This window comes from Sprattus sprattus, assembly GCF_963457725.1.
Source record: "Sprattus sprattus genome assembly, chromosome: 12".
Lineage (NCBI taxonomy): Eukaryota > Metazoa > Chordata > Actinopteri > Clupeiformes > Clupeidae > Sprattus > Sprattus sprattus.
In genome coordinates, this window is record NC_137910.1 from 30,168,000 (window position 1) to 30,312,178 (window position 144,179).

General features: G+C 41.7%; 6 protein-coding genes across 15 annotated transcripts in view; 2 read left to right on the forward strand and 4 right to left on the reverse strand.

Annotated features, from left to right (window-relative positions):
- Nucleotides 1–2,757: 2,757 nt before the first annotated feature.
- elmo2 (engulfment and cell motility 2) lies at nt 2,758–29,686 on the reverse strand. Of its 4 annotated transcripts, none has more exons than XM_080849029.1 (24): nt 29,646–29,686; nt 28,602–28,697; nt 28,024–28,126; nt 21,921–22,023; nt 21,508–21,545; nt 19,836–19,908; nt 19,499–19,549; nt 18,946–19,115; nt 18,560–18,659; nt 16,972–17,123; nt 16,484–16,562; nt 14,831–14,866; nt 13,173–13,223; nt 11,910–12,032; nt 11,527–11,646; nt 9,189–9,293; nt 8,639–8,747; nt 8,146–8,282; nt 7,589–7,752; nt 7,124–7,236; nt 6,687–6,794; nt 5,123–5,205; nt 4,820–4,897; nt 2,758–4,653 (listed from the first exon to the last, which is right to left on the reverse strand). In XM_080849029.1, the coding sequence occupies exons 4-24, from the start codon at nt 21,996–21,998 to the stop codon at nt 4,453–4,455; spliced, it is 2,169 nt and encodes a 722-aa protein (XP_080705155.1). In that variant the 5' UTR covers nt 21,999–22,023; nt 28,024–28,126; nt 28,602–28,697; nt 29,646–29,686; the 3' UTR covers nt 2,758–4,452. The 4 variants fall into 4 exon arrangements, with proteins under 4 accessions (XP_080705155.1, XP_080705154.1, XP_080705156.1 ...); XM_080849028.1 differs by having other exon boundaries at nt 21,508–21,548; XM_080849030.1 differs by lacking the exon at nt 14,831–14,866 and having other exon boundaries at nt 21,508–21,548.
- Nucleotides 29,687–32,818: 3,132 nt separating this feature from the next.
- On the reverse strand, nt 32,819–44,679 carry arfgap1 (ADP-ribosylation factor GTPase activating protein 1). Of its 5 annotated transcripts, none has more exons than XM_080848647.1 (14): nt 44,541–44,679; nt 43,778–43,846; nt 43,529–43,638; nt 41,831–42,002; nt 39,934–40,034; nt 39,557–39,643; nt 39,336–39,447; nt 38,919–38,975; nt 38,641–38,673; nt 37,328–37,357; nt 36,543–36,599; nt 36,024–36,083; nt 33,853–33,929; nt 32,819–33,347 (listed from the first exon to the last, which is right to left on the reverse strand). In XM_080848647.1, exons 2-14 carry the CDS (start codon nt 43,835–43,837, stop codon nt 33,014–33,016), a joined length of 1,290 nt encoding a protein of 429 aa, XP_080704773.1. In that variant the 5' UTR covers nt 43,838–43,846; nt 44,541–44,679; the 3' UTR covers nt 32,819–33,013. The 5 variants fall into 5 exon arrangements, with proteins under 5 accessions (XP_080704773.1, XP_080704772.1, XP_080704774.1 ...); XM_080848646.1 differs by having other exon boundaries at nt 44,520–44,668; XM_080848648.1 differs by lacking the exon at nt 37,328–37,357 and having other exon boundaries at nt 44,520–44,668.
- Nucleotides 44,680–54,717: 10,038 nt separating this feature from the next.
- Nucleotides 54,718–56,148, forward strand: LOC308373465 (ammonium transporter Rh type B-like; the record flags this gene model as incomplete). Its single annotated transcript, XM_080848990.1, has 1 exon — nt 54,718–56,148. One exon carries the CDS (start codon nt 54,718–54,720, stop codon nt 56,146–56,148), a length of 1,431 nt encoding a protein of 476 aa, XP_080705116.1.
- A 16,559-nt stretch (nt 56,149–72,707) lies between these two features.
- Nucleotides 72,708–78,937, reverse strand: LOC308373611 (uncharacterized protein; the record flags this gene model as incomplete). Its single annotated transcript, XM_080849181.1, has 7 exons — nt 78,828–78,937; nt 78,664–78,710; nt 78,323–78,439; nt 78,174–78,210; nt 74,069–74,136; nt 73,901–73,965; nt 72,708–72,983 (listed from the first exon to the last, which is right to left on the reverse strand). Exons 2-7 carry the CDS (start codon nt 78,683–78,685, stop codon nt 72,708–72,710), a joined length of 585 nt encoding a protein of 194 aa, XP_080705307.1. The 5' UTR covers nt 78,686–78,710; nt 78,828–78,937.
- Nucleotides 78,938–82,551: 3,614 nt separating this feature from the next.
- On the forward strand, nt 82,552–115,854 carry LOC308373062 (6-phosphofructo-2-kinase/fructose-2,6-bisphosphatase 4-like). 3 transcript variants are annotated; one of them, XM_080848465.1, is made up of 14 exons: nt 82,552–82,635; nt 108,395–108,511; nt 108,811–108,907; nt 109,115–109,181; nt 109,265–109,339; nt 109,445–109,501; nt 109,636–109,757; nt 110,012–110,219; nt 112,170–112,316; nt 112,412–112,516; nt 113,074–113,203; nt 113,373–113,435; nt 115,394–115,458; nt 115,642–115,854. In XM_080848465.1, the coding sequence occupies exons 1-14, from the start codon at nt 82,587–82,589 to the stop codon at nt 115,699–115,701; spliced, it is 1,362 nt and encodes a 453-aa protein (XP_080704591.1). In that variant the 5' UTR covers nt 82,552–82,586; the 3' UTR covers nt 115,702–115,854. The 3 variants fall into 3 exon arrangements, with proteins under 3 accessions (XP_080704591.1, XP_080704592.1, XP_080704590.1); XM_080848466.1 differs by lacking the exon at nt 82,552–82,635 and adding an exon at nt 103,731–103,872; XM_080848464.1 differs by lacking the exon at nt 82,552–82,635 and adding an exon at nt 103,741–103,872 and having other exon boundaries at nt 109,265–109,501.
- Nucleotides 115,855–119,437: 3,583 nt separating this feature from the next.
- The window catches only part of itpr1a (inositol 1,4,5-trisphosphate receptor, type 1a), a gene marked incomplete at its 5' end in the record, with an annotated part of 72,614 nt that continues 47,872 nt past the window's right edge, over nt 119,438–144,179 (reverse strand). The window contains 10 exons of the mRNA XM_080849261.1: nt 119,438–119,595; nt 119,790–119,951; nt 120,668–120,828; nt 121,078–121,243; nt 121,660–121,812; nt 123,291–123,497; nt 135,730–135,894; nt 140,223–140,398; nt 140,881–141,003; nt 141,788–141,980. Of these exons, the coding sequence (XP_080705387.1) occupies nt 119,512–119,595; nt 119,790–119,951; nt 120,668–120,828; nt 121,078–121,243; nt 121,660–121,812; nt 123,291–123,497; nt 135,730–135,894; nt 140,223–140,398; nt 140,881–141,003; nt 141,788–141,980 (1,590 nt within the window). The 3' untranslated portion in view covers nt 119,438–119,511. The remainder of the gene's footprint in view (nt 119,596–119,789; nt 119,952–120,667; nt 120,829–121,077; nt 121,244–121,659; nt 121,813–123,290; nt 123,498–135,729; nt 135,895–140,222; nt 140,399–140,880; nt 141,004–141,787; nt 141,981–144,179) is intronic.

Here is a 144,179-nt window from a genome sequence, read left to right on the forward strand (position 1 = left end):
GAATTACATTCGATCATGCATCCAGTAAGTACCCCTTAAAACAGTGTAGAGATTTAGAGGTTGGGTTCACATAACCTGAGTAGAGTGTGCAGTTCCAGAGAGAGATTACAATTAATGACCTGCAGCTGCACATCCATCCACAGTAGCATTTGTCCTAGTACCTCAAGGTCTACAGTATTGGCTATGCTGTGCTGTGGTGCTCTGCTGCCCTGAGGTGGCGGGTTTGCCTGCAGGGTCCCAAACCCTCATACAGCAGGACCCAGTCCAATACTTCCTCTAGAGGCTGATCTAGGTAAATGCAGCAGGGATTCAGGAACGCATGTAGCCTGAGCTACAGGAGATTCTTTAATCGGTTCGGTTTTGTCAGCGTAGCGTGGGTGGTATGTTTCCAAGGGGACACTGCTTCTTTGATTAGCGTTCACTCATCAGTAATGCTCTCCAGGCCTTGTGGTCTGTGGGAGTAGATCATCTTTGGACAATTCAAACACGCTGCTGGGTATGCTTACACTTAAATGTCAAACATTTCTCACCTATTCGTGCTGGAATGATCAAACAAATAACTTGGAAATGATAAGTGCAGCTCTTCAATACTGGATTAAACTATCTCAAGTTTAATGTTGTGTGGAGGTTGCTGGTAGTTTTAATCAGTTGACAATAGAGAATATGTGAGAAAATCTAAGGTAAGTCCTCCTCAACATTATTATTTGTAAAGTCTTTTCTCACACACAGGTCACAATGTCCATGCGATGCCAGTCAGTCATCCATGTTTATTTTCTGTCTGGGCTAATTTTCCTAAGAGCTCAGATTTCATATTCAAAATAAACAAAGTGACGATAAGAATAACAGTCCTAATACCGCTTCTGTTATTTCACTTTAGCCAAGGCAATCAGGGTGGGACTGTAATTATCCAAAGTCACGTTTGACCTTTGACCTTAAAACCCTCCTGGATGCAAACATCTAATCTCCCCAAAGGAGCCCGGATGAAAACTACGGCTCTTGCAGTGATATTACAGTCAGGGTAGAGGGCAAGCCTTCAGGCCTGGGGGGCACACCAACATCAACACTAGGCCTGGCCTCTTTCTCATCACAGGCTCCGTGACTGGTCCTGACCAGTGGACACACGACACAATCGCAGCATGCTGAGACAGTGTCATCACTCTCCAGTGCACAAGGAGTCATTGTTCCCACATTTATCTGATATTCTTCACATAACTGTGTGAATGAAGTGCACAACTCCATATCAAGCCTGACGGCGCTTATAATAGTTTTGTACTGGCGTCTAGTGGAGTCTGGTCATTGCGCACTGTTTGGGCTAATATAAGGCAAAAAATAAAGAATACATAAAAAACACCCACGGAGCCCATCCTTCCATAGGAATGGAATTGGACTCCGGAGATTAAGGAAGAGGGCAGGAACCTGGAAAAAGGAAACGGGAACAGAGATGATACTTTCCAAATGTCAAGAATATCTCAAAGAATGCAGAGCAAAGCTGATGGAAGAGCAGGAGGGTAATGAATAGTGATGAGGCGCGGCCTTGTTAGTCTCTTGTGTGGGTGTACATGTGTGTGTGAGAGACAGAGTGATAGACACAAAGTGACAAAGAGAGAGATGGAGAAAGTTAGAACGAATAAAACTAAGAGCCTTGATGTTAGGCATCCCTGTGCTCATTAGTAGTCGTAGCCACACTTCAAGGAGAGCACTTATTTTTAGCTGGCAGTGCTTCAGGGAAGGCGTGTTTATTTCCCCTCACTTACCCCTTTTAGCCCACAACCTCCTTATGGTTGCTGCCATCACTGCAGACAGCACTGTTACTGTAAACTATTGATTCATGGACGGGAGAGGAGAGATTGCATCACCATGCAAATCGCAAGGTTGCAGATAAGAACTCGATTCAGGCATGTCGTTTTCAGGCAACCGTAGCTGATGAAATAGTTTCTGTTGGCTCTTTTGCCTAGTCTCATGTGCACTGCAATGACATAATCAATGTGAATAAGGGTATTTTGGTAACAGAGGATCCCAATGATACTTGCTATCCCCATATATTAGTTGCTAGTGGCCCTTATATAACATAAATATATTTTTGTGCTGTTGCAATTCGAATGTCCCCTTCCCCCTGGCATACTTTATGGGTTTAATTGTGAACAATTCAGACTTGACTGTGATCATTTAGTGTATCTGCATTTTGTGATCAAGCATTGCTTGTGTGCGAAGCTATATCTGCATGGCTGGCTGCATGGATGTCTGTAGTCTGTGGATCATGGCCACAAGGTGATCTGTTAGGGCTTGTGAGAAGCCTGTTTTCTTTCTTAATTATGGCAGACCACGCTGTAGTTTAAGACTACAGTTAGCTATTAATGAGTCACAACCAGACTGAATAAGCTGGTTCACTGTAGGCAAAATATTAATAGGAAAAAATATACACACACACACACACATATATATATATATATATATATATATATATATATAATTATATATAACTGACCATTACAAAGAAAATGCTGGCTGAATTTGCCAATGACTCAGAGATTAGACAGATACTATACTGCAAAATCATGTATTTGCAGAAGGAAATTAATACTTTTCAACTCCGGTAGTGACCAATTAAACTTTGCATTTTATTCACAAACTGATGACAAGTATTTCAATAAGGCAGCACAATATATACAGACACTTATTTATATATGAATACCATATTTAAACTTTAAAATGTTGTTATTTCCACTAACAACATGTCAATTACTACCATCACAAGCCTTAAAAGGGCCATGGTTAAGCGAGTTTAAAGTCATGTAGTAAGATCGAGCACTCTCTCAGGTTTTGAGCAGTTCACCAGTGATCACCTTTTCTCAGCGGCCTTCATGTCTAAGCTAACATCAGCTGGTCATGACATCAGACATGGGTTTCCTTTAGTGTCACTGTGCTAAAACATTTCTTCATAAACCAGAACCAAACAGAGCCCATAGTAGAGGCGACATCATTGAGGAATCACACAGAAAAAAACATACAGTGCATGATGTCCATGAGAAATTACCAGCAACCTTCACAATGTACTGAGCCAGACATATTAGCTTTCCCATTCAAATGATATGTATGTAATTAAAAGCCATTGTTACCGTTGGTGTACCAAGAATTGCATTTATTAGCCAAGTCATGCACCTGTGAATCCCTCAAGGCAGGGTTCTCATAACAATTTTTGTGAACATCCAATTCAAGGGTTTCTAATCTCTGCATTTGTATTTCCGAAAAAGCACCAACACATTTGTGTCTTCAGCCCCCCAAACTAACAAATTATTCAGTTAGTCTTAGCATTATATGCTTGACCTCTGACTTGATCACTTTTACAAAAGAAAATTAAAGCAATGATTAAGTCGGATAAAGGTTTGTGGACCTGGTTTGTGGTTAAAAGACTTGAAGCTAGGAAAACTTCTGCCATCTGAAGTACCAGGTAAACAAGCTAACTTCTTGAGTGAAACTAACTCCCATCAACCTTTAGTCTGATTTTATGCAAACGTTGATAGTGAAATTCCAGCTCTCTCCAGGACTTTTGTTACGTTTACCATACTTTTAAGTCCTTGAATACAAATCCACTTTAGTTACTTTCAAGGTATCCAAGAACACTGTTGCAGTCTAAATACAAACGTGGGTTGCTTCAGAGCATAAATTCCTTTAGTTTAACAACTTCATGCATATGCTAGGTTTGTACACCATCAGGTGTACCACAAGGCATGACATGGTTCATCCTCTGAACCTCTGAACAGTAATGACTGGAATTTGGAGTGAAGTTGGTAAAAGAGCTGCAATTGTGTGTTTTTCTTGCATCTGTGCAACATTTCCACCTGGGGGAAATCATACCGTCCCGGTCCTGTCCTGTCAATCACAGCTCTCACTGACACTATGACAGCATTTACAAAAATATAATTCTATTCCAAATAATAAACGTTGATTGAGATCAGTAGAGAGTAAATAGAGTATTTTTCTCCATGTTTGTAAATACCTTGTCCCTGCAAAACAGACTCATATGGATGGGCGAGGTTGGAAAAAGAAAAAAAGACTATTAAAACACTCATTACAGAGGGACGTGCAGGTAAAGAGTTGAAGTAAACACAGGAACACATCTGATAAGGCCTTAAGTGATCCATTAAAATGAATGATCACTTTATGAGAGAAAAATGCTTCACGCTCATACTATTAGCGTTGCTGCAAGGTCTTCTAGAAAAAAACAATGTTTTGCACTATTCTGCAGGAATTACTCGAGGGCAGCTTTATGTCAAAATATTTGTTTCTCTCGACAGTGACGATCTGTAAAGAGTTTGAATGATCTCACCCTACATTTTGTCTTATATGATTCTAAGATGCAGGCCAGTCTCCCTCTCACACACAGACGCACTCTTACGTGCGCGCGCACAAACACACACACACACACACACACACACACACACACACACACACTCAGCCATAGTTGTAGGTGAAGTTGTAGGTGCTGGGCTCTTTGGGCACAGGGGGCGGGGCTTCAGGGATGGTGATGTTTTCCAGGTCCAGTAGGCGGAGCTTCATCTCCATGCTGATGAGCGTGTCCAAGTCGCTGCGTGTCAGGTCACTCCCCATCTCCCTCCCCAGCAGGGCACACAGGCCATCTGTCCAGATGCAGTACTGCACACACACACACACACACACACACAAACACAAACATGCAAAATTGACATTTTAGCCAGTCAAATTATAGTGATAGTAACAAATCACTGTAATGGGAATCACTGTCAATGGCCATTAGCCTACAGTCATTTGCTCTGGTGACGGCGTCATTGGAGCACCTCACCTCGTACTTATTGGGCGCCACAAAGTTGAGTGCCTCATCGGGGTCATAGAGGATTGAGAACGCTAGCTCCAGCACTTCCTTAAAACCCCAGAAAAGAAATCATTCATTGGGGAGCACACTGATGAGGTTCATTCTACTCCAATAAATCTTCCTTTATGAGACGGCGCAGGTGTGCGTGCATGTGTGTGTGCGTGTGTGTGTGTGTGTGTGTGTGTGTGTGTGTGTGTGTGTGTGTGTGTGTGTGTGTGTGTGTGTGTGTGTGTGTGTGTGTGTGAGTGAGTGTTGGGCACTCTCTGAGAATACCTTGTTCTGCTTCAGGGCACTCTTCTCCTTCATGTGAGGACAGTCCTTTCCAGTCACCACAGACTTGATATCAGACACCGGGACTGCAAGCAAGAGTACAGCCTGAGTCAGCGCCATGAGTCATCACTTTCTCATCTCTTTGCTCAGTTCCACTGATGTGGCATGAGTGATAAACCCTTTACTAGCAAGAACTCCAAAATACATACAAATTCATTACAGTGAAGGACAATTGACCTATCGCTAAGCCCCGCCCCCCATTGTGACAGCTGCTAAATCGGACACTTTATCAGAGCTGACTAGAGTTTACAATGGCAGCTATCAGTGACAAAACTATATCCCAAGAGGCTCTAGACAACTTTTGGAGACAAACGGACCTGATTTTGCCTAGAAGCCTTCAAAAGGGACTTAATTATGCAATGGAGGGATATGTATACAATTTAAAACTCGATATGGTGGATAACAAGCTTAAATTTGAGGCGAGAATTTACAGAGCTCAATGCAAGAGGGAGAAGCCTAACTCACGGTCATCGCGATTGCAGATAAATACATCCAATACCAGCATTGTTCATGCACCGCATGGGAAAGACACAATGAATTCACAGTCAGTTAATTTAACTAATCTGGAAGGCACCGAGATGTACACCTACGTTTAGGCCTACTAACTAGCAGGAACCTGCCCCTGACAGGACAGTGTCCAAACCATAGGCTATGGTCCTAACTGTTTAGCTTGTTAATGTAACCTTTTTAATTACCGGCATGCGTGTGTTTCGTTCACGTTGCCATGTTAATCCATTATTAAACCTATCGTTTGTTTAATAAACTGTCCCATAACTGACAAAGTTACGCTAGCGCAGCTATTGAATCATTAACGTTAGCTAATTTGAACCAGAGATAACTTGCCTAAGCCTAGCATAACATCAGTGGTGAAAGTAAGCAGGTACTGGGAATAATGAGTAGGCCTATGCCTTTTATCATGTAGGCTTAGTTGATTGCTTTAGCAATGGGACATTCTAACAAGAGTATGGCAGAAAGCTAATGAACGTAGCGTTCACTGTGCGGTCTGTCACACAGCTTAATCCACCGGAGATATTTTGGACCGGTCTTGTTTTCGTTTAGGAAATGAGATACAATATACCCCATTGCCTATCTTCTCACGGTAACTCGTATCAGTGTTGTATCTATCCCATGCACATCGTTTGGCCATTTATGTTGAAACTACATTACCACAATTACACACTTGTTTTTGTCCCGTTGTGGCTTGGGGAAAGGGATGAAATATACCCCATTCTGCAGCCTATCGGGATACCTACTGTCGGTGTTACATGTACCCCAAGCACATCGTTTGACCATGTTTTTTTTTTTTTCATAAGCAACATCAATCGATCATTAAATGAATGTAACATGTCTCCTCCCTGTTGTTTTCAATGGAGTTATCGGAGCCGATGTCCGAGTCCAGTTCAGGCTGGAATGTCATTGGTTCATCTGCGTTCTAAGGGCGGCGCTTAGCGACAGGTCAATTGGTGTAGGGAGAAATCCAAATCCCATCAAATCCCAGTCCACTCACTCTTGTCAGACAGCACCTCAAAGGGCACCTCCCCCTGAGGGGACTCATCCAGGTCCCCGTAGTGAAGAACCTTATGGTTCAGAGACAATCGACAGAACCAGAACTTCTCTGTGGACCAGGAGACAGGGAGAGGGGGAAAAGATGAGTGGTGAACAATGAAACAGTTCAACCACGAAAAGAAAAATATACCTCTGCATATGTTACATCAATCACTTCATTTAAGTGTGTCGTCAGAAAGAAAACATTCCTGTCACAAAACATAACAAATATGATGAGATGGGACAGTGTAAAATCTGCAACTTGATGTCCCACTTTAGTAAATACACAAATACACATACATAAGTGCTACACGTGTCATAGGCTCTACACGTGTCATAGGCAGTACACATGTCATTAATGGTACACGTGTCATAAGCGGTGTGACTTCTGCGTCTCACCTTGTCTCCTTCGGTTGCCTAACTTGCGGAAACAGCTGCCTTCACACAGCCGATTCAGACGCTGTTGTTTGATCAGCTCCAAGATCTCCGGCTGGATCCGCTCACGGAGTTCACTGGATCACACACACGCACACGCACGCGCACGCAAACGCACACGCACACGCACACGCACACGCACACGCACACACACACAGAAACACAGAAAACAGCAGGCCTTCATAAGCAGTGAATTCCAACAATGTAAAAAGCGCGTGAGCACAAAAGGGCAGGCTCAGAGTAAAAGTGCAAGACCCAAACAAAACAAGTGTTAGTATAAGTGAATGAGTGAGGGTTTTGTGTGTGTGCGTGTTTGTTTGTGTGTGTGTGTGCGTGTGTGTGTGTGTGGGTGTGTGAGTGGGTTTTTGTGTGTGTGTGTTTGTGTGTGTGTGTGTGTGGGTTTTTGTGTGTTTGTGTGCGTGCTCTTACATGATGGGGGGAGACTGGAAGTCGTCCTGGTTCATCCTCTCTGACTGTCTGAGGCGCAGGATCTCTGAGTAGCTGAGGGCACGCAACTTCCCCTTCAGCTGGTCCAGAGACGAGGGCTTCAGTGCAAGAGCACGCGTCACCTGCTCCCTCACCACCTGCATCACCTGCACACCACAGGGACCAGGAGAGAGCTGTTACTACATCCATTCACACTGACACACACTGATACACATACACACACACGTACATACACATGAACATAAGGTTGTGCTTGTTTGTGGTCATTACACATGCACTCATACAAAATACATGTCTATATAAACTTTATATTATATTATATTTATTATATATATTATAGTACATACTAGATATTTATATGTATGCATATCTGTGGAATTGATTCTAGAAGAGGTATGAAAAAGTCACATTTCTGTTACCTTTTAGATGTAATGTAAATCATCTTCACACACACACACACACACACACACACACACACACACACACACACACACACACACAACCTTTTCATTAGTGGCGTGGGTGAGCTGCTGCCTGACCTTGTTGAAGTCCTCAGCAGTGGCTCTCATCTCCTTCCAGGTCTTGTTGACGAGCTGGATGCACACGCAGAAGAACTCCTCCCAGGCACGGTCGTGGGTGAAGAACATGGGGTGGTAGTCATTACAGCCCTCGTTCGCTGGACCACACACACCATAAGACAAGAGTCACACAATGGCAAAAGAAACGGAAAACCCACAATGTCTTGTTTTTCTTAAATGACTTGTATTTTGGCTAGGGTTAAACCTTTCATATAAATGACATTTATTGACCTTTTCACAGAAGCAGAACAGCTGGTGCACAGTTAAACTGTTTACTTGTTGAATTAGTGTACATAATATTTATGTAAAAATTAAAACAAACAAACTAAACAAAAACATCAATGATGATGTAACGACAGATTGCTGATGCTTGTGACTTGAATTAATAGGTTGTACAATTATGAGTATGTGCGTGACGTATGTGTGTGTTTCTTTACTTTATGCCAACACTTACGCAGTTCCCCCACTTGTAGGATTTCACACAGCATTCGTGTAAGCTCAATGGCACAGCGGCCAAAAGGACACTCGTGTTTGTCCTCGCGACTGCTATTTTCCAGAACAATCTGCGCATGAGGGTGAGGAGACATCACCTCTTTATTAATAACCTCCTATTCCTTCAAATAAACAGCTGAAGTTAAGTGAAAAAAAAAAAAATAGAACCATACAAGGGGCACTGAATCCAGCTGAAATGATTCACTGGCATTAGTTACACAGCATCAGAACGGACTTTTAAACAGTAAGGGTAAGAAAGATGAACATAAGCAGCTCCAGATGTTTGGAGATGGACCCTTTAAGCCAGTGCCAAAGCCTGGTGGGAATGCAGGAAAGACGGACAAAAGATGGCTGTCATTGCATACTGGGTGGTTTATACACTCCTGTTGACCTCAGCAGAAACACTAGGAAGAATGCCAGGGAAATAAGGAGATTCCACTGGAAATATCAATGTAAGTCTCTATACTGTTTATATGCTGTTTGTATGCTTTGGTACTTGTATAATGCCTCACCCTGATGTAGGTGTCTTGGTGGAGCTTCGCCAGGTAGAGCATGTTGTCCAGGGCCAGCATGCCAGGGGGAGTCTGGGTGAAGTCCATGGCTGGGTTTACATGGTTCTGAAAAAACACAGGGCAAATTATAAATGTGTCAAGCAACCAGTACACCAGCAGACCCAGAGTTATTGTATCTTAACAGCAAACCATCAACATACTGCTAATAAACGCTTTTAACTGGCACCAAAGCATAGCCTGGGTGCCATCCGTTTTGTACGCGCTCCACTGATTGCTGCATTCTCGCTGGGATTGCTCAACCCGGTATGGTTTGGTTATGATGTCACGTAATGAGCTGAACCATGTGGGGCGCGCTGGGCGGGGGCAAGTTTCTTGCATACGAGAGGCACAAGTTGGTAAATCAAACTCTTTCCAAAACCAGTTGGTAGCAGGGCGAGAACGTCTTTCCCGGAAATAAATGCTTTGAGTGCCTCATTTTGCTCACGTTTAAGCTCTGAAATTCCGTCTAAATCAGCGAGAACAGACGAAATCGCCTGCTCGATCAAGCTAGAACTTGTTTCGGCTTCCATGTTGGCAACGTTATGATAATGAAAAGCCTTCCCGCTGGGGCGCATATGGAAGGGACCAATCAGTGCGCTCGGCCATATTCTGACCGCATATTCAAATTCCAGACCAAACCGGGTCGAGCGATCCCAGACGTTTTTTCCAGCGAGAACGCAGCAATCAGTGGAGGGCGTACAAAACGAATGGCACCCAGGCTAACCAAAGCATACATCCGTATTCATTCATCCGAAAGTGGTTGGGGCTGCCACGGTGCCTATCTGAAACAGGTCTCTTTGGGAGGAACACACTGCAGCTGCCACTGCAGTCCATAAGTTTGGGCTATATGCAGGAGAAGACCAGGCTGGTTCTCGAACTACGGGAGTCCACAGACCAGTCGGTAAGGAATGCAAACGCCAAGGTTCCAACCGGCCCCAAGTGGGAGGCCCAAACCGAGGTTGACCAAGCCGTCGGTCGGCTGCAACACCGGGAGATCATGGCCAGAGTCCAGGCAGGAAGAGCAGGGCTAGGATGGGGAGAGGCGCCACACTTCTGGTCCAAGGCCAACTGTAGGGAGAGGAAGGAGATGGTGGTGCCAGAGGTGACGAGGATGGAGGAAGATCGCTACAAGATCAAGGTGTCGCAGGGTCGACAAGGAAGCTGGACATCCTGGGAGGGAATTGCAAACCGGAACATCAGTTGGTCAGACGTGTGGAAGATTTCACAGGCAAGACTCAGCTTCCTCATCCGCTCAACCTACGACACGCTTCCCTGTCCTTGAAACCTCCACCAGTGGTTTGGGAATGAAGAATGCTGCTTACTCTGCAATGCCCCCAACGCAAGCAGGCTGCAAGATCGCGCTTTCACAGGGGCGCTACAGATGGCGCCATGACCAGGTCCTGAGAAAGCTAGCTGAAGTGCTCGAGGTGTGTCGACAGGGCAACAATGAACCACCACCAGCAGAGGACCACACCAACTTTGTCTCAGAAGGAGGGGTAAGGAGAAACACCAGGCCAAGAGAAATAGCAAGGCCCTTCTCCCCCGACCAGGAGTGGGACATGAGGGTTGACCTCGACAGGCAGCTTCAATTCCCCATGGAGGTCACCACCACATCTCTCCAGCCAGACATAGTTGTGTGGTCAACCAAGGCAAGATCTGTGCACCTCATCGAGGTCACATTATCACTGGAGAAGGGGATTGAGCGTAAGAAGGCCAAGTACTCAGAGCTGGCTACTGAGTGCCGGGAGGCTGGCTGGAAGGCTACCATCTACCCAGTGGAAGTCGGATGCCGAGGGTTCTTGGGTTTGTCAACCACACACCTCTTGAGGGATGCAGGAGTGACCGGAGGGAGGCTTAGGAAGGCAACAAAGGACCTGGCAGAGGAGGCTGAGAAAGGGAGCTTTTGGCTCTGGCTGAGGAGGAAGGATAGGTGTTGGGGGAACACCTAACCCCAGACAACAGACGAAGGGGAGAACAACTATCAGCTGCAGGGGGTGACAGGGAGACGTCCCTGTCACTGCTCCGCCACCAGGAGACGTACCAGAATTAAAGGAGTGAAACGTTGGTGAATGGTGGTTTCTGGCTGATGACCCTGCAGCTGACCCATGGGCACCGGAGGAGGTGCGACAGGCAGCAATGCCTTGGAGTTACTCGTGTCAACAAATACAGCTAGGATTAGTGTTCACCTTGACTCCTGTCTTTCACCAAATTATATAATAATTACGAACACTTATCATGACTGCATGCCCTCATTAGCGTTAGAGCAGCCATGACACCAGGGGGTGCTAGTGGCACTCACCGTGAAGCCCAGCATCTTGTAGTCCTTGGTGTACATGGCCTTTCTCTTCTCTGTGTTGCTGGGGTCATTGTCTCCATCGAAGGCAATCCGTCGCAGCTCAAAAATTATGTCCCTCTGGACCTAAACAAAAAAATCACGTCGAAAATATCTCACATTTTATTTATTTATGACTCACATTTTTACATATACTTATTTTGAATTATGTCATTTTTGGCTTTCCATAAATTTTGAGTCAGTGTGAGTTTATAAAAACAAACATTCAGTTTAGTGTGTTATTATGTTGAATGCACTGTATTTGGTTATTGTCTGATACTAAAATGCATGTGATGATACATATTCAGTGGTGTTGAAATGACACCAGAGCTTAGAGTCCATTGCTGTACCTGATCACTGGGATCCATTTTGGTCATCATGCGCTCCTCTAGAAGGTTAAATGTGAGCACCTGCAGCACATACAGCTGGTGGGCCATTTCTGCTTTGATTGGTCGATTCCCTCTGATGACGTGCTGCGTGGGTAAAGTGTGTGTGTGTGTGTGTGTGTGTGTGAGAGAGAGAGGGAGGGAGAGAGAACAGATGAAAGAGAGGCACTCAGAGGAGGCTCCTGTGCAATCCTCTGCCATTGATTCCTTTCAGACCATTCCCTCACTGCTGTCGCCATAGCGATGCAGCCTTGTCATTAAGCTCAAGTGCATTCTGCTGGACGCTGCTGAGCTCAAAATAGTTTCCTTTGGCGTCACACAGCACTGATGACTTAAAGCACCAGTGAGGTGTTTTGGCCTAAAACTAGTGAGCTAACAACCTAAAATGCATACATAAACCTAGGAGACACCACCAACAGCCCAGTTGTCTTTGATTAAAGCTTGCTAACATGCTTACTGGTGTTCTTTGGCAATATAGTTGCCAGTGTCCTGCCCAAAAGCATGTTTGTGCATGTTACATAGTGCTGGCTGGCTTATGGGAACGACACGTGGGTTTATCTATCCACCAAAACCACATGACCATAAAATGAATTTGAAGATGATAGCTACACAAACCTGACATATCTCAGAAAGAGGCAAACTGTTGCATAGTGCTGCTATAAAGAAGCAAAGCTGCAAAGAGTTGCATTAAGAAGTTCAGCTTTGCTTTTCACTCCATTTGTGCATCCATCTATTCCTTTTCCATTGACAGCTTCCCAACCTAAGCATTTTGAGACACTTCCCAACCTAAGCATTTTGAGATCACAGGTGACTGCGCTTCTGAGTATTTTTGTCTGCATCGACATACTAAATAATACAAAGGTTTCCTGCTAGTCTGCAGAAGGTGTTCAACAAACATGGATGCTCAACAAAAAGACCTCTGGGCAAATGTTCGGAACTTCAGCAAGGAGATTTGATTTCTTAAATACAACAAATTAGCCACAACAAGGGTTGAGTTTTAAAGCACATCACTATATTAAATAACACACGTTTCTTGCTAATCTGCCTATGTTTCTCCAAACTCATGTTTGTATACATAACAGGTACCATTCTGGCTTGATGTTCTTCAACACAGCAAAATATCTTATATAGATGGTATTCAAATGAATATTCTCTGTGTATAAGTACATGAATATGTACTTTAGATGTCAATGTTGATCTGTATCATAGACGGGCTTTGACACCTACATTGAGGATGATGGATCGGAGGTGCTTCTGGGCCAGGGTGCTTGCCATCTCCTGTGGAGAGAACACATGAATGTCCTATCAGAAACGAGAGCCCCGCACAAAGCGGGACCAGTCCTACCAGGCCGAGAGCAGAAGCAGGACAGGTCTATGCTGAATGACTGCCAAAGTCTGGCATCCTGGAACAGGCAGCATGGGAGTCTACATATTATATCTAGCTGACTGATATATCTATTATTATAATCTATTATTATCTAGGTACTGTTATAACTACAAATATGAACATTTATATTCCACATTCTACACATCTTTTGTAATCGTAGTCTAATGGTAGTGCTATACAAAGGGATGGCACATCACAATATCAGGTATGATTTTTTTGGACATAGTAAGCCTCTTTTCATCGTCTTTGAAATGAGGAGGTGCCATTGTCTAACTTTACCAAAAGAAGGGATCCAATGTGCAACACTCATATTTGGGGATTTAAGCTTATTCCCTTGGGATTAAAATGGATGTGTGTGGTCAGATGGAAGGCATTGTGCTGAATTTAGTCCTGGGGTGGTGATCATTTCTTTAATTTATCCCTTCCTTCCTTAAGTTATGTCCTATCCCCTCCCAATTGTAAAAACCTGAAGGAAACAAGGAAGGAATGCCAAGAGGATGGAGGAATCAAGGACAAAAATGAGAAAAGAGATGTGCAATCCCTTTTTTAGCTCTTTTTTTTATGACACAGCAGCATCACCTTTTGCTACCTGTCGTTATACAGCATATGAAAACACTTTAAGATCAATCAAAACATAAATGCAATGTAATTGTCATTAGAGAGGCAACAAATAAACACTAGGGTTGTTGCCATGATTTGTACCTACATTGACACAGTGCACATTAAATGTCATTATTCATCATCATTATGTTCTTTGTCTGTTATGCCAAATGCTTACATCACAATTGCAGAGGTCTCCATTTAAATTCATAACCTTAACAGAGTACAGAAGAATACATGTGCAAAAAGAAAACACGATTGCACACCAGCATGCTAAGAAGAAAACAAACTTGAATTGCATTGAAACTTGAATTAGGTCTACTTTATTAAGTCTGTGGAAATTGCAGAGGATATTAAATCCTTATTAAATATGAAATTCTCTGTTAAGAAGTCCTGTTAACGAGTTGTGATATTTTGTTGTTGCAATTCTGCTGAATGTATTGTTTTTTTTTAAAATAAGATCCTGTGGGCAACACAATTATCAATCTTTCCGCGGTTTGACTGATCATTTCTTTTTATTCCTAAATAGCTACATCTTCTTCTGAACTGTAGGTTGATAGATGCGAAGAAAGTACAGGCAGAAAGGGGAGGGGAATTTTCACCCATGGCTATACCTCATGCGTTCTGAAACCTTTGCCTATAGGCTCTAGTAGGATACGCCTTGTAATCACAGACATAAGACCCATCTCTAAAAAGACTTCGGCAAAGGATGCGGTTGTGTTTCATAACTCATACGTCCTCTGTCCTCCCTCCTCTGGCAGCAATTAGAGAAATGAGACGTTCTTGATGACGTCACACTTCAAACGATATCCGGGGCACGAGCTGGAGGAGCGAGGAGCGCGGACAGAGGAAACATGCAAACAACAGTATGGGATGTACCTCTGGTGTGAGTACTCACAGTGAGCCGCTGGTCCAGAGGGTTAGTATGCTCCTCCTGAGGGGACGAGGGGGGTTGGGTGTCGGGGTGGGGGAAGGGGGAAGGGGGGAGGGGGGTGCAGGTGAGACAGAGAGTGCAACACTTATACACACAGACCATGAAACACAGGCACACTTCACAAAGAGGGGGATTTGGGATGGCATGCACAGAGTTGGGCAGAGAGCAGAGAGAGCACGGTAGCTAAGCAGCCAAAGCACGGTGACAACGCTGGTGACAACGCTGTGCGGCTGGTTGCCGTGGCAGCAAGGGTACTTCAAAGCACAGCACAAGCACAGCAGGGCACAGCCTCATATGGTTAGAGTGGAGACATGACACCCTAACGCATTTTCATCATTTGCATAAGCATGTACCCTCCTCTCCCATGAGCCACTTGTATTCATATTAACAAAAGACTTTTCAAAGGTAAGAGAAAGAAGAAAAAGAAAAAGAAAAAAAAGGGAGAGGACGCATCAGCCAATGAGCGTGGGCGACGTGCTACTTGGGAATACAATGAGTGAGCGCCACTTGTGTCACCCCACACAAAGTACTATTCTACAACTACAGCTGTCACGCCGAGCCTGTCAAGGCAGTTCCCATGGCGACACAGTCAAAATGGCCACCCTCCCTGCTGCGCGTGGACACTTCTGTGTTTAATTCTCCATGAGGCCATGACAAAAGGTTAAGGTGGTTGGGGGGTGGGGGGTCTCAGAGCTATCTCAGATCTATTGCTCTATGTAAGCATGTGTCACGCCAGAAGTAGAGTGGGCCTTATACATGTTTAGATATATTTATACAGTACTAGTCAAAAGTTTGGACACACCTTTTGAAAGTGTTTTCTTTACTTTTATTATTTTCTACATTGTAGATTAATACTGAATACATTAAAACTACGAAAGAACACATACGGAATGATGTACTTAACAAAAAAAGTGTTATCTCTACCATGTAGGAAATAATAAAAGTAAAGAAAAAACTTCTCAATATGTTTAGAGTGTAGAGGCATGCAGGAGTGAGCCTGATGGTATGTTGGAAAGGCCTTCTATCAGGTGAATTATTTTATCCAAAGTTTATAGTTTAGTGAGGATATAGGGTACATTTGTTAGTAATGTTACTTGAGTACTGTCTTGAGATCAAGCGCATAACCATGACATTGCTAGCACTCTGCTTCAGGCATATAGGCACACTAAAAAGGGACTGTCAGGATTTATACAGGACACTGTTGACCAGAGTATCAGGACGTCTGCCTAATGGTCTGTTCACAGACTGATAGATCACAGGGCGCCAAGGGCAGACATAAATCTTCCATAATAAAAGTCCCCTCACTCAATCAGTGGAGGAGCCACACAGAGGTGCGGCGTGCTGAGTGATGGGGCGTTGTGACACGCAATATACACACTCATCTTTCAACAGGACGTCTCAGTGGGGGGATGAACACATGCATCTGTGTGTTTGTGTGTGTGAGTGTGTGTGTGTGTGTGTGTGTGTGTGTGTGTGTGCGTGTGTGTGTGCGTGTGTGTGGAGAGATGATAACCGTGAGCTGGATGTATGGCAGCTGATCAAGAGTGTGTGTGTGTAGGGGGGGGGGGGGGGGGGGGGTTCTATGGTTTGGTGGTTGCCTGAGAAACGGGAACCCACCTGTCGCCTGTCCTCCGGAGCTTTGAGGAAGAGGGCGTTGATGAGTGCGATGGCGTACGTCTGGATCTCCTGATTTGACCTGGGGGCACATTAGCCGCGGAGCACACAGTTAGAGGTATCTTGCTCCTGGCGTGCCCCAATGCATTCCAAGTGTCTATAGGTGTGGACAAGCTCGGAGGTTAGCCTCAGAGAAGATGCTACTCAGGATAAATCCTACTGAACGGAATCTAAAAATGCTGCTCCAGGGCGATGAATTACATTAACTCCAGTGTTTAACAAACTCCCAAAAGAAATGAGTTAGGTATTCATCATGGTATTACAACAGTATTTACAAACACTGCTGTCTAACATGGCTACTGTGCCAAGCAAGTGTGTGTGCGTGTGTGCGTGCGTGCGTGCGTGCCAGCCTCCAGAGGGTGTGTGCCGGTGGGCCTCGCGTTAGCGCGTGGTGTGTGTACGTGAGTGCATGTGTGCGTGTCTGTGCTCACACTTGCAGGTGCCCGATGAGCTGTCCCACGGTGATCTCCTGGGCCACGCGGTGGTACAGGCTGTGGCTGTTCAGCACCATGCTCTCCAGGATGGCTAGCGAGCGCTGCAGGATCGACACGTCCACCATGGGCTGGTTCACGTACCCCGCAATCTGAGGAAGGGGAGTTCTAGATTAGCCTAATCTCCTAAAAGTCTTTTAACAGACGTGCAAGTCAATCGAAAATCTGTGGAGTCAGTCAAAACGAATATAGTCCGGCAGATGTGCAAGGATAATAAGAGCTGAAAAGAGTGATTTTTGTACGTTTCTTTTCTGTATTATCTGATCAAGCCTCTGTACATCTGGCAAGTTATTGCATGGTGCTCCTGAAATGTCCATGTATGGACTGTTGTGGATCATTTCTTCAACTAATTATAAAATGAAGTTTGTTGATGAAGATTCTGAGTTTGGAAATCCATAGAGTTGTAATGATCAACACAGGGAGGCTATCCATGGAGAGTCTGAAGCTACAAGGAAGTAGTTATTACAGTCTCAACTCTCCCAATAGTTCACTTCGCATTTTCCTATATCACATTAAGCATGGCACAACAGCGTCCCCTTGGCAACTTGCAAATATTATCTTGGGTTTCCATTCCTTCCTACTAGTAAATTATGACACAGGATCTTATGTTATCTAGGTTAATAGTGGCACAGCTAAAGCTTTACGGCCATCACTGTCTGTAATGCTTTTTTCACTTCCACGTTTTCTTTTTGGTGCTCAAGCTTGCAAAATGGCTGGTGTGAAATGCATGTAGAAATAACATGAAGATAACTATGTCAGGACACCTAACTGTGATGCTAACTGCTGAGAATAATGTGAAGGTATACAGCATATTACGTATACATCACATATTCAAGACTGCTTTGACCAATTTATATTAAATTATATCACATTAGTAACTGGCAAACTTTGGCTCAATGTTTAAATATACTGGGAGCAGCAGTAGCCTCACAACTTGATGCTTTTGTCCGCTCATGCCGTCTTGAGGCTCTTATGTACAGCAACGACAGAGAGAAAACGATTCACAGCCTAGACAACTGCACAAACTCTGGGCCGAAACTCAAAGTTGCTAGGTAACAAGCCCACCCACTCAGCTCCTGGCAGGGGATGTCAGTTCAGGGGTGAAGCAATTAAAGGGGATAGAAAAAAAACAAAAAAGAAGTGATGGATGATTGCAGCTCTTAAAATCCCTAAATTAAATGGATTTTATTGTCGGTAGCAATAAGAGTGTTTGCACATTTGCTTAAAAAATACTGATACACTGATGCAGTTTGCTCTCCCACACTAGTGACTAGTGACAGCAATGTTGCAATCTGACCATCTGGGACTGGATTGCAGGGAGGGACTGTTCTGCTCTGAATCACTCTGAGGACTCAAAACGGCATTCTTGCTCAATTGCCATTGTGTTGCTCCCTGACGAGAACTTAAAGCCCACACAACTTTGGTTATGATGCATTCTTTACTCATTTACAGAGTGAAATTATAGTGCATTATTTATTTTAAGGTCTTCTTGTTTTTGTTTGTTAATTGTCAGTTGTGTTCCTCTCACCTGCTTGATGAAGGACAGAGAGATGAGGTCCCAGGACACAATGCCGTGGTCCATCAGCTCAAGGAAAGCCGTGAGAGTGAAAGCTAGCATCTCACCAAAACTACAGGAGGACAAGCACAGTTTAACAAGCCAAGTAGTACAACTGACTCCCTACAGGTTTGGTTTGAAACTGCACAAAACAGAATAGAGGATCCACAACGATGTTCAGGTTCTGAAACATAGTGTTTAATGAAAAACAGCCGACAGTCTATAATGGAGTTTATAAAACTCATTGCCTGAGACAGTCAGATTGAGAGTAAATCACAGCACTACTCCCAAAGGAGAGGATAGACCATAGAACACACACAAACACACCACTCACACACCCATATGCACACAGGACTTACTGAGTGCCGCTCTCCACAAGGCGCGCCAAGGTGCTGATGCCGTCCATGTTGATAAACTCGGTGGCGAAGGTGGGGTCGGCCGACAGCTTGGCCAGCTCCTTCAGGGCCTCCAAGCGTGCGTCAATGCCGTGCGATTGGATCCTGTCAAGCAACTGCCGGGCTGCCCGTGCCTAATAGGAGGTGGGGGCGGAGTGGGGTGGGGTGGGGTGGTTGGGGAGGGGGTGTAGACGGGGAGGCAGTGGGGGGTACAGAGGTCATGTGTGGGAGGTCAGCGGGGGGCAAGGGCAGCTGATGATCTCCCCCAATTACAGCCCTCCCATTAGCCCCTCACAGCTCTGTCACGCCGGGGTCAGTGGCGTCACTTACGAGCTTCCTTTCAGAATAAACTTCACTGTTACACAGCGCTGGGTATTGGGAAATAACTGGTAACTGCAGTTTGGGCAGTGCCTAAAACAGTCAACCGTACGCGGAAAAGGAAGCCATTCAAATGTGCACCGAAACAGTCACTCACAAATCACAAATCCCAAATCCCAAATTAAGGTTAGGATCTTACTGGGGAGATGGCTAGTCGAAGGATGGTCCCATTCTTGATCTCACCACGGCTCTGTAGAAAAAGAAATTCAGACTTCTGTCAGGTTTTGGATTATATTTAGTCAGATCAGTTTTCTATCAATATTCTATACATTTTTTTCATAATAGGACTTTGTGTATTGTCTTATACCGAACAGTTTTGACCAAGTGTAGGTTTATTTGAATATAACTTGTAATGTCAATGCAAGCTATATTTTTTTGTATTGTTTCTGGAGTATTTCTGGATATTCTCTCTCTCTCTCTCTCTCTCTCTGTATGTGTGTGTGTGTGTTCATGTGCGCTTGAGTATTCTGTCTTACCTGCTCAGTGATGTATAGTTGGGGACCGTCTGCGTAGCGCAGGGCAAACTGCTCCGACCCAGACAAAGACCAGCTGCCAGAGACACACACACACACAGCGAGTTCTGACTGTAATTACGTTAAAAGCCTTCAGATGACCTTTTTCATACAGACACAGGCCTGAGATTTATCTCTTAAAAGTGCATACATTTCCCTTCACCAGTTCATGTACATATCTTCTTTGCCTCTAGTTCAGGTTCTGACATTTCTATGGTCCCTGTCTCCATCTAATAAAAGTGCTGTTTGTTTTTCTGGTTGGTAAAAGACACAGATGGAGAGACTGATGAGGAGGTAGACCTTCAGTAGGCGTTGTGTCAGAAAGATGTGCAAAAGAGGGAGGGAGAGAGGGAGAGAGAGAGAGAGAGAGAGAGGGATGGAGGGAGAGAGAAAAGTGTGGGAGGAATGGGCAGATAGAACAGGAGATTGTGGAAGAGAGGACAGTGAATGGAGAAAACAGCTCATCAGGAAAAAAACTTGAGTTTGTGTGAAACAAGAGGATATGGAAAAACAATGAACAGTATATAATGCTCCCTGAGGGGTCTGAGAAACAAGGGGTCGGGAGACGTACAAGAGGGAGAGATAAGCAGAGAGAAAGGAAGGGAGTAATATAGTGCAAGAGGGAGAGAGAGAGATGGTGGAAAGAAAGGGGAAAAGAAAAGAAAGAGAGAGAGAAAGAAAAAAGGAAAGAGAGAGAGAGAAAGAGAGATAGAGATTATATATATTTAGAGAGAGAAATCCCTCAGAATGGCAAAGGGAAAGTAACTAAAGTTATTATATAAGCAACAAAGTCTTCCAGTGCTGTGTCTGGCTACCATCTGTGGACCATTAGCTTGCCTTTATTAGTCTAGGAATGAGGACTTTCAAGAATATGGCAGGGGAAACAGAGACAGACAGACAGACATGGAGGTGGAGGAGGAGAACAACTGTATGATAGAAACAAGGAGGGCAAATCAGAGAGGCGGGAAATATCACTTGTCTCATTTGGCTCCACTTCTCATTCACACAATGACAGCTAATTATCTCCTGTCTTTATCAGTGTACTGAAAACAACTGGTGCATTTTAGAGGGAGAGAGAGAGAGAGAGAGACAGAGAGAGAGAGAGAGAGAGGCAGAGACAGAGACAGAGACAGAGACAGAGGTGAGTCTGTTTTTCCAGTGTTGCCATGTTTACAAACTGGAAGTTGAATTTTTGAATCTCACACAGAAATGGGTTAGGATCCTCCAAGCCTCAGGGGACTGGAGGCAGGATTGCAGGCAGTGTCAGAGGAATGTAAAGTTTGTTTTTGCCACATTTGCTCATTGTCTTACACATCCAGCATCAGCTCACAAAACCACTGTAATAGTCTCCAAAGCAGCCTTTCATGTGTGCCTTGTACTACGACACATTAGAAATATGGCTGTGTGTGTGTGTGTGTGTGTGTGTGTGTGTGTGCGTGTGTGTGTGTGTGTGTGGTATTTCCAAGCAGATGAAGTGTGTTAGCGTGTGTCAACCGTTTTTCACAGCCTGGTCCTTTTCTGAACAAACAGTACATTTGGTCATATTACATAGCACAACATAGCACACATCCTGTAAACACTGTGTTGTGAAATTGGTTGGCTGTTAAATCCTAATGCACAAAAAGGTACTTCTTACCCATCACACACTTCTCGTATTATGGAGGAGAGGGGTTTCTTCTAGAAAAACAAATAAAAGGGAACGTTAAACCTCTCACCTGTTTCACATGACAACAATATGACAAAAAAACTGGAATATTATGGAAAATTGAAAAGGTTCTGGACACATTTTATTTTGTAGATGTTTAAAGTAAAGTGCATTAACATAACAAACCAATGTAAAATGTTCTCTCACAAAAAACTCTAAAACATCTTGTTTGAGTGCTCTGGTAAAAGCTCATAAGTGCTCTGGTTTGTGTATGCTTGCGAAGCTCATACGATAAAGATTTGTTTTGGCTTGAATTAAAAATAGCCACGGGCACCAGGGAGATTCCTCTCCTATTTCCTGGTGTCTTCTGGAACTTTTGAATTTCACTTCATTCATGCACAAACCTGGTCGATCTCGATGAGCTGAGCATTGGCGCCCGGCCACTCAATGGCCACCTTCACGATGTCGGAGGGGGGAGGCATGGCTTCGCTTCTCTCTGGCACGGCACTGCAGAGTGAGGATGACACACACACACTGAAAATCAAGAAAACGAACACACACACACACACACACACACAATTGCACACACTCTTACACAGTCCTAGGCAACCTTACCTCCACACACAAGCCTTCTAATTGGAAGTAAATCTGTTTTGAAGAGAAACACTCAGGCGGTAGACCAGAGCCAGTACAGAGGATGCACGTTATTGCAGTTAACTGATATGGTCTGATGATATTTACAATTGAAAAGACTCATCATTTTGTGTTTTTTTCTTTTTCATTTTACCCGTTGGTTCTTCACTGCCAACCTAGTGATTCAGAGAGAATAGTCAAGATTCGGTGACCATGACAACATGACTGCTGGCAAAAATACTGCAGTCCTCCACCCTGTAGTGTCAATACTTCATCTGTAAATTACCAAACTGACTGTACATCTACATCTACATTATAAATAAAGATTGGACATTCAAATGTTTCCTCTTAATCTTGGTTATTTAACACATGGATACATTGAAAAACTTAAACTATATGGCAGATGTTTTGTCATGTTTGTCAGACAAACATCTTTTGACATGCTGCTATCTATGTTTAATAAAAAAACACATTGATGCTGGTCTACACTATCATGCGTCATATATGGCATGTTTTATTTTTTTTACTCTTTTTTCATTTTTTTATCACTCCATTTGGATAAATACAACTACAAAGCTTGTCCTGGCCATGATGAAAGCTCTTTCCTGGAGAGCAGATTCAGGGGAAAGTTTCCACCACATGTCAATGCAAAGCTTTTAAGGGCTCTGTTTAAAAAAGGGATATGCAGGCCTAAAAGGGGTTAGAGCGACACTGCGGTGAAAGAGATCTGCATCCATTTGGTTTAATTCTCTTTGTTGAGACACAAACAGCTGTTCCACGAGCAGCAGAGATGATCGGAGTGATGTGGTGAAAAGACTGGCGAAATAGGATAGAGAGGAGCATATAGGCTAATAAAAGAACCCAGCTGAAATTGGACAGATGTACAGCCATTGCTGTAGGCACCCTCCTAGAGTAGGACATGATGCCTCGTAGTACAATTTCACTTCCTGAAGCCGCCGCTTGTAAAACTCATTCACTGATTAAAATGGGTTAATGCGCCTACAGTTTCTCATCGTGTAGTTTCTCTCTGTATCACTCTCTCGCTTTCTCTCTTTTTTTCTCTCTCTCACACACACACACACTTTGGCAGACACACACATGCCCACATTTTGCACCATGCCATAATCGACTCCTCTCTTGGCGAGCCTCTGACAGGCTGAGCGCACCCACTCAGGAGCCCTTTGCACCTTTACGTGAGTCTTTGGCTCCTGATTCCCAGCAATGAATCCACTCAGATCCAGAGCCGGAGACGGCATCATCCAGCACAGCTATGCCTACCAGCAGCTCCGACGCTCAGAATAAACACCAGTGATTGCACATCAGTCACATTCAATGCTGGCCGTTCTCAAAGTGCTAAGCGAACCTCATCACCAGAGCCTGGCAACTTGATTGGGTAACGACTAAGACTGCGTAACAAGCCTGATTCAAACACTTCCTGTTCGTCTGAAAAGTCCCTGAGAGCAGGGACAGAAAAGGGGGAAAGGGAGAAGAGGGGCTTTTTTTTGGGGGGGGGGGGGGGGGGTTAGGGTGCTTTTTTAGATGTCCAAAAAAGCTGGTTTGTTTGGGGAAACGCCAAAGAGCTAGCTCCTCTGCCAAATGTACAATGCCTGGAAAGAACCCAAAGACATCAGAGCTCGTCTGCTCCCAGAATCCCCCCTCATTCTCCGGGGGAGAGGTACTTGGCCTGGGCCAACAGTCACGGGTATGACTGCCACTAAAAGGCATCCATGTTTGTTTAGCTGGCTTTCACCAGTGGCTATGAGGAAACATGTCTACATCCTTCCAGGATGACAACAACAAACAAAAAACCTCACTTGGTGGTGAAAGTTTAATTATGAGAAACATGGATTGTAATATTAGAGCACCACATGTGCTATCAAATACGCTTTTATTAAATGGTGTCATCTAAAGAAATATTTATGTGCTGAAAGTGGATTGACTAAAACTTCCTGTGAAGCTTCCCAAAACCAGGTCAGGTAAAAAAAAATCAGCTTGGGAACTAGGATAGGGTACTGTGCAACCACACGACTCCTGACACAGAGCAGACTTGGTAACATCTGCAGAATTCCTATGACAGAAGATCAGAAATGTATACACTTTCATTTTAAAGTCATCAAAACTGATCAAGCCAGGCTTTACATGGACGTCTGAGGGTGCACACACAAAAGAAACCCCCTCTAAATGTCCATAATTACAGAGAAATTGTGTCCTTCCAAAACACCAGTGAACCTTTTGATTCGTGACAAGTCCTTATTTACTTTTCTTCTGAGATTCTTCCCTGGTTTAGGGAAATGGCAGAAACAGACAGACAGCACAGCCCCTGCTGAGGCAGGCCAGAGATGGTTAACATTAACACTGTGAGCCACACAACTCCAGTTACAACTGGACTCCCTGTCATGAACTGTGCCACAAAGCACAGCATTGTCTGGGGCTGGACTGAGCAGTCCATTCCAAGAGCATAACAGCCCTGGTCATGAGAGAGGAAACTCATTAGGAGCTCTTTCAGGAGGACCCTCCGTGGCCTACACCCATTGTCCTAAAAGTCCTGTGCTCTGTGTATGCAGTTACATCTGAAATTAAGAACTGATATTCCCGCAGATAGAAACCTTTCACGACTGCCTTTTGGCATCCCATGTCTTTTGAAAAAAAAAGCATGCAGCTTGGTAGGCTGGCTATGACTTTTTCATGTTGGTAAATTGTTGTGATTAACACTGCTTAAATAAAAGCACAGTCAAATCACTGACAGGTGAAATACATTTTTCACAAGCTCAATGTTACAGGAATTCACTTTGTCACCAACAACACCAGACAATGACCAAATTACTTCTCATTCTCATGCCGAATTTGTTTTCCCTACTGCCATTGGCTATTTTATGCCTAATGTGCCAATCATCCAGTTTGGTCTTCTAGATATTGCCCTGTTGTGCAGGCAAAGTGACTATGCTATAAGTATAGCTTTTGGTGAATCCCATACACAATTTGGGCTTTTTTGGTGGAATGCCCCTCGCTCACCACAATGGTGGGAAAAACCACAGAGAGAGAGGGGCAGCCGGGAGAGTGAGCCAAGAGGCCTCTAGAGTCACAGCAAAGCCCTTGAACCTCTGCAATAAAGGAGGGAATTGAAAACAGATGCCTGGGTTAGCCTGGGAAAGAACCTTAATTTAGCCTGTTTCTACCTCTGTGTTAACTGAACAGATGAGACGTAAGCAGCCACATGTTCTCAGAGTGTTTCATTTACCCAAACAACTCAAGATACATGAGACTCAGAGGTTTCACTCTTTCAGTAGCCCCTTATACATGTGTCAATGTGATCCGATCACATCGCGTCTGTTCCGATAGAAACTCGCGATACGGTTACAATTGCCTCATGTAGCACTGGCCTAGATGTGATCTGATCGTTTTTCCGCCAATGTCTGAGCCTTTTGAGAGAGGTGGTTTACACCGATCGTTCAGCTCAGAAAAGGGTGTGTCAAATCAGGCCGATGTGCCATGGGGGAGGCGGTGACAGGAGGCTAGAAAGTTAGAGGCTAGAAAGTTCTTGCCTGTTCTTGAAAGGAGACTGATCCAATAGGCTAGTAGGCCTACCATTTTTTATCATTGTAATAAAACGCAATTTGGTACACCATTTTAATATGCTAATATAGCCTACTGTTTTTTGCAAAATGAAAGAAAGCATATTAAGGAAACGCCAACTCGTGCCTATAAATTCCGAAACTTCCCCACATTGTAGGCTATATACTGTAACAACCCCAACACTTGCCTGCTTCCCTTGCAAATCAAAGTTTTCCGACTATTTCTCTTACCTTCTTTCTTAGCTGTTGATGTTACTGAGCTAGAAGTTTAACTTGTTCTGAACATCTCGCGCTGCCAATGCCCAATGTCACTTCTGAGTCAAATCACTCCATCATCTCTTTGAAATTCCTTATTCCACGAGTGGTAGGCTACAATGGCTGGCTATTTTAAAATATAACTAATAGCCTAACGAAACAAAATAACCCAGGCAGTTTCATCTACGAGACGTTAAGGCTTCTTCCAATACTGACAGCTGACTCATAGCTTGCAGGTTTGCGGCGCTGCAAGGAGACGCGACATTTGAGGAATCGTCACTTAATTTAAACCTTTTTTGCTTCCGTTAGTGTGTGTGTGTGTGTGTGTGGTAGAGACAGAGAGGACTCAGTGAAACATCGAAAAACACCGTGTCTCTTAAGCCTTAAGCTATCAATCACCCCCACAATGAAATATGCCATTACAGTCGCGACAAACTTCATGGCATTGTGGTGCGCCCAAAACGCAAGCTATAAACGTAGCCATCCTAATGTAACCAAAATATACCTCTGCTGATATGCCTAACCTTCGATCTATTAAGAATTTGTCTTAGCACTATGCAAGAATAAAATAGCATCTACAGTGTCAGGATTCAGGCGAGAGCGCCTGGCTTCTATAACGCACCCTGCTGCACTCGCACTCGCAGCACTTGTTGCTGGAACGCATAGAATTCGTTTTGCAAGGTGCTGTAGTCGTGGGAACGACTGGCCTTGTTTCTCCCAAAAGGAAAGTAGATTTTCCTCTGCTGATCCCGCGTCTATATGGAAGTTTGTAGAGAGATTGCGGGGGAGTAAAATGCTCCGCTGCCGAAGTAGATTACATGTTTTTAACTTCGGGCTCAATTCCCTTTCCTTTACGTCTGCTGCTGGCTAGTAAATACAGACAGCCGGGAAGGTTAACAAACGGAATGAAATAGCTACACATTACACACGCTATGTTTTAATAAAACCCACGTTACTCACATAGGCCTACTGGTTAACACTGTTTGTTACAGCACATAAATGTTTGTCGCTACCGTCACCGTTGTCCCTCCCTGTATGTGCTCCAGCCGCACCATTTTACTTGCAATGTGAATCAATTAGTTTAAATATGCTTATTGGCATTTGTTGCACCTTAATCATTTTCTACAAACATGATATGCTATGTATGGTGTAGTAGACTGAGACTCTATTCACTACTGCACAAAAACTAGACACGTTTGCAAAACTAGACGTTTGAAATGAAGTAGGTAAATCAACTTTCGCCAATATCCCCGTAAGGGAGATGGGTTATGTGCTCAAATTTCCTGGGATCAAAGAAGACGTATTCATGTGCAAACTAAAAATCACGTCTCAGGATTGCTGCGCATGCAAGTTATTCCGGGTGTATCAACTGTACCCATGTCATAACTGTACTAATACCACTGTCATATAATTATGAGTTCAGTAAAAGACGGAGCAAACACAGTTTTCTATCGCTGTTGAAACACATCCACGCGTAGACTCGTTTTCTTTCCGTCTGAGAGTGGTTATTCAAAGAAAATATTAAGAACTATATGCTGATAGAAAGAAGGGAACTTTAAGCCACTACACTGCCTGTGCATGATGCGGATCCACGTTGATGTTGTTAGTAAACAAACCAGGTGGGAGCACATCTCCGTCGTCTTTGCGCATGCCCGAGGCAAGGTAACCGGATCACATTTTGCACATGTAGACACGTAACGACAAGAGCCGATTCCCTTAAAAATGTTCACACCTACACGCGAATACGATACGATAAACTGATCAGATCACATTGACACATGTATATGGGCCTAGTGTCTCAACTCCAATATGAACTTATTGTAATTGCCTGTGATGGTCACAGTGCACAACTTAAACTTTGCACAGTGGTTAAGCTACAGTACAGACTGACAACAGGGCTCTTCAACTCTACTTGTCAGACAGAAATAGCTCTTAAAGTTTCAGATAAAGTAATCTGTGATTCACTCTGTGTTCTTGAGATCAAATGTTGTGACGTCTTTCGGTGGGGGTATCAAACATATGGCGCAGAGATGTTGACAGAGCATACCTGCAACAGGGACCGTGAACAGGCACCTTCCGAGAGAACGTTGGTCACTCTGTCTGTCTCTTTCTTTCTCTTTCTCTCTCTCAGGGCTTAGACCCCAGCTTCCCTGTTGAGAAACACTTGTTAAGACAGTAAAAATCTTAACAATTTTCAAAATGTCTAAACAGACCTAGGACCTAGTTTTTGAAGCATATAGATCACTTTTAATTTTAAAACAAGCACAAACTGAGGCTTATCTTATTTAGGTTGCTGGGCTTAAACATGAGAATAAATTACTTTAATAACAGAACCCCTACTCTTGTCTGAGAAACATGGTTTCATGTCTAACACGAAACAGCATGGACTCGAATCAGTTAGGCTACTGTGCAGCCCTGTTACTCAGCAACCACTAGGCCAACCGCAATTGTAATAACATAGCAACAGAGACATAAGTAAAGTTAACACTTAACACACAGATACGTGTAACCTATGGAACTGACTATGAGGTAGGCTACATAGTAGTTGCAATGCATCAGTGCAAGACAGCATACAAATAACTATTTAATGAACTTCTATTGTAAAATACAGTTGAATATACTTACAGTATCTTAAAACCAGCTACACTGATGGATCAGAGAGGGAACCCACCACATGACGCAAATCGATCAGCCTTCAATCACGAACGTACTCCATTGCAGCTATTTCAAAAGAAGTGGGTTAGAGCTCTTTCCCCCCAAATGAATACTCTTGCTGTGCAACAAAACAAATAGGTTAACGGCAAAGCAAGGCACTTGACAAACGCACAAACAGTTCTCACTCGTTTATTTGCAAGCTTTTTGAAAATGAGACAGCATTACAGGACGGCTGAAAGATTCGACTTATAGAATGGTATGAGGTATGTGGTGTCTTAGAAGAGAATAAGCAGATTCCTTATCTGTGACACCACATACCATTCTATAATCACCCTCCTGCTACAAAAGTAACCTAGTTAGACCAACGACCTTGCATTTGGTACCTAAAGAGGTAGCTGGTCAATCAATACTCAGCTATTTTCAACGAACAAACAAATAGTCTGACCGTCAGTCAAGTATTGTTTTTTTCTCTCCACCCTAAGTTACGAATAATTTACACGATTGCACTGATGCAGTCTAATCATCCTGCTGTCTCCCACCAGGCAGTGAAATGTCTCTCGAGTTTGCCTAATAGGCTATGCCAATTACTCATACATCAAGCATCAAGCAGGAATCCGATGATGAATTTACAAATCTTAAGTCATGGCGACTGGTTTAGGCTATAATGACAGTCATCGCCACTGGTTAAGAAATCGGTCTGGCTTACTGTACAGTAATAAGACAAGGTTTAATAAGACAACAGTCTAAATGAGCAACGTAATCCACCACAAACTCAGACATGTCACCATCATTGCCGTATAGTGAATGGTTTAGCTAACCTTTGAGGAATAGTCTACGAATGTGATCTTCATAGAGAAGAGAACATGGAGTTCAGCTATCTATTCGTAATGTATTCCTGTTGCGCTTTCAAAAGCATGTCGGCTATATTTTTAACATCTTATTGCGAAATAATAAAATACAGCCAACATGGCTATTTTCAAATGTATAAGAAAAACACAAGTGCATAGCCCTTACCCCATGATTACCGACAAATCACAGCCACCGATAGATTTCTGCACATCTATGGGTGGGTGCCTCTCAGGGCTCAGGCGGCGAAGTATGCTGAAGCCTCGCCTTTTAGGCGGGCTACAAAGAGTAGCTCAGTTGCCACTGGCTGCAAATACTCGCTTCTATGGCTGCCATTTGTGCCATTCACATCAACGAGGGGAAAATTACGAATTCAAAGACAATATAGCATAGTTTGAATATGTATATTTACCGGCACTCCCAGACAATTTGCAGAGGCTGTCCAATTATTTTGCACCCCCGGAAAAAAAAGACAAATTCTAGGGCTCAGTGTGAAGAGCCAAAATGTCGCACAAGAAAAACCGCAACGATAGGGTTACAGCCTACATTTAGTTTCTACTAGCTCCCCCATGTAGCCTAACATACACAAGCCAAGGAACAAACATGTAATTCATATACATTTCTTTATTTTCCCCAACGACATATAATGTATGAACTCCAATGACACGGCAATAACTCTTGTGTAGCCTGCTTTAACCAACAAAACTTTCAGAACGGTTTTTGCGTTATGAGAAGTTGCACACCCAAACACAGGTATTTTTTTCAGCTCCACCAAGCCACGGTGCTGTTGTTAAAATGGGAGGGAAGGGGAGGGATGGGGGAGGCCAGATGCATACACAGCAGCATACCATCACATAAATACCTTAACATAAAACATACGCGTACTTAGGAACACTATTAAATGCATTATTCGGGTTTTTTCATCATTATGTTTACATCCAAAAATAGCATTTATTTCAAGATATTTAAATGGTCAAATTTACAATGACAGCACGTGGATGATCCTTGAATTGTCAGAACACAGAAATATTAAATGTTTGCAAGTTAACAACACTACATACAATACTCCAGCTGGTTGTTCATTCAAAACGTAGTTAATTAACAATGTTTTTGACTTTAATGTAAAAGACAGAGTGAATATTAAGCATTCAATGATCTCTTTCCAGACACAAATCTGCAGAAATAGGGTTAAAGGTTACATCACCATGATCTATGTTATTGTCCTTTAACTATTTATATAAATATGTGATATACTTCAGAAAATAAAAAATACAGTATAAAAGAACCATCACTGTTTATATATTCGAGAATGAGAGGAAATTAAAACAGCACATCAACTGACTGAGTTTGGTAATTTCGCAGAAACAGGATTTCTCTATTTCATCCAACAAACATTCATTGCAAATAAGCATCATACCTGCACACGCGCACACAAACACACTCTGACTCGCAGACTCAGCCAAGCTGTCCGTTTTACAAAGTATCACAACAGCAGCTCTTAAAGGCCCTGTATAACGTACTGTATTAAACAGTTCAACTAAGGGGTAGTGGATGCATAATACAAGCATTGCACAATATTTCAGTTTTCAATAGTCTCCAAACAATGCACCAGGTTTTGCACATTCATCCCATTTTTATCATTTATATCAATTTTTTTTTGGAACACACATGCATTTCTAATAGGTGTGTCAGTCTAGCACACCTGATGACCACATGCAGACGACTGCATTCTACCCCATGACATCATCTACACACCAGAAACAAAGAGGGGGTATATTAAGGGACATGTGGTCACGCTGACTCTTGTCTGAGATTTGACAGACGCATAAACAACCCAACGGTTGTAAAATCATGCACGACTCTGAACAGACAGTACCACAGGCTTCACTCAGAGCAGAGGGGCTCCAAAGGTGATGCTTTAAAAAGCATGGCAGTTAGCGATGCACAATTCATCCGCTTGGACGAATACGTACAAATCACACTTGTATCAGAGCCCCCAAATGCTGTGTTTAACAGGTGCCTGATGTTATTCTTTCAAACCCTTCAAAATATTCCCTCAGCTCATTTTCACCAAGAGCAAGAGTAGGTAAATCACTTTGACAGCAAGGTACTAGACAGAAAGACATTTTCAGATATAAAACACCTCTCTTATTGAATTATTGAAAAAAATTAAAAAATACATCACACATGGCAAACACTGGTTGTCATGCCGGCCCAAGACTTGTTATCCATGAAATAAGTTTTGTTGCATAAGCATCTAAGATCACATTCCACCCTGAGACACAAAGCACTGTGTGAACTTGAACTGACAGACAAGGGTGTTCGAATGCGGAGGTCAGAAAAGATCACTGTGGTAGTGACGGGTTTCTTTTGGCGCTATATGCATGCATCAGTCACAGGGGAGAGTGTGGCCTGAGGTCTGTCCGTCTGCATATCAGCAAACAGGTGATGTACATAAATAAACACATGATCATAACACACACACACACACACACACACACACACACACACACACACACACACACACACACACACACACACACACACACACACACACACACACACACACACACACACACACACACACACACACACACACACACACACACACACACACACACACACACACAGTTGTTCACAACATGTACTGCACAAATGTCCGGCTCTGGCTGAGTCTTTAGTTGGTATAGACTTTAAAGTCAAACCGGGTGGATCACGTAGGGATAAGAAGATGCATGTTGTTGTTTCCCACCCTTTTCTGTTGCTAGGTTGTCTGCTTCTTTTCCTTTGAAGTATGTAGCATACTTCAAATGGTTTCTACAGCCTTTGGAGGACTGTAATATCACTCCCCCCCCCCCCCCCCCCCCCCAAAATTGTAGATGAATAACATCAAATGAGCGCAGAACAACTACACTGAAAACAACACTACTGATACAATTTAGATGCATCAGAGAAAGGTTAGATGCCTTGAAGACACAAAGGTAAAAAAAAAACAAAAAAAAGATTTAAGAGAAAGCTGATTCAAATAATAATTAAAAAGTTGAAAATAAACTAAATATCTTTGAAAAATATGTGACAGGTTAACTGAAGACTTCAAAGGCATGAAACACCAAAGCTGAAACTGGCCCACATGTTGCTGGCTTGAGATGCTGATTTAAAAAAAACAACAGCCGTCTGGCTGCAGCATTGAAAGGAAACACTGACATGGAAAGAAAAACAAAGTACAAAGTCCTGCAACCCAGCATTGTTAATATCAGTACCTTTGGGGAGTAAATTAAGTCATAGCTAATGACTTAAAGAAAGAAAGGCAATCTGCAAACCCAGGAGGGGGGGTGGGGGGGTCTTTGACAGATTACACGATTCCAAAATAACCTTTCACTTTTGTGGCGTTCAAAAATCACAAAAGAAAATGAAAGAAACAAAAAAACAATACGTAATTCATTTTCACACATCTAACACAATTGGTATGTCTGTCAACGTGACTTCATCCCACCTTCACGGCTAAGACTACACGGCCCTCCGGCAAAGCTTCCTCTCTACCAGTCAGCATTGTCCCAAGACTCCTCCGCTGGCTTGGCAGGACTCTTCTTGGCCTTGTTGTCGCCAGCGCTATCCCAGTTGGTGTCCCAGGTCTCCCAGCTGTCGCCGGTGCTGTGCTTGTTGTTGGACTGGCCCTCCGGGCCCCAGTTGTCCCAGCTGTCGGAGCTCTTCTTGCCAGCTGAGTTGTCGGCGATGGTCCAGCTATCGCTGCTGGGCGACTTCTTGGGCTTGGAGATGCTGCCGAAAGTCTCCCAGCCCTCGTTCTCAGCGCCACCGCTGTTCTGGTAGCCCGCCGATGGGTCTATGTTCTGATAGCCTTCTCCTGGAGATCTGCAAATAAGGAGGGGGGAAGCATTAGCAGCCGCTAATGTCAAGAGCGCCCGTAATATCTTGACCCATCTGTTTAGAGGAACCCCTTTCACATGATATATCTATAAGACAACTGGAGACATGGCTTAATAAGCTGACCCTGAAGAAAGAAAAACAAATCTGAAACAGATCATCAGATATGAACACCAAACTAAATAATTGCGTCCCTTCGGACCATTTTCCTCCTTTGCTAAAGTGGTTAGAGGGGAGCTAATTAGCTAGCAAAGACTTCATTGTGAGCTGCGCCTGATTCCTTTAAGTCTCTGAGAACACTTTACGGCTAAGTAATGTTCCACTGAGCACAGACTAAAATGTTGAAAATGATATTTCTTTCATTTCTTTCATCTTCTACTAACTTAACTATTCACAGTAACAGAAATGTTGACTAGGGGTGCCCACTGCCACTGTATATGCAAGGCAGGCAGCATGGTTGAGTATGTGGAGGTGAGAGAGAACCATCTCATACCCATCGGCTAAGTCCTCTGGTTTGCTGCCGAAATACTGAGTCACGTCCTTCCAGCCTTTTGCACCTGCGTCCTGGACCTAAACCCAAACAATGAAACTCTTGAGGACCTTTAACTTGAAAAACCATAGCTAAGCATCATTAACCTCTAGGTCAGGGATCTTCAACAGGGGGTCCGTGGAGGTACTGCAGGGGGGTCGCGAAATCTTTGGTTGATAAGACAATTTTTTTTAATATTTCTTAAAAAATAATAAAAAAAATCCAAACAATTTTTTTCCCCACAAATTTAAATGTCTTCCGAATCAGAATTGTATTTATTCCCTTTAAATTTACATTAACATAAATCCAACATATTGTAACGAATGTATAAATTGATCGAGAAGACGTTATCTTTCAGTCCAATCGACACATTCAGCTACCTACAGGAGCTCTCTCAAGCTGGGCACCGGTTCACTCACAGTACCTTTCATGCAAATACGACAGCACAGGCACTAGCCAATCAGATCGCGTTTCTGCTCAAGTCTAAAGAGCGCGAAGATCAAAAATAAAAGATGGCGGACCAAACTCCATAGCTGGTCTTGTTTGTACCTATAAATTGTTAGTTTGACATTTTTTTTGCTAAGATTTTAAAAAATAAATAAAGAGAAATAGACACTGTACAAGGTCAAAAAACGTTAATTGTAACTGAAAAAAAAGTCTGAGAGGATTTGCAAGGTGTATGAGCCCCCTAGCTAATGTTAGCATGCTACTACCTACAATCTTAACAACTTGCTAGCGGTGTGATTGGTTTGTTGACCTGTCAATCTCACTTTAACATCTATGTCGTCAACACAACTCCTTGCGCCAGACTCCTCCTCCGTCATCCGTTGGATCGTGTCAGTCAGGAGTTATTGAAAAGAAGATACATCTCACTAATGTGGGAGGATGTGTGCCATTGACAGATGCTTGAGGATTCACTGTCCCTTTTTTATGTATGATGAAATAAAAACATATCTGTGAATTATTTGAATTAGTTGTTAGCTCAGAGTTGTTTGCAAGATGTATGTTTATAAATGGCAGTGGCACGGCCACCCTGTACCTTTCATGTTGTTAAATGTTAAATTAAATTCAATGTTAAATTTGTTTTTAAGTTAAATTCGTTGTTCAAAAATGCTAGGTTAAATTCAATGTTAAAAAATAAAAATGTTAATGAATATATTAACCTTTGTATTATTTGTATAGCTTAGTATTGAATACACAATAACAGGGCTGCTATGTTTATTTGGCACTAGGCCCAGTATATTATAAACAAAATTTTAGGCAATTTATATAGTAGGGGGTCCCTGCTCATCTCGCCATCAGTTTGGGGGTCCCTGGCCTGAAAAACGTTGAAGACCCCTGCTCTAGATAATACGGCAGCAAACTAATTTCTCGTACATCCCAAAGACAGCAAAAGAGTAATAATTAAGCATAGTTCACACACTTTAACTTCTTCAATATTGCAGGGTACTAATTATTAACAAAAGTTAAATACCTATTCGGCCACAAGGTTGGTAACAAAGTCTACTTCAGACACCACACTTGTACTCACCATTAGTATTACAATGGCAGCAAAAAAGAGGTGGGAAACATTTGATTAGCATTCAAGCATAAGCAGTGATACACCCAAACCAGCCTCCTCAGTGTCACAGACAAGGGTAGAATGACTCAGCGTTTTCTCGCACAGCTCCAACCAAACAGATGCTTCATCCTCCTAATAACCCCCACCCCCAATCAATGGTCCCTCACACACTTAAGTGAGTGGGCACGCCTGTCTAGAGACAGACACCACCCCAACGTCACCTCTGAATTCAGATGGTGCAAAGCTGAGGGGTGTGATGGACACCACCCCAACGTCACCTCTGAATTCAGATGGTGCAAAGCTGAGGGGTGTGATGGACACCACCCCAACGTCACCTCTGAATTCAGATGGTGCAAAGCTGAGGGGTGTGATGGACACCACCCCAACGTCACCTCTGAATTCAGATGGTGCAAAGCTGAGGGGTGTGATGGAAGGCCACTAGAGGACGCTGTTCCACCAGAAGCGGAGTCTGGTTGGGGTGAAGCGCTTATAATGGAGATCCATGCACATGTGTCTGTGACCCAGAGAAGGCTAGTTATGGGTTAGCTCAGAGGTCTGTGCCTCTGTTTCCTACCTTTGAAGCCAAACCAGAGATGCCCACAGCCATTTCATCAAGCAACTTTCCCTCTTTTACCTAAACGAGTCAAAGCCATTTTAATTTCATATTTAAATGCCACCACCCAAAAGGTGATTTCCAAGCATGGCAACCTGTGGACAAACCTTAGTGACAAACTAACTAAATAACAAGTAAAGGTGATGTGTACAAGACAAAACAATTGCATGATTAAATGGAAGTATCAATATATTTTTTCCATGTAAAATGAAAAATGGAAGAAAATAGACAGTTTGAGACTTAATCCGTAGATTACAGTTTTTCCAACACACCAACACACACAAACAACATGCACTCTAGAGGTTCCAGGTTAGCTTTTCTAATACTAAAGGATTCGTCTGCTTTGTCATCTACTGATCAGGGTCACAGATCAGACAAAAAAAAAAACAATAGCCACTACCCTAAAGGTTCTATTGATCTCTTCACTACGTGATATTGACCCACCACCAAATTAGCACACACGCCAAACAACAGTGTTACCTTTTCTTGGGTAGGTTTGATAACATTCTCATTTAATGTCTGGCCTAACTCTGATGCCTAGTTGGGAGTGGAAAAAAAGAGAATATGTGTGAAGGAAGTCACATTCACAATCCATAATCAATCATTCAACATGAACGGTTTAGATGGGGCGGAGGTGAACGGGTTGGATGGAGGGGGCAGCATTCCTCTTTGGCATGCCGTGACAGCAATTGGACAGAGAAACACTGCTGCTAGTGATGGTTATGATGGGTTAGTGACGATCAGATGGATAAACCATGAGAGAATAAGTGAAGGCACTTGCTAAGGTTGCCAAGGTTTTTGGGACGTGTGGCTCATGCTATGGGTGCTAGTTACCCTGGCAAAGTATAATCCTCATTCAAAATGCAGCTTGGCCTATGATAGGCAAGGTAGCCAGCCGCCAAATTCCACAAAGTTTGTTGTCTGGTACTGTAAATATTTTAAAAAGCAACAAACTAAGAAACATTTCTGTCAAGTTTTGATGGGGCCAAGGGCAAACACAGCACAGGCAAAGAGGCCAATCTGTGCCCACTAACTCTCAGGACATAGAGCATCCATCTGGTCAAATCAAATGCCAGACAAAATGAAACATAAACTAAATTGCCCATAAACGTAAACGGCATAAACGCTCCATTCCCACGTTGGATGCAGCCAGTAAGCAAGACAAAGGTTATTTACAACACCAGAACATGAACTAGAAATGAAATGCACAGATGTGTAGACAGGACAACGAACTAGCGAGAGCCATGCACTGTTAGTGGTTTTACCGGCTCAGGAGGTGGCTTGTAGCCCCTCAACTTTATCCATAGTAGGCAGAGAGAGTTAGGGGAAAGTGATACTCGTACAGTTAAAACTTCATACACCTCATTAACCTCCATTCAAATCAGTGCAAAGTAACACAATTTGGAAGACTTTTTGATTTCAATCTTCTCGATAAACATTAGAGATTAAGCATCTTTACTATGGAGGACCAAACCTGCCATATTTACAAATTAATGAATGAATAAATAAATGGCCACATCCATGCATTTAGACAGAAATAATTCCTATTCCTATTCCTTTTCCTATTCCTATTCCTATTTCTATTCCTATTCCTATTTCTATTCCTATTCCTTCTTCTCAATATGTTAATGAGATGTGTCAATCAAAAATAGGTAGGCGGTATTTGACACACCATTGGCTAATCGTTTTCAATGCGTTGTATTCGATTATGTTAGGGGATGTTCTCTCAACTAGATAGTTAGGTCATCATAACTAGCGAAAGCGCAGTTGGCTAGATAGATAGCTAGCAAACTGCAAGCAGCTTCATTTGATTTGGAGCAGACATATGTGTATTTTGCGATGTATTGAGTTGGAAGTGGGGTCTCACACACTGTTTAATCCACAGGTGGCAACTTTCCTCCTATGTTTTGGGCTTTGGAAATGTGAACAAGAACGACGTGTCCCTCTAATCTCTCAGGGTACCCTGTGTCAGATCTACAAGTCCGTAGGCAGACTACTCAGACCTCAAAGTTGTCGGACCTTCTTTTCTTAGTAGCGGTTGCTAAGGTATGATTGGATATACATTTTAGTTTTCAACAAGATCGGCCAGCCTGGCTAAGTCTCTGGCAATTGCCCTTTTTATGTCTTCCATGACAGCAAGGTAAGGCTAACAGAATCGGATACAACGCATTGAAAACGATTAGCCAATGGTTTGTCAAATACCGCCTACCTATTTTTGATTGACACATCTCATTAACATATTGAGAAGAAGAAATAGGAATAGGAATAGAAAAAGAAATAGAAAAAGAAATAGGAATAGGAATAGGAATAGGAATTGGAAGGAATACATTAATAAATAAATACATGTATTCATTTATTTCGGTCTAAATGCATGGATGTGGACATTTATTTATTCATTCATTCATTTGTAATTATGGCAGGTTTGGTCCTCCATACTTTACTGCAGTACATTACATAGTCCACACAGAATCAACCGTTAATGCACAGGCTACAGAATTATGTAAATCAACTGAGTTCTCTAGTCTCTACTTCATTTTTAATATTTCAGATAGAACACAGTTTCAATATGATCACATACCTTCAGAGTTGCTTGGCTGGCAAGTTTCACAGTCTGAAGAGAGGAGTAAATATTATGTCAAAAATATATCAGAAACGTAATAGTTTTTCAGCTGACCATAAATACATTTTTCAGTATGCAAACCTAAAGTAAGATCTTCAGCCACTTATATGACGAAGAAATCCTTTACTCATTCAAATGGCCGCTTCATAATGTTTCGCCATTCCTCTCCATAGGAAGACCAGATGGTGTTTTTATGTTCAAAATGCACCTAGGCAAATATTAACACAGATACTTACATTGTCCTTAGCAACACATGCAAACTTGCTGGCACCAACTGTGAAACTGCTCCAGCCCTGCAAACACAAAGCATTGTCTTTTACTTATTTCACTAAGGACAAACATGGTGAAGGCATATTTTTAATGTGATACAGTGAGTTGAAACAATTCTCACTTTTCAAAGAACAGTTTTAAGGAGAAACTACAGCACAGATGAACATACAAACCATATTTCAAGCCAGGACTGATTATTATGTTTCTTCAAGACCATTTTTGCCATATAATAATTATCAAAATAAATGTTCCAGCTAGCTACATTTTAAACCTTGAGCGAATGGACACTAACATTGACCAAGACCAAGCTACAACAGAGTACAGGAATTGGTACAGAATCGTTGTCAAAAGACTATATTTGCACACATTTCTTTGAAACTTACAGTATAAATTGAGGACAAGGCATTGTTCACAAAATCCTCATCCCTCTTGGGGGGGTTGACTGTATTGCCAAAGCCAACATAGCGGTTGTCCTGGCCACTATAACCACCTCCACTGCACACACAAACATCAGCAGGTTACAGAACAACAACAACTACAATGTGGATATCCACTGTACTGCACAAACTAGTTCACATTGTATTCTCTGCTTGGAGACACAAACCCTTGGTACGAGTTGACATCATCACTCAGCCAGTCCTCGAAGGCTTTGTCTGAGGGGTTGCCTGAGGTATTCCCCTGGCCAGCAGAGCTATTGCACAACAGTAAGGTAAATCTCACATGTGGATTATTAGCAGTGTTCTTCATTCACAACAGCACCAACTAAGTCAAAACAACATGTTCCAGACAATTACGAGCAGAAAACACGTGCAGGCTTGCAAGATTGATAAAAACTGTAACATACATAATAAGCATTTACTTCATTTATAATGCATAGCACAATACATCTCTTGAAAAAGGAAAATTGACATCATGCAGTAGCTGAGTTGCTCAGCAACTCTTCTAAATGTGTCTGCCATCTGATGATGTTGGCATGTTTACCGGTGTGTGGAGGAGAGTCCCATCTTGGGTTGCGGTGGGGTCCAGTCTTTGGCAGAGCTATTCTCAAGGGACCATTCCTTTCCCTCTGCAAGAGTGGCAACCTGCCGCAGAGCAGACACAAGTTAGGTTGACTGAAATCTGTCCAGTGATGGCATCTTTCAAGATGTGTAGATCATTCTTTCTGTATTACTCTATTTAAAAGAGATGTTCTTTCAGCTATTCAGAGATCCAATCTGCACACCCCTTTCACTTTCTCCACGTTTTATTACGTTACAGACATATTCTGAAAAAGATTGAGCTCATTTTTTGTCTCAAAATTCTACACAAAATAGCCAGATTTTTAGACATTTGAGCTAATTTATTAAAATCAAATCCACTGATACTGCTTAAGATGTTTCTACAACTTAATTAAAGTCCACCTGTGATAAATTCAATTTGAATGGACATGATTAAGGAACACCTGCCTATATAAGGTCCCACAGGTGACGGTGCATGCCAGAGTAAACTCCAAGCCATGGAGTGAAAGGAATTACAGTATAGACTTCAGAAACAGGATTGATTCGAGGCATAGATCTGGAGAAAGGGACGGAAAAATCTCTGCAGCTCTACAGGTCCAAAAGAGCACAACGGCAACCATCATTCGTAAATGGAAGAAGTTTGGAACCACCAAGAATCTTCCTAGACCTGTCCGCCAACCAAACAGAGCAATTGGGGAAAATGGGCCTTGGCCAGGGAGGTGAGCAGGAACCCGAGGGTTACATTGAGAGCTCCAGCGTATCCTTGTGGAGATGGGAGAACCTTTCAGAAGATCAACCATCCAGGCAGCACTCCACCAATCAGGCCTTTATGGTAAAGTGGCCAGACGGAAGGCCCTCCTTATTAAAAGGCATATCACAGCCTACTTTGCCAAAAGGCACCTAGAGGACTCTCAAAACCATTAAAAACAAGATTCTCTGGTCTGATGAAACCAAAATAAAATGATTTGGCCTTAATACCAAGCATCACGTCTGGAGAAAACCAGGCACTGCTCATCACCTGGCTAATACCATCCATACAGTGGAGCATGGCGGTGGCAGCACCATGATGTGGGGATGTTTTTCAGCAGCAAGAACGGGGCGACTAGTCCTGATAGAGGGAAAGATGAATGCAGCTAAGTACACCGAGATCCTTGAAGAAAACCTGCTCCAGAGCGCTCGGGACCTCAGACTGGGGCAAAGGTTTACCTTCCCACATGACAACGACACGAAGCACACAGCCAAGAGAACAAAGGAGTGGCTTTGGAGAAAGTCTGAATGTCCTTGAGTGGCCCAGCCAGAGCCCAGACCTGAATCCAATTAAACATCTGTGGAAAAAGCTGAAAATGGCTGTGTACCGAGGCTCCCCATCGCACCTGATGGAGCGCAGATGGATATGCCAAATGGAATGGGAAAAAATGTCCAGAAACAAGTGAATCAAGGTTGTAGCTTTTTGCCCAAGCGTCTTGAAGCTGTAATCCTTCCAAAGGTGCAGCAGCCAAGTATAGGGCTAAGAGTATGCACAGATATATTCCCTAAATAACCTATTTTTGTCAGTAAAATAAAATTGCAAAAAAAAAACACATTCACTTCATTATTATTGGCTATTGTGTAGATGTTTGAGGCAAAAAATGAACTCTATTGTAGAATATTTCTGTAACGTAATAAGACGCGGTGATGGTGAAAGGGGTGTTCAGACTTATTCACACACACACAATTTCATACTTTTCAGACCTTTCCCTTAAGAACCAGAGACATAGAAAGCAGACGGAGTAGGAAGGGAAATCACTTCTGTTATGCAATTATTGTTTTTCTGGCTACATAATTAATACCTTTCCCAGACTAGATACCAACTAATCACCACCAACCAGAAATCAGTCTACCTTATCTCTGAACAGGGCTGCAGGTTTGCTGTTGTACTTCTCCTGCATGTTCCAGTTGGGATCGTAATCATCCTGCAACTCCAGAAACAGCCGGAATTTCGCATTACCTCCAGCTTTCATCTTCTCCAGCTCTATGTCCTTCCATTTGTCCATGGACACAGAGCGAACAAAACTAAAAGTAAAGATTTAAAAGTTACTCAATACTGAGTTGTCACCTGCCGAACAGCCTTTTTTTCTTTTTACAAAAATTACCCAACACAATTTTTTTCATATTCATAACACTATTTTAAACTTCTTACACAATTATTGAACTAGGAGTTGATGGGGGAAATCTAATTATTTACAATAAATCTGTGAACAAATATCTATAATACAGAACTCCTCAAGACAACATATTGAGTGCTGTGTTTAGCATAGACTTGTGTTTAGCATAGACTTCACCAAATTCTAGACTGGTTACATGTCAATGTAACAAAGCACCTACTGACGGAAGATTTTGCAAAGCGACCAAATAAATTAAAAGTTTTGCCATTTTCAGTAAAACACATTAACTGCTGGCAAATGTGTTATACAAGATTCCATACACTTGGGGCAAGAATGCTGTAAATATAACATAACTAAAGACATTTAAGGGACTCCGCTTTCCAACCAACAGTGTCCTGTGGAGTGGTATATTTTCAATAATTTCCACAAGAGTATTCATTTTTTGTAAATTACATAATTTCCCACAGACACATCAAAATATGATAGGATTTAGTGATACATTTTTGACTTATGAGCTTTAATTTCTCAGAATTCCCTGAATTTTATTAAATAATATTTTTGCTGAAAAATATTTTTTGTTTTACACCAGCAGACAAGAAATGAATGAGCAAAGTGGAAATGGACATAGAAAATGTAATCAGACCATTTGTTGGCGTATGTTGACGTCCCCAGGTCCTAGCAATTTCCTAGCAAGATTTAGTCTGTGATTCTGGTGAAGAGTTATTGATATTTGAGCTCAACAAGTCCAATTAAATGTGCTCTTCCATGCTCTTGTTTTCTTCCCATTTACAGAGCCAGGACTGTAGTTTCTGTAGAGCACACACACTTAAAGGCATCCAGTGCAACTTTCGAGGATTAAATAAACATTCAATTTCTAGAATTGCCGACGGGAATCTACTCAGAGAATTGCTGACGGGAATCCTGCTTTATTTATTGGTGGCACCAATAAATAAAGATTGTTGTTGTTTACGATTTTCTATCAGTTCTCACCACACAACGACGTCTCATCTTTGCTCCTTGAATGTCGATATGTAATGGTATGGAGTTATTGAAACTTGCTACGTGTAAAAAAAGACTAGAAATTGACTAGAAATTGAATGTTTATTTTTGCCTCGAAAGTTGCACTGGGTGCCTTTAATGGACAGCTAGAGTAGCAATCTGCTGAATTTGACAAAAGGTGTATTGTACAATCTCAAACTGTACCTTTAAAGGTTGTGGGAGAGGTTATGAGGGGCTTTCTGCATCTTACACTGGGAAATGTACATGTCTGGGAAATCTATCCCAGATTCCAAGACCAAAGTAATGCCATCAAATAACAATAATGCCTTCAAATAACAATCGTGTCCAAAGGGCAAGAGTCATTGGCTGGACTGAAAACATGATAAAAACAACCTTCGCAGCAGAAGATGACAAGACTAGTGGAGAGATACAGACCTGAGATGAACTCCAAGGCCACGATGTTTCCCAGAGCACTCCAGACAGATCCATATTCCATAGGTCACACTCACCCATTGCGGATTGAATGCACCACATTCAAAACAAATCTATGGAGAGCCAAAGGCAAACTGTTGGACTGCATTGCAGAGAAAACAGCTTTTAACAGCCAGACAGGATTGGCTGACTTTAATAAAACACAGGAAGAAATATTAATTCCTTGCCCTGGTACTGTTTAATAGTACTCACATTGTTCCCATCGTCTGTTCTCACTTCCTTCAGCACTCGTCTGCTCCTTGGACTAGCCATTTCGCCTAGCTGAAGAGAATTGGTGACGATTAGCAATCGTTACGTGAGGATGGATTGAGAGGTTTGGATAGAGTGAAAGTGAAACTTCGGGATTTTTTGGCGTCCAAACTTTTACGAAGGGCAAATAACGACCGAAATCGGTCCAGTATTAGTATTGAGTTAGAAAGTTATAATAGGAAAGCGAGGTCTAAAAATACGGCCCAGGTTGAAACATCTTGAGGTTTCCCTTATAGTGGAGAACGTATGCTTCACTGAGGCGCCCCCGAGATAAGAATGTAAATGTTATGGGTCACAGATTGCACTGCCCTCACGACACGTATGATAAATATTATGTTATAGCCTGACCAGGATTGAAGCAAGCAAATGACCACTAACAGTGACGTTATTTGCCACCTCACCACAGGTAGCTCGCCTACATACACAGGGCATGAAGGTAAAACGTTAGCGTAGGTAGGCTGCCATGGAGAGGACGCAATCAACCAAATCGTCCTAAAAACTATCCGCCGCCTAAATATTAACATATACCCATACATAACGACATTGAAGTTCTGCATGCACTGGATACATAGCTCATTCGGTTACAATATCTGCTTGCTAGCTAGCTAGCTTGTTAGCAAACCCGTTCTTCCTATAGACCTTATGTTAGCAGAGGTAACAAAACAAATCTCATTAGATATCTTACCTTGATATATCAGTGACTTACAAATCTCTCTGTTGTCCTATTTGAGTATGTTATATTTCTTTGGTTGTGTTGACAAAATTCGTTTTTATTTAAATGTTCGGTTCGTTAAATAAAATAAATGACAAGGGTTTCAGACACCGGTAGCCATGTTGACGATTCAGCACCAGTTTGTCTACGTTGGCAAGGCAATGCATTCTGGGAAACCTCATCTACAGCAGTGTTCGTTTTCGGCTGGCTGACTTGTATCAGGACCTGACCGGACCTGACCATCAATGCCGGTGTTGTACCCGATTCAGCACCCCCGTCAGAATATGCACCCCCTTGACGCACCACTCGCTTGCCTAAACAAACGCAGGGGAAAATACTATACTACGATTTCATTATTTGTGAAAGAGATGGAAGAGAAGAACACAAGTGATTACAGTCTTTAGAACTGTTCTAAAGAGTACAAACAACCGATGTTTTTCTATGCACCCCTTGACGCACCACTCGCTTGATCGGAAACGAAAGCAGTTCGCCTAAATAAACGCATGGAAAAATACTATACTACGATTTCATTATTTGTGAAAGAGATGGAAGAGAAGAACACAAGTGATTACAGTCTTTAGAACTGTTCTAAAGAGTACAAACAACCGATGTTTTTCTTCCAAAAACCTCGGATAATAGCGAACGCAAAAGAACACCTTTTTGTTCTGTGGAAATATACAGCCTACCCCAGCCATGACTACAAAATGAATTAATGTAATTTTGAATTAGCAAGTTGAATGTATTTGACACGGTGTTTCACAAGACTAAATAACGAAATGCAGTTTAGTATCTAACAGGAAGTGCAAATAAGCAGAAAGTGCAGAATATGTGCATATGAATGGCAGTGGTATATACAGTGGGGGAAATAAGTATTTGAACCCCTGCCGACTTCGCAAGTTTGGCCACTTGCAAAGAAATGTGTGATCTAGAATTTTAATGGTAGGTGTATTTTAACAGTGAGAAACAGAATATCAACAAAAAAATCCAGAAAACTGCATTTTATAAGATTTATGACTTTATTTGCATTTGATGCAAAAAATAAGTATTTGAACCCCCAAGCAAACAGCAAGAATTCTGGCTCCCAATGGCCAGTTATGTGCCCAAAAAGCACACAGATTAGTCCTCATTAGGTCTAACAAGGTATACCTGATCTCAACTGGTGACCTGTATAAAAGAAACCTGTCCAAAGAATCGTACTTCACACCTTCAACCTCACCACCATGGGCAAGACCAAAGAGCTGTCCAAGGACGTCAGAGATAAGATTGTAGGCCTGGACAAGGCTGGAATGGGCTACAAAACCACCGGCAAGCAGCTTGGTGCGAAGCAGATAACTATTGGTGCGATTATTCATAAATGGAAGCAACACCAAACAACTGTCACCCGCTCTAGGTCTGGGGCTCCATGCAAGATATCCCCTCGTGCGGAATCAGTGATCATTCGAAAGGTGCAGAATAACCCCAGAACTACACAGGGGGAGCTTGTGAATGATCTCAAGGCAGCTGGGACCAGAGTCACCAAGAAAACCATTGGCAACACACCACGCCGTAATTTTTTGAAGTACTGCAGCACTCGCAAGGTCCCCCTGCTCAAGGAAGCACATGTACAGGGCCATCTGAAGTTTACCATTGCACAGTTGAATGATTCTAGGGAGGATTGGGAGACAGAATATGGTCAGATGAATCCAAAATCAAGCTCTTTGGCATCAACTCGACTTGCCGTGTTTGACGGGGGGGGGGGGAATGCTGAATATGACCCCAAGAGTACATCATACCCACCATCAAGCATGGAGGTGGAAACATGCTTTGGGGCTGTTTCTCTGCCAAGGGTACAGGACGACTCCACCGCATCAAGGGGACTATGGATGGGGCCATGTAACGTGGAATATTGGGCTTGAACCTCATTCCCTCATTCCCTCCCATTGAAAACACAACCTTAAAGATTTGGAGAGGATCTGGAAAGAGGAGTGGACCAAAATCCCTCCTGAGATGTTTGTAAACCTGGTGACCAACTACAAGAAACGTCTGACGTCTGTGCTTGCCAATAAGGGTTATTCCACCAAGTACTAAGTCATTTTTGTCAGTCAGTTTTGGGGGTTCAAATACTTATTTTTTGCATCAAATGCAAATAAAGTCATAATTCTTATAAAATGCATTTTTCTGGATTTTTTTGTTGATATTCTGTTTCTCACTGTTAATATACACCTACCATTACAATTATAGATCACACATTTCTTTGCAAGTGGCCAAACTTGTGAAATCGCAAGGGGTTCAAATACTTATTTTCCCCACTGTACATAATGGGATAGTATAAGATACAGTATGATACTGTACTCTGCTTACTCATACTAGTCCCATGTCTGTACTCTGAAAAGCATTTGATGATCGGATCAACAGAATTCTTTTAAAGGGGGGGGGGTGCATATCACGACAGGCCAATTTCATACCATGCAGAATAAGCACCCCCTGTTCAATTCTACTAGGAAGGTGTCACATGCATGAAACTCACTGTGCTTACTCATACTAGTCCCATGTCTGTACTCTGAAAAGCATTTGATGTTGGGGTCAACAGAATTCTTTTAAAGGGGGGATGCATATCACGACAGGCCTATTTTCACACCAGTCAGAATAAGCACCCCCTGTTCAATTCTACTAGGAAGGTGGCACATGCATGACACTCACTCTGCTTACTCATACTAGTCCCTTGGCTGTACTCAGAAAAGCATTTGATGTTGGAGTCAACAGAATTCTTTTAATGGGGGGGGGTGCATATCACGACAGGCCTATTTTCACACCGGTCAGAATAAGCACCCCCCCCCCTTTTAAAAGAATTCTGTTGACTCCAACATCAAATGCTTTTCAGAGTACAGCCAAGGGACTAGTATGAGTAAGCAGAGTGAGTTTCATGCATGTGCCACCTTCCTAGTAGAATTGAACAGGGGGTGCTTATTCTGACTGGTGTGAAAATAGGCCTGTCGTGATATGCACCCCCCCTTTAAAAGAATTCTGTTGATCCGATCATCAAATGCTTTTCAGAGTACAGACATGGGACTAGTACGAGTAAGCAGAGTGAGTTTCATGCGTGTGACACCTTCCTAGTAGAATTGAACAGGGGGGTGCTTATTCTGACTGGTGTGAAAATAGGCCTGTCGTGATATGCACCCCCTCCTTTAAAATAATTCTGTTGATCCGATCATCAAATGCTTTTCAGAGTACAAACATGGGACTAGTATGAGTAAGCACAGTGAGTTTCATGCATGTGACACCTTCCTAGTAGAATTGAACAGGGGGGTGCTTATTCTGACTGGTGTGAAAATAGGCCTGTCGTGATATGCACCCCCCCCCCCCCCCCCCTTTAAAAGAATTCTGTTGATCCGATCATCAAATGCTTTTCAGAGTACAGACATGGGACTAGTATGAGTAAGCACAGTGAGTTTTATGCATGTGACACCTTCCTAGTAGAATTGAACAGGGGGGTGCTTATTCTGACTGGTGTGAAAATAGGCCTGTCGTGATATGCACCCCCCCCCCCCCCCTTAAAAGAATTCTGTTGATCCGATCATCAAATGCTTTTCAGAGTACAGACATGGGACTAGTATGAGTAAGCAGAGTACTGTATCATACTGTATCTTATACTATCTCATTATGTATACCACTGCCATTCATATGCACATATTCTGCACTTTCTGCTTATTTGCACTTCCTGTTAGATACTAAACTGCATTTCGTTATTTAGTCTTGTGAAACACCGTGTCAAATTCATTCAACTTACTAATTCAAAATTACATTAATTAATTTTGTAGTCATGGCTGGGGTAGGCTATATATTTCCACAGAACAAAAAGGTGTTCTTTTGCGTTCGCTATTATCTGAGGCTTTTGGAAGAAAAACATCGGTTGTTTGTACTCTTTAGAACAGTTCTAAAGACTGTAATCACTTGTGTTCTTCTCTTCCATCTCTTTCACAAATAATGAAATCGTAGTATAGTATTTTTCCATGCGTTTATTTAGGCGAACTGCTTTCCTTTCCGATCAAGCGAGTGGTGCGTCAAGGGGGTGCATAGAAAAACATCAGTTGTTTGTACTCTTTAGAACAGTTCTAAAGACTGTAATCACTTGTGTTCTATGGAGGATTATCGGGGCCAAAACTAAATAAATAACTAAATAAATAAATAAATGGTTAAATACTTGGATAAATACATAATTAGAGTTATTTATACCTACATTTATTTATTTATACTTACATATATTTATTTATACTTACATATATTTATTTATACTTACATTTATACTTACATTGTGTCATACATTTTGTCATACATTTTGTCACACTTACATTTTGTCATACATTTTGTCATACATTTTGTCATACTTACATTTTGTCCACGGTGTAACTTGTTTGCAGCAAAATAAATCCGTCATCCCCCGTCAAAAAGTCAGGGGGCGGGTTAAAGCCTCTGATTGGTGGTTCAACTTGAATTGACTGCTTTTGACTAATTCAAGATGGCAGCACCCGGTGTGGATTCAATAAATGGAATATTGCATGCTACAGTAGTCGAAATGTTGGCTGTAGCTGAGGAGATGGAGGCAACTGACTATTCACATTGTTTTTAAAATCATATTGAGGGCTTCGCTGAGATTATATCAACGGTATCGGCCCTGACTGACACAGACATAGATGAAAATGTGTTCCCGATCCTCAGGGAGATGGTAGCAGATGAGGCTGAGTGATAGCCTACAGGCGATACACCCTGGAGGTGGTCTACTCTTCGGCTGGCACAATTGAACACTTCGCACTCTCTGGCCTGAAAATACAAGATATTGCGAACCTTTTTCGAGTGTCCAAGCGCACTATCAAGCGACAAATGCAGCAGAGTGGTATCAAGTATTAATAAGAGTAGCCTAGACTGTGTCTGTGTCAGGGGTATAGATGTTCGGGATCTGGAGAGAGTAATGGGTAAACGTCCCTTGTCATGACTAAACGGAGAGCTCCAACTATTAACTCTCTAGTCTGAGAGTTGTCATGTGTTGGGGAGCTGTGAGTCTCTTTCTCTGAGACTGTTGTAACGTCATTACTGCTTGACTGTCACTATGTTTACATTATTGTGCCCTATAAAAGATGGTCCTCCGGCCTTCAGAGCGGAGAGAGACATGATTGAGACCTAAGCCGGATGTTGTGTTGTTTTTTATTGTCAGAGGTCTGGGTTTCTCTCCCAATCTACAGATTGATAAACGTATTACAATCCAGTACTCAACTGAACCCCGTTTATACGGTGGGAAAACGTATATATTTTCATGCGGTTTGGCCTTTCATTTACGAGAAAAAACGGAGGTTTTATCACGGAAAACGATCATTTCTAAAAACTCCGGCCAAAGTGGAGATTTCAGGAAAACTCAGTTTTTGCGTGTGCACTGGGTCAAACGGAGTTTTAGGTTACCAAACGTCACATATGCGCCTAAAAATGCATTCGTCATGTGAGCGTCCATATGTACAGTTAGTTTGCTTAGCCTACTGATCATGGATGCTGTTAACGTAGTGCTCATTTATATGTTAATGCAAACGCAGGATTGCATTCTTTCAACCCTATAACTGAATCTCTCAACCCTTCCCCGGTGTGTGACTATTGGCTTTAACAATGGTATCCCCTGCACTTCCACCAGTGGACTACGAGTTTTACATTCCATCTTGTCTACCTGTTGTAGCCAAATAAACGTAAAGGATCCACATATCTAGGACTCATAGCCAATGTAATGGATTAGCAGCCTACTTATGCAAACCTACAGGTTTGGCATAGTTATGATGGCGCTTGGGGGCGTATATGCGGGTTCATGTAAACAGAACGTTTTTTGGAAAACGACCTTGTGTGTACGACGTTATTTTTGAACGGAAGGGCAGAAATATTCTCTATTCTGTAATTACCCGGCTATGTGTAAATGTGGTCTTACTCTTAGTCACTCCGTTTATGAAGAGACGGACAAAACACTTTCTTCATCACTGGTGATTCAAAAACTGAGGACATAAGAACCATGCTACAGCGTAACATTCTAATAGCAGCCAGGTGCAAATGCAAACTATGGAAGAAGAGATAGACGTGATGGGGTAACGACAGCGCTACGACTACTACGGCCAGTGCACCCATGGCTAAGGCCAGTAGGCCACATTAAACCCAACATTTCATAACACTACTAGAAATACTACTAGGCTACTACTAGTATAGTCAAGTTGAGGGCCTCTTAAATTAAGGATGCAGCCTCACGCAGCAGCTGAGGGTATGTCTTCTGGGACATTCTGGTATCTTGATTTATTTAAATAATGCTCATTATTATACGGCTCTTCAGAACGTTCCAAAAAGCCCCGTTGATTTGAATGGGCCATCCCCAACATTCGCAGGTACTTATTTTCATATAATGACCTGCATATAATGACCGCTGTGCTGTCAATGGCAACGGGTTTTGTGCTTCTGATATAGGTCTTTCGTATCATTCCGAAAGTATTGAGTCCGGTAACTTATCAATGGAGTTTCAGTGGACGGTTGAGCAGCTGTGTTCTCAAGAATGTTCAACGTCTTTGAAGTTCAACGTCTTTGGCGAACTATTTCTCTGCTTTTTAACACTACATATAGTAACAAATACATTGTAAAAAGACACACTGTGTTAAGTTATTTTTTTGTTTTGGCAAGTTGCCGTATAATAAGCGGGATAATGTATAGAACGCAGGTCCTTATTAATAAGTCCCTTCAGGGCGAAGCAAGACACCTCCGCTTCGCGTCGGTGTCCGGTTCACCCTGTCGGGACTTATTTTCCGATAAGGACCTGCGTTCTATACATTATCCCTTACATAACTTTCATTAAACTAAATCTGGCGCTTGGCATCCATAAACGCCAAAATTCAGTATCCATCGAGCCTGATCGACTGGTTGAGCCTGCCTGGTGTGTAATACTGTTCATTCACCAATCAGAGGCTTTAACCCGACCCCTGACTTTTTGACGGGGGATGACGGATTTATTTTGCTGCAAGCAAGTTACACCGTGGACAAAATGTAAGTATGACAAAATGTATGACAAAATGTATGACAAAATGTAAGTATGACAAAATGTAAGTATGACAAAATGTATGACAAAATGTATGACAAAATATATGACAAAAGGTATGACAAAATGTAAGTATAAATAAATATATGTAAGTATAAATAAATATATGTAAGTATAAATAAATAAATGTAGGTATAAATAAATCTAATTATGTATTTATCCAAGTATTTAACCATTTATTTATTTATTTAGTTTTGGCCCCGATAATCCTCCATAGTGTTCTTCTCTTCCATCTCTTTCACAAATAATGAAATCGTAGTATAGTATTTTTCCCTGCGTTTGTTTAGGCGAACTGCGAGTGGTGCGTCAAGGGGGTGCATATTCTGACGGGGGTGCTGAATCGGGTCACACCGGCCATGGATTTGCCATATGATTTTATCATAGTTTTATTTGAAAAGAAGGGTAATGTCTTCTTTCAAAGGAGGAAGATGTGGTGTTAACTGCATTACCCAGAATGCACTACACATATGGGCAGTAGACTGTGAGCTACATGTTGAAAGTCGCATCCAGTAAAAGTCATAGCAAAACCCATGTGATACGTGATATGACCCTTATGTGATATTGTGATATCTGATCTCAAACATTTTGTATGATTTTGGCAAGTAGGCTATAGCTATGTAATTTTGTTAACGTGTATACCAATGTTGTGAACCTGATATCTGATTATTCTTGTAGGCATATAGGCCCTATGTCTGTTAGCTAGGCCTATTTGTATTGCCAATGGGTGTTTATAGTGTCATGGTTTAATTATGCGGGATTGCTTTGTTGTATTATAATAACAAAGGTGTCAAAAGTGGCGCATGCTCATTCACTCGTCCTGCTACCATGTGATACGGCTTTTCAGCTAAATCCATCCTTCTTCGGCGTCGATTCCAGTCAACGAGTCACTTCTGAGCTGCAACCTTCAGCTATTTACAGATGTTAACCTCTACCAAGATGTCCAGCAACATTTCACTCAATGGATGATAACGGGAGGAGAAATCAGTCATTATAAATCTTATTTTTATGTTCAAGTATTACATTAAGAAATGTAAGTGTGGGTTTTTATATTTCAAAATGATATAACGAATGCATAGATAGCCATACAATATTCAAGTAGCCTATAGCAAAAGCTGTAAGGACCGTTATAAAGTAGGCTAGGCTACCTAATTTTGTTCACATGTTTATCAATGTTGTGTGAACCTGATATCTGAATATTCTTGTTTATTTCTGTTAGCTATTTGTATTGTCAATGAGTGTTAATAGTGCCATGGTATAATCAGGCGGGGTTGCTTTGTCTTATTATAAAAATAAAGGCGGAAATGATCTTAGTCTGATCGGTAAATTCAACACACTGTAGATCTACTACATCTGTTATGAGCGTGCAGCTAAATAACATTTAAGACTACGAACTATTTACTTAATCCTGTAAACGTTTGATATTTATGTGCAGGTACATTTTCCGCTCAGCAACTGACGATGCTGCTAGTTGGCAGCTCGCCCGCATGTCCCCCCTCATGCCAGTGACGTATACCTCATGCTACAGTGTCCATTGGCATATCCCTCTTTATGCCAGTGGCATGTAATTCCTGATGCCACATGCTGATTAATAATTGAACTCCTACTTGAAACTTTCGGTCGACCTGCATACTCTAAACAGTTTAAAAACAGACCACTGTCAACATCCAGCTGGACTACATGGTCAGAAAAGAGCTCTGTTAAAAATCATCACATATGCTATAGTGAAGCGGTGAGACCCTTCCGCCATCTGCTGGACTCTTGTTTCCCTGTTTGTGTGATGGAGTGACAGTGTGTGTATGCATGCATGTGTGTTATCCCCCCTTATATATTGGACTATGTCAATAAGTTATGATGGGGTTTTGATTGGGGGGAGGTGTCATGGAGGACATGATCAGGGAAATCGATAGGGTACTCATTGATAAGGGGTGGGCCTTTTCTAAAATGTTGGTTTGGTTAAGAGCTGTGAAGAGTAAATGAGAGTGAGACATGTTAAACTTTGAGCAAGTGTGATTATTATTTAAAAATGTTTTAGTTTTTATTTATTTGTAGAAGTGTTCAGGGGTTTGTTGTTTTCATTAGAATGACACCTCCTACTGCCCGTTCCTCGTAGGTTGTAATTCAATAGGCAGTAAACCTTGAATCATCTACTTTTGGCTTCCGCTGTCTCCATCCAAAAGTTTGTGTTGGTCTCCATACATCAAGTGTGCAGTTGTCAGTTGTTGCCATAATTCTCATAATTGAAAGACAGTGTTTATCCAACTTGAAAGCACACATTTATCAAACTTATTTTCACATTACAGAGGGAAGCTTGTTTTAGCTAGTTTAAGCATGTTAATGCAGCTGAATAAACAGATGCTGTACTTCCAATTGTACACTAGATGGCAATACAAATCTTAGGAAGAATTTGATGTGGCTTGAAGCTCAAGGCTTTTACAGAACTCTGAAGGTTGTGTGGTCTTTCTGATCTCCGAATGCTAGTTATATACAAATCACTGTCTTGTGAGAGTCATTTACCAGATGTATTGACTTCTTTCTCCTTAATTGATATTTATTGATTAATCTGATGTTTTGTAATTGGAGACATTGTTAGTAATGTATAAGAAGGTAGTACAGCACTGGGGATATATAATATTTTTTCTTGGCACTGTATGAGGTGTTAAATAATGAAAGCCACTGAGAAATAAGATCTTTGTTTTCCCTTTTGGAATCACATCACACACTCTCAGTTGAAAATAGTAAAAAAAACTAAACTTTCCCATTTGGAGAAAAATAAGAAACAAGGAGACATCCTTCTCATCTCTACCTTCACTGCTGCCTCCATTTGTACCATCCATGGTCATTTCATTAATCAGATTATATTGTGCAATTCAAACATATTTGCTGGCCTGTCACAATGCCCCAGTGGGTAATTCAAAAGGCCAAAGTACAAAACCTAACCTTGCATTCTCAAAAGACATGTGGGACTGTGGAGTCCTGCGCAGCAGCTAGTGCCAACAGCCGTGTTTATCAGTGAGTCCAGGCCTGTATAAAAGGGGTGTGAGGGGAGTAGAGTGTCCATCTCAGTCTGTGATAGCTGTCAGTGCAATGATGAAACCGGCCACAAGCCTCAGGGTCCGTCTACCAGTGCTGGTGTTTGTGTCAGAGGTGGTGTTCCTGGCTCTGTATGCTGGCTTTGTAACTTATGACGATAATGCCAATGCCAAGTTCCAAAACAATCTTACCAATCCAATGGACAACTCCATGTACAGGGATTATCCATACTTTGCGGATGTGCAGGTCATGATCTTCATCGGCTTCGGCTGTCTGCTGGCCTTCATGCGTTTCTACGGCTTCAGTGGCATGGTCTTCAACTTCCTGACAGCCACGTATGCCATCCAGTGGGCCATCTTAGTGCAGGGCTTCTTCCAGTTCTACTCTGACGGGAAGATTCACCTAGGTGTGATAAACCTTCTGAATGCTGAATTTGCCTGCGCTGTTGTGCTGATCTCCTTTGGGGCTGTCCTGGGGAAGACCAGTCCAGTGCAGCTCCTTGTGATGGCCATTCTCGAAGTCCCTATTTTTTCCGTCACAGAGTGGGCAGTGCTCAAGTACCTGAAGATCACTGACTCTGGTGGCTCCATCCTCATCCACCTCTTTGCCTGCTACTTTGGCCTCGGGGTCACATTTGTGATGTACCGGCCTTCTCTTAACAAAGGGCACTCCAAGGAGATCACCAGCTACCAGTCCGACATCTTGTCTGTGATTGGAACTCTGTTTCTCTGGGTGTTCTGGCCCTCCTTCAACTCAGCGCTGACACAGAAAGGGGATGACCAGCACAGGGCCGTCCTCCACACATTCATTGGACTTAGCGCCTCCACGCTCACTGCATTCGCCCTCTCTGCCATGCTCAACAAGAGGGGGAAGATCACCATGGCTGACGTTCAGAATGTCACACTGGCAGGAGGTGTCACAGTTGGGGCTTCCGTCGACATGATGATCTCCCCTGCGGCTGCCTATGCCCTGGGTGTGATAGGCTGCACCGCCTGCATGCTGGGCTACAAGTACCTCACCCCTTTCCTTGCCCGTCGCCTGAGAATTCAAGACCAGTGTGGCATCCACAACCTCCACGGGCTCACCGGGCTCATTTCCTGTCTGGCCGGTATCTGCGCCATCCTGTTGGCCTCTGAGGAGACATACGGCCCCAGCATGTACCAGATCTTTGCCCATCGCGCCCCCATGGAGGGAGATCCCAAACTACTGGAGCTCCAGAAGCTAATTCCAGGGCTCAAGCCAGGCTTGGGTCGCACCGGCCAGGTGCAGGCTCTGTATCAAGTGGCCGCCATTTTTTCCACCATAACAGCGGCAGCAATTGGTGGTGTGTTGACCGGCATAGTCATGAAGCTTCCTTTTCTGGCACCAATCTCAGATGACTTCTGCTTCGAGGATGAGTTGTTCTTTGACATGCCGTCCGATTATGAGAGCTTGACCTCAGGTCTGGAGAAAGGGCCGTTTAAAGAGGAGGATTCAAAAGTCTGAACGCTGGTGTCATTATTTACTTTGAAAGAGCACTGATTTTTCAAACCATGATTTTCTGTGCTAAAGGAGATTTAGAGGCGTGGTGTAAAATACTTGACAGCCTATCTCTACATCCGTTTGACCTTTCACGTCAAAATCTGCAGTAATGTGTCAAAGAAAGAATGGTTAATAGAGCTGAAATGTATTGTGCTTAATACAGAGTTCCCACAGTCATGGAAATCCTGGAAAAGTCAAGAGTGATTCAGTTAAATTGACATTTTCCAACTCACCTTCTAAAAAATTACCTGAAAAGATTGTTGTTTCATTTCCAATCAATAATTAGGGCCACTTGTTGTGAATGGTTATGGAAATTTCATTAAAGTCAGAAAAGTCCAAGTTTTGAAATGTTGCCAATGCAAATGGGTGGGAACCCTGTTAATAGCTGCCCTTTAACTCCTGATAACTCCAGGAACTCCTTTTACTGTCAGTTCAAGAGGTGTGTTAGAACATACCATGTGTAGATGAGTCAGGTACTGCTTAGGAGATGTTTATTAGATTTATTCATCTATTCATGATGCATTCATCAAGGGAATGATCATTGACATTATTATTTATTTATTGTTCAGCGCTGTGGAATTAACGTACATTTTTGTAACATGTCTGGAATAAATATGATATTAAACATGCCATCCTTACACACTTAATGATTACATTCATTTCAGTTTATTTGGTTGTTTACAAAATACTGTACACCTAAAAAGTAAAAATCCCTTACGCCAAATAGTTTACTCTTTGTTAAGAGAGCAGAATGTAATGCAAATGGTGCAAATGATGTGTGTGTGTATATATATATATATATATATATATATATATATATATATTTATTTATATATTTAAAAGCCCATGTGCAAAACCCATGTGCAAAAACTATTCAACCCCCAAAAGACTGTATTCTATGGAACAACCTCTACAATCACAAAAGTTTAGTTTACTGTCATGGTTCTTGGAATCTGTGTCTTGCTGGTAAGTCCATTGATCACAAAAACTCTTTCCTTTGCCAGATACATCACTGATCCAGTCTCATCACTTCTTAAACAGACTCCACAAAGAGCAACACAAATGTGCTTAACTGCATCGTTCATGTTTAGTCAACTTTTTATGTGTGTCTTGTGCAAGGGTGGAGAGCAGCAAGGTGTCTAGGAATGAGGTTGGCATTGTTTAAAAGTCTGCATTGACACAGTTGTTCTCCATTCACCAGTTAAACCTACAAGTCCTAGGCAGTATAACAAGGTTCATCTCAGTTTAGGGTTGGCTCTGATCAAATGCGTCATTCCAGTGTTTTGATTTGTGCTCTTTATTCCATGCCTGGGTGCACTTTCTTCCAGCTGTACCTATTTAGATAATGCATTTCCAAATATATCATCAAATATTTTTCAATTGAATATGGATATAGAATAGCATTCTCTATTTTTTTTAAGTTAGCAAAAAAGGCATTAAAAAGGTTTGAACACTCTGTTTTAAAATATAAAAAACAAGTCTAACTGAACCTACTTATACAAGACAAAATATCCTTGAATGTAAAGAAATGTGTAGCCAAACACATCTGTGTTAATGGTGGTTATTACCACTAGTATATCGATAATAATACTTTAAAAGTACTTCACTAATGTCAAAAATATGTTAATAGGTATACGGACCTTTCTTGCACAACAGATGTTGAGACACCAAATATTCTACATTCATCCTTCAACATGTATAGGCCAATCGACTACAGGCAATGAGTGGGGTGCTACATCAGAGACCAGATTATTGAGTCATTTTCTACAGGTTCTTTACAGTAATTGAGGTAAACAGACACGGGAAAACAGGTGGTTTACTTTGATGTGCAGCCAACACTGTGATTTGACAAATTGTGATTTTAACACAGTACAGAACAGAGGTATAGTACATTACATACAAATATCCTGATTATTTACATTTGATGTCTTGCTGTACATTTTAGGCAACACTGTCGAACTGAAGTAATTTGGTCAGGGAAGTGCTCAATAGAGGTATGTTATATATAAACTTGGATAACAACTAGCTACAGAGAAACTTTCATTCAATTAGAATAATTTACTTCTTACAGTGGGGTAGAACACTTGTTCGGAAGGATCGGCCAAGAGGTTATTGAGTTTATTGAGACAATGTAGCCATTTCGAACGGGGTTTTAGATCAGTAGAAGGTCTCTTTATAGCTAAATGAAAAGGCAGTAGTATAAACAACAGATAAACAGAAATAACATTAAATTAAAAAAAATATGGTAAAACCAAAAGACAAAGCCATCTAATCACTACATAATTTGTGCTAACTTGTAGAATAATAAAACTAAGAATAATGTTCCAGGTTCCATGAGTCTCTTTTTTATTGCTTGTCCAGGCGTTAATAAGGTTTATATCAGTTTGAAGTGTCTGTCAGCCTTTGCACTGCACTTTTTGCAAGCTCATCATAAAATTATTATCCTGTCAATATAATACTCAAAGTTCACAGTGAAAAACACCCCTTATCTAAATTCAAGGAAAGAACATAATTGTCAGATATGTACTGTACTACTGGGGCTGACACACAGGAACAACACTAAAACACTGGGTTCATTGACTCAGTCTAAACCGGTCATCATGGCTAATATTACTGGCTAATAAATTATATTACCCCTGTTTCAAGTCAGCCATCAAAAGGAGTGCCTCAGTAAAGATTGATATATCTTCTTTGGCCAGTGGAAATAATGGATATCTAGTCCAAATATTATCACTGAATTAAAATATCTAATGATATCTAAGGAATATCTAGGCAGTGGTATATCTAATGATATCTAACGATTTAGAGTTTATTATTTATTTTAACAGGCAAGATTATTTATGTATCTCATTTCGCACACACAGATATTCAATGTGCTATACATAAATACAACTGAAAGGAACATCTAAAGGAAAAATAAAGACAGAGTGATTAAGAGTAAAAATTAAAGATACAAAATATATAATTAGAAAAAATAAACAATTGAAATAAAAAGAAAGCACATCAAGTACAATAAAAAACATAGTGGAATAGCCCTGACTGTGTGGACATCTGTTTCGGAACACTAAAGGTCTAGTTCCAGAATTAACTGCGGTAAGAATAGGGTGCAAGTTTGAGGGGTGAAGAGAAATGTTTTGTGGGGCACATCTAAGATCTTCTGGCAGTTTATTCCGGTTCCATGCATAATAACAGCTAAATGCTGTTTAGATTGGACTCTGGGCTCCAACAGCTGACTGGAGTCCATGGATCTAAGAGGCCTACTCGATTTATATTTTTTAAACATATCTGGAATGTTTTCGGGGCCTAAACCATTCAGTGACTTATAGACTGCAACTAACCGGAAACCAGTGTAAAGATTTCAGAATCGGAGTAATGGGCCCTTTTGTCTTGGTCCTGGATACAATTCTAGCAGCAACATTCTGAACAAGACGTAACACAAAGCGTTACAAAATATCACAGCCGAACTGTTCAGTAGGTTTTGGCACAGAATGAGTCATGGTTGTCAGTGTGTTTGTGTGTTTTTATGGGTTTTGTGTGTGTAAATTGGTTTGTGTTTCATTTTTATGTATTAAAGGAATTTTTTGTGATTGATTGATTGATTGATTTATTTAGGCCTCGGAAGACACATTGAGGAATTAAATCCTCATTTTCAATGGTGCAGAGGGTACAATGAGAGTTAATACATAGGATACAAATAAAATAGAAATAAAATAAAATAGATAATATAAATATGCATATAAAATAGTCCAAGGAGGAGTACAAGGGAACGGTCATAAATAAAAAAAATTGAACATCCAGTAAATCCATTAAAATGCTATGGTTGGGTCAACAGTTCCAATCACTGCAAGAGAAGTCTGCTGTACATTTGATTAGCTTTATGAATTCCTTTACTGAAATAATAGAGCACAACCTTAATGTTTTTTGGACCTCATTCCAGATGTAGGGTGCTTTAAAACAGAAGGCTGTCTTCCCCAGTTTTGTGTTGGCATGTGGCAGATGTAATGAGAGCAAGCTTTGGGAGCGTGTATTGGTGGTGTTACAGTTCCAGCTGACCAAAGAGTAGAGATAAAGTGGCATCGGCCCAATGATGGTTTTGTAAATTAAAATCTTCCAGTGAGCATCCCTTCTTTCAGACAGGGCTGGCCAGCCAACCTTGTTATATAAAGTGCAGTGGTGTGTGCCATAGCGGTCTCCAGTTATAAAACGTAGGGCAGAATGGTACACAGCATCCAGGGTTTTTAGGGTGCTGTGGGATGCATTCCCATATATTACATCACCATAATCTAAAACCGATATAAAAACAGACTCAAAGCCTGTGTGTGCACCTGTGTATGTACATGTGCATGCATGCGTACATATGTCTACTGTGTGTGTATGTGTGCATACGAATGTCTACTGTGTATGTGTGTGTATCTGTTGCAGTTTTGACCATGCAATATGGTGCAGTTTTGACCATGTCAGCCAGAGATACCTGCAATTACATCACCTCATGTTTGCTTTTTCATTTTTAACTAGGTGGCGCTATACATAAAATGAGTGGTTATAAGATGGGTTGACATGGCCCCTTAAGACAAGCATACAAAAAACATGTGGCTCTCCTAAGCCCTACAGTTCTCGGGATATTCGAAGAAAACTGTGTCAGGCCACCTACAGGCCAGTTGGTGTACAGCCACATAAAAAAATATATATTGTATGGTTTTTCTCATTTCAAGAGACAAAATATAATCTCAGAGATGTCTGTAAATGTACTGTACCAAATGCCAAAAAATAAATTAAAAGGAGATGTATATCTGTTGTTGGAATTTCATTATGGAATGATGCTAACATAATCTAAAGAAAGTGTAAGACATTTTTTGTTTTCAAAGGGATGGTAGCTAAAGCCATTTTTGAGGGCTACAAGTGTCCATAATGTATTTAGGTTTTTGTGCTGTTTATTTGGGATCCTGCTTCATTGCTCTTCTTGTGACTTACTTTTTGGAGGCAATTCTTTTGTTTGTTTTTTATTTCCATTACATGTATTACTTGCAAAAACAAAAATGCATATGCTGATGGGTAGCTTAAATTGGTCAAACAGGACAGGCTTAAATACAAGCATTATGCTTCAGCTTGTGCCTTTTCAGTCACTTTGAATGTATTATCATTTGTGTTGAACTTGTTTGTTGTTACTATGTGTGACTGAATAAAAACATATATTATATCATATCATATCATCAATTGCACGAAACTTGGCATGCATTCAGAGGGTCTCGAAATGATCCACCACTTTCAATTTCGTGCACTTTCGATAATATATGCTTGTCGACAAGTTATAACCTCGCAAACAGGGAACGTCCCCAGGACGTTAACAGGACATTCGCAAGGTCCCCAATCGTCCCCAATTGGTCCCCGCCACAACGTTCGCTAGAGGACGTTACCAGAACGTTTTTGACGTTCGTAGCAAGTCTACGTTTGGTCCTTCTGTGACGTTCGCATGAGTCTTAAATCGGACTTTTAGAGAACCTTATAATTTGGTCTGTTAGCACACCTCCCCAGGACGTCATTTAAAAACGTCCCTGTAACCTTTACCTGCAGGTCCTCTGCGTGACGTTCGCATGAGCCTTAAAACGGACTATTAAGGAACGTTATAATTTGGTCACTCAGCACACGTCCCCAGGACGTCATTTAAAAACGTCCCCGTAACCTTTACCTGCAGGTCCTCTGCGCGACGTTCGCATAAGCCTTAAAACGGACTATTAAGGAACGTTATAATTTGATCAGCACATGTCCCCAGGACGTCCTTTAAAAACGTCCCCGTAACCTTTACCTGCAGGTCCTCTGTGACGTTCGCATGAGCCTTAAAACTGACTATTAAGGAACGTTATAATTTGGTCACTCAGCACATGTCCCCAGGACGTCCTTTAAAAACGTCCCGTAACCTTTACCTGCAGGTCCTCTGCGTGACATTCGCATCAGCCTTAAAACGGACTATTAAGGAACGTTATAATTTGGTCACTCAGCATAAGTCCCCAGGAAGTCCTTTAAAAACGTCCCCGTAACCTTTACCTGTGGTCCTCTGCGGGACATTTGATCCTTCCAAAACGTCCCCTTGACGTCCTCTGATGGTCCTCTCTGAACCAGAAAAATGTTTTTCATTTGACCGACATTTTAATGAAAAGCCGGCCAAATATCTAACCTATTTCTGCTTCTAAATTAGCCTATTGAAGAAACCGCTGACCACCTGCATAGCTTAAATAATAACATAATCAGGTAGTTTAGAATGCAACATGTTTATTTTCCTAAGTTTACAATGGGAAACAAAAACATTTATGTCTGATGCGCGTCAATAAGTGGCCTTTAAGCGCAACCTGCTGTGGCGTTAAAATGAGCGCCGCAACATGGTCATTGCTCTGTTCAATGAGTCAGGTATTCAGTGTTTGGAAAGTTCACTTTCTACATGAACTTGCTCAGTTCATTGTTCATAATTCAAAATTTTGAACTAAGTCCAAAGCTCCAATTTTCAATATGCTGCGAGTGCTATAATTTTTCAAAATCTCTGTCTGCAATACCGCTCGCGGCTCTTCGGCGCGCAGTAGGCCTATAATAAAAGGAAACGCACAACACTGCAGGTATTACAGGACAAGTTCATCCTCGTCAGAAGGTTTACCCTCATCACTGTTGTTCAGTTCAGTTGGCCTCTGAAAAAAAGCTTTTAAGGCTAGTCTGCTTGGCCATGTTGGATCCTTCTCACTCAGTTCGCTCCTCGTTTGAAACCGAAGGTTTGCGCTTTATTTAAAATGCAGCATATGCGTGTTGTTAAATAACTTTCTAACGGCAGATTAGGCTGTTCCTTTAAAACATAATAAGGGCAGTGCACGTTTGCTTTATAGGCCTAAATATTAGAATTGTTGTCAAATCCAGATTCTGCTTGCGAGACGGGATTTTTAAAGAAATTCCAATCAGACAATTTGACCGGTGAGCTCTTCGTTCTGATGCAGCATCTTTGAAGGCCTATGGAAAGCTCAATATGTTAAAGCTAGACACTTGGTCACCTTCCTATGTATGCATTGTATTGGAATCATGCAGAAATTACATTTATAGCACAGATCAGTAAAGAAGCATTCATATTTATTTTATTTCATCATTCTTAGTTTGGCTAGTTATTCTGCCTCCCTGCCCGCACGTCCGTGATGTGCCATGGAAGTTAATTTAAAAAGTAATCATTACGGAAAACCCTCAATGCGTAGTGACTGAGATTGCTACAATATGCTTTTCCTCAAACCCTCGGAAAAAAAGACTAAGTTTGTTGGCTCAGGTTTGTCTCACACTGTGATAAACCTGTTAAAGTGACACAATCGTAATCAGACAGTGTTAGGACAGTAGGTAGCGATCTCGTTTAGTAATAGGAAGGTTTACGGTTCAATTCCCATGCCCGTAATCGTGTGTGTCTGTGTATGTGTCTATGCATATCATATGAAATGTGTAAAATAAATGAACTTGAACTTGTGTGTGTGTGCGCCCTGTAAGCAAAATGACGGCTCCGCGATCTATTATTATTTTATTTTCTTCATTTAGCTCAGCAAAAACGGTCGTGCCTGCTACGTCCGCGGTGCATCCTTGAATAACGTACCCAGGACGTCTAAAACACGTTTCCCAGATGTCACCACAATGCCCTCAGGACGTTCTTGCAACTTCCTGCAGAACGTCCCCAGGACCTATAGAAACACGTTCCCCAGACGTAACCACAATGCCCTCGGGAGGTGCTTGCAACGTCCTGCATAACGTCCCCATGACCTATAGAAAACGTTTCCCAGTTGTCACCGCAACGTCCTCGGGACGGTCTTGGAACGTCGTGCAAAACGTCCTAAAGTTGTCACGGGAACCATACACATTTACGTTTTTAGAACGTTCAGAGAGACCATTACAGGACGTCTAGGGGACGTCATTTTGCTTACAGGGAAGTGACTGGAGTTGTGCATAGTTTGAGGGTCTGCCACGCCCACACCCTTCAAACTTTGTGAAAGATTCTCATTACTTTTAATATAACCTGACCACGTTTGAAGGCATTACCATTAAATCTGTAGGAGGAGTTCAATCACATGCGAGGTGTGGAAACAAAGTGAAGTTTCCGACCACCAACAGGTGGCGCTATAGGTGATATCAGTCAGGCATATGTACGCGTTCGGGCCGGATCCAGCGTCCACCCTAAGACATTTTCTCCGGATCAAACAATGTAGGCAAGACTTATAAGAGACTTTGTGTTTTGTGGCAAGCACTGGCAAGTTGGCAAAGTTTGAGGGTGAGCCACGCCCACACCTTCCGACTAATGAGAAAATCTTCTATAACTTTTAGTCGCCCATGGCTGAAGAGTAACCTGACCACATTTCAAGGCGTTACCATTAAATCTGTCGGAGGAGTTTGATCAGATGCGAGGTGTGCAAACGCCAAGCATGATGAAGATGTGTACCGAATTCCGTCAAGCTACGCTAAAATAACCCCAATGCGCAGGGGTTTTTGCAATGTTCTAGGGGGCGCTACAGAGCCATTTTGAATCCATCCATGGACAAAAACTTTACCGAAGATGGACGGTTACAGGCTTGATGAATTTTTCGAGCACTTTGACATATATGCGATTAAAACACCTCATTTTTGCTTTTAAACTTTTAACTAGGTGGTGCTATACATGTAATGACTGGTTATGGTATGGGTTGACATGGCCCCTTAACAATACAAGAACTATTTGGCCCTCCTCCTTTGGCCCTACGGTTCTTGGGATATTCGAAGAAAACTGTGTCTCGCCACCTACAGGCCAGTTGGTGTATAACCATATAAATCAATTTATTGCATGCCCCCCTGTGAACGCAATTCCACGAAACTTAACGTGCAATCAGAAGGTGTCATAATGATCCCACACCTCCGATTTCGGGCAGTTCTGATTTTGTCAACTTACAATTAAATTTGCAAAAACACTCCATGCTTTTTCATTTGTAACTAGGTGGTGCTATACATGAAATAAGTGGTAATGGAATGGTTGACGTGGCCTCTTAAAACCAACATACAAAAAAAATGTGGTCCTCCTAGGCCCTACGGTTTTCGACTTATTCACAGAAAACTGAATCGCCCCACCATCTTTAATAATTAAAAGGGGTCAAGTCCGACGGGGGTGCAACGGATCAAAACGAAAATCAATGGTTCCACGCTAATCTAGTGGGGCTACATGCCCACCAAATTTCGTGCACCCCGGTGTTTCAGTGTCCCTGGAATTGTTGACAGAAAATCAGCAAACAGAAAAAAAAAAAGAAGAAAAAAAAACTCTGACTAAACCTATATGACCGCCACAGCTCTCTAGCACGGCGGTCATAATGGATTGCAGCTGATTAATGGTCTTTTTGTGTTGTCCAGTTAAGAAATAATCACAGTAACATGGATGAGCTTCTCTTAGACTCTTTGGGACTCTAAACCCTTGATTTTGGCTGAATGTTTAAAATGACAGATGGCTGGTTTGGTGATTGCTTCGATATGGCTGGTGAAGGTGCAATCTGGGGTTCATTAGATTGCCAGAATTGTATATGTTTTCTTTGGTGTTTACAGCCTGTAAACAAAGGTGTTTACTAAGCCTAATTCTTCTTTTTGTTACTCTCTTTTTTATTGAAGAACATTTTGGCTCATCCAGTTATTTTTTTTGCTCTAAATGCATCGAGTATATTGGGCTGTAGTCATCTGGTGAGAGTGCCAGATATATCTGTGTATCATCTGCATAACTATGGTAATCCATGATCCCTGGGGGACTCCACATGTCATAGCCACCCTATCACATTCATAACTGCCAATGGTGACAAAGTAACTATGGCCTTCTAAATAAGACCGGACTGCCTCAGGAATGCTACCCAATTTTCCAACCATATTCTATGATCTACAGTGTCAAATGCAGCACTGTGATCTAGTTCAACCTCAACTGTAATTTTATCGGAATCAGTATTGAGCTGTATATCATTGAAGAGCCATTGCAGTACTTTGGTGAGGTTGGAAGCCTGATTGATATTTGTCAAAAGATGTCTGATTGAAAACAACTTTCAGCTAAAAGGAAGATTTGAAACAGGTCTGAAGTTTTTTTTTATCTTTTTCTTTCTTTTCTTTTTTAATAGTGGCTTAAGGGCAGCTGTTTTTAGTGACTTTGGGAAATTGCCTTATAGCAATGAGCCAATACCTTTGTGTTGCAAATCAGCTGTTAGAGTTGGAAATGGAAATGGAATGGAAGTGACTGTTTTAACGGCAGAGACAGTGACACACACACACACTCTGAATTTAGTCTCTGCATTTTACCCATCCAGGGTAGTGTTATACTATAGGTATACTTTCAACACTAAATAGTTTTTCGCTAAAATTTAATTTCTCTGTGGAGAGGAATTCTGTTTTGGGGGATTTGTAAGCTTGTCAACCATGACAAAAATAGCATGGGTATTGTTGATGTTCTTGTTAATCAGCTCAGACAAGTGTAGCTGTCTAGCCCTGCATACCTCAATGTAAAAACTACAAAGGCTTTGTTTGAAGAGGTCATCATGGATTTGCAGTTCAGTTTCATAGTGTACAGATGAAAGATATCAAGTTTGCTGAATCAGGCTTTATGTGTTCAACCCGACAACCAGAGAAAAGAGTCCCACAGAGCAGCATTTTCTTAAAGGCATGGAGAATGGGTGCATGCATATTAATCATGAAATGTGAAGTCACTGAATTATGATAATTATAATTTGAGAGTGCAAAGTGGACTCCCTAGTGCTTGGCTGGCTAGTGCTCTGATATCTTTCAACAGCCTTTTCAGGTCGACTAGAGGTCTTTGCCATATACTTTGCTGAGTCTGATAAGGAAGGCTATTAGGCTTCACAAAGTCCAGTATTATGTAATGTGAGAAATTCATTCTGATATCTCCCTTATTTGTCTTCCTCATGTTCAGTTGCTTTTATTAAGTGTGCTCTTTATTTACTGCTTTGCAAAATACTAATAAGTTATCACTGTACCCTATTAGGGCAATAACATCTAAAGTGTGACATGTTATCCGTGGCTGATAGTACAACGTTTACAAACTCATTTGTTTAATCAAAGAACAGGGCGGATTTAACCAGTGCACAAAGGTAGGTAGGGAGGTAGGCTGCCTGGAGCTGTGACAAGGGCCTGTGGAAGTCAAACCTAAATTCTACAAAAAACATGCGTTTCAAGGTTAATGTTAAACCAAGCTGAAGACCAAATTCCATGCTGCAGTGGCCAGGCTTTAAAATATTGTATATTTGACCAGTGTGAGGGAGTCTGGGTCAAGTGTGAGTAGGAGCCAAATCCAGAGCTGGAGTGAAGGGTAAAACAATTCTTTAATGAACCAGGCAAAAGCATAAACACCCAGGCACAGCAGTCATGTTCAGACAGTCCAGAGTCACATAACCCAAACAGGCAGGCAGATGGGACAGAACCAAGAAACAGTTGGCAAAAAGCCAGGCAGGCAGATACAGGCAGAGACATAGAAAAACAGGCAGGACGCTAAATCACCATAACAGGCAAAGGGGCAATCCAAGCGAACAGTCTGGCAAGGTCTAACCCCATGTTCCAAAAACAAAGGCTTACTCTGTCGGATACCAAGGCAGAAGTAAAAAAAAAAAAAAAAACAACAAGTCCAGCCCGGGCAAAAAAAACAAACTGGTCAAAACATGAACTTGCGAGTATCAGTGTAATAATCCAGCACAGACTACAAGGTATTATAAGCAGTTCTACTAGAAACACTCAGGATGCAGGAATAGAATTAAAGATGTACTTCTGTTTTCAGGTATACAGCCAAAAAGATAACATGTCAAGATAAAATAACATGATTTTTTCGTTTTTAGTACAGGCCCCCCCATTAACAATTGAGCAAATGGCAGGATCTCAGATCCTGCTGACGGGAGAAGGCAGAGTCGAGGAGCTTACCCCCCAGACATCTAGACCGGGACCAACTGGTGGAGCAGGAGTGGAGAAAAGGACACCACAGTCGGCATACTGAGAGCAGCAGAGAGGTGAATAAGACACAACAGTGTTAAGACATTTAAGACACATGATATGTTGGTTAGTGGTAACAAAACTGTCCAAAAATGTCCAAACCAATTGGTAAAGCACCAGCACTGAAACCGAACATTACAACCAGTGTTTAAATAACTTTGTGCTTTTGGAACCTTATTATCAGATTGAGATGAGATCTGAAGGATGCAAGGACTCCAGTATTATCTGGTTCATTAATCAGCTCAGAGGAGTGTAACTGTCTAGCCCTGTAGAACTCAAAGTAAAAACTACAAAGGCTTTGTTTGACTTTGAAGAGGTCATCATGGATTTGCAGTTCAGTTTCATAGTGTACAGATCAAAGATATTAAGTTTGCTGAATCAGGCTTTATGTGTTCAACCCGACAACCAGAGAAAAGAGTCCCACAGACTTTCTTACAAAAAGTTCCACTAGGTATGGAGAATCGGTGCATGCATATTAATCATTAAATGTGAAGTCACTGAATTACGATAATTATAATTTGACTATCATTGGGGAGTGCAATGAGGACTCTCTAGTGCTCTGATATCTATGCCATATACTATGCTGAGTCTGACAGATTGAGATGAGATCTGAAGGATGAAAGAAGTACAGTATTATCTGGTTTATTAACTGGAATTTGTTTTTATTGCACTGGTGGTCATAAAAATGCTACACCATCATATCTGGAGCTGATATTGTTAATCTTGCGGAACTTTGTAAAAAAAAAAATGTTTAGATGACATATTAATGTGTAATTTATACTACTTGTGTGGGGAGAGTAAATCTATATTCAAAGAAGCTTTGCCTTTGCTAAGCCAAACCTTGCAACCCCTACAATGCAATATATGGACAGCATATTCAAATGTTAATCACTTGCCAATAACAACATGTTCATTACATTATCTGAAGATATATTATATAATAATATGTTTCAAAAATATATTATCATTTTTACTATCATTTTAACATCAGGCTTCATCATACTTCCTTTTCACTCAGGCATATACAGTGCCACTTGAAAGTGTGTGATCCCCTTGAGCACTTAAGAGTTTTCTGTTGTTTTACCATGATTTTTCATTTTTTTCATCACCAATTTTCCATAGATGAAATGTCAGGTTTATGTTTATCAATTGCATGTACTTGTTTAGAGGGAATTGTTTGAGTAGCCAAAAAACCACATGAAACATGGAATTAGTGTATGTGCAAAAGTAAGTGAACCCCCAGCTGCATTGGTAAAGTCAAGCAGGTAACAGATTCAGTGAAACATATTTGGGTGCTTAATAAGTCAATCTGAGACATCCTTAGGAAAAGGGTTGGGCAACACAGATTAAAAGAGAGAGGAAACCAAACAAACTACTGTAGTGCCAAGGTGTACCCACACAGATCAACAATGCCGAGAGGAAAGGAGATATCCGAGGACATCAGGAAGAAGGTACTGACAGGCCATCAGTCTGGGGAAAGCTATAAGACCATCTCCAAAAGATTCCAGCTCCATCCATCCACTGTAAGACAAATCATTTACAAATAAAGGAGAGATGCGGCATATGACTGCTTCTCTGCCTAGAATTGGACGCCCATCAAGACTATCACCAAAAATCACCAGAACAATAATAATTCAGGTAAAAGCCAACCCATACATCACCTCTGAAGAGTTGCGGACCTCTCTGGCAGCATCTGGGGTAAATGTACATGCGTCTACAATCAGACGAAAATTGTTGTCTTTTCTCTAAACAAAGCGGTTTAGATTGTGATCAAATAATTCTATTTTGGACTCATCTGTCCAGAGAATGGACTTCCAGAAGGCCTCTGGTTGGTCCAAGTGCTCTCTGGCAAAGTTGAAATGGGCAGCTTTGTTCTTTTTTGAGAGCAGAGGCTTCCTTCTAGCAACCCGACCGTGAATGTCATGTCTATTCAATTTTTGTCTGATTGTAGACTTATGTACTTTTGCACATACACTAATTCCATGTTTCATGTAGTTTTAATATAAACATAAACATAAACCTGACATTTCACTACACTGGCTCCCTGTCTCTTTCCGGATAGACTACAAAGTCCTTATAATCACCCATACATGCATTAATGGACATGCACCTCCCTACCTGCAAGAATGAATTACTCCCCAAACCTCCACCTGCACCCTCAGGTCTTCAAACAGCTTGCTCCTCCGCGTCCCCAAAACCAAGCGTCGCACCATGGGCGACCGGGCCTTTTGCTCGGCAGCGCCACATTTATGGAACAGCCTCCCTGACCACCTAAGGGCAACGCAGACGCTGGATTCCTTTAAAGCTGGACTTAAGACTTTTTTATTCAGGAAGGCATTTCTGGCCTTGTGTTGAATCTTTTCTGTTATGCTTATGTTAATATTTAAATTTGTTTTTAATTTTATTGTATTGTTATAGTTATTTTCTAATATGTAGGCACTCTGAGATTCCTTTGAATGAAAAGTGCTTTAAAAATAAAATGAATTATTATTATTATTATTATTTCATCTATGGAAAATTGGTGATGAAAAAAATGAAAAATCAGGTGCTCAGTGCTCAAGGGGTTCACATACTTTCAATTGGCACTGTATATGCCTGAGTAAAAATGAAGTATGATGAAGCCTGATGTTGAAATGATAATAAAAATTATAATATCCTTTTGAAATATATTTTTTATATGATACGTTTATCTTCAGATATTGTAATGCACAAGGTTTTTTTTTTTTTTTACAACGCGTTAATCGCGCGATAAAAAAATGAACGGCGTTAAAATGGGCTTGCGTTAACGCCGTTAATAACGCGTTAAACTGACAGCACTAATTATTATATAATACGTATATCTTCAGATATTGTAATGCACATGTTGTTATCGGCAAGTGATTAACATTTGAATATGCTGTCCATACTGTATATTGCAAGTGGCACTGTAGGGCACAAAAAGGTCAGAAATGTTATTAATGACTTAAAGTAAATAAGTTCTATGACGAACATATTTCTTCTACCTGTTTTCAAATCAAATCCAGTGATTTTGGTATATGGATTTAAGACACTATATGGGTTTTTTTGTTATCAGGGAAAGAAAACTATTTTATGTCAAATATAAGTGTCTCCTGCTGGACTGAGCCTATGGTTAAAGATTAATAGTAAACATATAAAACACAATTAAGCAATGAAACTGAATGAACCGTTCTAGAGAGACAAAGACAAACAGATGATCCGGCTAAATCTAGAGGGTAGGGTACATAAAGAGCTAAATGACTAAATTCTTCAATTCACTGAAAACATAGAGATGGAAATGACCATTAGGAGATTAAAAACAACAGTTAAGGGTATATTTTAAGATAAGATAATGCTTAGTCTCACAAATATCACAAGGAGTGCTGAGTTTTTATTGCCTGAAACACTAACACAGGAGTGTATTAGGCCCAGTTCACAGCAAGGCAAGGGGGCTAATGATTGATTAACAGTGACTCTTTGTGGTTGCATGTATTAACTGCACCTAACTTTGCCAAAAAAAGCTGAATGATACCATCAAAACTAAATAGAAAATTCCATAGATAATGGTCTAGGTCAGGGATCTTCAACAGGGTGTCCGCGGAGGTACTGCAGGGGGGTCGCGAAATCTTTGGTTGATAAAACCAATTTTTTTCTCCACAAAGTCTATTTCTCTTTATTTATTTTTTTTTAAATCTAAGCAAAAAAATGTCAAACTAACAATTTATAGGTACAAACAAGACCAGCTATGGAGTTTGGTCAGCCATCTTTTATTTTTGATCTTCGCACTCTTTAGACATGAGCAGAAACGCGATCTGATTGGCTAGTGCCTGTGCTGTCGTTTTTGCATGAAAGGTACTGTGAGTGAACCGGTGCCCAGCTTGAGAGAGCTCCTGTGGGTAGCTGAATGCATCGATTGGACTGAAAGATAACGTCTTCTCGATCAATTTATACGTTCGCTACAATATGTTGGATTTATGTTAATGTGAATTTAAAGGGAATAAATACAATTCTGATTCGGAAGACATTTAAATTTGTGGGGAAAAAAATTGGTTGGATTTTTTATTTTTTAAGAAATATTAAAAAAAATTGTCTCATCAACCAAAGATTTCGCGACCCCCCTGCAGTACCTCCGCGGACCCCCTGTTAAAGATCCCTGTTCTAGTGTTAGCCAGCCTGCTCTGACCCTATATCTCCTGTCCATTGGCTACTTGTAAGGTGATTTAGGGAGGTTTAAGGAAGATTGTGAGTGTTGAGTATTTTTATCGGTAAAACATACTTGGACAAGTGCCTTATTAATCTATTTAGGCTTATTTCCCTCTCTCCTGACATTTGAGCCATCCAAAGAGCAAAAATGTAGAATTACTAAAAAAATAGAAGACTGTATTTTATTTGCAAAAAGAAAATACTGGATAGTAATTGAAACAGCATTAAGCTAGTAGTCCAGTTATAGGTAATCTAAACAATGTGCTGATGGACAACGTGTTAAATAACTCCTCAGTGTATCAGCTTGTGAAACATGAAACCATGCTCTCTCAAACATTGTTAGCATAATCTTCTGTGTCGTCTAATGTCTTAGTCTTGTTTTGCTTGTTGTCCACAGACGCATAGAGATCAGACAGCAGTGAAGTGGTTTCCAGGATGTCTGCAGAGTCCTCTAGCTCTGTTGTCCGTGACATGGCTGCCACATCTGAGTACTGGATCTTAGGGACTCCGGTATTGGGTGAAGGAGCAGGGGAACTCCGGCCTGACTCTGGTTTGGGAACCTTCAGCTTCAGGTTGGCATAGCAGTCTTGGCCACTAGAGGGCACCTAGAAGAGAATGACCCAAAAAAGTGAGGCACCATCTTTTAAAGGTGTGGTCCTTGACGCTTGCGACAGTTCAACAGTCAGTCAAATACACCCCTCCCATCAGTGCTCCTGAAGCTCCCGATTGGCTGAAATAATGTGTTAGGTTTTTTGAGTGCACATAGTATAGACGGACAGCTAGGAATGTGAGGAGAATATTGATGAATTTGAATCAAGGACTACTTCTTTAACTGTGACATTCAATACTAATATCCCTCCATTATATTCCATTCAGATCAATGATATAACCATTGTACATGAAGCCAATCATGTAATTTAAACATACCTCATGATTATGTAATATTACAGTACTGTAATATTTCAGAATTCTTTACAAATGTAAAACACTGTATTCCAGTGTGGAGCTGAAATGTGACAGACATATCAAAAACCCTGAACCTATTCTGCAAAATCATAAATAAGACTTTGCACTTAGTTTGTACTTCTGTATCACACTGTTAAGCTGCACGCATTGATACATTCAGTCTTTTATATGCCTGTTAATGGTACTGCTATTGAACACATGTACATGTACTTACTGTAAGGGATGGTCTACTGTATGTAGCATGTAAAGTTGATAAGCTACCTTGGCCATAGATAGACATATTGTAATTTGTAAATACACAGTATATGTAAATAGAAAAGCTGTGCTTTTAATGATTTTGTGAAATTGAGATTATGAGAAATCAGAAATTGTTTCATAAAATGTATAGTAGGAATATATTTATATATTTATAAACTAAATATGTTTTAAATATTTACATGTAAATATATCTAAATGTCGCACAGGGATAATTTCCCATCACATTATAAAAAGTTCAGAGAGATATAATTATTTAAAAAGACATACGATTTTACTTTAGTAACAAAATTCCACTCACTTTTACAGTGCTTCTTGTCATGTGATGGTTATTAGAGAGGGTAGGTTTGCGTGTAAACTCGGCTCCTGTAATTAAATATTGTTAAATTACAATAGTGATTCAAAATATATTAGATGCATTGCTGAAATAAAATGGACATCTAGGCTACGCTAAATTGTATCAACTTACTGGTTGGAGTGTATCTGATGTTTCCATAGATAGGATTATCCTCCATTTCTGACAGTCTCAGGCTTAAGCTGTACCAGATAACAGATCAGCACAGTCGAGCAAACAAAGACAGGGAAAGTTGAAAAATGTAGATTTGTTAACCCTAGCCCAACACATTCAGTATTCCCATGTACCCTTAGTGAATGTGACCAAAACTGACTATGAAAAATATGTCTTTGCTGTTTAGCCTCTTAGTTTTTCACTCAAAATCCTCCCTTTTCATCAATTATTGGAAGAAAAAAAAAATGTTGACATTAAATAAATGTTTTCCCCTAAAACATGTGTGCCACAATTATTGGCACCCCTTAATTTAATGTTTGAGCAGCCTCCATTTGCCAAGATAACAGCTCTGAGTCTTCTCCTATAATGCATGATGAGGTTAGTGAACACATGGCACGGGATCTGAGCCCATTCCTACATGCAGTATCTCTCCAGATCCTTCAGATTCTGAGGTCAACGTTTGTAGACTTGGCTTCAGCTCATCCCACAGATTTTCTATGGGGTTTAGGTTAGGGGACTGTGATGGCCATGGCAAAACCTTTATTCTGTGGTCGGTGAACCATTTTTGTGTTGATTTTGAGGTGTGCTTCGGATCATTGTCGTGCTGGAAGGTCCAACCACAGCCCATTTTAAGCTAACTGGAGGGGGCTGTTAGGTTTTTATTTAATATCTGCTGGTATCTAATGGGAGTCAGAAAGTCCATGATACCATGTGGGTCATTCTACGAAACGGGTGCCATTTGAGTCCATAGCATTTCATGAGCTTCAAAAGATGTAAAAAATTGTCAAAATGTGTTCAAAAAGTTAAAAGTTGTTAACAGTAGTGTTGTTAATTACATGATTAATGTTTTAATGGCATTGCAAAAGTAAACAAGCACTTTTTTTGTGTTGTTTTTGAGGTGTCTTCGGATCATTGTCCTGCTGGAAGCTCCAACCAGGGCCTATTTTAAGCTTCCTAGAGGGGGCTGTTAGATTTCATTTAATATCTGCTGGTATTTGATGGAGTCCATGATACCATGTATCCACCGCTGGACTGGACATAGGGCATGGCGGGCAAATGCCCGGTGGCCTGAAGCGTTTTATTACTTTTTTTATTCATGCCAAACGCTCATCTAACGTAGCAGGCCACGTTATCTTCAATGCAGGCCACATTAACGTCAATTCAAGTTAAACTGGCGGGCCCTGGCCTTCAAGCAGTCTAGGTAGAGTTTTCAGCGCTAACTTGATTAGCTGCAAAACTTCGTGTCTCGACAATTATTTATACACCTATAATACCGTACGTATCTTCGTCATGGTGGGTATTATTTTTGAAAAAAAATAGTAGCAATTTAGAACAACAGCACATGATTAACCTACATACACTGAAGAAACAATACAGAAAAACGTTTCAATGAAACGAATAAGTTATTTTCTTTGGTATTTTGTCATTCAGAATTTCTGATTTGCAATGGGGATTTCTGGGAAATATGTAGGTCAGCGCCGCAGTACTGTAAATGGACAAGATCATTTAAATATTCGTCTCACGAGAAAGGTAACAGAGTGACATTAAGGCTGCTAACTGTCAATAGCAAAGGAGCAAGACTGCTATACCCTATTGTGAAGGCTACACGAGTCTGTTGAAAATGTCTTATAAACACAAAAGTGGCAGTAAGAAAAGGCAAGAGATTAAAGAGCTGCAGGAGAAGTTGGCAAAGCTACCTAAATGAGATTATTTAGTTTTTTCAACAAACGTTCGCCAGTCCATGGAGTCTGCTAGTGCTACGGGCGACCCTCCTGCTAGCACGCAAGGCTCGTCGAATGCCATTCAAATAGGTGAGTACTAGTAGTTACAAGGGTAGTTGATGGGCTGCCATGCCCGGCCATGCCCCCTTTAACAAGTCGCGGTGGAGCACCCGTTTCATTATGTGTTTTTCAGATGTGGGTAAAGCAGGTGTGTCGCTTGTCATCCGTGTTTTAAGAACGCTTTAGCACACTTTGACCCTGTGTTTACGTTACCACGAGTCGGAGCGCGTCACTATCCATGTTTCTAATACATTTGTCACTGTCCTGTCTACTCTCAAAGAGCAAGAGGACTTTGAGTGTGAGAGGTGTCGGGCCATGGCCAGGAGGATAGAAAACAGAACGTGTGTGTCTGTGTTTAATAATTTAGTTAGTTTCATCGTGTCTGCGTTGCTTGTATACACAATTTAAATATCCTATTGAAACTTCTTCTTGTAAATATTGTTAATACATAATACTCTTCCTCTTAGTGAATTACGTTATGTGGGACGTCTGTCATTTTTAAGATCAGGGTTATCGTAAACAATGCTATCTAGGCTACTTTCTGACCATTTCTAACGAGTTAAACAAGATTTCGTTCTTTGTGTACACACTTGTCACAATCATATTGATTACAAACATCTTTGTTTAGCGTAATAGGGAACGCCAAAGTAACTATAGGGCCCGTCAAAATAGCGTGCACCGGGGCCCGTCGTAACCACATTACGCCACTGTACAGATGTCATCATTGACAGGGTAGCCGAGAAGAGCGATCTGATGAAAAGGTTGCTTTTGTGATGAGGTAAAATAACATGCTGACTTGAAACACTCAAAGTGGATCAGATTAAGTTAATTCATATTTTTTAATATAATTCCTTTACTTAAATTTAAGTAACAAGGTTGAAAGAAATGACATGTCTAAAAAGTAATCTGACCTACGGTCAATAGATCATACTTTTGATAAGCCTATGATAACAGTATTTTGGGAGAACTTTTCATAATGCTTCTCATAGTGTTAAAATGTTTGTGTCTCCTAGTGCACATTGATCGTTTAAGGCAGTGATTCCCAACAAGGGGTAAGTGGTACATACCACCTGAGGTGCGCAAGCAAACTGCAGGGGGTATGAGGATAAATTAACGAATGTGTGCAGCATAGTCACTGCATGAGTGAAGGGGTACTCATGGTGTGACAAAAAGGCTTAAGGGGTACGCATGTCAAAAGCAGTTGGGGAAAAAACCCACGCTGTCACACAGCGCGCTTACATTTTCCCCCGTCAATACCTGGTGGTGGCCTGCTCTTGGTTAAAAATGCCCGGCCTGAAAAATGTCCCCAGTCCAGCCCTGCATGTATCCTAACAAGATGTCCAGGGCCGTTGGAAGAAAAACAGCCCCACAATATCAAAGATCCGCCACATTGGGTATGAGGTGCTTTTCTGTATGGCTATCTTTCTGTCTACGCCAAACCCACCTTTGATTATTTTTGCCAAAAAGCTTTATTTTGGTCTCATCTGACCATATAACTCGGTCCCATTGAAAGTCTGACTTACATTTGGCAAACTGTAGGCGCTTAAGTTTGTTGTTGATTGACAGCTGGCAACACTCCAAAACAACTTGTGGTGATGTAGGTGGCGTGATGGTAGTTTTGGAAACTTTCTGACTCCAAGTCTCAACTAACATCTACAATTCTCCAGCTGTCGAACCATCCTCCTCACGGTGCGTGGGGTCAATGTACAGACACGTCCTCTTCCAGGCTGATTCTTAACATCTCCTGTCGCTTTAAACTTCTTAATTATTTCCATGATAGTGGAAATGGGTGTTTTCAACTGTTTAGATTTTCTTGTGTCCATTTCTTGATTTGTGCAGCTCAACAACTTTTCGTCGCACATCGTCACTGTGTTCTTTGGTCTTTCCAATAGTGATTAATGACTAATGGAATTTGGCCTGTGTCACCTCATATTTGTACGCCAGTGAAACAGGAAGTCATGGTTGACCTCATAAGAGTTCCTTATCAAACAGGTGAACTTAAAAATGTAAAACATGACTGGAAATAAACTTCAGTTAGATTTGAATTACAAGATTTTTCTAGGGGTGCCAATAATTGTGGCACACATGTTTTTGGGGAAAATATTTATTTAATGTCAACAGTTTTATTTTCTTTTAATAATTTTACTTCAATGTAAAGGTAAGATTTTTGTAAATATCTTGAGTGAAAGACCAAGAGGATAAACAGCAAATATAGCCTGTTCAGCTCATATTCACTAGGGGTGCCAATAATTGTGGAGTGCACTGTATGCTGTGTTCAGACTTACCTTCTCCTGAAGCGTGGCAGAAATCTCTTCCCTTTGGCTAAAGAGGGGAATATTTTTCAAAAACAGATACCAAGCACTTTGTATCAGTAGAATACACAGTATTCTCCAAGGAAAAATAACTGATGAAAATATCACTTTCCTCCACTCACCTGTGCACTGTTTCCGGAAACAGCAAAGGATATTCCAACACATTGACAAGACCAAAACAGTGCACACTGCAGCAAAAAGCATCCACAGGGTGTGCGACCCACACAACTCACCAGAACCTGGACCATGACACACAGATACAATTAGTACCAAATTACCATAGAGTTTCGGCCTGATAACAAAGATTACTCAGACAACATGCTTCCATTCCATTTCTGTCAAACAAGTTGTAATTCAATGTCATGTTAATCTGAAGACTACAAGATATACATTTTTTTTTGTGTATTTAACTCATATGCTAAACTTCCAAGTGAGTGAAAGAAAATGTCAGGTCTTGACTTACCCCAATGCGTACAGTTCACCATATTGGATTATAAAACAACCCAAGCTCTGGATGTGGGAATAATTAGGGAAATTACAACACAACAGCTGCAAGAATACAAATAAGAATACTTGAAAAGAAGTTAATCCTAGTGAGGCTTACAGGCATTTACTTAAAACGGTTACCTCTTGAACAAAGAAGAAAGCTCCTTCTCCCTGGCTTCTTCACAGAGGTTTGCTAGCAGGATGTGCACACGCCTTGTGTCACTGCACAAATCAGCAATGCAATCTGCAGAAAAACCACAAACCTAACTAAGAGAATATCAAAATGCAGAAAGACAGGAGAGAGAGAGAGAGAGAGAAAGACAGAGAGTGTGTGTGTGTGTGTGGTGTGGGTATTCACTGTAGAAACTTGGTGGTTCTAAAAGGACCACCACTACCAGAAAATACATCCGCCTACCTTGGTGCAATTATCTATAATAACATTGTGTTTCAGAATGCATTTTGTTTCAATTACCCACAGCAATCCACCCCGCCCATATGTGCCTGTGATGTGCTTTATGTTATGTTATGGGTTTGATTCCCACATGGGGCGCTGTAGGCTCTGGGGGGCAGGACCTTCAGTGCTCAGGTGGGCTATCTACCAGGCCTTTCTGTGTGGAGTTTGCATGTTCTCCCCGTGTTCACAAGGGGTTTCCTCCACTAAAAACCTCAACAGAAAAAACATGCAAAATAACAGAACACATCCATCCCTGACCAAAGATGGAAAGTTCACTTCACCTGGTCCCCGGGCGCTACAAGCTGCCCACTGCTCCTAGGGGGTCCTTGAGGAAGGATGGTCCAGGATGGGAAAAAGCAGAAAATAAATTCACTGCGACCTTTGGCCTGCCTGCGTGTGTGTCTGTGTGTTCTGTGTCGCCTCCATATATGCACGTGTGTGCCATTAAAAACCTGACAAAGGTCTTAATTATATATTATATCCTGCATCATGTTTCAAAGTGTATAACAAATATTGATCAAACATAGCGTATGTCTGCACGGTACTGTCAGCTCCTTAAGTCTGCCAAGTAACTAAATGTGCATTTACACAGGCTTTTCTCTAAATGCCTCAACTAGCATGGCGTATGCAACAGCAACATAATGTCCCTACTCTTAGGCTTCGAACGCTCCTCTCTCCTCTACACCAGCTGTACCGTTTCCTTCTTCCGTACCCTTTCTTCTTCCTATCCTCAATCCTCTCCCGGTCAGCCCTTAATGATTCGGCTTGTCATTGTATGAGCTCACAACACAGGCTTAATGTTACAGAAAAGAAAAAGAAGCAAAACAACTCAAGGGACCTTAGAGCTGTGGCCATGAGGGTAGTGCCCTAGTTCTTGTGGCAGGGGGCACAGCGCCTCCTTGAGTTCATCCTGAGATGGCCTTCTGAGCTGGCTTCCTGCTGAATATGTTTGAAAAAGCTGCATGCATTAATAGCAGATGATTTTTTTGGATGCCAGTAAGATATCTATGTTTGTTCTTTAAATGTTTTTTACCAACGATACAGAACCCTGTGTGAAATATTTGTCATGGCTAAAGACAGAGAAATGCTTCTACGACTGTGTCTAAGATTGCCAAAGCATATGCAGGAAGTTCACCACCCCCTTCATGACAGCATGACATGATGCACGCTGAATATTTTCTCTCACTTTCTACACCCACACACACACACACAGACACGTTTATGCTGGTTTGGGGGACATTTCAGAGGAGGTGACATGTGTACTTGGGCTTAACTTTGCTATTTGGTTGTGTCATGATTTGGGCACTGCCTATTTCAAGAGGTCAAATATAAATCACCTAATTCCATATAGTCATGCGTGATCTCAAAAATGTCTGACAAGATGTACTCTTTTCTTAAAGATTAAACAAAGGCACACAACATCACATTGGAGTCGGAGGCAACAGCATTCATTCATGTTAGGCCTCCATATGTGGTCATGCTGTTGAAATAATTCTTTGCCAATTTTAGCAGAAGATCTGCACCACCCGTTGCATCCTGGAACCGTGCCTCTTTCTTGTCTGCCAGGACATGAGTGAGCCCGAAGTGCATATTGCATAAAATTATACTTATACACAACTCTGGAGTCCGTGGTAACATGAGTGAATTTTCACTTAAAAGCAGCGATACGGATTTCTGTTCCAAAACTAGTAAGCTAACTATCTAAAAGGCATGCAAACACCTTGCAAACACCACCAGCAGCCCAGCTGACACTGATAGAAGCGTGTTACTACACTACCTGGTGTGTTTTGGCATTATAGCTGGCAATGTCATGCGTGTGAAAGCTTTTGTTACATTATTGAAGGGTGTTCCAGCCTGGTACACGGAACTGCATAGGGCACATCCTGGATGGCAAGTGGGGAAGAAACAGGTGTTTATCTGTCCTTCACATGACCATGCTATCAAAATTAATTGCATGTAACCAAAACCAGTTGCTTATAAAACCATACCTCAAAAAGTGTCAAATTGTTGCATAGTGGAACTTCAACAGAAGGTTCTCCTTTTTAGCCTTTGGCAAATTCATAAATCCATACTGTGTAAAAAAAAAAAAAAAGAGAGATAGAGAGAGTTATATGCCTGAATCTGTAGGCCTATGTACTTTATACCTCTTGTCCAGACTTGTAGCAAAGGGTAGCTACTAGTGATGCGTGGGTCAGGTTTTTTTTTTACACCCGCCCCAACCCGACCCGTTAGGAGATCTGAACCGCCCCGCCCAGCCCGCAAAAATATGCACTGATAACGACCCAAACCCGACCCAACCCGCGAAAAAAAAAAAAAAATGCCAGTGAGTCCATATTGCCACGGAACCTAAATGGAAAATAAAGAGAACTCATTCAAGACACTGCCTTGTGCTAGATTCGCAGTAGAGATTGTGATACAATTTCATGAAAGATAGGCCTACCAAACAACAACAAATAAACTGAAAGATCAATTTTTACGTCGTTATATTTTGCAGAAAATCGCATGGAATTGCGTTTCAACAGTTGTCGAAACTTTAACATCTGACATCAGGTCTGAGAACTTTATTAGATAGGCTATGTGATATTATTAGATGTATTAGAAAGATGAACTTAGGTCGTCTTTTAACTTTAATTGGCTAAAATTGAACGATTAATGAAAGGGAGCCCTGCATTTGCGACATTGGCGTGTATGTGCTTCCCAGAATGCCTTGCGTGTGTGAATGTTATGTGTAAAATGTGTAGTTAGCAACATGGATGTTAGTTAGGCTACTAGTTAGCGTACGTGGTAATGGATGTATTCGTTACTGTGGTGTCTCTATTAGTAGCCTAACTCTCATGTGTTTACCCGATGTGTTTAAGTGAGATCACCCTTGTGGTGTGTTGCATCCGCATTATTTACTAGCCTGTGTTTCACAGAGGATCATACGACGATCATCATTATTCATCATAAAAATGATGGAACGTTTAAAATTAAGTCGGACACTGTCGCCTGATTATCATCAGCTAATTTGTCAGTCATAGACCCAACCCGCCCGCAACTGCAATATTTTACAAATATGGAACCCAAACCCGCCCGACCGCCACGGGTCGACCCGCGCATCACTAGTAGCTACAATCGAATTTCTTCAACTACAACAAAAAAAGCTGGCATAGAACGATTCTCTCGTGCAGAACTATTAGATAGGTGAAAGAAAAAAGTTAATTTCGAACACGAAATTCTTTAGGGACAGGTGCTGATGAGTGGGATATATTACTCAGCTATAAGAAGAAACACATCTGTCTAATAACAGCCTCACCGTTTAAATCCCCGCCTTCCAGCTGGGCGCAACACACGTTACCGCTCTTCGTTCAATGTGTGAACAGTGGACAGTACCGTAACAGGCAAGCGCACTAAGCGGTGGGAACTGGGGACGCTGATCGTGAAGACCCCCTGGGCTAAACGACAGGATGAGGGGCTCCGATCGCTCCCTGAACACACACAACGAGTCCCAGAGAGGTAGGAAAAATCCCTCGGAAAGTGTCAACTTGATATCATTATGGGATCTCTCTGTTAGTTTGTTCAAACGGTTGTCAGTAAAGCAGGCAGTGGAAATGCAAGACCGTTAGCGGAGGAAGTAAACAACAGATTCACATACATTACGTTACAGCTTTCTGCTACCCATATGCCCAACATATTTCAGCCTGGCAAATCAAAACTTTGGAGGCCCATGCACGCAACTATTATCTTAGATATTAGCTAGTTTGCGATGCGATGGACTGTTGCGATGCGATGGACATATTTAAAGCCAGTTAGCAGACAGGCTAATGTATGTGACAAACGTGATATACCTGATGAACTGGCATGGGTGGGTCTACCAGACCCAGCTAACTTGCAATTGAAATACTCACTGATTTAGAGGGGGGAAACGAAGTGTTTTGGGAACATAATGCTCCCGGATATCAATCTCTCTTTAGAGTTTAATGGAAAACAGCCAGCTAATAACCGTTTTGACCAATAACAGGCTGTGGCGTATTTGCTGTTATGTTCAACGTCATTGTCAATCTAGTCCTAGATATCAGTGCAATACATTTGCCATTTAGGCTACCTGCGCAGTATGATGCATGCTCCATGTGGCGAGTGCCAGTAAAACCAGCCTGTTGATGCAATTTAGGATACCAACTACTACAGAATTAACTAGTAATAGCATAGCACCTCATTGGCAGATGTGTGGACTGGAGAATGTCCCCAACTACAGCTAGAATCGATGCGAATACACCCGTTAAAACCCCTATCTGTTCCCTCGCTTTCAAAATAAAATGATGTATTGCTAGTTTACACAAAAGGTGTTGCACGGCATTGTGCTTTCTGGGCACTTGTTAGGCCTGTTATAGAGGGAAGGGATGCTAAGGGCCCGTGAGAGGAGTCAAGCTATCCTCTCAACGTGTAGAATACGATTACGTCTGTTCATTGTAAAGTCAGGTAAACATTGTATGTGAAAGATGCTAGTTTGTGGGGCAGGATGAATGGTATATCTATGTTGTTTCCATTCCGTATATAAATTCCTAATCAGGTTATGAGATGGACGCGACAGGTGCGGCACAGGACTGAAAGGCTTATTTGAATCAGTCTGGACAGTCTGGCGTTGGAAGTAAGTAAGTAAGGGACCTGAGGTGTTTCGAAAATGTTCCGGTCAAGCCCAATTATATTAGTCTTACATATTAGCCTATACGTAGTGTGGCATAGTGGAGGTGTGTCGCATTAGTGACGTATCGTGGGTATCCTACTGGTGACGGGGTAGGGTCAAGGGGGAGACACGCTGATTAGTGCACCTGGATATAGCCCCAGCAGGGAAGCTATCGGCAGAGTTGCCTTTTGTCTGTGGTGTGCTTGGGTTCGTGAAAGCTACACCCAGCGGAGTAATCGAAAGTGTGTGTGTTTATGTGTGTAAGATCCAAGGTAGGACACGCTTCTGTATTAAACTTTTATACACATGTCTTTTAGAATATTACGTGGACGCGTTCATTGATGGTGGAATATATGATTTGTAGCCTGCACTGAGTGCTGTAGCGTTTTACTACCTTGGAGACGTGTGGAGTGAGGCTGGATGAAGCTGGGTGAGTTTTCATGGGCCTTGTACTATGTATGGATGATTTTTAAACAAGCGATGTATTTGTGAGCGATGGGCACTAGGCATTGACGTGTGATGTGTTGTGTGTTTGTTTGATTTATAGGCATCGTGTGCGCCACTGTTTGTATCCCTAAGTTTGTTTGCATTGTTTGTGTCCATATTGTTTTGTAGGCCTACGTGTCTCTGAGTAGTACATTCATGTAAATTAAAGATCGGATGTTTTTCTATACTTCTATAGCCTACTTCAATCATCATCATATCGACCTCACAGTTTGGCGCTGCGAGCAAGGTTATGTTGTTGGCTAAATATAGAGTATAGAATATGTAAATTGCTGAGACACGTTGGATTCACGCTGTATTCTTAGAAGGCAGATTGCAGGCTATGTTACGGTGTGTTATATGGGACTGAAACAGTGGCGTACAGAGAAGAGTCGGCGACGTAAAGCATTGATCTGGGACCTGCATAGGAAGATGCAACGTGGAAAAGTCAAGCATTAGCCTATTTTTTTTTGGAGAAAAAAAAAACATAAAATTGTGGCTGACCTAGCAAATTGATTAGCTTATTCATTTGTAACTGTCTTGTGTACCGATTTGATTTTGTTTGTCCTGTGTTTTGGGGAATTTACAATGTCAAACCCTGAGGCCCAGGCTGAGCTTCAGGCCCTTAAAGAGAGAGTACAGGCTGATAAGGATACCATCAGCAACTTAAAGGACCTGAATGAGGCCTTGCAGGGACAGTTGCAGGACAGGGAAAGCAGTAGACCCTCCAGCCGTACAAGTGGGGTAAGTGAAAACCCGGCTAGTGCTCAAAGCATATTGTACCTATCAAGAGAGAAAAGAGGTAAAGTTTTTTCAGGAGGCTCTACAACTGTTTTTTAGGAATGGCTAGATGAACTCCAAGCCTCTCTCAACTACCGGCCATATACTGGGGCAGATAAGGCCTCTTATATTTACGAGCAATTGGGAGGAGAAGCGAAACAAGAAATTCGATACCGGCCGCTATTAGTTCGTAAAGATCCAGAGTGCATTATTAAAATCTTAAAAGAGATCTATGGCCGTCCGCAGTCACTTACCAAACTTCAGCGTCAATTTTTTGATCGCCGGCAGAGGGAGGGCGAGACTGTCAGAGAATTTTCTCATGCCCTTATGGCCATCATGGAGGAAATTAATCAGTGTCCTCTTAATGGTGCTTGGGCTAGTGAAACAGCGCTACGTGATCAGTTTGCTGAAAACGTGTTTGATCTTGGCCTGCGTAGAGAGCTTAAGAGAGTGATTCGCCAGAACACTAGTATGTCTTTCTTTGAACTTCGGAAAGAAGCCTTGCTATGGGCAGAGGACTGTGATATGGCTGGGGAACGAGGCAGAAGGGTTGCTAACGCATGTGAAGTGGAGGCCGAGCCAGTGGACGCAAATGCGGTGACTGCAGTCCGTGTCCCATCATTGGACCCGAGTTTGAGTACAATTTTAGAAATGCTGCGCAAACAGCAAGCACAATTGGATGACGTGACCCGGAAATTGGCGGGTGCACAATTGACAAATAATAGGTCCGGGGTTAGTCGTTATCAGCAGCAGCCGCGGTTTGATCCATCTGGTCGGCCTATCTGCTTTAAGTGCCAAGGCGTGGGGCATATTGCAAGAAATTGTCAACTGAGAAGTAACCAGGTGCGGGACCCTCAACCGAACCGCGCTGAGCCCACTGAGAGATTAGTGCATGTGAATGAGCAGCAGGGAAACTTCTTCCCCCTGTGGCACGGAGCCGAGTCACAGGAGGGTCGGGAGTAGGCTCTGATGTTACTGGCCCAGAAGTTTTTGGGTGCTTGGTGGGGCAGAGTCCGGTGGTTGAGGTTAAAATGGGCGGGGCCAGTCTGAATTGTCTTTTAGACACAGGATCAATGGTCACCACAGTCACTGAAACTTTTTTTAGGCAAAACTTTGAGCGTTTTGGGCCCCAAAAATTGAAGAGTTGTAACTGGCTTGCGTTACGGGCTGCCAATGGGCTCGCCATACCATACCTGGGTTACTTCGAGGTTGACATTGAGGTGCTCGGCAAGGTCATCCCAAAACGAGGTGTGTTGGTTGTTAAAGACCCTACTGACCCTGCAGCCATTGAACGCAAACAATTGGTGCCAGGGCTTCTTGGGATGAATGTTATAAAATTATGTTATCAGCTGTTTTCTGTAAATGATGATCTTGCCCAGGGCCTTGGCCCCCCGACTCAGTTGGGGTGGAAGGCAGTTTTTCATGCGCTCCAGCAGGAGCAGTATGTAGAGAATAAACAAGAGTGTGTGGTGAAGTCTATTGTGCCTTATGTGGTTCCAGCTGGGTCTCTTTGTTTTGTGCCAAGTACCGGGTGTGGAGTTATGTAAGGGTCGGAGAAGCCATTTCTCATTGAAGCTTTGGGGGCAGATATGGGGGGCTTACCTGGGGGGCTACTAATTCCAGGTGCCGTCATGTTTTGTAATAGCGACCACATTGCTGTGCCCATAGTTAATGTAAGCACTTCACCAGTTTACATAGAGCCCCATACATGTTTAGCTACCCTACAGTCGGTCGAATTGATAAGGGGGAGAGAGGCTGAGGTGGTCTTTCACAGGATAAGCCCAGAGGAAGAACAGGTCACTGTGCTTGAACAGCAAGCTGTACCAAGTGCCGGGGTAGCATTAGCACCCAAGATAGCTCAGTTAGAACTGCCCGAGCTGACCACTGTACAAGCGAGTGAAGTTAGGTACAGGCTTCAAAAATATGCTCATGTATTTACAACATCTGATAGTGATCTAGGGTGTACTACACTTATTCAGCATGAGATCCCACTCGTAGATGAGGCGCCTGTCCGTCAGAGGTATCGCAGAATCCCCCCCTCCCAGTATGAAGAGGTAAAGTCACATATCAAACAGCTTCTGGAACAGGGGGTGGTTAGAGAGAGTTGTAGCCCATACTCCTCCCCGGTGGTGATTGTCCGAAAGAAAGATGGCTCCATGAGGATGTGTGTGGATTACAGGCAATTGAACGCAAAGACCCGCAAGGACTCTTTCCCTCTCCCGAGGATAGAAGAATCTTTGGACTCACTAGGGGGAGCTCGATGGTTTTCGACGTTAGATCTAGCGAGCGGCTATAATCAAGTTGAGGTGGTAGAGAAAGACCGCCCCAAAACTGCTTTCTGCACGCCCTTTGGCCTGTATGAGTTTAATCGTATGGCTTTCGGGCTCTGCAATGCGCCTGGGACATTTCAAAGATTAATGGAGCGCATTTTGGGAGATCAGCGACATCAGTCTTTATTGTTATATTTAGATGATGTGGTTGTTTTCTCCACCACCTTTGAACAGCATCTTGCCCGTCTGGAGCTCGTCTTAGCCCGCTTTGCTGATCAGAACTTAAAAGTCAAGCTCAGCAAGTGCTCCTTTTTCAAATCCCAGGTGACCTTCCTAGGTCACGTGATTTCAGCTGATGGGGTGGCCACAGACCCAGAAAAAATCTGTGCCGTGGCAGACTGGCGGAGGCCAGAGAATGTCCAGGAACTCAGGTCTTTCCTGGGGTTTGCAAGTTTTTATCGACGCTTTGTGAAGAACTTTGCCAGTATTGCAGCCCCTCTCCACGCACTCTGTACTGGGGAGCACGTAAAGGGTAGGGCCAAATCCTCTGCAGCCAGCCTTCAGCGACACTGGAATCCTGAGTGCGAGAATGCTTTCAGGGCATTGCGGGAGAAGTTGACTTCGGCCCCTGTCCTGGCGTATGCTGACTTTGGCAAGCCTTTTTTCCTGGAGATTGATGCCAGCTACCAGGGACTAGGAGCAGTACTGTCTCAGGAGGTCGGGGGGAAGAGGCGCCCGGTCGCCTATGCCAGCAGGGGCTTGAGACCTTCAGAACGCAACATGAGCAACTACAGCGCCATGAAGCTCGAACTGCTCGTGTTGTGAAACGCAAGCTTTACTTGGCCAATTCAACACCTTTAGATAACATATTAACAATCTAGATACCATATTAACATTGTTTATAATGTAAGTGTTGGTGTAACACAGTAACAAACTAGCTGGTTAACTTATTTGACACAAGTTACAGTATTAGGAATGATAAGATTGCCCTATTTACAACTACCACCATGGATAGCTTGCTCATCGATTGTCAGCAAGTGACTACGGCTAACATGTTAAAATAGATAATCTCGATGTTGACAGCAGCTTGCTTATTTTACCAGATCATAACGGTCTCAATTTAAGACATACCGTTAGCTAGGCTTGCTGTAGGAAACGTTACCTCATCTGTGAACAGCAAGCTAACATTTGGCAAGGTCAACGCCACATCTTACCTTATCACAATGTCACCAGTCAGTGGTTTTCCAAATAAAATGTAGGCTAGAGTAATTGACATTTAATAACATCTTAAACTAAATCAGACTGACGGAAGAGATTGACAGAGGCAGCAGCAAGCTGTGCCTCATCCGTGTTAAGGGCTAGGGCTGACTGCACACGTCAATACGGTTGCTTGCCCTGGCTGGGCGTGTTGCTGGTATGTATGCAAATCCAAATGTAAGAATCCCAGAATCCTCTAGGCCTACCTCAATCGGCACAGCTGAGAACACTTCGGCTGTGTAAGAACCAATTTTCAGGTGTTCATTAATAACATAGAGATATGTTCTTACGTTGAACTTCCGAAGTCCGTAAAACACATAAGTAACGTAAAAAAAAAAAAAAGAAAAAAATCGAAAAATAGTCACCATAGGTGTGAAGATAGATTGCAAGTAGGAGTATAAACTTCAGTCAGTGCTTTTTATATTTGTATTTCTTAGAGAAAACTGGATTAATGTTGTCTTCAGAAATTTAAGCATATTATACTGATATGCGCTGAGAGTGGGCCTGATGGCGGTGGGTCGGTTGATGATGATAATGGGCTAGTGTTTTGGGCCATCGGCCCACCGGGGATGTCCCCGGTATTCCCGATGGCCAGTCCGCCCCTGGTGATGTGTGTGTTGTGTGGTGCAGTTGTGTGTGCAGGGGCGGATTGGGGGAAAAAGTGGCCCGGGAGTTACTGTCAGTCAGACCCGCCCACTCAGTACACGCCTCATTGCCCACTCAATGGATCGCACGTATCGACCAGTCAGTGGCCTACTGGGAAAAATACCCATACACTTAACATTATTTTGGATGATTACAAAGAAATAACATCATATGTGCTTGTTTTTTAATAACATTTGCCTGGATGGACACATGGAATAAAATGATACTGGCTATTGTAACACTCCAAGGTAGGTAGAGTTTGCTGGTTATCAGATCAGATGGTTATACGTATAACTACAAAGCCAATTGGTTAGTACACTCAAAGCGTATTAGATAAATATACTTGAAATTAGTGCTGTCAAACAATTAAAATATTTAAACACAATTAATCGCAATTTTTTTTTGTCTATTATAAATGAAAATGAAACGCAAGCTATACTTGGCCAAGTCAACAACTCTAGGTAACATATAAACAATCTAGATAACATATTAACATTGTTTATAATGTAAGTGTTGTGTGTAACACAGTGATTTTAGCATAATTCAATTAAATTTTATTTGTATAGCGCCATAACAATACAATTGCCTCTAGGCGCTTAACAGAGCCCAGAGCCATACAAAACTAGCTAGTTAACTTATTTGACACAAGTAGAAATGATAAGATTGCCCTATTTACATCTACCACCATGGATAGCTTGCTCATCGATTGTAAGCAAGTGACTACGGCTAACATGTTAAAATAGATAATTTCGATGTTGACAACAGCACCAGCTTGCTTATTTTACCAGATCATAACTGTCTCAATTTAAGACATACCGTAAGCTAGGCTAGCTGTAGGGAACGTTACCTCATCTATGAATAGCAAGCTAACATTTGGCAAGGTCAACGCCACATCTTACCTTATCACTGTCACCAGACGGTGGTTTTCCGAATAAAATGTAGGCTAGAGTAATTGACATTTAATAACACCTAAAACAAAATGAGACTGACGGAAGAGATTGACAGAGGCAGCGACGAGCTGTGCCTTATCCGTGTTAGAAGGGCTAGGGCTAGGGCTGACTGCACACGACACTACGGTTGCGTGCCCTGGCGGGGCGTGTTGCGTGTATGTGTATGTTGCGTGTATGTATGCATGTATTTAAGAATCCTCTACCTCAATCGGCACAGCTGAGAACACTTCGGCTGTGTAAGAACCAATTTTCAGGTGTTCATTAATAAGGTGGAAATATTTTCTTACGTTGAACTTCCGACGTCCGTAAAACACATCTAAGAAGACACTTAAAAAAATAATTGAAAAATAGTTACCATAAGTGTGAAGACAGATCGTGAGTAGGAGTATAAAACTCAGTTAGAGCTTTTTTTAAATTACAGTTCTTAGAGAAAACTAGACTTGTGTTGTCTTCAACGGTCTAAAGGAAATAGTAACGACATGCGCTGGGAGTGGGCCAGATGGCGGTGGGCCGGTTGATGATGGTGGTGGGCCGGTGTTTTGGGCCGTCGGCCCACCGCCAGTCCGCCCCTGTGTGTGTGCGTGTGGTGTCTGTCCCTGTCTGTCTGCCTCTCAAATCCAAAATGATGCCAACATTTTAGTTGTACTGTTGTGTGCTTGTCAGTGTGTGTGTCGGGAGGGGTTTGTCTGTAACCATATAGGAATGTGTGACGGGTGGTGGTGGATGTTGATATTAGCAGCAGTGTCCACAAGTATCCAACCTATTACAATTAACAGCTCACATATAAATACCCATCCCCTTGCAGGGAACATTGTGGCAGGTTGATTGAGCTGTCACAGCAGTGATTGAGAGCTCAGTTATATAAGCACTGGCTCTGTCCTATATTTCAAGTATATCTGTGTGATGTCTGCAGAGAGAGAGAGAGAGAGAAACCTTGTGTTATTTCTTATACATTACAGCAGGGCTCTTCAATAGCGGCCCGCGGGCCGGATTCGGCCCTTGTGATGCTTTGAACTGGCCCCCAGAGTGAGTTCCGGTAGCCTCATTCAGTTTGTGACTATTGCTAATTGTACACTCTCACGTGCAGTGGGTGGCGGTATGCACCCATATAGGTAGTGGTATATTTTTTTCCTACTCTGATATATATGGCCAGAAAACCTTTGCCTGTAAGTATTTTCTGAAACAGTTGATCAGTTATTACTTAGAAACATTACTTCTTGTGGACACCACTTGTAAAGAACCGTAGTTTGTTCGAATTGTTGATGAATATGCTAAACGCTAGCGCGGTCTCTATGGAATTTCCCCTGTAAGTTAGCATTAAGCTAACATAATTTCTATCACAGTTAAAAATGCAATGCTAAGTGATTGTTTTTAGAAACGAATGTTACGAGATGAGATTACCAAGATTACTCTGTATGTCTGCTCAGTTTTACATACTTCTTAAGTAAATGTTTGAAATGAATGCTTGGGAAAACTGTTATCTATCTGCCAAGCCAATTTAGCAGGCTAGAGGGATCATGCCACAAACAGAGAAGCACGGGCAGAATAGTAAAAAAAAAGAATTGGTGCACTTGGAAGTTGTTTGACAGTTAAATGAACGACATTCTAAAGAACTGATACAGTTCACTTGAACTGAGTGAAATTTGAAACACTTTTCCTTGATATAATACCATGCACTTTTAAGTTGTTGCAATTATATTCAGTTCCATGCAATGCACTTTGTTGCTGGAGATAGGCCTACATTTGATTCAGTCACTCAAATCAGTTTAATCTTAAATATTGAGGATAATTACCAGTAAGGTTGTGTTGGTACATCTATTTACAATGAAGTGCATTCTTCAATTGTCTGTTAATATGTCTTGGTTATTGCTCACCTGGTTTGATTTTTGAATCCTTGGGCCGATGCGCCTCTAGCACTTACAAAAAAGAATATAATGACTCCTTCAGTATGTTGTTGTAATTTCTTTATTAATTACCGTGATAACTCATATTCTCCGGCCCAGTTTCAAGAACCGTCTCCATCTCCAAACTAATTGAAGAGCCCTGCATTACAGGTTCTATAAAACCAGTCAACTATCAAGAAATGCAATTTAATTAATGATGTAGGTACATTACTGAAACCCAGGCTCAAGTTGCGCTGAATTTGATACCCAAGCAATGCTCATTCTTTGCCTACTACACAGATAATCTGTCCTGGAATTATTACAAGAGTTAGAGTTACATTGGCAGTCAGGTTCAAGTAATAAAGCTCACTTTTTTTCTACAAGGGGAGAACATTTCCCAAAGTGGGTTTAATCTATAAAAGCATTTTGATACCCATCAGCATCTTCTTGGAAATGTTCATTATTGTCTATCTTTACCACCCAGGGTGTGTTGTCATCTAGCCCAGGGGTTCCCAACCTTTTTGACTCCGAGGCCCAACTTTTTGTATTTGTAACAGGTCGGGGCCCAACAGACACCCCGCTTATTTTAGCGAATCTATATTCCATTAGGCTAATTAGTGTGCTTGCCCGAAGGGAAGCACAGTATTGTTCTTCATAAGTTTTCTTTATTTCTTTATTCTCCCCGTTTTTCTTGCAGCTAACTACGCCTCGCCCGATTGAGATAGAGACGCCGTTCAAACACCGAAACGTCCGGCCTGATCCGGTGCAACCTGCTATATCTTTTCGTGGCGGCACTCCTTGTCACTCCTTTATTCCTCTTTTTTCATCCCCTTTTTCCCCCATAGACTTGCATGGCAGAACTGTGGGGCATTATGACATCATAATAGGCTCATTAAACTGGCTTGCACCTGTGCTTCACTGACACCTGCGCCAAATCCAAGGAACCTTCTCTCTCAGTCCCTCTCAATTCAACTTTGAAAAAGAATAAGAGTAACTACAGTTTCTAACCTAGCTACCGTATTTCCACTTCGTTAAGGTGAGTTGAATGGCAGCATTTTCAGGGTACTGACTGAAATTTTAATGGAAACTGATAGTGTTAGCCGTAGCAGCTAACTTCTCCCATCCATGGGAGTATCCACTGGCAGTTTCAGCTTGCCGTAATGGGGGTTACGGGGGATAATTTTCCTTAATTCAAGTTGTGAAGTAAACCTTTGAAGTAATTCATGAATTTAGTTGTGTGGATATAGTGGGTTAAGGCTTGTATTCCTACTACGGTAACGTTAGCTATCCTAGCTGTGTTAAGCAGCTGTAATATCCGAGTACGGGGCCAAACGTAAGCTACCTAGACCTATACGTTGTAGATATGCAAAAGTAGCTTATACTGAAAGAATGGTTAACTTGTTAGCTCACCAGTTTATTTTGTTGCTAATGTGGTTGGAGAGGATTAAGCATGACCGATAGCGTGAGTTAACATTAACCCGTGTCTGGGAGTAATGATTCATGAGACCTTGAACCATTAGGTTATCTGAAAAACGTTTGAGAATGTACCTGGACACAGCGTAGCTGTTGTAGTGTGCTCTACGGTAACGTTAGCTATCCTAGCTGTGTTAAGCAGCTGTAATATCTGAGTACGGGGCTAAACGTAAGCTACCTAGACCTATACGTTGTAGATAGGCAAAAGTAGCTTATACTGATTAAGCGTGACCGATCGCGTGAGTTAACATTAACCCGTGTCCTGGGAGTAATGATTCATGAGAGACCTTGAATCATTCGGTTAACTGAAAAACGTTTGAGGATGTACCTGGACACAGCTTAGCTGTTGTAGTGTGCTCAGTTTTCGAAAACTAGACTGAAACTAAGAAGGATAACTATGACTAAATGTGACTAAAACTAATATGCATTTTTGTCTTAAGACTGAATCTAAAATAGCTGCCAAAATGAACACTGATATAGGGGACCCCTTAATCTGCAATTCATGGTTGCTAGCTCTAATCAGATGTACTAACTAGGCTTATAAGGGAAGACTAACTTTTTATGCCAACGAACACACTAGACCCTTTCACAATAAACAAGCAAACAAACAAACAAAAACAGAACAACAAACATACCCTCATATGTCTAAACGTCAGTGGAGCCAAAATATAATGGTTGAGCTTGGTTGCTTGCTAAAATATATTGGTTGAAAACAAAAAGGTGTATTCAGTGTCACTGCAGCTGGTCACACTGGAAGGTTGGCAGATTCATCCTACAACCTGCATTCAACGTTGTACTGAACACAGAAAACCCAGTACTATACAGATTTTGTTCTCAGATATCAGTCTGTGAGGCCCCTCAACAACATATGCGCAATCGGCCACTGCAGTTGCTTGTGCTTGATGGCCGCAACAGAGCAAGCACACTCTCGCAGTTCGTTCACGAAACGCATTCTAGTTGAATCTATAATCCATTAATTCTAATTAATAAGCGATTGTTATGTGTGAGAAAAAGCAACATCAGCACCTGCCACAGGTGGAAGCCTAGAAATAAATAAAAGAAAATCTAACTCTAGATATTGCATCAAAATTGTATTGTGCACCCGAAAACAACATAAATACACACAGAGAACTGAATTGCCCTAGGCCTATTTGTGCACAACAAGCAAGTCAGGACCCAAAAGATAGCATGTACTCAAAAGAAGTGATGGAACATGCAAACAAGACCACTCAGCTAGGCCTAATTAAAATAAGTGATGCTTCAGACATGCAAACAAATAGGTTCAAATAAATCAATATAATGATTAGAATAATTCAAATAATGAATTAAATCTGTGGCTGCAATCTATTATCAACATAAATAGCAGCACCAATCATTCCTGGACAGTCGTTTGAGTTGGTAGCTGTCCACAGAAAAACATATCCACTCCAATGATAACACACAAAAACAACACTAATGCAACGTTACTGACGTCCGTCGAATCACTTCAGACAGCGTGTATTTTAGACACTGTTGTTTAATGGTATATTTTTCGTGCTCTCTCGCCGTCAAACAAGGAAATGCGAAACACAATGTTGCCACTCGACGGTAAATCGTTAGAATAGTGTTAGTTGACGACTATCTAACCTGGGGTTGCTTTCTGTCGGGTGCTTTGCATTAAGGTGATAACTGAAAGACGAGTTGCTTCAGTGACAGCTAAATTCAGCTTGACAAATGCTACATACAACTTAAGATTTGTCGATTGTTCCGTCATTTTGGCTCTTAAACAGAAACTTTCCGCCAAACAATCCCTCAGCTCTCTCCAACTTTCACTACCGTCTCAGTCGCTTCTGCCTAACTGACTGCAGGCACGCGCCGGTTTCTTGTCAACGCACACCGGAAGTAAACAAAGTTGCGTTAACTGCATTAAAAATGTGTATCACATTTATCTCGGCCACAATAATATCATAGATGTACGCGTTAACTTTGACGTCCTCAATTAATATTGTTCTCAATTTAAAATCAGTTACTCACTCCGCGGCCCACCAATGGGGGAAAAAAAAATCTGAAACATTTTCGCGCCCCAATGATAGTGCAATGATAGTGTGGGTTGAGAAACCCTGATCTAGCCTATAGTGTCACTGGATACAGAAACAAACTGCATGAATGACTTCTAAGGATGTAAGGAGAAGGGACATCACATTCAGACAGTGTGAAGGCCGTTTTTTACTTCTCCAATTCTCTCCGATTCGGTCGGAGAGGGACCCTTTGGCACGCCTTGCCACGCCTTGGTAACACCTTCACCCAGGTGTATACGCCCATCCGAGCCCTCGGAGAGCTGGTTGGAGAGGAACGCTTTTTTTTTTACTTTTCTTAAAGAGTTGGAGAGAGTCGGATACCCCCTTGGCTGTGATTGGCCAGCTTACGGCATCATTTCCAAACAACATCATTTCCGGAATCACACATGTCAGGACCTCACATTTCCTGTTTTCTGTCAAAATGTTTTAGTACGACTCTTAGCATTACGGCTACCGTATTCTATATAAACCCTCGAAAAGTACATTGCTCCCGACCGCTGTTGGTCTGGTGGCTCAGTGTTGAAAGTGCCTTCTCCAACCAGCTTGAACTGACATCTAACGTAATTTGCTACGGAGTAATGCTGGCAGCTTTTCACTTTGCATCCATTAAATAGGAAATGTATTTCATGTATGTGTAGAACCTATTTAGAATGGGTGACCTTACTTAAAACGGCAGTGAAAGACATTTGAGGCAAACATTACTTTTGCCTCAATGAGGGTGGCTTGTGAGAGCATATCAGCACGATAACGTTAGCAGCAAGGCTAGCTAGCTACTATGTGTTTCAATGGATTTTTGGTATAAGCGTTAGCAGCACACTTTTCTACAAGCACGTCCTCTGCTAATAACTCAAACTAGTCCAGCTCTACCATCAACCGTCTGTTAGTTTCCATCGTTCGCTGTATGTGAGGAATGCCGGGAGGAGATATTTATACAATAAACGACTACCACACACACAACGATTTCTCTAAGATCTTCTTCTTGAAAATTGGGCAGTAAAGGTGTCCAGGCAGAGGATCATAAGTGAGTGTGCTCCTGTATGTGTTTCATCATATCCATGGTTGAAAAGGCAGTCTCACAACTGTATGTTGAGGTATCAGAATCAGAATCATGTTTATTGTATGCATGCTCTTGTTGTGTGGCTGATATAACTATAACACTGCATGTTGATTGGTTTGATGATTGCAGTGGGTTTATTTTTCTGGCCCTTTGCTCAGAGTTTGGGGGGTAATTTTGTTCGAAGTGTGCATGCTTTGTTTCATAGTTCACTTCACATTCATTGACAAGGGCAACCACCTCGTGGCCGACAATGAGTGAGTGCGTTGTCATAGTGATGTAGTGATATAAAGCAAAAAATCACGCACCATAGGCTACATATTAGGTTACCCAGAAATCATTGCAAATCTAAATGTGACAAAAATACCAAAGAAAATAAGAACGGATTAATTTATTGGATCGTTTTAGTATTGTATGTAAGATAAGCATATCGTTTTGTCATAGATCGCTACTATGTTTTTCGCAAAAAAAATTACCACCACGATGGAGATACATTTGCCTTCTCAAGTGAATATATAGCATTAGACATGCTACTTATCACTAAGCTACATGTCTCCAAGGCCCATGTGACGACACCTGCTCGACAGGTCTGGAGGTAACCTACATGTCAGGTCAGTGACAGATGGGAGGAGGGAGGAAAAACAATCAATGACTTGTAACAAAGAGGTATTGGGGTATCTCCGGCCTCGACAAACAGTTGTTACCCCACCCAGTGGTTGGGCGTTGAATAGGTTTCAGCACGCATAGCTGTCGGAGTAGTATGTAGGGCTGATAAGTATGTTCAAATTTGTCTGAATCCACCGCCCGCTAATTTTTTTTCGAGGACGGAGAAGGATGCAGAAGTATATTGAGGCCTTGATTCTGACAGAAAGAGGTAGGAGGAAAAATGTATGGAGTGAATAGTACGAGATTTTACATTGGAAGTAGAAGGAGAACAATAGCATGACGATGAGAGTGAGGGATTTACATTAACATTGGAGTCAGGGAAGATGATGTTCTCTTAACAATCCCCTAAGAACCACCCCTTGTGTTGTGGCGTTATGCAATATGAAATTACCATGAAGTTCCATATTCCACATACGCAAAATTGGATATATACAGCCGTGGAAAAAATTAGATCGCTTTAAAAAAATTATCAGTTTTTCTTTTTTTACTATTTATTGGTATGTGTTTGAGTAAAATTAACAAATTTGTTTCATTCTATAAACTACTGACAACATTTCTACTGAATTTCAAATAAAAACTAGAATGCGTTTCGTTAACGACCTGCGAGAGTGTGCTTGCTCTGTTGCGGCCATGACCTTTGACGTTGCAGCCATAACATCACACAAAAGATCAGACGCAACCAAGCTCAACCATTATATTTTGGCTCCACTGACGTCTAGACATATGACGGTGTCTTTGTTGTTCTGTTTTTGTTTGCTTGTTTATTGTGAAAGGGTCTAGTGTGTTACATTTAGCTTGGAGAAGTCTTAAAATAGGCTCCAAGTGACATTTGTCTTATTGTGTATGTGTAATTTACCTCCAAAGGTCGTGTTAATCCATGAGTGCACCTGAATTGTGCGGTATTTGCTGAGTTTTAATCTGCTTGTTTTAATTGTGTGTGTTGCGGCTGCAATAAATCTTGTCTGTGCTTCAAATGTCTCTCTATGGTGGAAATCAGATGTATGATGGAACTTGCATTTACTATGCACAAACATTTCAGCTGTCATGGTGATAATAGTTCCAGAGTTTCGTCATACTGACTTACTGAGCTAAGTGTTGATACACTTCGTAAGAAATTATTATCTAGGTAAAAGGAAACATCTCTGCAACAATATTGGAACGAATGCGGTAGCTTGTTCATACGGAAAACAGGTATGTAAACGCGATCATATGGATAATTTGTAGGACGACGCACACCGAAGTAAGTTTAGTGCGATGCACTGTTCTAAATCTAGCTACAGACAGACGTGAATTACATTGAAAAATCGCCGTGGTCTACACATCTGTTTTTAATTGATGTAGCCTAGAGGTGTATTTGGCTAAATGATGGTTGGGATTGTTAAAATTGTCGATTTTTGGCCAGATAGATTGCCTACCTCTTGCAAAGGTAAACCTTTGTCTGGAATACAGGCAGCTCATGAGTATGGTTGTCTTTGGAACAGAATGTGTACAAAATTGCAGTTGAAATAATTGCACAGACATTTAATCTGTGTGCCATTTGCATGTTAGCCCCCGCTAGCATGTATTCTAATAGCTTAGCTTAGGCTAGCTAGCTGCTTAAATTGTTTTACTATGGGGCTAGGCTAGTTGCTTCGCATATTGTAGCAATAGAGTTCCTGCGCCTGTCGTCATAGTTGCTGGTCGCGTGCCGAAAAACGATGGGCGTAGCCATTTTGGCAGTAATCGCGTCAGTTATCTGACAGGCACTGACTGGCATTCACAGCTTCAGTTGACTGTCATTTAGCCGTTGGGAGTGATTAACCTATGTATGAAATTCAAAAAATATAAATTAAGGTTGAAAATCACAGACACTTAGGTTGGGTACGTTCAAAAACACAAACTAGCAAGTTACAGATGCACTGCAGTAGCTACCCAAGATAATAAACAAACATGCTAACGTGACACTGCCGTACCTAGTCAAGCTAATAAACAAGCAATGCTAACGTGACACTGTCTATCAAACTGGGATCATTTAATACTTACCCTTGCAGTGATGATGCCGAAGTTTTTGGATGCAAGACTCCACAGTCGAAGTTGTGTTACGAAGCCGGACTGACACCATTTATAAGCCTCCAAGCCTTTGTATGCTCTGAGGGAGTCCCCAGTATAAACTAAGGGAAAATTGAGCAGATAGCTGTGGATGTCAGCGTAGCGCAAGTCAGGTAAATATATTCTTCGTTGTAGGATGTTATGCTCTTGAAAAGCACCCCAGGAGCGTTATATGGGTCACTTATATTTAATCTCTGTAATTGTGGCATCATCACTGCAAGGGTAAGTATTAAATTATCCCAGTTTGATAGACAGTGTCACGTTAGCATTGTTTGTTTATTAGCTTGACTAGGTACGGCAGTGTCACGTTAGCATGTTTGTTTATTATCTTGGGTAGCTACTACAGTGCATCTGTAACTTGCTAGTTTGTGTTTTTGAACGTACCCAACCTAAGTGGCGGTCATTTTCAACCTTAATTTATATTTTATTTATTTATTATTATTAGTTATATACGTATATTCGCTCGGTATGAACTCTTCAAGGCTGGCGCCGGTCGTAATGTTTACTGCCAAAATGGCGTCCGACAATCAAAAGTCACGTGACGCAGGAGCTCTATGGTGTTCGCAAATGAGTCGTTGATCAAGCTGTCTTGTATACTTTCACTTGCTTTTTACATTTCCATGGCTGTGTGTGTTGTGTTAACCCTGTCTCTTACTGTCTGTGTAAGAGGAGGTTGAAACTCTCAGCCCAGCAAGTCATTTATTTATTTTGATGCCACCGCCGTGTTACAGAAATAAAGTCTCTTGTCCTAGAGTGGGTGACGTCACAATGGCTCAAGATTCCACCATGTAAGTCTATGAGAGAAAAAGGTGATGAAAAAGAGGAATAAAAAAGGAGTGACAAGGAGAACCGCCACAAAAAGATATAGCAGGTTGCACCGGATTGGGCCGGACGTTTCGGTGTTTGAACAGCGTCTGTACCTCGAACGGGCGAGGCCTGATTTGATGCAAGAAAAACGGGCGGAATAAAGAAAACTTATGAAGAACAATAGGGCAAGCACACTAATAAGTAAGGGATAATGTATTGTCCGGAGGTCATTCTCCAAAAATAATTCCCGACGGGGCGAACAACACCCCGACATTCCTCCAACATACCTATTTTTAATGATTTAGTTGCCGTTTCATGAGTCCCGTTTAGAAATAAATAGTTCTTCAAGCAAATAGAACTTTGAAGTTTCAGGCGTTGCATAGCAACCCATTACTTGCTGACTTCAAATTACTGTCTACTGTTGCGTTAAAATGACTTGACTTCTGGCGGAATGATATGAAAGATGTGAATTAGAAGTACAAAACCCGTTGCCAATGACAGCGGTGAGTATCTTTCGCAGCGGTCTGTTAGCAGGAATTAATGTGACCTATGACGTAGGGATGGCCCATTCAAATCAACGGTTCTTTTTGGAACATTCTGAAGAGCCGTATAATAATGTCATTTAGAGCATTTTTTGCAGAAAAATGACAATTGGTCAAAATATCAAAAAAGATGCGTTTTTTCCAGATATTGATTTCTGATCTCTTCCTAACTTAAAGCATTAGTATTGTGTAGTTTAAGAATCTATATGAACTTGTTTTCTTTGCCTTATTCGAGATCTGAAAACATTCCATTTATTTTGCTATTTTGACCAATTGTCATGTTTCTGCAAATAAAATGCTCTAAATGACAATATTTTTATTTGAAATTTGGTAGAAATGTTGTCAGTAATTTATAGAATAAAACTAAAATGTTAACTTTACTTTTACTCATACCAATAAATAGTAAAACCAGAGAAACTGATAATTTTGAAGTGGTCTCTTAATTTTTTCCGCGGCTGTATATATTGGCTTTACATTTAATCTACCTTTTTGTCTTTGTATATGTACTGTGGTTTGTAGTGTAAAACCACTAATCTTTCATTGTAAGACTGTGCACTGGCATTGGTATAGGAGAAGATATTGTTAGGAAAATTCCTCTGGGTGCACTATAATGTTATAAGTGTTGTCAGTTTTGGCATTTTGGTTGGGCTTTCTGGTGTTTTATGTTTCGTGCTATAGTCATGTAGGCAGCATGTGAGCGTGATGTTGCCGGCTACACGTAGTTCATCCGTAAGTGTGTGTTAACCCCCCTGCTCTGAGGGGAGTGGCACCATCAGTAAAACCACCAGCATACAGACCCAGGCCTATGGCTAGCAATGCGGTTGATGTTGCCAAGTAGGCCAACAACTTGCAGACTTAACCGACAGACAGGCACACAGTCAAACATCTGACTCCTAACTTTCCATGTAGGCATGGCTCTCTCTCACAGTGGCCTCAGCAAGGAAAAGATTGAAAGACATACTGAGAGAATTGGTAGGTTAAGATAAAACATTGTTGCGCTGATGAGGATGACATTCTCTTCCCAACAAGAGCTCTTTTAATAAGAGGACAATTGTTAACTCCTGTAGTCCCTTAAAGGCACAGTCTGTGATTCTAATCTAGTACACTTTTTGTCAAATTCAGCAAATTTCTCGTCATTGTCCTCTAGCTGTCCATACTATGTGTGCGCTCCAAAAAAAACCTCAAGTGTTTGTACACAGTCCAGACTCCATAAATGGGAAACAAAAGAACAATATTGACTTGGACTAAGCCATGAACATTTCCAGCCAATCAACACATTGCGTCAGGAGCACCGGAGGATGGATGTTATTTGATTGGCTATTGAGCTCAAATATCAACAGCGTTTTGCCAGAATTGCATACTGTTTTCAGATAAAATGCTTGCTGTTCCTGTATGTGGCCACATGGTGGTAATGTCTGCTTGCTATTACATTTACTCTTATTCAAGGTTTTCAAACCTCGTTAGCACATAGACATCTGCCATAATGATTTGTCCAAAGCCACTGAGAGCATGTCATAACACACACACACACACACACACACACACACACACACACACACACACACACACAATCATCACTGGTACCAAAATGTTGGTGTCGGCATGAGCAGTACTGCTGGTCAAAACTGTTCTTTGCCGTTCACTGTTGGTTTGTGGCTGGTCTAAACTCAGTACTATGGATTGTATTATATATATAATGATTGGAGATCACAATGATCAGCCACATCATACTAGCAAAAACTGGGAAAAATACCTGTACACACTTTATCGATACACAATATAGGCTGTGCTGTTTTGCAATGGGCAGAAACAAGTACATATGTTCCCAGAACTTAACATTATGCTGATCTTTGCTGATGTTTATTCATTATAAACCATCGCCTGGTCAGGACGTATTGGTCTGTTACTAATACTGGCAAACCAGAAATGCTGGTTTGTGCTTTATTTTGAATTAAAAACGTTATCTTCTTAAATTTCATCTTAGATTCGTTAACATGTAAGACCACTTTCATGGAACAGCATAAAGACTGATAGTTGAATATTATGAGGATTTTTTTGTTTTTGTTGTTTATTGGTCAGGTAACATTTGGTCCCTGACATGTTAAAGGTAGTTCAGATGCAGCAGAAAAACACAGAGGGATGTCAACTTCAGTTTTTTTTCTTCTGGTGAAGCACAGGACGTCCACCACGAGCACTGTGTTTACCTCATCTCTTGAACACGCTGAACACGCCTCCGCGATCATAGCGTTGACATGTCATTGGTTGACCCGCTCTGCTTAAAACGCTTCTGATTGGGTATGGATGCAATAACATTCGCAGGCCATGTGTGTTGCATGTGGACAGCGGAAGACCTATGTTTTTGTGAAGTTTAATAGGACATTCCCTCCTTTTACTCCCCTCCTGGGCCTCGAGCTTTGTGTCGCAACTTTGTTGCGCACTAAAATGCTCCTTACACGAAGTTATTACGGTACTTTTCAAACGTTTAAAATGCAACTTAAAAACGAAAGAAAATAAGAACAAATATCATTGGTTATTGTAATCTCCCTCTCTTGTGTGTATGCTTTGTATTCGCCTCTTTTGTCAAATGTAAGCGAGGCCTAATTCATTTACATAGAACACCTTTGAAATGCCATTAAGCCTCTTGGATAGCAGGTCCCACTTGTAGTCATGCAATTAATTAAATTAGTTGGTTAATGAACAGCTGTGGTCTGACAGGAAAGAAGGCTAACATAATTAAGGTAGGAGTTAGTGTTTTAAATAATACTTATATTTTAGCCTGTGCTTTTGTATTAGGGGTGTTATTTACCTCTGTTTAACTCTGTTTACTCGACAGAATCTTAGATGCGCATACTTTGCCTATAGTACGGTAATGATGTTTGTTGCTGCTCCTCAGCCGATATGACATGCTCCTCTGGTAACCAGTAGCTTCAGTACCGCTCAGCCCGTCAAAGCAGAAAGGTAACCCTGGTCATGGTTCTGCAGCCGGGATAATGTCATCGTATGAAGACGTACCGATGGAAACATCACCCCGCGAACTCACGCAAAATCCTTTGAGGAAGATATGGATGCCGTACAGAAACGGCCTGCCTGATAAGCACATCCCACAGAGAAAGGGTAAGCTTACCGCTTCCTATGAACCACAAGATCCTTAAGTCACTCTACGTTACCGACCGGCAAATGCCGATGACACGAGGCGTGCAAAGCGATGAGGATTGGACGGATCGTCGCAGCAATTATTTTTGTGCAAATCGAAAAGGTTTCCTTAACCTGTATGTCACTAACGTTGCATGTTGCGGTGATACGGGTGATCCTAAGAAATTGAGCTGGTCGTCTGTATGGTTTGATCTAAAAAGCCTTGCCGGTAGAGTGCATTGAACATTGCATCATTCTCCTACTCAGCCCCCCGGAGAAATTAGTGTTGGCCCAGCATTGCTCAGTAACGCGCTGGTATAACGTTACATACTTACGTTTTCTCGCTGCTCCTTTGAAGATGTAAGATCTTTTGAAATGGTCACAAGTCTTCCGGAAATAGTGGAACTCAACATGCAAGTGTGACAGTGCCAGGCAAAGCTAAGCACTGATGCGCCAATACAGACGCGAACAGCAATCAACTTGACACCGAAAACGCAAAAGCCCATGCCTGCCAATGCATAAGAAGCTATCGTAATTTGCTGGTAGAAGACGCCACGTTACCACACGATCAAATTGGTCATGTACATCTGCATAGACCAAGAACATGCTTGTAATGTCAACGCATTGGTCTTATGCGTAGCTTATTTCTTGCAGTAATTGATAAATGACAATTAAATCCAACGCGAGTGCCCTGTGCCACAGCACTAAGCCCGAAGTACTGTGCGTCACACCTAACCAAAGTGTGCATCAGCATGCTTGCATTTCGCGAGTCACCACGTATGGGTATGGAAAAATTGGAGATATGTATGGAGAAATTATTGTCACGTCGCTATTCGGTCATAATACACGTCGTTCAGTCTTTAAACTGGTTATATTCGCGTGTGCATTCTTATTGCGTTTCGTGTTGTGATTGTATCCACCTTCCACGGATTCACTTTTTCACGTTGGTTCACGTTTGATAAGTTATGCCTGTTGTCACAGTGCCATACTATGAGCCGTTTGGTGCTCTGGAAGGTGTGTGGGTGTTTATTTGATTCTTTCAGTGACAAAAGAGGATAGAGTGTCTAGACTACAGTGAGTATGCAGTCTCTGGTTGTTACCCCTGTTGCTGCACTTTTTGTTTCTGCCAATTTTTGAATTGGGTAACTGCTTTGGGTCAAAGCTGAAACTGCATATTGCTACAACCGTCGACATGCTTTTCATAATTCTCTTGTTAGATTACAGTCTTTACCGTTTGTCTTAAATTGAATATTACGCTCACTTAAGAAAAACAAGATTCCTATCCTCCCCCTGACTCTTCCCTGAAAGGGGTTCATGGGCAGGACGAAAGATGGATAGGCAAATTGAGGAGGAGGAGGTGATGGGGGTGGAGCCAAGGCTTTGGCCCTGCCAGACACAGACATACAGTATATGCCTATGCTGCCAGACATCATTGTTTCCCCCTTCCTTGTTAAGGGGGGGATTGGGGATTACTCAACCGCCTAAACAGGTCAGAGCTAAATGGCTGAGTGGGGTAGGTGGGCGACTGAGGCCAGCTGTGCACAGTAGGCATAAAGAGATGGTGATCCACTGTGCCATTTGGTTTTGTTACTACATGTATTTTTTGTTACTACATATATAACGCTCCTCACATAGCCCCTTTACCACACCTGGATATACCTTGCCATAGTATAAATTGATATGAGGTTGTCCGTACTCTGAATATGCACTCCTGGGGTCTGATGCCTGTTGTTTTTGAGTGTTTCGCATTCATCAGATAGTCTGTGGTCTGGGATGGTTCACATTTAAACACTCTGTTAAACAATCCCTGTAGGAGTCTGAGTATAATTACATTGTTGTCCCTGCAGAGAGTTGAGTGAGTGCGCAAAAGAGCTTAAGAAGCTGCCCTGTAAGTTCCAGTAAAAAGGACCATTATCTTGTCTACATTGAACATAGCAGTTCAGAGGTTCAGGATGGTTATCCCTGGATCCCACCATCTTGGGTCTGAGATGAGACATAAGGTCATACACATAGGACCTTTTCCTGTCAGCCAGATGCATCTCATATACTGTAGTTTCTTCCAGTAACCATTCATCTTTTGTTCTAATAATGCACTGAAAAGGCTGCAATTAGGTTGGCGGATATTCATGTCGAGAATAATCCTTTCTTAGTCAATCTATTGATCAAGGTCAGCTACATGTTCATCCTATTTACCATAAGGATGAATACTGCAATCATTTTTAACCATGGTTTGACAAAGATTTCATGGGATAACTTTTTTACCTGCCACAGGAAATGTTTTTGAGTGGAATACATGCACACTGGTTGCAGCTAGGGGTAGGTGATATATTGGTATTATAGTTATCGGTATTGCGTCATGTCACCACATGAATTTTGCATTATCGTCACTACTGGGATATTTTTTCAAAACATTAAAGAAGGCGTACAAATTTTGCAGGATTTTGGCTGACAAAGAATTCCATGTCAGTTACCAATAGTCTGCCTTAATCTCTTGCCTACAATTACCAAAAGAGATAGTTAAATATATAATTGCTCGATTTTATTGACACAATGCAACACACACATGCATATATGGAGGCGACACAGGACACACACACGCAGGCCTGAGGTCGCTGTGAATTTGCCCTCTGCGTTTTCCCATTTTGGACCGGCCTTCCTCCAGGACCCCCCACGAGCAGTGGGCAGCTTTTAAGTGCCCGGGGACCAAGTAAAGTGAACCGTCCATCGTGGTCAGGGATGGACAGGAAAGTGTTCTGTTCTTTTGCATGTTTTTCTGTTGGGGTTCTTATTGGAGAAAACCCCTTGTGAACACGGGGAGAACATGTAAACTCCACACAGAAAGGCCCGGGAGATAGCCCAACTGAGCACTGAAGGTCTGGAAAGGACATGTTAGGTAACAAGCAAACTGTAGAATGTTTTAATAATCATTATCCTAATAATCCTTAAAGTAACACTATGAAGTTTTGGGGGCCGCCAGGTAGGGGGCTACTTTCTGCTGGACTCTTCAATAACTTATTTGCTGTCTTGCTTTGACTTGTGTTCCACTTGCTTGATGTTTAATTGTGTCTGGTAAGTTGTTGCAAGCTAGCCAACATAGCTATCACAATAACATTACAAAGAATGCAAGAGCACTTATTACTAGCATCCATGTCCAAACCTGTATTAACAAGCTTGCTAACATCGCTAACGAGATGTCTTGCTAGCCCTTATTAACTATGAATAACGGTCCCTTCACGGCTAAACTTATCGAAATTTGCTTATTTTGTTTATGACAAACAAGCGAGTCAACAACTTTCCTAACACAGTCCAACACCAAGCAAGTGCAACACAAGACAAAGCAGGACAGCAAATAAGTTACTGAATAGTCAAGCAGAAAGTAGCCCCCTACCTGGCGGCTCCAGGCTCCACTTTTGGCCACTGGAGGAAATTTTGGCGCTGTTCCGAGTTTGCATTGTAAACAATGGAAAGCTGAACAGAATGCCAGCAAATACCAGTAGGTTACAAACACGTACACTGTAGCGACAACAACTGAGTGTCGCTGAGAGGCTAAGGAAGGGAGATTCACTCAGCATTTGAGCGGGAAACAAAAAATGTGCTCTCCCTACTCACCCCCTCGCCATACTACCACAGGTGCCCAGGGACCTATATTCATTCATGAATTCCAAGGCCAAAAGACTTGCATACACACCCACTAGATACCAAAATAAAAGCACCAAAGCAATGACTAATTCAACCATGGCGTATGGCCGCTATGTACACAGTTGCTTAACTAGTCAGTACATTATGTTTACATAAGTAAAGTAAAGAGGGCTAATGGCTATTTTAATTACATTTTTGTTATTTCAGTCATACTGAGTGAATTGTGTTTTTTTTAGTTGTAACTTTACAATTACAGAAACTCTTCAACTTTTGAAATGCTTACGTTTGGTGCTTTTGCTACTGGAAAGAAAATTATATTAAGTGTATAAACTTTAGATACAGTAGAAAATACCACAATATTAATTTTAGTCTATGTGGCACACCCCTAGAGGCAGCTCTGTTGTCATCCAGAGCATGCATTTGTAAGAGTTCTTGTCTGCGTCTGTGTCATTTATGGAGACTGTGGCTGCTCTTCAGTAGCCGCTGGTCATTGGCTTCCCTGCGTCCGGCTACATTCTTTCCTGTTGGGAAGACACAGAGATCTCATTCATGTCTGTCAGCTCTCTCTGTCTCCCTCTGTGAGTCCACTCTTTTCATGGCAGTTGTCTTTCATTTCCCCTTTCACACGCTCCGTTTCTTGTCCTCTTCGTTTGACTAAAACGCCTCTAAAATGCCTCACTCCCTTTCTCTTATCTGTCACGTACATCCTCCTCCTTTTTTCTGCTCACGTTTGTTTCTCTTCCTCTCTCCTGTGCAGTCATATGATTACCACGGTGACTGGTCATGTGCACTGCTCTCTGAGTGTGGACACACAGGAAATTGACCATTGTTTTGTCTTTCTTCTCTTTCTCTTTCTGTTCTCCAGTATGTATGACCAACTGTCCTACCCTTATTGTGATGGTGGGCTTGCCAGCCCGGGGGAAGACCTACATCTCAAAGAAGCTTACTCGCTATCTCAACTGGATTGGTGTTCCCACCAAAGGTATCACCAAGCCACACACACACACACACAAATATTCACACCCCCTCAGTGTACTTTTCTTATTTGAAAGTCTTTAACTTTCAACACAAAGCAATCTATAAAATCCAGACATCAACCCATACAGAGGATACCCATCAACCCATACAGAGGATACAAATACACACCTCTTCCCTCTAAAGGAAACTCAGCCTTGGGACCTTCAGTGTTCTCTCCACAGCTCTTAAGGGCTGCCTGTGTGTGTGTGTGTGTGTGTGTGTGTGTGTGTGTGTGTGTGTGTGTGTGTGTGTGTGTGCTTTCAGAGTTTAATGTGGGGCAGTATCGCAGAGAGTGCTTGAAGATTTACAAAAACTTTGAGTTTTTCCGTCAAGACAATGAAGAGGGCCTGAAGATTAGGAGGTAGGTCTTTGTGTATCTGTTTGGTTTGTGTGTGTTTGTGTGTGTGTGTGTGTAGGGGTGTGTGTTTGTGTGCGTGTAGGGTTGTGTGTGTGTGTGTGTGTGTGTGTGTGTGTGTGTGTGTGTGTGTGTGTGTGTGTGTGTGTGTGTGTGTGTGTGTGCGCATAGTGGCTTTGTTGTCTGAAAACTGGTGTGGTTGATTATTTACAGGCAGTGTGCACTGACCGCGCTCAATGATGTTCGGGAGTACCTGGGGGTGGAGGGAGGTCAAGTGGCGGTAGGTTGTCATGGTAGCTGTGTGAACAGTGTAGTGGCTGCTCCTTGATTGTTGATTCATTAGGAAACTCTCCCATCCACCAGGTGTTTGATGCCACTAATACCACACAGGAGAGGAGGAACACAATCATGAAATTTGCAGATCAGAATGAGTATAAGGTATTATGCTACATTTCACACTTTCAACACTTTATATCACCCAAGTGCACGATGTTTTTATGTGTTTGTGTGGGTGTTTGTGTAACATCCTGTCTTTTTTCTCAGGTGTTTTTTGTTGAGTCAGTATGTGAAGACCCTAACGTCATTGCAGAGAACATTGTGGTAAGTGATTTATTAATAGTTGATTGATAATTCTCATCGATAAAATGTTGCCTGTGCTTCCATAATTGTACTTCATAAATGCCAAATAGTCCGTGGGAGATGCTTCCTGTTTGACTTCCTCTTCCTGTGAGCAGCAAGTGAAGCTCGGTAGTCCTGACTACACTGACTGCAACACAGAAGAAGCCATTGAGGACTTCATGAAGAGGATCAAATGCTATGAAAATTCCTACCAGCCACTGGACGAGGTTGTGGACAGGTAGGAGGAGAACAGACAATTTTTTTTTTATTAGAAGTGGTTAATTGTGAATTTGTATCACTATTAATCGTAAGGTTTCTTTCTGCCACCAAAAAAAGCTACAAGAGTGAAGGATTACTCATTGTCAATTTGGAATACATTGTTTTGTTTGTAGTATCCTAGGTTTTATTAAACCCAGTTATTACTTTGTTCAGGACAGAAAACACATTCAGTTCTGAATTCACTGTCCTTTTACCGAATGCTTTCTTGGCCAGGGCCTTGTCCTACATTAAAATTATGGACGTGGGTCGGCGATACCTGGTGAACCGGGTGCAGGACCACATCCAGAGCCGCATCGTGTACTACCTGATGAACATCCACATCACGCCGCGCTCCATCTACCTGTGTCGGCACGGGGAGAGCGACCTCAACATGAAGGGCCGCATCGGGGGAGACTCAGGGCTGACCTCCCGAGGGAAAGAGGTGCAGGACACTATACTAGCCTCCTTTACAACCAACATAAGAGGCAGGTCATCTATGAGGAGTCAGGTCATATGTGATGCTACCTCGAGTATGTGTTTCATACATTTATCCCATTTTGGCCAATGATAAAAGCTGTTTTGAGAAGGAGCACATTTTCATGAACACACCCTTAATAATTTAATTGGTGGAACATTTAAGGTGCCTTTGGACATACAGTACCAGTTTAGAATCACTGAGAAAATCTTTTTTTTTGCTATTCAACTTAACCTAATTCAACCTAATACTGATCTGAAATATGTAAGCTGTAATATGTCTTACAGCTGGAAATGGTTGATTTTTAATCTACATAGGTTTAAAAAGCTTTTTACTCCTGTGGTTCATTGGCACATTATGTTAGTTAATCCTACATTTTCATTGGAATGTATCATGTGAAAACCCTTTTGCAATTAAGTGTGTGTGGCTAAAGAATGTAAAACCCGCAGTAAGGAAGCGGTAAAAAGGCCAACCAGGGGGCTACTTGAGCACCAGCACACATTGAATTGATTATGGTCTAAAACTGTTCAAAAAAAGAAAGAGCTTTTTTCAGAAACAGAATCAGAATCAGTCTATAATTGCTGAGAAATGAAGGCTACTCCAGCCAACAAATTAGCAAGCAACTGAAGATATCTTCCAATGGTGTGCTCCATACTCACAGAACAGTGCACAGCTGTTTCAACCCGGATTCTAGGAAAAAAGTGGGAGGCCCCAGTGTCTACTAAAAGGATATAGATTTATCCTAATTAACGGAGACTCAGTCAAGTGAAAATGGAAGGTCAAATAATCCAGGCTTTTATTCTTTACGGTACTGCGCAGTAGAGGAGAGAGACAAGACTAGGTTTCACTAACATGTAGGTCCACCTTGGCTAATCTCACTGACTGACTGTTCTGTTTCTATTGTATTTAACTCAGAAAACATGTGGGAGGGGGTGGTTACCAGAATGCTAATTCTTATCTAGGAGACAGTATGGTTAAGATATTCATGGGGAGTCCCGGGCCGAGGTGTCATCACTTCCCACAGTGATCAAGGCATGCTGGAACTGTGACAATTTGGGTGCTTACAGAATACACAGGAAGCTATATAATTGACATTATATAGCTTTTGACTGTGGACTACATTGAATCTAATTCTCAGATACTATCACTACTGAGCATGAGAATAATCAGAATCAGATTCCTGGTCGGAGAACCAGAGGCCTCCCAGGTCGTCAGCTGGCAGTTTAGGTGCATAAATAGTTCCCATAAAACACCAGCTTAAGCAGTGAAGAGGCTTTGGAATGATGGCCTTCTAGGAAGAATTTCAAAGTAAAAATCCATATCTGAGACTGGCTTATGAAAAAGAAAAAACTAAAAATGGGCAAAAGGAAACAGATAATAGATGGAGGACGGATGAAAATATGTCTTAGTTGTTAGGGAGGGTGTTGGGCGCTGGGGGATTTGGATCACGGCCAACAAACTTGACGAGGCACCATCTCTTAAGCCTGTAGAGGAAATGTGATGGTCTGGGGTGTGCTTTGGTGCTGGTAAAGTATGTCATTTGTACAGAGTAAAAGGACTCTTTATTTTACCACAACTCCAATGCCATGTCATCCTGTGGACGGTACTTGACTGATGGCAGTTTTATCCTACAAGACAGACCCAAAGCTCCAAATTATGTAAGACTTATTTAGTCAAGCTGTAATGCATTAAAGTTTGTAATAGCTACAAATGGAGGATTCTTTGATTAACTCAAAATCTCAAGCTCAATTATTTCAATCAGAAATGATTATTTCTACCCTCTACCATTTCTCACCTTATTTGATGGATACAAATATGAGCCCTACTGGAACATTTCATTTTGAAGGAAAGTGTATTTCATTGCTGTGAGCGTTTTTTCTGATGTTTTTTTTCCCCTATTTTTTTTCCTCTCATCAGTTTGCACAGTGTCTGAACCACTTCATCCAGGAGCAAAACATCAGAGACCTAAAGGTGTGGACCAGTCAGATGAAGAGGACCATCCAGACCGCAGAAGCCCTGAGCATGCCCTATGAACAGTGGAAGGCCCTCAACGAGATCGATGCTGTACGTCTTGACCAACTGCACCCTGGGTTTGAGATATTAACGCATATAATTAATGAAATGAGTTTCAATCTGAAGATTTGCTTTTTCTGTGACAGGGAGTGTGTGAGGACATGTCTTACGAGGAGATTCAGGACCACTATCCTCAGGAGTTTGCCCTGAGAGACCAGGACAAGTACCGCTACCGCTACCCTAAAGGAGAGGTTAGGGCATGCATAGAAATGTTAAAACGCAAAAAAAGAGTTCTATGAATCACATCTGGAATTAGTTTTTACTTGGGAGGGGAAATTAAAAATGACTTGTTTACCTCAAGGTTGCGCTGCTGGCTGCATCTTTTGTGTTGTGGTTTTTAGAGTTGCAACACAGCACTCTTGCTATGAATAGATCCTCCTTTTTTTCCTACGCCAAACCTTAGCGTTGTGTGCAAACTTCTGAGGCCAGTTGATTCTCACCCTCAAAAACAAAATCATGCCGCTGCCCTGCTTACTGCAAGGCAAACATGCCATTTAAAAGCCTCAATTAAAGGTGACGATTTTTTCTCACAGTCCTTCACATCAGTTTTGTTTTTAATGTGTTGAATGTGATCCTTGCTCTGTTTGAAGAAGTCTGTATTGTGGTCCCCCCCCCCCCCCCCCCCCCCCCATGCCTGCACAACAATCCAAACACAGGATCAAAGGAGATGTAAATAGTTTCATTCTGTTTTCTGCAGTCTAACACAGGATCAAAGGAGATGTAAATAGTTTCATTCTGTTCTCTGCAGTCTTATGAGGACCTGGTCCAGCGTCTGGAGCCAGTGATCATGGAACTGGAGCGGCAGGAGAATGTTCTGGTAGTCTGTCACCAGGCTGTCATGCGCTGCCTACTGGCTTACTTCCTGGACAAGAGTGCAGGTATGTCCTCATAGGCTGGAGCAGTGGCTTGAGCGGGACTGACTCTGCAAGGGTAGGGTCAGTCCCGATGTGCTGACTTTATTGATCAAAAGTTATCCATCCAGGTAATTTACTGCTAAATTGGTCTGTCCTGCTTTTTAGTAGTCTGTCTATTTGTCTCCACTTTTAGATGAGCTTCCTTATCTGAAGTGTCCTCTGCACTCAGTGCTGAAGCTCACTCCAGTGGCTTATGGTGAGAAGTACACACGCACGCACGCATGCACAAAAACACTAACACAATCGTGCAAAGGGCTACCAAGGGCAAAGGATACAAGGGCTGCAATCAATCTGCCACCAAACATAATTTCAAAATATTATATCTAGATTGCTATCTACATATAAATGTAGAGAACCACCATCAAATTAAGGCCTCTTTCTTGGCCTTACAAACCTTTAATCTTACCTAAGTCACTGACCATTTGAGAAACTACTGCCCTTTTGAACTGAAAATTAGAAAATGTACCTTGAACAAAGGAGCACTCTAGTGGTGCCAACAAGGAGCATAACACACTGGCACTGGCAACTGGCATATCTATTTCTTCTACATTATAGGCTACGTACAGTGGGGAAAATAAGTATTTGAACCCCTTGCGATTTCACAAGTTTGGCCACTTGCAAAGAAATGTGTGATCTATAATTGTAATGGTAGGTGGATATTAACAGTGAGAAACAGAATATCAACAAAAAAATCCAGAAAAATGCATTTTATAACATTTATGACTTTATTTGCATTTGATGCAAAAAATAAGTATTTGAACCCCCAAAACTGACTGACAAAAATTACTTAGTATTTGGTGGAATAACCCTTATTGGCAAGCACAGACGTCAGACGTTTCTTGTAGTTGGTCACCAGGTTTACAAACATCTCAGGAGGGATTTTGGTCCACTCCTCTTTCCAGATCCTCTCCAAATCTTTAAGGTTGTGTTTTTAATGGGAGGGGATGAGGGAATGAAGTTCAAGCCCAATATTCCATGTTACATGGCCCCATCCATAGTCCCCTTGATGCGGTGGAGTCGTCCTGTATCCTTGGCAGAGAAACAGCCCCAAAACATAATGTTTCCACCTCCATGCTTGATGGTGGGTATGATGTACTCTTGGGGTCATATTCAGCATTCCCCCCCCTGTCAAACACGGCAAGTCGAGTTGATGCCAAAGAGCTTGATTTTGGTATCATCTGACCACATTCTGTCTCCCAATCCTCCCTAGAATCATTCAAGTGTGCAATGGTAAACTTCAGATGGCCCTGTACATGCGCTTCCTTGAGCAGGGGGACCTTGCGAGTGCTGCAGTACTTCAAAAAATTACGGCGTGGTGTGTTGCCAATGGTTTTCTTGGTGACTCTGGTCCCAGCTGCCTTGAGATCATTCACAAGCTCCCCCTGTGTAGTTCTGGGGTTATTCTGCACCTTTCGAATGATCACTGATTCCGCACGAGGGGATATCTTGCATGGAGCCCCAGACCTAGAGCGGGTGACAGTTGTTTGGTGTTGCTTCCATTTATGAATAATCGCACCAATAGTTATTTGCTTCTCACCAAGCTGCTTGCCGGTGGTTTTGTAGCCCATTCCAGCCTTGTGCAGGTCTACAATCTTATCTCTGACGTCCTTGGACAGCTCTTTGGTCTTGCCCATGGTGGTGAGGTTGAAGGTGTGAAGTATGATTCTTTGGACAGGTTTCTTTTATACAGGTCACCAGTTGAGATCAGGTATACCTTGTTAGACCTAATGAGGACTAATCTGTGCTTTTTGGGCACATAACTGGCCATTGGGAGCAAGAATTCTTGCTGTTTGCTTGGGGGTTCAAATACTTATTTTTTGCATCAAATGCAAATAAAGTCATAAATCTTATAAAATGCAGTTTTCTGGATATTTTTGTTGATATTCTGTTTCTCACTGTTAAAATACACCTACCATTACAATTCTAGATCACACATTTCTTTGCAAGTGGCCAAACTTGCGAAGTCGGCAGGGGTTCAAATACTTATTTTCCCCACTGTATATTGCCTCATAGAGGTATTTCACAAGATACAGACCTGTCACTCAGTGCTTTGCTTTTTTGGGGTTTGGATAATGGCTGACTAAAGAATTCAGATTCTTATTCATTTGACATGCAACCCCAACAATTTTCCGTAAGTGCTGTCCTTTTCTGCAGGTTGTAAAGTGGAGTCCATCTTTCTGAATGTGGAGGCAGTGAACACCCACCGGGATAAGCCAGAGGTGAGCTCACCACCAGCAGCCTCGCAGGGCTGGTTGTTACCACAGGATGTGTTCCACTGCTTGAGGCGTTCTCTCCTAAAAAGATTTGTCATGTCATGTATACTGTAATTTGCAGTTCTTCCTCCAACCTGTGAGTGGTCACTATGTGTTAACTGTCCTCTTTCTCCTCCTTACTCTTGACAGAATGTAAATATCTCCCGTCTGGCAAAGGAAGCCTTGTTCACAGTCCCCGCCCATCAGTGAAACTAAGCACGTGCAGGATGCGGATTCTGTCCCTTTGGCAACACTCCATAAAGGGCTGATGATTTGACTCCGTCAGTTACTGCTCCAGTTTGTTTTGTCTGTCATCCTGTCTTAAGCTCTTTAGTTTGGGAACATAGATTAGTTATGTACAACTCAAAGCTTATTTTTATTAACATTTTTCTATGTAGGTTGTAACATTCCGTTCTTCTCCTTGCAGTGTCTGGATAGATGACTGGAATCCAGTATATCAGTGGGAAAAAACCAGCTAATGGGGTGTGTGTGAAAGAGAGTGTTTGTGCGTGTGTTAAACGTTCCTCTGTGATTCAAGCTTGACTTAAACTGTGAATGTGAAGCGAACGCATTTTATTTTTTTTCTACATAACTTTTGTAAAGTAGATACACAATTGATTCTTCTTATACTGTATTTTTTTTTGCATATTTTTGTGAGCATCCATGTCTTTGGTTTGTGGTCGAGATTTCAGTCAGTACAGTCTGCATGGAGTTAATGCATCTTTACATTATCGACTTCACATTCTTAGTATTGGTGCAAACTGAAAGAGAAAAGCCAAAAAAGGAAAACACTTTTATAAGCAGATCAAGGTAGAGCACTCCACTGTGCTACTAGACCAAGCTGGAAAATCCGATTTTGTTACTAGGAATCTGCACATTTTAAGTTTTTACACATTTTATTTCATGCCATTGCACACTAAAGAATTAAGTTGATTTGTGGTAAATGTTTATAGTTGTCTTTGTACTTCCCAGTATGGTTAGTCAATAACTACATAGAACGTCTGTCCATAAACTAACAGGCAACCATACAGTAGAAGTGAAGAAATCAAGCATTTTGTTTCCCCCCCGCTTTTCCCAGACGGACTTGTACTTTAAAATGGCAATAAAAAGTGAAACCTCGCAGCTTTGTTCATGTGTTTGTTCCCTCTTACTTCCTCGGTTTCTCTGACCAGAGACAGCTGAAACACCAACGTGATTATCCGCCTTGTAGCTGACACGCACACATGTCTATCAGTCCATTAAGGCGTCATTGTGTTGATAAATGTATGTACTGTAACATTGGTGGACTATTATGCTGTGTGGATCATGCCGGTCAATAAAAAACAACCATTTTCCTACAAAAACAGACTGGATTCTTGACCAATGTCAATTATGAATTGAATCGGTTCCTGTTAGTGGTATCCCCATTTAATGTCACATCAACATGGGCAATGATTGACAGTGGTGAAAGGATGGGTTCTCTTTGGTTTATTTCTGTATAGTACACAGAAGCGATCTGCCAGTCATGGTACAGACCCTCACAGTAAGACTGGGTTGCAGAGGGAAAACGGCTACAAAACAACTCCACATGACTACTCCTAGTGCACACACTAAGTACAATTTGTACAAACCAATTTCTTTAATCACTCAAATCCACACAGTTAAAAGCTCAGTGTTATTTTCTGCAGTGAATCAGAGGGAGATAAAACGGTGTGTGTAAGTAACATACAAATGTTCCCTGCACCCAATATTGCAAATAAAACCCATCACACGCATATCATCAGCTCGTACCTCACAAACAAAAGCATTTGTTTACTACACAGTTACTTCATGTAATTGATTCATAGTATCGGTGATCGTGAGTAATCAATGCTAAACTTCAGCTGAGGACTTCTCATCTCTTTTAAAGTCTGGCGTCACAGATGACCTTAACAAGGGTGAGGGTTTTGGCGGGTAGTGCACTATATGGTCAGATGGTCAAGCAATCATTGCACGGCAACTGAGAGCTCTATACTGCTGCTTACTCCTCAATTGAAATGAAATTAAAAACATAAAGTGATCTTCTGTAGTTAAACAACAAAAAATCCTTCAAAATTCTTTCTATATACCCTTTTCTTTGTCAAATGAAATAAAAACATTTGGCACCTATGGTGGCACTTGGCTAGTGTCACACTCTTTAGGCTGATGTATTAGTACATTACAGTAGTGTGTAGCTCTACAAATACGCACGCAAACGTAAACACATGCAGTCGTAAACACTCACACATCCAAGTACAAGTATGTCAGTTACAAACCTGGGGAAGTTAAGTGCTAAACCTCCTAAAAGAAGATCCATGTGGCTTTGTTTTGTTTGGAGAGTTAACTTTCCTAGGTTTTGCACTAAACTCCATGGAATACTTGGAACACCCTTCAGCTCACACTCACATGTACACACTCACACACACACACACACACACACAGGGGCGGACTGGCCATCGGGGGTACCGATTCTTAAATGTGTTTTACGGACTTCGGAAGTTCAACGTAAGAAAATATCTCCACCTTATTAATGAACACCTGAAAATTGGTTCTTACACAGCCGAAGTGTTCTCAGCTGTGCCGATTGAGGTAGAGGATTCTTAAATTTGGATTTGCATACATACACGCAACACGCCCCGCCAGGGCACGCAACCGTAGTGTCGTGTGCAGTCAGCCCTAGCCCTAGCCCTTCTAACACGGATGAGGCACAGCTCGTCGCTGCCTCTGACAATCTCTTCCGTCAGTCTCATTTTGTTTTAGGTGTGATTAAATGTCAATTACTCTAGCCTACATTTTATTCTGAAAACCACCGACTGGTGACAGTGATAAGGTAAGATGTGGCGTTGACCTTGCCAAATGTTAGCTTGCTATTCACAGATGAGGTAACGTTCCCTACAGCTAGCCTAGCTAACGGTATGTCTTAAATTGAGACTGTTATGATCTGGTAAAATAAGCAAGCTGGTGCTGTGGTCAACATCGAGATTATCTATTTTAAAATGTTAGCCGTAGTCACTTGCTTACAATCGATGAGCAAGCTATCCATGGTTGTAGTTGTAAATAGGGAAATCTTATCATTTCTATTAACTTGTTTCAAATAAGTTAACCAGCTAGTTTGTTATGCTAAAATCACTGTGTTACACACAACACTTACATTATAAACAGTGTTAATATGTTATCTAGATTGTTTATATACAGGTGTTGACTTGGCCAAGTATAGCTTGCGTTTTCAAAAAATTGCGATTAATTGTGTTTAAGTATTTTAATTGTTTGACAGCACTAATTTCAAGTATATTTATCTAATACGCTTTGAGTGTACTAACCAATAGGCTTTGTAGTTATAGGTATAACCATCTGATCTGATAACCATCTGATCGGATCTGATACTATTCATCTAGCAAACTATACCTACCTTGGAGTGTTACAATAGCCAGTATCATTTTATTCCATGTGTCCATCCAGGCAAATTGGTGGATCCAAATGTTATTAAAAAACAAGCATATATGATGTAATTTCTTTGTAATTAACCAAAATAATGTTAAGTGTATGGGTATTTTTCCCAGTAGGCCACTGACCGATACGTGCGATCCATTGAATGGGCAATGCGGTGTGTAGCCTACTGAGTGGGCAGCGCGCTGTGTACTTAGTGGGCCGGTCTGACAGTAACTCCCGGGCCACTTTTTCCCCCCAGTCCGCCCCTGCACATCACCCATTCTTAGCAAACACCATTAACATTACGCAGCTATGTAAGGAATTTCTTTGTAATCATCCAAAATAATGTTAAGTGTATGGGTATTTTTCCCAGTAGGCCACTGACCGATACGTGCGATCCATTGAGTGGGCAATGCGGCGTGTACTGAGTGGGCAATGCTGTGTACTTAGTGGGCCGCGCGCCGTGTATTGAGTGGGCCGGTCTGACAGTAACTCCCGGGCCACTTTTTCCCCCCAGTCCGCCCCTGCACACACACAAACACACACACAGACACACACATACACACACACTGTACACACACAGACACATAGAGCTCATGCAGGCTGTTGGGCGACGTTGAGGTGGCCAGGGTTTCCAAGCAGACCAATCCGCTGCTTATGCTTCCTCTGCTCTGTCATCTGGAGAAGAGTAGAGGAGTGAGTGTACAAACATGTATGCTTATACACACACACACACACACACACACACACACACACAAAAACACACACACACACACACACAAAAACACACACACACATGCACAGATGCACACACACACATACACACAAACAAGTGGTCCTTCTAAATGCCAAGTCTGCAGCCTTGTTCTGACCTGCTCCTTGAGGTCGGTGAGCTGGTTGGTCAGGTTGCACACCAGCTTTATGGTGGAGTCCAGCTTCTCCTGCAGGCAGCGCATCTCGTTCTGCTCGCCCTCGCCGTCCATGCTCACCAGAGACATGGCGCGCATCCGCGGGAACCAGTCCAGGTTGTGTTCCTGCGGGGAGGCAGAAAGATAGAGAGAGAGGCAGAGTTAGAGACAGAGGTTTGGACACCACAGACATCTGCTGTGTTGGGCTTTTAAACATAACTCGGTTACTAAAACATTTCCAGGGGGAGTTTACCGACAGGTTTAAGTGGTGTGGTTCTGCTCCTGAAGCCATCTTTTAACTCTGATCTTTTTGAGTTTAGCTGAGTTTGAAATGTCTATTAAAATGCCTATCTTACCAAACCCAATATACTCTCATTCTAATTGTCAATCTGCTCGTGCGCACACTGAGCTGGCACCAGTACTGCATACACAAGGACTCAACTACTTGTGAATATGTTTCACAGTAACCTTAACAACTTCCCAAGGCACAGTTGAGTATTCTCAACATGATCTTCCAATACACTTAGTTGTGATCCCAACCAAAACCAATCTTAAAATCAATCGCAGCTGTTAGATGGAACAAAACCTTTATATTTGACATTCTTTCTCCAAAATTGGCTTCGGGAAAATCCATTTGGAGATGTGAGGGTTTTCCATGTTCCCCAGGACGCATGAGAAGAGTGCGAGGCGTGAGCGTGAGCGTGAGGTTTGTGTTAGCACAGGTGCAGTCCTTTCCCTCCAGTGAATGCACCCTGACACCAGTAGCCAGAGCACCTGCTGGTCTGTGCTGCTGACGTGGTGCAGGGCCGGTGGCTGCCGGTGGCAGGCGCTCTTTGCCTCACCTTGATCATCTCGGCCACGTAGCTCTCGGGACCCGTGTACTCGGTGGAGTCCTTCACCTTCACCAGCACGATGAAGAAGAGGTAGTGCCACAAGTTGTGCTCCTCCTTGATGTGCTCCTCAAACGTCACCGTCTTGTTGTCGAACTTGTCTCTCTCCAGGCCTATGGAGGACAGCGATGAAACATTACTTGAGTGATTTGGCGCAAATTAGTGTGATTGTGAGTGTACGTGTGTGTGTGTGTGTGTGTGGGGGGGGGGGGGATATGTATGTGTGTGGGAAGTGAAATGTACCGTATATATGTGTGTGAGTGTGTGTGTGTGGAGGGGGGATGGGGTGTATATATGTATGTGTGTGTTTGTGTGTGTGTGTGTGTGTGTGTAAAGGCTTAAAGTGCGTAAAGGCTTCTCACCACAAATGAAGCAGGTGGTCTTCAGCACCTCTTCCTTCTTCTGCTTCTCGCTCCTGAGGTCTGCGAAGGTGTCGATGATCACACCAAAGATCAGGTTGAGGACGATGATGATGACCATGAAGAAGAAGAGCAGGTCGTACACCACCCTGGCGGCAAACAGGGGCTCCTGCACACACACACACACACACACACACACACACACACACACACACACACACACAGACACACACACACACACATATTTACATATAAATAAAATAAAATCATGACATTATAAACTGGCATTGTGTAAATTTCTATCAGCCAAAACCATGACAAAGACTGAAGCTTGCCTCTGTGTGTGTGTGTGTGTGTGTGTGTGTGTGTGTGTGTGTGTGTGTGTGTGTGTGTGTGTGTGTGTGTGTGTGTGTGTGTGTGTGTCTTGGAGAAAAAAAAGCAGTATTTATTGTTACACCAGGTTTTTATTTCTCTTAGCTTGACTGTTCTCTCCCTTGTACGTCGCTTTAGACAAAAGCGTCTGCTAAATGACTAAATGTCTAAATGTCTAAATGTGTGTGCGTGTGTGTGTGTGTGTGTGTGAACCTCTTTGGATGGTTTGCGGAGTACGTCTCCCACTCCTCCTCCGCTCCTGAGACCATGACTCAGCACCGTCACGATACACATCAGAAGAGTGTCACACGCTCTCTCACCGTCTGAGTCTACACACACCCAAAAACACCAACACAACAGCATTTTCTAATAGTCATTTGGATAATATTGTATCATTTATAAAAAAATATATAAAATAAAATAATAAGAAAAGAAAATAAAAATATATAATACATATTTGATTCTGGACTTTCAATGCACTGGGATGACATAGCAACTACACAGAGCACATCACACCCTCATCAATAACCATTACCATTGTCTTCATCATCATCACATCTTTATCAATAACCATTACCATTGTCTTCATCACACACTCATCAATAACCATTACCATTGTCTTCATCACACACTCATCAATAACCATTACCATTGTCTTCATCATCATCACACCCTCATCAATAACCATTACCATTGTCTTCATCACACACTCATCAATAACCATTACCATTGTCTTCATCATCATCACATCTTTATCAATAACCATTACCATTGTCTTCATCACACACTCATCAATAACCATTACCATTGTCTTCATCACACACTCATCAATAACCATTACCATTGTCTTCATCACACACTCATCAATAACCATTACCATTGTCTTCATCATCATCACATCTTTATCAATAACCATTACCATTGTCTTCATCACACACTCATCAATAACCATTACCATTGTCTTCATCACACACTCATCAATAACCATTACCATTGTCTTCATCACACACTCATCAATAACCATTACCATTGTCTTCATCATCATCACATCTTTATCAATAACCATTACCATTGTCTTCATCACACACTCATCAATAACCATTACCATTGTCTTCATCACGCCCTCATCAATAACCATTACCATTGTCTTCATCACACACTCATCAATAACCATTACCATTGTCTTCATCATCATCACATCTTTATCAATAACCATTACCATTGTCTTCATCACACACTCATCAATAACCATTACCATTGTCTTCATCACACACTCATCAATAACCATTACCATTGTCTTCATCACACACTCATCAATAACCATTACCATTGTCTTCATCATCATCACATCTTTATCAATAACCATTACCATTGTCTTCATCACACACTCATCAATAACCATTACCATTGTCTTCATCACGCCCTCATCAATAACCATTACCATTGTCTTCATCATCATCACACCCTCATCAATAACCATTACCATTGTCTTCATCATCATCACACCCTCATCAATAACCATTACCATTCTCTTCATCATCATCACACCCTCATCAATAACCATTACCATCGTCTTCATCAGACCCTCATCAATAACCATTACCATTGTTTTCGTCTTCTAAAGGGCAGGGGTCTCCATTCTCTGTGCGACACACACCCTCAGGGATGACATCACCAGCCATACTAGCCCCTTCCTCTGTACCAAGAGAAAAAACAGAGAGAGAGAGAAAGAGAGAGATAGAGTGAGAGAGAGAGAGAGAGACCTCTAGGCTCACATCCATTGAATATCTTAAGAAAGCAGATACAACACAACAACACAAAAATCATGACCTTCATGACTGCACAGACTGTTTCTTTTTACCCATAGTGCTGTTGGGTATCCTGTCCACCTCAAGGATGAAGTCGTCCTTGAAGAAGATATAGCCCACAATGGAGAAGAGGTAGACCAGGATGAGCGCCAGCACGGCCGTCAGCACTATAGAGCGGCCGTTCCTCGTCACACTCTTGATCACATTCAGAAGTGTCTCCTCCCGGTACACCAGGTCAAACAGCTACAAACACAGATGATATAATGATAGAAATATGAGCACACTGACGCACTTCGAGATATATATATATATGATATATATATATATACAGCCGCGGAAAAAATTAAGAGACCACTTCAAAATTATCAGTTTCTCTGGTTTTACTATTTATTGGTATGTGTTAAAGTAAAATGTAAATTTTTGTTTTATTCTATAACCTACTGGCAACATTCCTACCAAATTTCAAATAAAAATATTGTCATTTAGATCATTTATTTGCAGAAAAATGACAATTGGTCAAAATAGCAAAAAAGATGCAGTGTCTTCAGATCTCGAATAATGCAAAGAAAACAAGCTCATATTCATTTTTAAACTACACAATACTAATGCTTTAACTTAGGAAGAGTTCAGAAATCAATATTTGGTGGAATAACCTTGATTTAAAATCACAACTTTCATGTGTCTTGGCATGCTCTCCACCAGTCTTTCACATTGCCGTTGGGTGATTTTATGCTACTCCTGGCGCAAGAATTCAAGCAGCTCGGCTTCTTTTCATGGCTTGTGACCATCCATCTTCCTCTTGATCACATTTCAGAGTTTTTTTTATGGGATTCAGGTCTCGAAATTGGGCTGGCCATGACAGGGTCCTGATCTGGTGACACTCCATCCACACCTTTACTGGCCTGGCTGTGTGGCATGGAGCATTGCCCTGCTGGAAAAAACACTTCTCAGAGTTGGGGAACATTGTCAGAGCAAAAGGAAGCAAGTTTTTCTTCCGGGACAACGTTGTACTTTGCCTGGCTGAGGTTTGTAAAAGACCATAAGGGTTGAAAAAGCGGACTGGAGGTTCTTCTAAGTTCGTCTTCTCTGATGAGTCCGATTTCACAGTAGGTGCAAGACTCTCTGGCTTGTAGGCCTCTCCAGGTCTCCGTCTAACCATCAGACGACCATGTGTTGGGCAAAGCTGAAAATTGGACTCATCAGAGAAGACGAACTAGAAGACCCTCCAGTCCGCTTTTTTCAATCCTTATGGTCTTTTACAAACCTCTGCCAGGCAAAGTACAACGTTGTCCCGGAAGAAAAACTTGCTTCCTTTAGCTCTGACAATGTTCCCCAACTCTGAGAAATGTTTTTTCCAGCAGGGCAATGCTCCATGCCACACAGCCAGGCCAGTAAAGGTGTGGATGGAGTACCACCAGATCAGGACCCTGTCATGGCCAGCCCAATTTCGAGACCTGAATCCCATAAAAAAAACCTCTGAAATGTGATCAAGAGGAAGATGGATGGTCACAAGCCATGAAAAGAAGCCGAGCTGCTTGAATTCTTGCGCCAGGAGTAGCATAAAGTCACCCAACGGCAATGTAAAAAACTGGTGGAGAGCATGCCAAGACACATGAACGTTGTGATTTTAAATCAAGGTTATTCCACCAAATATTGATTTCTGAACTCTTCCTAAGTGTAAGCATTAGTATTGTGTAGTTTAAAAATGAATATGAGCTTGTTTTCTTTGCATTATTCGAGATCTGAAGACACTGCATCTTTTTTGCTATTTTGACCAATTGTCATTTTTCTGCAAATAAATTATCTAAATGACAATATTTTTATTTGAAATTTGGTAGGAATGTTGCCAGTAGGTTATAGAATAAAACAAAAATGTACATTTTACTTTAACACATACCAATAAATAGTAAAACCAGAGAAACTGATAATTTTGAAGTGGTCTCTTAATTTTTTCCGCGGCTGTATATATATATATATATATATATATATATATGAAATACACATATAGATATAAAAGAAAGTTTAAGTATTTCAGTTGAGATATAATATCTGGCCAGCGATTCTTATTCTTATTCCCGGAACGCTGCTCATCTGCTTTGTACTTAAGTATCCCAGTGACTGCGCTCACTATCACTACTTTTCACATTACATTACTATTTTCTGTCGCTCTCTGCTAACGCTTTGCTGGCCATGGCGTCTTATTCGACCCCTGTCCGTTGCCCGACGTGTAATATGTTTAGCGACTCTCTAACAACTTTCAATGGCCACAATACGTGCACTAAGTGTAGGCTACTGGCAAGCTTTGAAGAGAGGATATCTCTACTTGTAGGGGTGTGCAAAAAAATCGATTCACATTCGTATCGCGATTCAAGTGCTTCCGATTCAAAATCGATTCATAGAATTCCAAAAATCGATTCATTAAAGATTAAGATTAATGTTCTTTTTGGCTTTGCAAACTGTGTAGTAGGCTTACGTTACGGTTTGAGTGATGGTGAGCGCGATACGGCGAAATGGTTGATAAAAAGCTTCTGAATAGAGAGTTTACCTTTAAAAGTTGTGTTGTGCAAAAGAAGCGAGCTTCACTGTTGTCTGAAAATGGCAGCTGGCTGAAAGCACAGAAGTAGTAGGCTTACCTTTTCTTGGTGTTGTTACGGTTCATTCTTTTTGAAATAAGAGGCCTGACTTCTATGTTCACAGCAAACTTGAAAAAAAGAAAATGGTTTAACTGCACTATAGGCTGAGTCTGAAATGTGCACTTTATAATTTTATTTTGTACCGCCCTGTTTGGCAATGTTGTTTTCAATAAAATAAAACATTGCATAAAGCAAGCCAATACACTTTTCCATGATAAGATAAAATTTGCGATTAATTAATTTGCGATTAAATATTTTAATCGTTTGACAGCACTAACATTTATATACTGTGAATCAATTTTTTTAAATCGAGAATCGTTTTTGAATCGAAAAACGATTTTGAATCGGTATCGAATCGAATCGTGACATTTTCTGAATCGTGCACCCCTATCTACTTGAGTCGCGTCTCCTCAGCATAGACTTTATTACTTCGCTTACCCAAACTAGCGAAATTCAGCATGCAGATCTAACACTAACCGACGCTACTCTGCCTTCTAGCTCACCCGTGATAACACCGCATCCCGAAACCCCGCAATAAATGGGTGACTGTAAAACGAGGAAGTAGTAGAAGACACTCAAAGCCCGTATCACACTCGTATCCCAATCCCATCCCAACTTCAAACCGTTTCTCTCCCATTAATACCACCGATACTGATGATAAAGTTCTCGTTATTGGTGACTCCACCCTGAGGCATATTCAACTCGCAACCCCGTCACAAACAGTGAACTGTATATCGGGAGCTAGAGCAAATGACATCGAATTCCACTTAAAACTAATCGCTGATCGGAGATTCTCTAAAATAATTATTCACACAGGCGTAAACGATGTCCGCCTACGGCAATCGGAAACCACCAAGCTAAATTTTGTATCGTTATTCACTACCGCAACACAAATGGCAGACTCTGTAGTGTGTTCTGGCCCTATGCCTATTAACCGCGGCGACGAAATGTACAGTAGACTATCGGCACTTAATAACTGGCTAGCAGAATGGTGCTCACGCAATAACGTGGATTTCATAAATAACTGGCCAACTTTTTGGAGAAAGCCTGGGCTACAGAAGGATGGCATCCACCCCTCCAAAGTGGGTGCTAACCTCCTTTCTCAAAACTTAAAACACCACCTAGCCCAAACGTAGGCCTACTACTGACAACCAATAACTAGAACTGGAAGGCAGACCTATTACCCCACACTAACTTCTGCTGCACCAGTACACTCTCTGCCCATATTAAACCACATACAAACGGTATCCATACCTAGAATACAAAAACCCAACGCAAATCATACTAGAAGAAGTATTAATCAGGAAAACCTAATAAAGATACAAACCTTATCAGCACAAAATGAAACTTGCACAATACTAAAACTGGGCCTTATTAACATTCGGTCCCTAACATCAAAAGGTGCACTTATAAATGAGCTGATAACAGACAACAACATCCAAATATTTTTCCTAACTGAAACCTGGCTAAAACCAGATGAATTCATAGCCTTAAATGAATCTACCCCTCCAAGTCATGTTAACTGCCACATCCCCCGCAGCACTGGACGTGGAGGTGGAGTTGCTACTATTTCCCTCGCTAATCTATGTATTTCCCCAAGACCTAAATTTAAATTTGCATCATTTGAAGTCCTCGTACTTCATCTTATGCATCCAAACTCAAAAGCCACTAACCCGGTCACTCTTGTGACACTATATAGACCACCAGGTCCCTACACTGAATTTTTATCCGAATTTTCTGATTTCCTATCCGCCCTGATTGTAAATTCTGAAAAAATCCTGATAGTGGGAGATTTTAATATTAAAATATTAGCCTTACAATTGCATTCCAATCACTGATAGACTCTATCGGGTTCTCACAATATGTAAACACACCAACCCACTACCATAATCACACCATTGACCTTGTATTAACGCATGGCCTAGAAATTGACCGCCCTATAGTTCTACCCCAAAATACTACCCTCTCAGATCACCACCTAATTACATTCAACATGAAATTAGAACTCCGTTCAACATCAGAAATAACGTCTCGGTTACTTACGTAACCTCGGTTCCTTAAGCACAGAACAAGATATAACAACGGGACTTGACCTAGTGTCACGAACCAGTCCATGACACTAGGTCAAGTCCCGTTGTTATATCGCAGATTCCTGCGATAAGGAACCCACTTCTACAGCCGTTGTCTATCCGACAGGACCACAGCTGAATTTATATCAAAACTACCCGTCGCCCTCACCTCAGTTCCTACCGCTGGCAAAGTAAATGGCATATGCACTCCCCCACCTCATATCGACCTACTAACTGAAGGCGTCATACATAAGTTGCACTCAACCCTTGACGCTGTTGCACCACTAAAAAAGAGAATAAGAAAACTGAAAAAACTGGCCCCATGGTACACTGATCAGACTCGTGCACTTAAACAAACCACACGAAAACTAGAAAAAAAATGGTACTCCACCAAACTTGAGGTATTCCTCCTGGCATGGAAGGATAGTCTTCTAAGCTATAAACGAGTACTCTCTGAGGCGAAATCAGCTTACTATTCTTCATTGATTGATAGTAATAAAAACAACCCAAAGTTCCTATTTAACACTATTTCTAGGCTTACAAAAAACCACAAGACAATCGAACATTCGGTTCCCATAATCTTTAGTGGTAATGATTTCATGACCTTTTTCAATAATAAAATCCTCAAAATAAGAGAACAAATTCATAGTTTCCTCCCCCTCTGTGACCCTACACCCCCTCCAAAATGCGCCATGGCAACACCCCCTCAACCGGGTGCTCTCCTTGAATTCTTCGCACCCACCGACCTCCCTGAACTAAACTCCTTGATCCTCTCATCTAAATCATCGACGTGCCTACTAGACCCTATCCCCACAAAACTACTTAAACATGCACTTCCCTTATTAAGTGAGACATTACTCAATGTAATGAATAATTCACTAATTTCAGGATACGTCCCACAATCATTCCAAATAGCAGTGATAAAACCATCTCTTAAAAAACCTAACCTTGATCCCGATAATCTCGCTAACTATAGACCCATATCTAACCTCCCTTTCTTGTCAAAAATACTTGAAAAACTAGTAGCTAAGCAACTTACTTCCTTTCTACAACAAAACAAAATTGAAGAAACCTTCCAATCAGGTTTTAGGGCCCACCACAGCACTGAAACGGCCTTAGTCAAAGTCTTGAATGACCTACTAATCGCATCTGATCAAGGGTGCACCGCAATATTAGTTCTCCTAGACCTTAGTGCTGCTTTCGACACAATAGATAATCAGATCCTGTTACAGAGACTTGAACACCACGTTGGCATCAAAGGCTGTGCCCTATCTTGGTTTAGATCTTACCTCTCTGATCAATTTGCCATCAATTTGTTCATGTCCATGAGAAGTCGTCAAATCACACCAGAGTAAGCTACGGTGTTTCACAAGGCTCTGTCCTTGGACCACTGCTTTTTTCCCTTTATATGCTACCCTTAGGTGCTGTCATAAGGAAACATGGCATTAACTTCCATTGCTATGCTGACGACACCCAACTCTACCAATCCATGAAACCTGATGAAATTTTACATCTACCCAAGATAGAAGCTTGCCTCCATGATGTAAAATCTTGGATGGCTAACAACTTCCTGCTCCTCATCTCTGATAAAACTGAGGTTATGCTTGTAGGCCCCGATCAACTGAGAGCTACACTATCTACCCATCTACCCACACTCAATGGCTTCCCACCCCAACAGTGGCTTCCCACACCCAACACTAACATCAAAAACCTTGGTGTAACTATCAACCAAGACCTCCTACTTGACTCACACATAAAACAGATATCAAAGACATCATTTTTTCATTTACGCAATATTGCCAAAATTAGAAAGGTCCTATCCCTCCAGGATATAGAAAAACTAATCCACGCATTTATTACTTCCCGCCTCGATTACTGTAATGCTCTCCTGTCCGGATGCAGCATCAACACAATAAAGAGCCTCCAACTTATACAGAACGCTGCTGCTCGTACACTCACCAGAACTAAAAAGTATGAACACATCTCACCGGTACTCGCCTCTTTGCATTGGCTCCCCGTCAAAAGTAGAATCGATTTCAAAGTACTCCTGCTAACATATAAAGCCCTAAACGACCTGGCTCCAAACTACCTCAAGGAATTAGTCGTCCCCTATTGCCCTCCAAGGCTGCTCCGTTCCCAGAGTGCAGGCCTCCTGGTAATTCCAAGAATATCAAAAACCACAATAGGAGGCAGAGCCTTTAGCTACCGAGCCCCCCTCCTCTGGAATAATCTCCCTGCCTCCATCCGAGATGCAGACACCGTACCTATATTCAAATCAAAGCTAAAGACATTCCTCTTTAGTGCAAACCCATCACCTGCTGCGCTAGCCACCCAGATATATCCGAACACAAATAATGTTCTAATAAAAATAAAATAAAAAATATTTCATCAGGTTGCAAGTTGCAGGCAGTGTATGTTGCACTGTGAAAGAGTGCTATAACAGATCTCGGGTGTGACATGCAGCTGTCCTCACTCACCAGAACTAAAATAAAAATAAAAAATTGAAAAAAAGATAACTTACAACTGATATCTCCATAAGTACACTACCAAACTAAATAACAAATGCCAGTATTACTAAACATATCTTCTCCCTTTCTCTGTCTCTCTTTCTCTCTCTCTATCCTTCCATATCAAAAAATTAAATACAAAATATTTCATCTATGTGTGTGCAGGTTGCAAGTTGCAGGCAGTGTATGTTGCACTGTGAAAGAGTGCTATAACAGATCTCGGGTGGGACATGCAGCTGTCCTCACTCACCAGAATTAAAAAAGAAAACTTAGGACTGATATCTCCATAAGTACACTACCAAACTAAACAACAAATGCCAGTATTACTAAACATATCTTCTCCCTTTCTCTTTCTCTCTCTCTCTCTCTCTCTCTCTCTCTCTCTCCTTCCATACCATATTGCTTATGCCTATAACACTGATAAAATAGCCATATTGCCTACTGTTAAATCTACTACCCAAATGTATCTCCCTATCTGTTTCTGAAATTGATGTCTACTAACATAAATGTTCTCTCTCCCTTATAGCATGTTCCAATCGCTGTTGGAAGTGGAACTATTGTTCCTCATCCCCAGCACTCCGCATCTACGCACATGGACAGCTGAACTCTACCCACTCACTTTCTTCCTTTTCTTCCCTTTTCTCTCCCTACTAATCAGGACTATCTCCGCTATGTGACGCTGCTGTAGTCTCTCCACCTGGTCTACCTGGAGAAACCCTCGGCCAATCGCACCCACCGCCACTGCATTGCCGTACACCTACTGTACCCAATACCCTATGCTAGCATTTATATACAATATACATTATTGCCACCACTGATATGTTTCTCTGTCCCTACATCCCTTACCCCTGTAACAGTAACCCTATTGGTACAGTAATCTGGTCTTGCCTGTATCATGTGTTTACCACCGGATGTCTGTATGTCCAGCGACCAAATGCTGGCTGTGTATAACCCCTGTTGCTTCCTTTCCCCTTCTGCCACACAACCCTCCCCCTTCCCACCTTCCTGTCTCCACCCGGCCGACCTCAAGCAGATGGGTCCCCCCTTGTTGTTCAAAATCACAGAGCTAGGTGAATTTACATCAATTGAATATCTTGCTATGGAGCTCAAAACCGAATCAGTACTGTTTGTTATTATTTATCGGCCACTCAAGCCCTCGCCAATATTCATACAAGAATTCTCCGAACTATTATCACTATGTGTCACCAGGTATGACAAAATAGTCCTGAATGGAGACCTAAACATCCATGTAAATAAAAAAGCAGACCCAAGAACTATTGAGCTTTTAAATCTCCTAGCCAGTTTCGATCTAACTCAACACACACATAACGGATCCAACACACCAGCACGGAAACACACTAGATATAACAACTGGATTAAACATCAATAATATTTCAATAACTGATCTACCCCTCTCTGACCATTTTTGTATACTTTTTGATGTGGAAATCATCTTACAAAAAACCTCAAAAGAATTCTTAGTCCATAAAAGACATCTAGACGATGAAGCTATGGAGAGATTTTCTGAGCAGATTGCTCTATATGAGCTAACTAGTCATGACTGCTCTCTCCTCAGCAGCTAAATGCGAAGAGTTCGCTCAGTTCTTCAAGAACAAAATAACATCGATCAGAGCTAGTATCACTACTACTGGAGGTGAAATTGACATCAGTAGATCTTGCAACTTAACTATGAGCACTTTTACTTTTACTTTTACTTTTTATGTATCACACTAAGGGCCTGATTTACTAATATGCGAGCGCTGCTTAATCTGCGTTCGCAAATTAACGCACAGTGTTTTTGCGCATTTTCCGTGGTATTTATCAACCCAGATCTGCGCTGGGCAAGCTGTGTTTACTCCGCCCTATATAGGGCCTGATTTACTAACATTGCGACCGCTGCTTCAACTGCGTTCGCACGGTGTTTTTCCGCATTTTCCGTGGTATTTATTTAGGAAGAGAAAATGAAGCTTTAGCGAAGTGGAGATAGATATATTGGTTCACGTTCGCTCAATCACTGAACCTGATTCAATGTGTGCGCTGCTATATTGTTGTTCTGCCCGCCATCACCTACAGCAAGATGTTTAAAAGAACACGATTATAAAGAATATGCTATTGGTGGCATTAATGCATAAACTGTCTATTATAACAATATAGATGTGTACATGGCGAGATTAATAATTTCTACAAGGGACATGGGTTCACTACAATATATATGGACGTGGGTGCAATCAATGGTTCATATGACGTTCGGAAAGTTTGCGATTTCAAAAAAAGTCCTGTTTGATGTCTATAATTTCAGCTGTGGCAGTGGGGAAATGTGTTGGCCAGTGCGCCATAGCAATGCGTCGAGTACCTGTGTGAATATTTGGCGAAAGTGAAGGCTGAGATATATCAACTGCTGATACTATAACTGTTTGAAATGATCCGGTGCCAATATTTGCAATGTTTACCAACTGATTGAATGGAATGTGATCTCCGGTTGGAGGGTTAGATGTCGTCTCTGATCTGGTTCAGTAATTGAAGTATTGCGTGGCTGGTTAACCTGTACCGTCTAATGATTTGTGGTTAATTTAACTGAAAATGTGTTATACGAGTTGAAAATTATTTATGTGCGCTGTCTCTGTCTTCTTTCTTCGCCTTTCTCTTATCACTGCTGCCATATCAACGTTTTCAGACTCAATGAAAATGCGCTTCCTGGTTAAGACGTGCTTTTATGAGGCGGAGAATTAGCGCGCAAATCGGAGAGGTGCGCTTGCCAGGCAGTTTAGTAAATACCCCGCAATACATCATTAGGCGCACTTATCTTCGCTCCTCCCAAATATTTGCGCATGTTTCCACCCACCTTTTCGTGTCCTCCCCGTCCACACCCACAAAGCGTTAATATGCGCTGCGCCCTGTTAGTAAATACTGTTTGATGTTAACGACCGTTATTTTACGCCAGAAATGGGCGCAATCCTGTTAGTAAATCAGGCCCTAAGTGAACTCTCCAAAATCATCATCGAATGTAAATCTACAACCTCAGATATTGATCCTATTCCCACCGCATTCTTTAAGCAAGTGTTTGATAGTGTCTCAGGTCCGGTCCTTGACATCCTAAACACATCCCTTAGAACTGGCGTTTTCCCAGATAGATGCCTTCAAAACAGCTGTTGTAAGGCCCCTATTAAAGAAACCCAAATTGGATACCAGTACACTAGCAAGCTATAGACCGATATCCAATCTTCCATTTATTAGTAAAGTCCTGGAAAAGATAATATTAGTCCAAATAAATTCCTTTCTGGAAGAAAATAACATCTTGGAAATCTTTCAGTCAGGTTTCAGAAAATATCACAGTACTGAAACCGCTCTCACCAAAATAATCAGCGACCTTAGACAAAACTCTGATGCAAATAAAGTTTCTATCCTTATCCTGTTAGATCTTGGTGCAGCATTTGATACCATTGATCACGACATCCTAATCAATAGACTTGAAAATCTTATTGGGTTCTCTGACTGTGTATTGAACTGGATCAAAACATATATTAGAGGAAGGAAGTTTTATGTCAGTCTAGGAGACCATATGTCCGAGAAACATCAAAGCTGCTACGGGGCTGTTTAGGTCCATTACTCTTTTCTCTTTATATGTTACTACTCAGTGATATCTTCAGAGAATATAGTATAGATTTTCATAGCTATGCGGATGACACACAATTGTATATTTCCGCTGAACCTAATGATACAACAGCAATAAACTCCATTACCAACTGTTTATTGGCAATAAACAAATGGATGAACAATAACTTTCTAAAACTCAATGAGGACAAAACTGAAGTCCTACTTATCGGCCCCAAATTAAAAAGAGAGATGCTCACCAAGAATCAAGGAGGTATATCCCGGTGGATTAAACCTGAAGCGATAAGTCTTGGTGTCATCCTGGACTCAGATTTGAATTTCAACTCCCACATTAACAAAGTCACCAAAACAGCTTTCTTTCACCTCAGGAACATAGCAAAGGTACGATCATTCTTAAACCAAAATGATGCCGAAAAGCTTATTCATGCTTTCATATCGAGCCGGCTAGACTACTGTAATTCACTTTTTACTGGTCTTCCCAAGAAAATAACTGTAAGACTCCAGCTCATTCAAAATTCTGCAGCTAGACTATTAACCAAAACTAAAAGGAGAGAACACATTAGTCCTGTCCTAGCTACTTTACACTGGCTTCCTGTTACCTTTAGAATTGACTTTAAGGTCCTCCTCCTCACATACAAAGCTCTAAATGGACAAGGACCTAGCTACATTGCTAACTCTCTTACTAACTACACACCAGCTAGAACACTGCGATCATCATCAAACACGCTAGACACCTTTAAAAGGCATCTTTTTACCAAAGCATTTTATTAATTTTATCTGGCACTTTTTATTTCTCTGTAACTTGCACTATTTTTACTAGTTCTCTTTGAAACAGTTTTTAGGGTTTTATGACTTTTATTACTTTTACTATTTCTCTGTAAAACTGTTTTGAGGGTACCATGGCACTGTCGGAAACCATATTGTGGCTTCAATATATCACATATTATTCTCAGAGATATTTCCATAACCAATGTTCTAGTCCCCTAGGTGCAGTCACCTTCCTTAAGCCTGTAAAAGAGAGCTAGTGTCTCTCCCGAAGCCCTGAAGTGCGTTCGGTGGAAGAAGACGAAGAGGCCTCTGAAGGAAGGGTATAGAAGGAAGGGTGGCCTTTGGGCGGGGAAACATAGCGAGGGAAAATATTTAACAGGGTAGGGCGGAATCTATGAAGCAGCACTATGGTTTCGACTGAGCTAAATACCAGGCAGAAGGGTTTAATTACTTTTATTATGATTTTAATATTTTAAGCCTATCGGAACATCAGGTTCTGATACGATGTTGACCATTATTTTATTGCTCCTGCTGCTTGCTTTTATTGATTTTATGTAAAGCACTTTGAATTGCAACTCTTGTACGAAATGTGCTATATAAATAAAGTCTTACTTACTTACTTACTTACTTATGTGCCGTGTTTCTGCCTAAGGTTTCTTCCTGCCTAACAGGTTGTTGCCATTGTGCATGCACTAAGGGGGTTTAGGCTCTGGGCTCTGTTAAGCGCCTAGAGGCAATTGTATTGTAATGGCGCTATACAAATAAAATTGAATTGAATTGAATTATTCCAATCGCCACGTGGCCCCCTTGAGGCCAGATGCTAATCCAACAGATGTTGAGGGATTTCCCTGTGGTTCTAAATCTTGTTCTAGAGCTCATGCAGTACCAGCAGGCTGTAGAAGAACACATGTCCACACAGCCCAAGCGTGCAGATGATCAGGTAGAGCAGGTGGTAGAGGAACTCCACGTCCAGGATCATGGATTTGTAACCGCGTGTGAACGTGCCCCGGTTCCCCACGAAACTCAGCAGGAAAATCATCTTGTTACAAACCTGCATATCGAGACACATACAGCAACATGAATGAATGAATGAATGAATTAATTAATGAATGTATGTACAGTATGTATGTATGTACAGTATGTATGTATGTATGTATGGATGTAAACATATAGAACATAAAGTAAGGACATTTGTGTTTGGTAGATTATTTATCCACAGGGGTGTATTGGTCCTTGAGTATAAATACTTTCTTACTGTACTCAAGTATTATTTTAAGTAATTATGCACAAGTCAGTTATGAGAAAATAACCGTGGGTGAAGATACCGTTTCCATAACTCACTTGCTCCCAGTGCATTATCCCGCTTATATCACAGCTAACTTGCCAAAGTATTAATTCATATGCTGTAAATTATGTTAAATGTGAACTTATGTAATTAGAAATCATAACTGATAACTTATACAGAACTATTGTTATATATTTTGTTGACCTTAATGAAATATCATTACTAATCTCAGGTATATTATTCATCTAAATCATAAGAAAGTTTTGTGGGATAAAAAATATATGTTTCACATTTAATTAATTAAGTAAGTTAGTATAGGATTCCATAGTATAACATAAATTGAATTGGTAACTTGGTGTGTCCATGTATTATGTCTGACCTGTTGGGTAAGGTTTGATGAGCTAAGAGAGTTACTCAATGCTTGGGGTAAGGGGATCCTATGTAAATATTCTTATCTATAGTGGAGGACAAGGTGGCCACAGTGTATGAGTCCGAGGGAGGGGTTTTAGGTATAAGAGATGGGTTTGACCAGAGATCTGTGGGCATTGTTGTGGGACATTTCATGAACATGAATTGCTTGTAACAATGCTCCCGATATCGTTAATAAATCTGCAGTACCACTCCAGTTGTCTGTAAGTAATTTTGACCACAGTTTAAACTTTTACTTTTGGTACTTAAGTAGGATATACAGACTTAAATCTTTGTTCCCACTGTCAGTTGACAGGCTGTGACCATGCACACCATGATAAGTAGCTGTAGCGGCAACAGTAACTACAGGTGCATCTCAATAAATTAGAATATCATCAAAAAGTTGATTTATTTCAGTAATTCTATTCAAAAAGTGAAACTCATATTTCATATGGGTTCATTACACACAGACTGATATATTTCAAGTGATTATTTCTTTTAAATGTGATGATTATAACTGACAGCTAATGAAAACCCAAAATTCAGTATCTCAGAAAATTTGAATATTACTGAAGACCAATAGAAAAAAGGATTTTTAACACAGAAATGTTGGACTACTGGAAAGTATGAACATGTACAGCACTCATTACTTGGTCCGGGCTCCTTTTGCATGAATTGCTGCAGCAATGCGGCGTGGCATGAAGGCAATCAGTCTGTGGCACTGCTGAGGTGTTATGGAAGACCAGGTTGCTCTGATAGTGGCCTTCAGCTCTTCTGCGTTGTTGGGTCTGTTGTCTCGCAACTTCCTTTTCACAATACCCTATAGAATCTATGGGTTTTAGGTCAGGCGAATTTGCTGGCAAATCAAGCACAGGGATACCATGGTCCTTAAACCAGGTACTGGTACCTTTGAAAGTGTATGCAGGTGCCAAGTCCTGATGGAAAATGAAATCTGCATCTTCATAGGATGGAAGCATGGGAAGCATGAAGTGCTCTTAAACGTCCTGGTAGACGGCTGTGCTGACCTTGGACCTGAGAAAACACAATGGACTAACACCAGCAAATGACATGGCACCCCAAACCATCACTCAGTGTGGAAACTTTACACTGGACCTCAAGCAACTTGGATCCTGTGCCTCTCCTCTCTTCCTCCAGACTCTGGAACCTTGATTTCCAAATGAAATGCAAAATTTACTTTCATCTGAAAAGAGAACTTTGGACCACTGAGCAACAGTGCAGTCCATTTTGTCCATAGCCCAGGTGAGACGCCTCTGACGTTGTCTCCGGTTCAAGAGTGGCTTGACAAAGGAATGCAACAGTTGAAGCCCATGTCCTGGATACGTCTGTGTGCGTAGGCTCTTGAAGCACTGACTCCAGCTGCAGTCCACTCCTTGTGAATCTCCATTGAATGGGCTTTGTTTCACAATCCTTTCAAAGATGTGGTTATCCCTGTTTGTTGTGCACCTTTTTCTACCACATTTTTTCCTTCCATTCAACTTCCCATGAATGTGCTTGGATACAGCACTCTGTGAACAGCCAGCTTTTTAGCAATGACCTTTTGTGTCTTTTCCTCCTTGTACAGGGTGTCAAAAATCGTCTTCTGCACAACTGTCAAGTCAGCAGTCTTCCCCATGATTGTGTAGCCTACTGAACTAGACTGAGAGACCATTTAAAGGCTCAGGAAGCCTTTGCCAGTGTTTTGAGTTAATTAGATGATAAGAGTGTGACACCATGAGTCTTCAATATTGAAATTTTTCACAATATTCAAATTTTCTGAGATACTGAATTTTGGGTTTTCATTAGCTGTCAGTTATAATAATCAAAATTAAAAGAAATAACACTTGAAATAGATCGTCCTCGTCCTCAGTCTCCCCTCCCATGTCAAAGTTGTTTCTATTCAGAAGAACCTAGTTACAGTTAACGTGCAACAAGCGATTAAACCTCCTCTTTCGCACGCCCTCCGATAGCAAGCATCAGTTGAATTGATGCGTGAGCGAGATAGGCTATGCTACGTCACACCTCTAGTGGCTGTGCGGACTTTGCATGAGAGTGAGATTGAGCACAATGAGATATATCGCAACATTTGAGTGTATGGACGCGCAGGAAGAACATATTTTATGATCATGAATGTTCCTGATGACAAAGCCCATGAAAATCCGGGACATTCCGTGTCCCGGGAGAATTGAGAAATTGCGATTATAGCACACCAAACAATGAAATCTTGAAATTACAAAAAGCAATCCAACGTTAGTTGGATTCAGTTATAATTAGACCAACTCACAGCACCGTAAATAAGCAGTTCACAAAGCTTTCCAAAACTTAAATAGCTAAAAAGAAGTGGTGATGGCTATCAAAAACATCAGCGAGCAGACAGAACCATCGGGAGCAGACAGCACACACACACTTTGCCTTGTGAAAAACACAGATTTACACTGTTTTAACCTTTGCAAGCACAGCAAGTCTACTAACGAACTATCATTTCAGAACCACTACAAGCGGACATTTTTACATATGTTCTGTTTTTTTTGTTTTTTAAATAAAAAATACATCGGTTGCTTGGTGCCCCTGGAGTCTTGGTGCCCCTGGGCAGTTGCCCATATGGTAAATCCGGCCATGGTAACAATGCTTCCTGGCAATAAATCATATACCGCTGGAAAGCCTGTTTACTCCCCTTTCAAATGGTGCCACCTTTGCAAGGAACATGCATTAGTGGGATGAGCTGCAGAGCTGAGTTTGTGGGTTGCACCCATGAAAAGCTTGCCAGAATAAGCTGTTTGGCGAATGTTTCATCGGCGCAACCCACAAACTCAGCTCTGCAGCTCATCCCACAAATGCATGTTCCTTGCACATGTGGTACCATTTGAAAGGGGAGTAAACAGGCTTTCCAACGGTAAAAGATTTTTTGCCAAGAAGCATTGTAACAACAAAGAAATAATCTACCAAACACAAATTATCTTACTTTTTGTACGTACGTTTATGTATGTATGTATGTATGTATGTATGTATGTATGTATGTATGTATGTATGTATGTATGTATGTATGTATGTATGTATGTATGTATGTATGTATGTATGTATGTATGTATGTATGTATGTATGTATGTATGTATGTACTGTATGTATGTATGTATGTATGTGTGTATGTATGTACAGTACATGTATGTATGTATGTATGTATGTATGTATGTATGTATGTATGTGTATTGGTGTGTAAGTGTGGGACCATTTAAAAGGGAACTAAAAAGGCTTTCCAACGGTATAAGATTTATTGCCGAGAAGCATTGTTACAACAAAGAAATAATCTACCAAACACAAATTTCCTTACTTTTTGTTCTATGTTTATGTATGTATGTATGTATGTATGTATGTATGTATGTATGTATCTGTGTATGTATGTACATGTATGTATGTATGTATGTATGTATGTATGTATGTACATGTATGTATGTATGTATGTATGTATGTATGTATGTATGTATGTATGTATGTATGTATGTATGTATGTATGTATGTATGTATGTATGTATGTATGTATGTATGTGTATTGGTGTGTAAGTGTGTGATTAGGCATGTGTGTGTGAGGGAGTAATTGTATGTATGTATGTATGTGTGTGTGTGTGTGTGTGTGTGTGTGTGTGTGTGTGTGTGTGTGTGTGTGTGTGTGTGTATATTGTGTGTCTCCTCACATTAAAGGCCCCCAGCAGTGAGAGGGTGAGCTCCAGGCCCACTGAGAAGCTGAGTCTGAGGATGGTGATGGCGATGAGGGCACGCACGCCATGAGGCTGAGGCACCATCACCACCACGCTCCACGACGCCAGCACACACACCCACAGCAGCGCCGACAGAGACGGGTCCAGCATAACTAACACACACAAACAAACAAACACACACACACACACATAGAGACAAAGAGAGAGAAAAAAGGCTTTACATCACACACACAGGCACGGTGAGCAAGTTATTTGCTTTGAGAACCTCCCTGTCAGACTCAGTGGCCGAGCAAGATTCGTCCCTCAGTATGTGGTGGGAGGATGATGCAATCCAACTGGTCATCAGATTCACATGCACATCCCACCTGGCAAGATACAGTCATCTAACTGATGGCTCACACACCCACATGGTTTCTTGTGTAGGGGGAGACCGAAAAACAAACCCACAAAGAGGTAATTTGGGAGAGGCTATCCAGCTGACCGAGCTGCTGATGTGAGTGATATGTGAGACAGCGAAAATGACTCAGTACTGAATGACCCCAGCGAGGTTACACTGGGAGTGCTGCGGAGAAGCCCTTCTTCAGCATATGTCTGACACTGAGAGTGTGGCACTCGGGCACTCTCTCATACTCACCCCCACTGACAGCCTCCAGAGGGTAGAAGAAGGCCACCAGCACGTTAATGAGCACGGCCAGGTTGAAGGAGATGTTGCTCCAGAACGACATGTTCCTGGAACACCAGTACAATACTGGCTTGGCTGTAACACACACACACACACACACACACACACACACACACACACAGACATGCACACACACACACACACACACACACACACAGACATGCACATGCACACGCACACACGGCACGCACGCACACACACACACACACGGCACACACGCACACACACACACACACACACACACACACAGACAAACACGCACACACACACACGCACACACATAAACATACACACTGAAGTGAATTCAGTCCTGTGTATAGTGGTAACTTAAATCAAAATTCCTTAAGCATAAATCATAAATTCATTTGGTGTCATCATAAGTGACTGAAATTGTGGGGAAAATGTGCAGGGAGATTTTGTTTATTGAAAAACAAACGTAGCGAGGTACTACATCTTATTCCATTCATTTGCATTCATCTTTCATTCTGTGTTTGAGACAACGTGAGTTCCTCGCAGCTTCATCTTTCATTCTGTGTGTGAGACAACGTGAGTACCTCGCAGCTTCATCTTTCATTCTGTGTGTGAGACAACGTGAGTACCTCGCAGCTTCATCTTTCATTCTGTGTGTGAGACAACATGAGTACCTCGCAGCTTCATCTTTCATTCTGTGTGTGAGACAACGTGAGTACCTCGCAGCTTCATCTTTCATTCTGTGTGTGAGACAACGTGAGTACCTCGCAGCTTCATCTTTCATTCTGTGTGTGAGTACCTCGCAGCTTCATCTTTCATTCTGTGTGTGAGACAACGTGAGTACCTCGCAGCTTCATCTTTCATTCTGTGTGTGAGACAACGTGAGTACCTCGCAGCTTCTTCTGCCACCTCATTTCGCTGTAGAGGTCGTCGGCGCGCACAAAGAAGTCGTTGATCTTGCTGCCCTGCTCGTCTCTCTCTGCGCCGTAGTAGATGTGCAGCTTGGACTCGGCCGTCAGGAACGAGCAGATGTTGGGCACAGGGAACACAATCTGCTCCATTGTTCGGTCATGGCGCACAATCTACACACACGGATACAAAACATGGGAGTTTGAGACAGCAGTGTGTGTGTGTGTGTGTGTGTGTGTGTGTGTGAAAGTGACTCTATGGTAGAGGTGGTGTAGACACACACACTCTGAAATCCACCTCTGCATTTAACCCATCCAGGGAAGTGACACACACACACAGTGAAGTTACACACTAACCCGGAGCAGTGAGCTGCCTTTGGCAGCGCCCGGGGAGCAGTGATTGGGGTTAGGTGCCTTTCTCAAGGGCACTTCCGCCGTGGATGTAGTGGATTTCAAAGGTCGGACAAGCTTGGTATCTTTCCAAAAAGGATTTTATTGTCTTACAAATTAATGGAGAAAAATAAAGTAATGCTCAGTCTCTTTAAATGTAGCGCCCAAGGCGTGACGTCAGTCCCGTGCAAGCAATTGCAGTCTCTCACAACGCATGCCTCCGCACTACGCCCACTGGCACCGGGTTGGAATGGTATCAGAGGTAGCAGAGAGATCAGAGAGTGACGCGCGGGTAAAGGCCGTTTTTATGCGCAGCATGGAATTGTGGTAATTGGAGTCCTGCGCGACGTCTGACAGGCAAGAAATAGTAAAAAGACACACCACACTCCGGCCCGATGAACTAGGTCGGAGAGCAATGTTCATCAATCACAGTTCCAAGTTGTATAATACGTAACTGTACAAGTCTTCTCAAAACATTATTTGATGTTCTTACTTGACCATCTCTTCCAATAAACAGTTCTTCTATCTTTCCCAGTTTCCACATACAGTATGTCTTGGTACTTTATCTTCGTGAATTAACACAATATCTCCAACTTTGAATTTAGATGGATTAACATTTTTCACTGTATGTGCTGACCTTAGTTGTAGAAGATACTCATTTCTCCAGCGTTTCCAAAATGATTCTATGATCCGCTGTCAGTATTTCTATCGCTTCGTCAAGGCTTCCGTGTTTGCTCGTTGGACATCTGTTGGACTTGGCTGTGTGGGTAAGGTTGTAAGTCTCTTGCCTACTAAAAAAATTGCAGGGGTTAGAGGTGACAATTCTTCACTGTCTGGGTACAGATAGGTCAATGAACTTGAATTGATTACTGCTTCCACTTCCACAATAATTGTTTGCAGCTCTTCAAACGTCAAACATGCTCTACCCAGTATTTTGCGAATACAGGTCTTCACAGATCTCACCAATCGCTGCCAAAATCCTCCCCACCAGGCTGCTCGCTCCACGATGTAGCTCCACGTTATTTGTTTTCCTGTGAACAGAACTTGCAAATCCTTGCTCTTCATTATTGCCACATCAGTTTGAGATCTTTGTCAGCTCTTTTAAAAGTCTTGGCATTATCTGAATAAATGGTGTTACATATTCCTCTTCTTGCAATAAATCTCTTAAATGCCATTATAAAAGCTTCTGTGGTCAAGTCTGAAACCAATTCTGAATGTACGGCTCTTGTTACAGCACATGTAAATAAAGCTATGTACGTCTTTTTGTGATTAGGTTTGATAAATAATGGACCAGTAAAATCAACACCCGTTTCCTCGAATGGTTGGGCCTCTGTGATCAGTTCTTTAGGTAGCGGAGCTTCACGCTGCTGGCTCAGGTTGACTTTGGACCTGCGGCACCTCAAACATTTCAGCACCACCTTCTTGGACAACTGCCGTCCTCGCAGATTCCAGCTTGATTCTCGCACTTGCGTTAGCGTGTCTCTTACTCCAGAATGCAGAACATCTTCGTGAGCTCTTCTCACAAGCAATTCTGAGAACCTGTGGTTGATTGGAAGAATCCATGGATGTTTAACTTCATGTGGTAATGCACTCTTTTGGAGGCGACCTCCAACTTGCAAGATTCCTGTATTGTCGAGAAAAGGATTTAGGTTAAGCAGTTTGGAAGTTCGTTGAAGTTCTTTTCCAGCACACAGGTTTTCCATATCTGCAGGGAAGCATTCATTCTGTGTGAACCAAATCCAATATGATTGAGCATTTTTCATTTCTTCTGCACTCAATTCTCCAATTAACTTTTCCTTTTGAATCGTTTAATCCATGCAGTCACTCGTAATACTGTTTGCAAATCACTATACTTGTTTAAATCAAACATTGGCTCTTGCATATTCTTTTCTTTTACTTCGTTAGCATGAATTTGATTTTGAGAAATATTTGCTGCTTTCACCGTGTTTTCCATCTCCATCTCATGCGCTTCGAGCCTACGCA

Coding starts and splice junctions, on each gene's coding strand:
- elmo2 (XM_080849028.1), bottom strand. CDS start 21,998: ATGCCTCCCCCCTCCGACATCGTGAAGGTGGCCATTGAGTGGCCGGGC. Junction 16,563..16,971: donor CTCATCGGGCACCTGCAAGT/GTGAGCACAGAC, acceptor ATGTGCCCCCAG/GTCAAATCAGGAGATCCAGA. Junction 13,224..14,830: donor CTCTGGACCAGCGGCTCACT/GTGAGTACTCAC, acceptor TTCTCTCCACAG/GAGATGGCAAGCACCCTGGC.
- arfgap1 (XM_080848647.1), bottom strand. CDS start 43,837: ATGGCTAGTCCAAGGAGCAGACGAGTGCTGAAGGAAGTGAGAACAGAC. Junction 37,358..38,640: donor CCAGCCAAGCAACTCTGAAG/GTATGTGATCAT, acceptor CTATGGATAAAG/TTGAGGGGCTACAAGCCACC. Junction 33,930..36,023: donor TCTCTGGTTTGGCTTCAAAG/GTAGGAAACAGA, acceptor GTTTGGGTTTAG/GTCCAGGACGCAGGTGCAAA.
- LOC308373062 (XM_080848464.1), top strand. CDS start 103,749: ATGTCATCGTATGAAGACGTACCGATGGAAACATCACCCCGCGAACTC. Junction 108,908..109,114: donor GAGGGCCTGAAGATTAGGAG/GTAGGTCTTTGT, acceptor GATTATTTACAG/GCAGTGTGCACTGACCGCGC. Junction 113,204..113,372: donor CTTCCTGGACAAGAGTGCAG/GTATGTCCTCAT, acceptor CTCCACTTTTAG/ATGAGCTTCCTTATCTGAAG.